General features: G+C 38.3%; 1 protein-coding gene across 1 annotated transcript; it reads right to left on the bottom strand.

Moving 5' to 3' along the window:
- Nucleotides 1-125,696: 125,696 nt before the first annotated feature.
- Nucleotides 125,697-126,263, bottom strand: LOC111882138 (uncharacterized mitochondrial protein AtMg00810-like). Its single transcript, XM_023878502.1, has one exon. The coding sequence runs from the start codon at nucleotides 126,261-126,263 to the stop codon at nucleotides 125,697-125,699; it is 567 nt and encodes a 188-aa protein (XP_023734270.1).
- Between the last annotated feature and the right edge of the window lie 17,916 nt (nucleotides 126,264-144,179).

Below are 144,179 nucleotides of genomic sequence, written 5' to 3'. Positions count from 1 at the left end.
TGCCGTTTAGGGTTCGTAAAAACTTGCAGAGTGGTAAAGGTTGAATTGTTGATTAATAGCTCTATATATAGTGAAAGAGAGAAGCCAAACGACGATTGTGTAACGATCCATGATTGGATGCCTAGAAAAACGGGATATGACAACTGTAGCGGCTGACAGGATGTCAGGTGACATCAGGTGGTGTGAGAATTGGAACCGTTTTAAATTCCAGGCGCCTTTTATTTCAAAATCTTATCTTCAATTGCTGCATCAGGAATGGTTATCCCCAATCGTTGCAACATAAAGACCTTTCGCTTATGAGAAACAAAATTCGCAAGTGCATAGAAAAGCGAATCTGCGAAACTAAAAAATGCCATAAGTGTCACGAACTAGACTTTTGCAAAATCATAAATATCTTCGTGAATGAGTGTGACAAAGATAAAGAAATAAAGAAAATTATAGCTATGGGATTTAAGTGATGTCAATAACGACATGAAACTATGGATCCCGGGCACGAATCGCTTCCTTCTACGACAAGAGAGACGAAGAAGTGTCTGTGTGGTTTCCCGTTGAAGTACGATCATATGTTTGTTAAGAAAAAAATGAAAGGCATCTTTTAAATTTAGGCTGAAAAGGTGGAAAGTATCCAATCAAACAACGGACTTTATATAAGTTCGAGTGTTGGATGAAGTACTCGTGTGACCAGTGTAGTCAATTGAACAAGTAGGCTTGCAATTATTTTAGTGACTAGGTGATTTTAGAAATCTCAAAAAAAGTAATAATAATAAAACCAGATCTTAAGGGTAGAAAAGTCTTGGTTTAAGAACAATTCATAAAGATCACGCAAAAAGAAAAGGAGAATTCGTGGCACAATCCACAAATGTGAAAATCTAGAACTTTCAATGGTTCATCGTCAATTCATTTAAGGGTGTTGGATGTTGGGTTTCACTTAGTTCGTGGTGAACGAACCTCAGATCATTAACTCAGATGTTTCGTAACCATAAACCTTAGTGGTATAGCTGAGAGTATCATGGGTTACATGTATAAGTATGAAGGCAAATGGAGAAAAGATAAGGTGGCTCTAGAGAAGTAGATGTACCTGTGTTATGCGAATGTGACCAAGCAGATAACTCTTAACTCAAGATGAGAAGAGTAAGGTAGCTCGTGACTAATGTGAATTTAATAGCCTGGTTTGGAAGAAACGAATGGTAGAATCGATTCATGAAGGCTTCACATTAAGTCTATTGAGGCTTAGGACAACATGCAACAGCATGCTTCTAGGGACACTTAGCTAGTACAAGGATATGGAAATTATACCTGCCCCATCATTTGTTTTTGCAATGTTACCTACAATGTTACTCAAAGAAAAATATTAAATAAGAAAAGAAAATATTTTTGTATTTTTATAATTTTTGAAAAAGAAAGAAACTAAACATTAAGAAAATATTTTCATATTTTAGATTTGAAAGAAGAAAACTTAAATAAAGTAAATATTTTTGTATTTTTGAAAGCTTTGATGAAAAATAAAACGAAACAAGCGTAATATAGAACATATACAAAAAGAATAGACCACGAGAGTTCTCTTTAAAAAAAATTGAGGCGAACGTTCGTCTCAATTTGTGTCCCGAAAAAAATTGGAAACAAAATAGAGCGAGCGTCCGTTCTATTTCGCTTGTCGAAAATATAAAAACGAAAGTGAGCAGGTAACCCAAAAGCGAATGGGATACTTCAAAAGTGGTTTTAGAATATTAAATGATGCTACTGGCAACGCTTTCATGAATATGTCAGCCAATTGGTCGGCGGATTGAACGAAATGAATCTCAATGTTGCTGTCTTCTACATGATCCTTGATGAAATGATAAATCAGTGATATGTGTTTTGTCTTTGAGTGTTGCACTGGTTTGTGACAGATGTGAATTGCGCTTTTGGAATCACAATAGAGTGGGATTCGTTTCATGTTCAGGCCATAGTCCCGCAATTGACTCTGAATCCATATGACCTGAGTAGTACAAGATGCAGCAACAATGCACTCAGCTTCTGCTGTCGACAACGAGACGTGTGTTTGCTTTTTGGACTGCCAGCTGACAAATTTTCCATCAAGGAATTGGCATCCTCCAGTTATGCTTTTTCTATCCAGCCTGCATCCTCTAGGATCAGCATTTGAAAATGCTTGTACAAAGAAACCAGATTTCGTAGGATACCATATACTGAGTAAAGAGGTTCCTTTCAGATATCTAAAGATATTCTTAATTGCCACCATATGAGGTTCGTGTGGATTAGCTTGAAACCTAGCACAATAACAAATGAAAAACATAATATCTGGTCTACTAGCTATTAGATACATTAAGGATCCTATTATTTGGCAATAGAGAGTCATATCAGCAGCTGGTTTTTCCAGAGATGGAGTTAGTTTCGTTCAGAATACCATTGGAACCTTCACTTTGGAGTCTCCCATCATACCGAACTTAGTTAGTAATGTCTTCATGTAAGCTTCCTGATATATTAAAATGCCTTCTAGTCCCTGTCTTATATTCAATCCAAGGAAAAAGTTAATTCAACCCATAATGCTCATCTCAAATGGAGTTTCCATCAACTTTCTGAATTCAGCTGTTAAGCTAGGATTCGTAGAGCCAAAGATGATGTCATCAACATAAATTTGGACGATCATTAAATGGCCACCCTCTTTCTTGCGAATGAAGGTTAGGTCAACCGAACCTTGTTTAAATTTGGACATTTTAAGGAAGCGAGTGAGAGTTTCATACCAGGCTCTTGGAGCTTGCTTCAGAGCATAGACTGCCTTGTCCAATATATAGTAGTGATCAGGATACTTCTCATTCACAAAACCCGCTGGTTGTTCAATGTATACGGTCTCTTCTAATTCTCCATTTAGGAAATCATACTTAACATCCATTTGAAATACTTCAAAGTTCTTGTGCGTTGCATATGCCAAGAAGATGCGAAAAATTTCCAACATTGCAATAGGTGCGAAGGTTTCTACGTAGTCGATGCCTTCTTCCTGACAATATCCTTTAACTACAAGTCTCACTTTGTTCCTTATAACATTGCCTTCTTTGTCCATTTTGTTGCGAAACACCCATTTTAAACCAATAACCGGTGCATCTGGTGGAGTAGAATTAACCTCCAAACCTTGTTTCTGTCAAACTCGTTAAGTTCATCTTGAATCACTTGCACCCAATCGGAGTGATCAAGAGTTGTATTGACGATTTTGGGTTCAACTTTAGAAACAAAAGAATTAAACATGCAAAATTCCACTTTAGAGAATAATGCAGTTTGTTTCACTTTTAACTGAGATCTCGTAAGAACACCTTCTGAAGATTCGCCAATGACTTGAGTTTTGGGTTGATCCCTTGTCCATTTGGCTATAGGAGGATAGTTCGGATGATAAGATGGATCCAACTTAGCATCCACGTCTTGGAATTCTGATTAAATATCCGTATCATCATTCACATATGTATTCTCCCCCTCGAATGATGAGTGCATCTCAAAGACTAGATTCGTGTCTTCCTTCTCGACTGGACTTTCGTGTGCTACTGTTGAAGGTGGATCCTCCCCCTGGAGAGGTGAGCTAGATGATGACGGACTCTCCTCCAGGAAAGTTGCACTCGTGTTTTGAGACTGATTCGCAGCTGTAGGCTGACATCACATGTGTTTTGCAGTGTCATCAATTATCTTCTCCAATTTGTCTACTTTATTGTCAGTTGCCTTTGCTTCAGATATAATGGCTTTCTCAGGTTCGTCAAAGAGAAGCATGAATTCTTCATAGAGATTGGCTTATGGAATGGTCACTTGGTTTGATTGAGGAAATATCTCTTGAGTTTTACTGTTATTCGCTTGTGTCTTCTTTAAGTAATTATCATCAAATGTGACATAATAGGTTTCTTCAATCTTTTTGGATTGTTTGTTTAGAGCCCTACATGCTTTCGACGTTAGCGAATATCCCAGAAAAATGCCTTCAACAGCCTTCGCGTCAAACTTGTTTCGTTGTTCATCTGAATTGAAAATTAAACACCTGGAACCAAAAACATGTAACAAGTTGACATTAGGTTTTCGTTTATTGATAATTTTGTAGGGAGTGATAGGAAATCTTTAATTAAGAAGCGATTTGTTTTGAGTGAAGCAGGCGGTGGCAACAGCATCAGCCTAGAAGTAAAGAGGCAGTGATGTGAACGAAAGCATGGTCCGAGCTGCTTCACACAACGAAGGGTTTCGTCTTTAAACGACCCCATTTTTCTGTGGAGTATAGGGAGCAGAAAATTTGTGAGATACTCCATTGTCAGTGAGGAATTCATCGAATGCTCGCTTCGAACATTGCGAACCACCTTTTACAACTATAACTCAATCCGCTTGATAAAATCTTTAAGCCTAGGAGTTGCTTCAGATTTTTGCTTAAGAAAGAACACCCAAGTGAAATGAGAAAAATCATCTACAATTACGAGAATATATTTGTTACCACCAATACTTTCGATTGCAGATGGGCCAAAAAGATCAATGTGGAGTAGTTTGAGTGCCTCAAGAACCATTGTGTTCACTATAGTTGGATGACTTTTCCGGCTTTGCTTTCCCATTTCTCAGGTGGCACAGAGATGATCCTTGTCAAATTTCAACAGAGGAAGACCTCGTAGATGATCATAAAGAACTAGCTTGTTGATGTATTTGAAGTTGAGGTGTGAAAGTATCCTATGCCATATCCAACTATCGTCTATTGCAGCCTTAGTGAGCAGACAAATAGAAGGTTTCCCTCGTATCGTTTTGATGTCCAATGGATACATCTCGCCTTTACGTTTTGATTTAAGCAATACTGATTTTGTCTTCTTTTCGATTATTTCAGATTCTTCATCATCAAACGAGACCTTTAGTCCTGTACCCACTACCAATTGTGAAGCACTTATTTAGTTATGTTGCAATCCCTCAACATATGCCACTTTGTGAATTGAGAATTCGCCATTCATTATCATGCCATATCCTTTGATTTCCCCAAGAGCATTGTTACCAAACTTCACGAGACCACCATTCTTCAGTTCTGTGTATTCTCTTAGCTCCTCATTTCTTCCCGTCATGTGATGCGAACAGCCACAGTCGATATACCATTCAGCGTCAAACTGTTCGTCACGAAAAACCTGCAAAAATTAAGCAGATTTAGGAACCCAAAGGTATTTGGGTCCTTGTGATCCTTTTACAGAAACTAGATAAGCAATAGAAAGATAAATCATATAGATTTTTTATTAAGGTTGTTTGATCGTTCTTCTTTATTGTGAAAACCTTGATACGATTATATTTATGATTTAATTCTTTCAAGTTGGTCTGTTTTTATTTTTGTTTGTTTCCTATTTGATTTTTATGAATCTTCTGCTATTTCTCCTCATATCTAGAAGGAGTGTGTGACTCTGAATCAGTCTTCTCCTTTCCTTTATCGTGTGGTGCGGAGGTGGATGAGTGTGAAACTCCTGGTTTAGAAATGAAGGTGTTCTTGGAATCTGAATTAAGATTTTAAGGATAGGTGGGTTTGTAGGTAGTGGATCTGAGATGACTTGTGTGTCTTTGATTTTGAGGGTTGTAAGACTTACGGGATATGAAACCTTTTCGATTTGCATTTGAAGAGACTTTTTGGCTTTTGGCATTTGATCCAACGTTCGTCTGAGGATTGAAACGCTTTTCATGGTGAACGAAGTTAGGGTTCCTTGACTTCCAAAACTATTTTTGTTCTTGTAGATTTTTGTTGTACATGGTGTTTCATTGACATTTTTGTGTTGCGAACTATTCAGTAGATTTGTGAATGTTCGCTTCTGCCCTTGTCTTTCGCATAGGAATGTTTTCTTGAACTGAAGAGTTATCAGGGAGATAGTCCTTTGTTCCACTGTAACTTCCCTTTTCGTAATTAGTATTAACCTTATTCAAAGGTTCAGCTACATACCTTCCTTTAACTCTCCAAGAGGTCTTCTTAGATAGACCTACTGTTTTATCTGCGTTGTCAATCGGGGCGGACAAAAGTACTCATCACACCCATCAGCAATATCAGCTTCGACTAGGGTGTTAGTTCAACAGTTTCACATTTAGAAACACAATTAACTGCGAAGACTTGGTTAGGTTGTGTTTGGACCTTTGGATAGACTTTCGCAACTTCCTTTAAAACTTTTGGATCATTTTGAGAAATATGTGCGAATTCAACTGAATTTTCTGAAATAAGGCTTTCGCTTTTCAGGTTCATTTTTAAGGAATTGTGAACAGTCAGCCTCATTTTCAATAAATATTTCACTCATCTCATTGTTCTTATCGAATTCAGAAATATTATCAACATTTAGTTTATTATCTGAACTCAAATTCGAAATCAATGAATCAAATTTATGTATAGTTTTTGTTTTGATATTTAATCTATCATTTTCATTGAGTAACTGTCTCAACATGTCCTTGTGGTCCTTGGACTGAATATATGATTCAATTTTATCAAGTCCAATTCTATAAGCTTCTGAGGCTTCGTCCGATGAGACGATAGATTCACATTAATAAAAATCAATATCAATTTCATCTTCTTTTAATTCCAAAAATGGGAAGATCATTTTATGAATTTTCTCACCAATTTCACAATTCAAGTGCAATTTAGTGATATTAAAATAAAGCCTCTTAGCAATCAAACAAAAAATGTCACATTGTTTTAAAAGCTTTAAATTGTCTCGTTGTAAATAAACATGCTCATCCCTAGATCTAGATAGCTCAGACTCTATCTTCTCTATCCATATCCTTCGCTTCTCACTCTTGGACGACACCCTGCTTATTTGATTAGTTAGGTTAGCGTCTGATAGGCAAGTTTGTTTCAAACTTTCACTTACATTCAAAAAGGTGAATTTTAAATTGTTTAATTCAGTTTCATAATTAGATACAGGAATATTAAGAGATTCAAGAATGGAATGTACCTTATTAATCAGCTGCTCACATTCGCTGATTTGTGCAAGAATTGGCTTCGCAGTGAAGCAGTTGTCATCCTTTCTTCCATTCGCCTCTCCTTGTCCTCCATGTGTTGCATACCCTCGCATTTGTGACACTTCTTTTTTCACCATAAAAAACCTTGCACCCATATGTGAATCCACTTTATTTTCTACAAAACTCTTTCCGTGAGTGGGCCTTCTAACCTCTTCATTCTTTGAATCAGTGGACCATACCTCCACACCACAATCAAAGCAGACACCGATTTATCAGTTTTCTTTTTCTGCTTGATTTCTTCAAGCTTACAAAGATAGTAGGCCTCATCTTCTTCACCCTATTTCTTCTCATTCAATCGCCTCAGCATGCACTCTTTAGCCAAATGATTCTTGCCATGACAATAGTTCCAATAATAGCCTGAATCACCTACAAGTTGTTTCTTTTTATTTTCTTCTTCCTTCTGGAAGATATTCACTTTCTCCTCCTTCACTTTTTCTGAACTGTAGCGTCCCTAGCAATTTCGGTTTTGTTCGAGGGAAACTTTTTATTTGCGAATCTCCTGGGATTTGACATCATCAAATTGAACTCTTAACTTATGAGCTCACATTCAGAAAGATTAGACTCATCTTCATCCTCAGCGACTTGCTTCCCCTTTGCAGCTAGTTTCAATGTTCCCATGTTAGACACAACTTTCGTTTCTTTAGTCACTTTGCTTTCATGTGACTTCAAAATACCAACCAGCTTTGCGAAGGTGTAATTTCGAAACCGCTCATGATCTTTCACCGTTGATACCACCGCCATCCATTCAGACCATAAACCATTTATGAAGGTTACCTTCTACTCGATGATTTCACATCAAATGCCATGTTTTGTCATTCTGCTCAAAAGATGATTATATCGATTAAACGTTTGACTAAGATTTTCATCAGTCTTTTGTGTGAAAGCACCAAAGTCGGACAACAGGAGCGTTTGAGTAGAATGTTCTAGATTTGCATCTGTTGAATAGAGTTCTTTAAGCCTGTCCTATATAGCTTTGGTTGTATCACAAGAACTGACAAGGCGAAATGTATCGGCCTGCAATGCAAATCTAATGATTCTCATTGCTTTGATGTTGCTTTGTAGCCTTTCTTTCTCATCTTGAGGAACTTCTTTGATATCAAGAACAAGTTGATTGAGTTAGGCTTGAGTTTTAATCGTCTTTCTTGTTCTAGAGTGAACGAAAGCTCCAACAGTGATAGCTTGCCAGATCAAATAACCATTATCTTCTAACCCTAGAACATAATCTTCAAAGTGAAGTGCCCAAACTTCATAATCATTGGGAAAGAGAATGGGAATCCTTGTCGTTGACCCAATACTGCTGATGGAATTGATTTGAGAATCGCCATGCGACTTTTTAACAAAATCTTTGTAACCTGTTTAAGAATCATACGTGTAAAAATACAGGGTAATATTTGGATCACAACATCAAGAACATAGAGATCACGACTGAATGAGATCCAATATTAACGGGAATCTAGTAGCTTCTTTTAACAGAAGAGATGCGTATAGATTACACAGTCTCCTGCTCTGATACCAATTGTTAGGATGATATCCTTTAAGATCGACAAGATTCAAACACAGGAAGTAAACGAAAACAAGACAATGATTCATATGTGCTGAATGATTAAGCTTCACAACCTCAGAAGAGCTCGATAAAGAACTTCTACTGTAGAGGCGTGATTAGGGTTACAAAAGTAATCCAAGAAAAATGTTAACAACCTATGGTGCATGCATGCACTATAAATACGTAAACCCTAACCAATGAGACGGCTGGACAAGCCCAATACTATGTACAAGATGGACTAAATACTATAAGCCCAATGACGCAATTTCTAATACCTAATAGAAAGTAAAGGTTTTTACACCATAATTAGTAAACTAAAGAAAAAAACATCAGAAAACGATTGTGATACATGTTCATCAAGCAAACCTGCAGAGAAATCTGAACAAAATAGCGCTTCAATCTTCAAATCCGTGCTCTAATTGAATCTCTAGCTTCAAAATCGACCCCAAAGGGTTTTAGGACATCAAAAAGGAAGTAAAAATCAAAGCTATATATTGTTAAAAAGCTGCACACCGATTAGGGTTGGAAATCCCATATTTTTATTGATTTTACACTGCCACGATATAGTAAAAGGTCTCACCACATTGTGGTGATGGGTTTCCTTGTCGCACACGAACATGTATACTGAGACGGGGAGTTTTTAGGATTTTTTTTATTTTCCATGTCGTTGTAATGCCCTTGCCATGATGTGAAAACTGTAAATCCGTATTTGACATAAATACTGGAGTCGTCCAAACTTTTGTCTAGTTTCCAAAACATCTTGAATCTCATCAATCGGACTGACGAGTCATGAGATATGGTCAAAACACTAAAGAGGGGTCAAGCTACCATCAACATCATTTTTATATATTTTTCAGCTCCGTTCCCCTACTTTTGCACCCCATGTCCCATTTAAACTATAACTGAACATTTTTAAGCATATTAAGTATCATATATATTATAATATAACATTTTAATCAAATATATTAAGATAATAGCCTAAAATATAGAGTTAAATAAGGTTATATCACCCACAAACACCAAAACCAAAAGAACCCATCCTTGATTAGGGGTTATTTAAATTCACTGTCACAACTAGCATTTTTTGCTAGGAAACTCTATATATGTATGATCAACTCTTGATGTACCTCTTAACTTTAAGATTGATGCTACATGTTATAAATTCAAATCAAAACTCACTTGTGAAGCCCAAAACCTAATTCGATACATTTCATACACTCTACTTTAGATTTTAATCCTAGTTTCCTAGTTCAAACATCTTTTTGGGCCAATAAATCCACAAGTTGATTATTTTGGTTTGAAAATCCTCATTTGGGCCCTAATTGGACCCATATCCATTAAACTATAGCATTTTAGGCCATAAGACTTTTCATGGGCCTTATTGGGCCTAAAATATCTCACTTTGTTTCATGCCATATTGGGTCGAAAATCACATAAATAGTTGTGATGGGCTAAAAACCCATTCCTTCTATCATATTGGGCCATAAAAACAAATGTGGGCCCAATGGGCCGAAAACTTCCTTATTGGACTTTATATTTTCGGTTATATTCAATACTAGCCCAACATCCAAATTTCTTTCATCGTGTCTCTAATTCTCTGCAACCATACAAAAAAAAAAAAAAAAAAAAAAAACACTCAAATATGGGGTTATTAGAGTGACACTTCATTATAAACCACCAAGTAACAATGTCATAATCTCATATGTCTCCATGCATCAACTAAAGACCACCATGCAAAAACCACACCACCTTCTCTCTTTTCTCTTCTTAATTCTCGACCTCCCCTCTCCATTTCACACTTGAATTCATTTCTAAACTTCTCTCTAAATCTTCAAGGATTCCTCCATTTTCCTTCAAGAAAAATCATGAGGTGGTGTAAATTTTCATCAAGTTTTCACCAAAGCCCACTCAGTCTTGGTAAGTTACTTCCTATTCAAGATGTTTAACTTCATTTTTATGATGAATCTTTCATTCATAAGCACTCCATTAAGTGACTCTTTCTCCTTAGAACTCATTAAGTTCAAAAACTCCTCTCAAGAAGCAAGCTAGGCCGAAATCTCCTTCAATCTTCTCACCAAAACTGATCCATCAACCAAAGTGAGTTCATACCGCCTTATTTCTGGTTTTTACTATGTTTTTGGGGAGGATACAAGTTGTTTTGTGTTAGATCTATGTATTTATGCATGTATGTGTGTGTTTCCATGTTATATGTTGTGATTGTGTCATGAAAATATGCTAGATCTCTCCTAAAATCAAAATAATCTACCATACTTGATGATGTTTGCAAACTAAAGCATCTTATGTGACTTACTATGCAATGGAAAGAATTAAACATGATAAAAATGTTTTTAAACTAAACAAAATCGTGTAAAGGGCCATATTTGACAAAATAAACAAAAAGTAAGGTTCTTATGTTAACTCACAGTTTTGAGAGGCCCAAAAGAGTCATTTTTAAAAAAAAATGGATCTTTATGATATTCATGATTTTAAAGGGGCCAAAAGTGTAAATTTTCATAAATGGGCTTCTATTTGGGCCTTTACGATTTTAATGGGATAAATATGTCAAGTTTCAATAAAATGGGTGCAACTCACAGTTTCATGTAGCTAAAAAGGTAATTATTGACTTTTTATTGACTAAATTGTGAGTGTAAACAAACATGGGCCAAAAACGTATATTTTTGGCTAAATGGGCTGAAAATGTCATTTCCATAAAATTTGAGCCAAAAATGACATTCTTATTAGAAAATGAGTTAAAAATGTCATTTTATACCAAATAAACCCTTAAAAATAAACCTTTGAACTTAATGGGTCTAAAGTGTCATTTTTACCTAAAATGTGCTTTAATTGTAAATTTCCAGCTTAATGGGCCAAGAATGTCATTTTAACAAAAAGTGGGCCTTTTATGTCATTTTGGTAAATAATTGGGCTAAAACAAACAAAATAACAACAAGCGGGCTAATTACGTCATTCTTACTTATATTGGGCCTTATGTACCCATTTTCATGTTATTGGGCCTTCGTGGTCCATTTACATGCTTATTGGGCCTGATACATTCCTTACATGTTTATTGGGCCTTAGTGGCCCATTTAGATGCTTATTGGGCCTGATACATTCCTTACATGTTTATTGGGCCTTAGTGACCCATTAACATGCTTATTAGGTCTGATACTTTCATTACATGTTATTGGGCCTTGTAACCTAAATACATGCACGGAACATTATTTAAAACACTAAATACTGTGTTACAATATTCGTGTACACATTGTTAAGGTTCTTGTCAGACGTTCTTTCATCCGTACCTACCTAGTGTACAACCTTCAGTCTTGTAGTTATAACCAGTGTCTCCTGGAGGGAGAGCGAGAGTTTGTGTATAGATCTATAAGGGGTTGACAACCCCGCACCTAAGTTGTTCCCTACAGATAGCCTAGGCCAGTCTAGGGTGACAAACGTCTTACCTTAAACAAGCGACGCCTGAAAAACGTCATGGCAGGCAAATCAGTCATATCAGGTATGGTTATAACGACTCACATATAAATTAACTCCACTATAAAATTTACGGAATACATATACGTTTCTGGTGATACAAAAATCATACATACATTGTTACTCGATCTTAGGATTTAAGACCACAACCCTTTTATAAGCAGGAAATATAGCATTTTCTGGAATATTCTCTTTATACATTTTCAAAACAGAAACACTCATGCTTTAATACAAGATTTGATGCAAAGCGTTCAAACCATTTTCAACAGAATATATCGGATTTTCTGGTGTTTACAAAGCGATACAAACTTTTCATACAAATATGCTTATGAACTCACTAACATTATATATGTTGACCATTTTCAAAATAACTTGTATTCTCAAGAAATCGTTAAGTTGGTCGACTTTCAAGAACTCATGGATTTTGTTGAATTTTTGTTATCATCGTACACTTATCTTTTGAGAATGTAATTTTGTAATCCAACACACTGATGTAAACAATGACGGTTGTATTATTGTATGTGTGATGATGATGTTGTCTTGATTCAATTATTTACATTGTGATGATCTTACAAGATGAAGTCACCCGAACCCCGGACATTTCCGCCGTTCCTATTTGGGGGTGTAACAGATTGGTATCAGAACAATGTTTATAGTAAACTGGCATATCTAATCATACAAGATGTGCAACTATAAATACATTGGGATTAAACTACTCTGAACAAAAATAAAATACATACATGTGTGTGCACCATTACAATAACAATAAAAGGTTATGGAGGAATTGAACATTGTGGTTAAACCCGGATAGTTATGTAGTTGTATTGGGGATAAATATAGCCTAATCAACTGTATTTATTCAAAATACGACCAACATGTGTTTGGGAGTGATCATGGTGGGCAATGAAGCTAGAAACCTATCTCGTATCCAAAAAGTTTTTAGGAACTCAAACATAAACAATTAAAATACTATAGGAGTATTCTTGCATACTATCCATTTATCCTACATCATATAGTTCTATGCAGACTCTATGGATGGATTTCATCATCTCGGAGGTCCTTATTTCCCCAACCAGGGGAATGGAGGATGGCTAGAGCTAAAACCGGAGAAAGAGTCGGAGGAAGAACCAGAAGAGGAACCTGAAGAAGAACCCAAAAAAGGACCAGCAGAATCGGTAGTGGACTCAGAGGAGGAGTATGATGGTGATGATGCAGATGACTCGAATGCAAAGTCTGAAGTCATTAATCTGCCATACATGGCCAGGTTGCCGCCGCACAAGATGGGTTCCAACGGCCTTACGTCCCTATGGGCACATGAGATCGGGAGATGGAGTCGCCAGCAGGGGTTGTATCCCCTATTCGGCATGAACCAGGACTATGATGACCTGAGTCACGGCGGACCTACGGATCGAGCCCTGCTAGTGATGGTTAGGAGGACACGGGATATAGGTGAGCAGGCACAGGCAACCGCTGGTCAGATGGTTGCAATGAGAGTTGCAGTTGAGCGCAGAGAGGATGACTTATGAGGTGGTTAGGGACTATCAGGCAAGACAGGCAGCGTTGGACGCCATGCTACGAGCCAACAAACATCATCTGGCCAGACTTCAGGGTGCATCCACCTCATCATCAGCACCACAGAACACTTGCCTCCGCGACTAGGATCAGCTCCACCTACTACCACTATTTTTATGGTTCTCTTTTATGCATTATTGCATGTAGGATCGACTTAATGATTAAGTGATTACATTACTCATAAAGTCGTTATGTTGTCGGATCACATATGTCTCTATGTACTATATGCCTTCCAAGGATCGACTTTATGATTAAGTGATTACACTACTCATAAAGCTGTACTGCATGTAGGATCGACTTAATGAAATAGTTCTATTTTTTATTTGTGATGTTGTTATCTGCTATGTGTTTTATATTCCTTGTTTCATGTTATTGTATGAATTCACTTATATACACAACCGAACCACCGAAACTGCAATATGCCAAAGGAATTAGAAACCACGAACTACTATGTACTCACCATCTTTCTGTTCCATGACAGAAGATGCCTAGGAGACCAATTCGCAAGAATAACAACACAACATCGCCACCACTGCCTCCGCTAGAGGTGATCTCTGCTGCTTTCCAAGCAGCAGTCTCGGCTGCAGTCATAGTAGCCTTGGCACACAGTCAAACTGGGAACAATGGTGGTAATACGGTCAAGGAACTAGAAGCTTGAACCAAGGTCCTACAAAAGTCTTTACCCACCTCCAGCACCCCCAGCCCTTCTTCGATCATCCATCACAATTAAAGCTTCCTTTACAAGAAACCCTCCAACTACATCCTCTACATTAAGAAAAAACCCTAATTGGCAGCCATATTTTGACGTCAGGTAACCTTGGGATGAAAGCCTAATTGGCGGCCACATTTCTACGTGGGGGTCCCCTAGGGCTTTTTCTGTTAGGGCTGATTGCTCATATTTAGTTCATACATCCGCTCTAACCAAACCCTTAGCAACTTAAAACAGCCCTAATCTTCTGTTCATTCGTCTTGGCGGCTAGAAAAGGAGTTGCTCAAGTCTTTGTATGAGGCTATCGGATTTTTGAGTCACCGTAGAGGAAGGAGGAGGAAGAGGACCTCCAGACAAACTTTTCTCCAGCCTAAGGTATCGATGCCTATTCTTTTCTTCTCCTTGTTTTATGTTTTCCCCGTGAAGCACCACCTAACACCATGGTCGGCAGCCTAGGCTTCTGGCATTTTTCTCTGCCACCACCCATCACCATTAAGTGGTTATGGTTGTATGTGTGGGTGTTCTAATGTATATGGTATTCAAATTCATATTCCAAGTCATTAGTTTGTGTGTACATGATTTTTTTTTTCTTTTTGTCGACCACTGTGAACCACCATAAGACCACCACCGGTGACCTCCTGCAGCCGGTGTGTGACACCTCCTGCCACCATGGGTAGGTGGATCTGGATTATGTGTTTACAATATGCTATGTGAAGTTTTCAATGTTAAATTTAGGAGAATCATGTGTGTCGTTAGTTTCTATTAATCGTATGTGTTGACTTCAGGATCTGTTTCTCCAGTGTTGTTTGTACGCATATATATATATATATATATATATATATATATATATATATATATATATATATATATATATATATATATATATATATATATATATATATATAACGTTTGTGTGTGTGTGTGCCTGCCTCTAGATTTACAGTTCATTGAAGAATACATGTATGTACTAAAATTGTGTGAAATGCATTGTGGTGCTGGTGGCATAGTTGTGGCCCTGTCATCCCAGCAACAAGTGGGTTGGGTTGTGTACATAGTTTGGTTATGGATGGGTATAAGCAAAAGTAAAGAATTGACATAGTTTGTCCTTGTAAGAAATATAGGCAGCTTTATAAAAAAATCTGTTGATGTTCATTTTCTGGTATAATGAATCTGTAGTATCTCTTTCAGGGAGGTCGAAAAGGGAAGAAGAGAGCATCTTTCACGAGATGGATTTCATGAGTACCATAATTACTCAAGATGATGGATATAGCATTTCTAAAGGAAAAGGAGCTGAAATAAAAAGTAGTAGTATTAGCAGAAATAAAATGAACCATAATATTAATACTAATAATAATCGTAATGAAGAAAAGATGAAAACATCATCATCATGTAATGTGCAAGGCAAATATTGGTTCCTCTGAGGCAAGTTGTAGCATCGGGGGGCTTAAATCATATGTGAAATCTTCAAGAAAGACAAATCAGTCTCTGAAATCTTCAAGCAGAAGCCAGTGCTGCAGAAGCTGTTGCTTCAGGGGAATCTAATGCTCCTGATGTTGGTAAGTAAGTTTCAGATTTCTTTTTTTTTTGGTCTAATAACAAAACAAACATCCTAAAATTTTGGTTTTTATAAATACCATTACTACTCTTTCTTTTGATACCAGTTTATGAAGCTGGAATTATAATCCTGCCACTTCCTACTGATGAGTATGGTGCAGAAATAGAAGCAGAACCATCCCGATTGAAATGGCCAAAAAAAAACCGGTATCACAGAGTCCGACTTCTTCGATTCCTTCGAGGATTCTTTATTTAATGCTCCTCCAGAGGAATTTATCCCAAATGTAACTACAATTTCAACATTCTTTTATACTTTACTTTAAGTGCAAGAAATATAGCAACCTTCTTCCTCTTCCATCTATTTCTTTCTTTATTACACAGTTGAAGTTGTTTGTCCCATTGTTGAGACTTCTGATAACAAGTTGGTTGCTGCTGATGCTAAGTTATATATATATATATATATATATATATATATATATATATATATATATATATATATATATATATATATATAACAAAAGTTGAAAATTAAAAAGAGTTAAGTATGTTGTGTTTAATTAAAGTGTTGTTGACTTGTTGTAGGATCTTTATCTCTTATTAGGGGCTCTGGTAGTTTCCTTGAAGGAGATGGTAACAACAACATCAAACTGAATGTTGAAGCAATTCGCTCAGCACAGAATGAGATGGACCCACTACTACCACTGTGGACCCCACATTACCTACTACCACTGTGGACCCCACTCTCCTTTAAGATGTTAAATATTTTTGTTGCATATATTTAGGAAAATTAGTTTATGTTTGTAATTTTTAATTTGTGTGTGTGTGTGCAGAATATAGACTGATTGGGCTAGTAAGCCACATAGGCAACAACATATAGTGTGGGCATTATGTAGCCCACATGTACAAAGAAGGAAGATGGGCTAATGTGTACAAGTCCAAAAAATATTCTTTGGATTGATGAAATTGAATAAGGAATGGAATCATTCATTCCCTTCTATACAAATTCCTAACTTCTTTTTTCTTCTTTGTGTTATTATTATTCAGCTAACTGTGGCAAGCATAAAGATGAATAGGCTTGAAATTGCTGAAAATGTAGTAAAAGTTGCTGAAATAAGAATAACAAGAGACAAATGGCCCAAATATTATGACACCAAAAGAGGAAGATTTATCTGGAAAAAAGCACGCCTTTTTCAAACAAGGTCAATTGCAGGATAGATTGTTGCAAAACAACTACTTGTGAAGAGGCCTTTAGATCAATTAATATATCAAACAATGACGATAAATAAGAACAAGAGCAATTCACGAAGAAAAACTTTCACTAAGAAAGATAATCTCACAAAGAGATTATCGTGTGCACAAAGCAGAGATTAGGGTTTGTGAAAAGCGTAACAATTCACAAACTTGTACAAGATAATATATACTGATATTCTAGACAATACCTACAATTCAGGGATACGCTAGCTAATTAATCAAGATAACTAAGGAAACACGATAACTACAAGATTTGTTACAAAACTAAACTAATACAAACAGAGCAGTTACACGCTGGTGCTGATACTGAGATAAGTGCTGACGTTGAGTCTATTTTAAACATTATCATATTTCAAGGTTTGACCTTACAATCTTCCCCAATATGATGATGTTCAAAACAAACTAAATTAAGACACCTCTGGAAAGAAATTCTTCATACTCAGCTTCAGCTTCAATTTTGACTGGCCAGTAAGGACTATCCAGCAACTCCTGTCTTCTGTTCAGCAGCTTCAATTGGAATCTCAGTAGTTCGCTGAAAACACATCCTCCTGTTTTTATCAAGATAGAACATCCCGTGTTCAGGAGCTGAGATGAATTGATGCTGAACCGGATCAACACTGAGAGGAAGAGAGTTGTTAATTTCACTAGCACTAAAGTCTAGAACCAATACATCTTCACCATCAACTTGAAACTTGGTTCTTCGAGATCTAGGAACAGACAACCTTTGGCCTTGAAGCTGAGGTCGTTATTTAGGAACAAGATCCAAACGCTGAACTTTCTTGATCAGCAGATGAAGAGCACAAGTCAGTTCCGAAGAGTGAGCTGAGGTTTGCTTGGATGCTAGATCGAGCAGTTCCATCCATTCCGAGTATCCATATCTGATCAGCTCATCCCTCTTGACAACTTCAGTATATGAATGATGAGGACCTTGACGAGTGATCAGCAACGTAAGGATTTTCTCGTTTCGAGGTTTGGAAGCTTTGACTTTGATGATCTTATCACCACACATTCGCCGATTAAGAACATCTTCAAATCTCTTTCGATCAATGCGGTCAAGAAAACTGTCAGTCTTAGGCTTACTAGAGCCAGGAGGAGGTTTAGAAGACTGAGCCTTGGACTGAAATTCCAGGAACTTCTGCATCTGAGCTTCAAAAGATCCCTTGGCCTGAAGTTTGTGCTGAATAAGAGACTCATCAGCTTGAGCAATGTTCTTTAGAAGCTGAGCTCGATTGGCTTCATCAAGAATTTGCTTGACTTGATCAGGGGACATGTTCCATTCAGCGGCAAGGTTTGAAATACTGACAATGGACTTGGGTTTCTTCACAGTCAGAGAAGTATCAGTTTGAGAATGATCCAAGTCAGTATCTGCTACCTTACGTTTTCAAGACAGCGGATGAGATTCTTCACTAGCAACATCTGAATCCTCTCCTTGGACCGGAAAGATGGGATCAGCAATAGGATTGGCAAATATCGGATGAGATTCTTCAAGGTCATCTGAACTTTCTTGCTAAACTGGAATAAGAGGATCAATGAAGTTCATATCAAGAATTTGACATTCATCATCAGGTTCATCATGCTCTTCATCATCTTCATCATGCTCACTATCTTCAAATACTTTTTCAGTAGCAGTTGGACTATTATGCCCCGCAGAATCAGACTTAGGAATGGGCTTGGGTGATTGATGCTGAATGATAGTGTTGTCAGCAGTTTCTGTGTCTTTCTCATGATTGTTTGGTTCACTATTAGCATGATCATCAGCATCAGCATCACCATCAGTATCTCTCCCTTTTTGAGCATCATCAGATTTGGGACTAGAGGGAGGAGTAAGTAAGAGAACCTCCTTGATTTGTTAAACATCAGCCTCAATACGAAGTAGACGCTGACTCATGTCCCTAGTCAGTGTCATCAGTTCAGAAAATGCTGAAGCGGGAATTTGAACAATTGAGGTAATTGGGGCAACCGGAGAGCTAGGTTGCATCCTTGCAGAAGAGTGGTGAGCTGTTGGTGACGGATGCTCCTCCTGTGAGGGATGCTCCCCCTGTGAGGGATGCTCCCCCTGAGATGGTTGCTCCCCCTGATTCATGGAATCCTTTGGTGCTGAGGAAGCTTTGTCAGTATCCGAGATGATGTGATGAGAAAGTTGAGGGGAGAAATGACCACCATCATGATGTTCAACCTCTTGATCAGCATGATCCATATGATTACCATCAGCACCTCCTTCATCAGTGTCAGCGGTGAGAGAAGGCACAGTGTATGGATTTGCAATCCATTCTCTCATCCTATCGGAGATTCCAATGTCAATATCCAAAGGGTCATCCTGATACATACGAACAGACATTCGAGGGCATTGGATTGGATTCCCAGAGTGAGAAAAGTAGTCTGCATCGAAGAATTTGTCGAACACCAGGGCAATCCAGCGTGGAAACGGAACATGATCAGCGCGCACATTTGCACGAAGAAGCTGAAAAAGCTGATCAAAGAATAGAGCCCCATAATCCAGTCTTTTGTTGAGAAGAAGGAAGCAGACGACTTGTTGTTCATAATTGCTCAACTGATCACCACTGCGAGACTTGTGACCCACACACTTGCATAGAGCACCAGTGAAAAATTTCCAACCTGGGGTCATGCATTGACGCAAAATAGGAGCTGATCGGGTACCAGCCTTTGAGTGATCATAACCAGTTGATCAAACATACGTTTACACCTTCCAATAGTCGGAGGTTCAGAGAAAGGTTCGAAAATTGGTAACCTTAAGGCAGCACTGAGAAGTTCTACGGTGATAAAGACAGAGTGTCTTCCATGGCCAATGGTCCCGGTGATGGCACTATTGTCTTCATTGACAGTTGCAGTGTAGTAGAACTCACATACTTGTTCGGGGAAGAACTCGGACGGAACATCACTGATTGCATATCGTAGGCGGCAAGAAGCTAAGAAATTGAAAAAATCATCGAGTCCAAGACCTCGATGAACCTCTGGAATATCAGGGTTGAAGACGACATTTGTTGCCTTGATGTGAATTGGAAGTGGAGGAGAGTTTGGGGCAGGAATGACCCTTCGAGAAGTTGAGGAGTATGTGAACAGAGATGCCGCCATTGGAGAGTATTTTAGAATTCTAGGGTTTTGAGAGAAGTTCAGAATTGTGGAAGAAAAAGTTAAACCAAGGGAGAGAGATGTTTAAATATGGAATAAAAAAAGGTTTTAAAAAGGTAATGATTATCTTCATTAAATAGGTGATGATTATCTTCATTAAGAATAGCGGCGCATAGTAACAACCTGTTAGAGCAGAAAATAGTCGTTGGATAAAAGAGCCGTTGACTGAAGGTGAAACGTCAATCAGTGTTTGCGGAAGCGCTGAGATCAGTGTTACAGAAGTTACATGCTGAAAAATATTTCTTCGTCAATTCAAGGTACAGCTTGCTTAATCGGGGCTAGCAAGTAGATTGGTGCGTGTGATAGATACTAGTTACATTATCTAACCATCGGCACAGAGTGTTGTGACTTTATCACTGAGTGGTTTATCTTACTGAATCATTAGACACTGAATAAGAGGAGGGTAAAGAAGGGTTTATTGTGTGTGATAAACCTTGGTGTTTTGATCTAACCATCGGCAAAGATGTTTAGACTCTCATCAGCGTGTGTTTTGGCACACCAAATCACAGAGTCAGTGTGAGATTGGTAAGAAGGGGTAGTTGCGTGTGATAGATCTTGGTGTTTTGATCTAACCATCGGCAAAGATTTTTAGACTCTCATCAGTGTGTGTTTTGGCTCACTGAATCACAGAGTCAGTGTAAGATTGGTAAGAAGGGGTAGTTGCGTGTGATGGATCTTGGTGTTTTGATCTAACCATCGGCACGGAGTTTCAAGTTGTTATCAGTGTATGGTTTAATACAGTGAATCATTCAACTTTTATTTAGAAGACTTGAAGAAGAGAAAAAGATAAGAAATCAAACCCATGTGCTTAGTAGCAAATATCATCAGTATGGCATCATCAGCACAATGTACATCAGCTTATAAAACAATATCAAACATCAGCACAATTAAATAGCAAAATTAATTACAAGGAAATCATTCCCAGTTCTCCGATAATGTAAGCAGTTGATTGAGAATCCAGTGCCTTTGTGAAGATATCAGCAAGTTGCTCCGCAGTCTTGACATGTTCAAGAACAAATTTTCCCTTTTCAACATTATCTTTGATGAAGTGATGTCTGATTTCGATATGCTTTGTCTTCGAGTGCTGAACAGGGTTTTGTGTGATCTGAATGGCACTGGTGTTGTCACAATATATGGGAGTCTTTGAGAACTTGATCCCATAGTCGAGAAGCTGATTTTGAATCCATCAGAGATGAGCACAACATCTCCCAGCGGCAACATACTCAGCTTCTGCAGTGGAGATGGCTACTGATGTTTGCTTTTTGCTAGACCAGCTGATGAGACGATAGCCAAAGAAGTGACATCCACCAGATGTACTCTTTTTGTCTAAATTGCATCCTGCATAATCTGAGTCAGTGTATCCATAAAGTTCAAATGCAGAGTCGCGAGGATACCACAGTGCAAGGTTTTGAGTTCCTTTCAAGTATCGAAAAATACGTTTGACAGCCATGAGGTGAGATTCTTTGGGATTAGCTTGGAATCGAGCACAGAGAATGGTTCCAAACATGATATCAGGACGACTTGCTGTGAGATATAAGAGAGATCCAATCATTCCTCGATACAGAGAGTGATTGACATCAGTTCCAGTTGGATCAGCGTGTATCTTATTAGTCTTAGACACTGGGGTAGAGGCTGGTTTGCAGTCACTGAGAGAATACTTAACAAGCAGGTCAGAAATATATTTACTTTGGCAAATTGAAATACCTGTCTTTTGTTGCTGAACTTCAAGACCTAAGAAAAAAGTCATCTTCCCCATCATGCTCATTTCGAACCTTTGAGACATGATCTCTGCGAATTCCTTGCTCAGTGTCTCATTTGGATAGCCAAAAATGATGTCATCGACATAAATTTGAACAAGAACCATATCTGAGCCTTTGTTTTTGATGAAGAGAGTATTGTCGATTGCTCCTCGTCTGTATCCATTTTCAAGTAGATACGATGTCAGCGTCTCATACCAAGCCCTGGGAGCTTGCTTCAGTCCATAAACAGCTTTGTCTAACCGGTACATGTAATCATGATGATCTTTGTCCACAAAACCTGGGGGCTGATTTAGGAATACTTCTTCTTCTAACACACCATGAAGGAACGTTGTTTTCACATCCATCTGATAAACAATGAAATTCATGTAGGATGCGTATGCGAGAAACAGTCTGATTGCTTCAATGCGAGCAACTGGAGCAAAAGTTTCCCTATAGTCGATGGATTCAATTTGAGTAAACCCTTGAGCTACAAGCCTTGCTTTGTTGCGAGTGATGATTCCATCTTTATCAACCTTGTTACGATAGACCCAGCGAGTTCAAGTGATAGTCTTCCCGGATGGTCTTGGGACAAGAGTCCAAACTTTGTGCCTTTCAAACTCATTACGTTCTTCTTGCATGGCTTTGATCCAATCAGCATCTTGAAGAGCTGTGTGTACTTTGTCAGGTAAGATCATTGAAACAAAGTTAACGTACATGCAAAAGTTATTAAGTACACTAGATCGGGTTCGGACACCATCATGAATATTCCCTATAATTCGATCAACGGGATGATCTCGATGTTCAATGACTGATGCTGATTCCGGAGAGATTGACAATGACACATTATCAGTTTCAGGAGAGTCTTCAGCTTCAAGGGTTTCATCAGCACCTAATGAATTATCTGCTGATGTGGCTGCAGTATCTTGATTCAAGGAACATGGAACTGGAATGATAGAATCAGAGGCATCAGTCTTATCTCCAGCAGAAGGTGATTCATTAAATGGACAAGAGAGAAGCTCTTGAAAAATAGAAGGAGAATGAGTGACTTTTTCATCAGTGTATGATTCCTCATCAAACTTCACATGAATGGATTCTTCGACACATTGCCTGTTCACATGAAAAACACGAAAAGCCTTTGAAATAGATGAGTACCCAACAAAAATACCTTTATCAGCCTTAGGTTCAAACTTGGATCTTGGGTCACGTAGATTTAAAATATAACAAATACATCCGAACACGTGAAAAAAGGATACGTCTGGCTTTCGATCTTTCAGCATTTCATATGGTGTCTTCCTGTGAATCCTGTGAATTAGAGATCGATTCTGAGTAAAACATGCTGTATTGACAGCTTCAGCCCAAAATGACATAGGAAGACCAGCATGGATCATCAAGGTCCTTCCTGCCTCAATCAGTGTTCTATTTCTTCGTTCAGCAACTCCATTTTGCTGAGGAGTACGAGGAGCTGAGAAGTTTTGTCCAATTCCTTTATGATCACAAAATTCTTCAAGAGTTGAGTTTCGGAACTCAGTACCATGATCACTTCTTAGTTGCTTAACTTTAAGACCTGTCAGTGTCTCATTTTTACGAATCAGTGAGATAATTTCCTGTGCAGCATGACTTTTCTTCTTCAAGAAAACTACGCATGTAAATCGAGTGAACTCATCAACGACCACTAGAGTATACTTATTTCCACCTAGTGAACGAACAGGAATAGGTCCAAACAAGTCCATGTGGAGTAGATGAAGAGGGACTGATATACTGGAACATGACTTGGGTTTGAAAGAGGACTTGGTTTGTTTTCCTTGTTCACAAGCTGAGCACATCTTGTCTTTCACAACGCTGAATTTTGGGAGCCCTCTAACTAGATCTTGATTGGATATCTTGGACAGATTCTTGAAGTTCAGATGAGAAAACCTTTTGTGCCAAGTCCAGCTAAGATTCATCTGAGACTTTGTAAAGAAGCATTGCATCAGTGCCTTGTCACTTGAGAACATGTCAAGAACATATATATATCATCTTTTCTACTTGCTGAAAGTACGATGTTCTTGTCAGTGTTTACAACTCTTCCTTCCTTCTTTGTAAAGTGAACTTCATAGTCAGCATCACACAATTGACTGATAGAAATAAGGTTGTGTTTGAGACCCTTTACATATGAAACGTTTTGAAAAATCACGTTGTTGCACTTGATATTTCCATATCCCTTAGTGAACCCCTTTCCATTGTCTCCATAAGTAACTGCAGGACCAGTTTTCTTGACATAATCTTCCAGAAGAGACTTTGATCCTGTCATATGTCTTGAGCAACCACTATCTAAGTACCAAAGATGCTCCTGACCCTGCAGTGTTGAGAAACTAGTTAGAACACACTGACCCATTCGAAGATGGGTCATTCACAAAGTTATTTGACAATAGATTATAACACTCCTTAGGAAGACAGTTTAAAGAAATTGACTTAAGAGTCCATTTTTCATTTCTAACTTTAATATTTTCAGCTCTTGAGGATGATTTATCAAAAGAACATTCACTGATCTTGTGAGAGGAATCACCACATCTGTAACAAACTCTAGTACCAAAGTTCTTCTTGGTGAGCAAATCTTTTGATTTAACACATTTTGACATGTAAGATTCACCAAGAGAGCTTTGAGTTCTTTTTTTTATCATTGAGTCATGACTGAATTCAGTGTCAGAAGGAGTTTGATCAGTGTTAGGTGATGAACTATCAGTATCTGATTTTGACTCATTCACAGATGGATTGCAATCAGGGAAATGCTTGAGTTGTTCATGAACAGCATGAAACACTCCATTTGAGATAGGAAAAGCAATAATATTCTCAGTTAGAGGGGTTGGTCTAACAAGATGTGCAGGATAAGAGGTAGGATCAATTCCGGTAATTTCAACATTACACTCAGTAATACCATCAGAATTAGTAATACAGTATTCATCAATTAAACTTTGATTAATAAAAGAGTTACTGACAAACTTATTTTTGAAATTTTTTTTCATCTCATTCATGGAAAAGACCTCAGAGTCCTTTTCTTGTGATTTAAAAACTTTTTCAGCTTCTGCAAAATTACCCCCAAGAATTTTCTCACAAGAATGTGGAATTTGAGCTGAAATAATATAATTAGCATTCTTATGAGATTTTGCCCAAGTGTGAAGCACAGTTTGTTCTTTGATCAAAAGATTTTTAACATTGTCAATTTCAGTAGACAAAGATGAATTTGACAAACTAGTAATTCTAATATTTTCCTGAGTGGACTCAATAATGCTATTTTTCATGGATATATCAGTTTCAAGAAGATCAATTTGATTTTGCAAATTTCTTATGGTTTGATTCTTCTTAGAATTAATGACACCCAAATACTCAAACATTTTGATTTTTTCATTCATTGAATAGGAAACAAAGTTTTTAACCTGGTACATTGAAGAAGAGTCAATGTCGTGCTTCCTGGAATTTTAACAGCATCAGACATATCAGTGTCAAAAGTACTTTTGTCTTTATCAGAAATAGCCGGGTCCTCTATTTTGACCATTAGACACTTGACTTCGTCATCTGATGACTCTTCATCAGTTTTCCATTTTTCTTCTTCAGCTACAAGCACTTTATGTTCCAAGTTTTCAGCTTTCAGCTTCTCAATCAGCTTGTTGTACTTCTGCTTCCAGTATTCATCTGAGCCTTGTTTCTTTTGTTTACATTCCTTTGCAAAATGATCAGTGCTCCCACAGTTAAAGCACTGAGCCTTCTCTTTCTTATCAGCACCATGCCTTTTATCAGCTCCTGACCCTTTTGAGAACTTTCCACCCATCTTCTTTTGAAACTTTGAGAAGTTTCGACCAGAGTTTTCAAGCCACAACTTTTTCAAGATCATCAGTGTCAGTTTTAGATGAATCAGTGTCTGAATTACTTTTAGTGTCTGAATCTGACACCAGCTTTTTGTTGGAGAACAAGGCTACAGAAGATTCATGTTGAGAATCTTTCATCAGTTCCTTTCTTTGAAGCTTGGATTCTTCATAGTATCGAAGATTTCCATAGAGACTTTGCAAGTCCATAGAGTTGATATTCTGACTGTTTTTCAGCACATCAACATGATTCTCCCAACCTGCACCAAGAGAATCCAAAAACTTTTGCACTAGAACAGTTCTATGCTTCAACTGATCTAGTCTCCGAAGATCATTAACAAGAGTATTGAATATGTTAAAGGTTTGAGTCAAGGTTTCACCTTTCTTAGCAAAAAAATGTTCATAACTTCGGTTAAGATCATTTATTTGAGTAGCCTTGACTTCTTCAGTTCCTTCAAAAGATACAGTCAGAGTATCCATCATCTCTTTTGCTGAGATGCAATTTTGAACCAGCCCAAAGATGTTGTATCGCAGAGAGTAGCTGATTGCGGCACGAGCACGAACATCTAGACCATGTTTTCTCTTGTCATCTGCCGTCCAGTTTTCTTTCGGAGTTTTCTTCATAGTACCATCAGGAACATTATTTTTAAGAGGCTGATACATCAGAACATAAGGACCATTCTCAACGATGTCCAGCATGTCTTCATCAACAGACTCTAAGGCATATAGAGCCTTTATTTTCCACATAGCAAAGTTCATTTCATCAAAAGGAGGAATTTTAGCAGAAGGATGATTTGATGAGTTTCATGAAGAAGAAGATGAAGCCATTTGTTTGATAAAAGAAACCTGCTCTGATACCAATTGAAGAGGCCTTTAGATCAATCAATATATCAAACAATGACGATAAATAAGAACAAGAGCAATTCACGAAGAAAAACTTTCACTAAGAAAGATAATCTCACGAAGAGATTATCGTGTGCACAAAGTAGAGATTAGGGTTTGTGAAAAGCGTAACAATTCACAAACCTGTACAAGATAATATATATATTGCTATTCTAAACAATCCCTACAATTCAGGGATACGCTAGCTAATTAATCAAGATAACTAAGGAAACACGATAACTACAAGATTTGTTACAAAACTAAACTAATACAAACTGAGCAGTTACATGCTGATGCTGATACTGAGATAAGTGCTGACGTTGAGTCTATTTTAAACATTATCATATTTCAAGGTTTGACCTTACAACTTGCAAATCCAGATGCTGCAAATTCCATGATTATGTTTGACTCCTACAGATTCATGAAAAAATAGATATAGCCAAACCAAACCTACTTGATGAGTTTAACTTTGCAGGGAAAGCAGGGCAGTAAACACTGAATCACTTTGTGTCATTTCAAGGAAATTGGTATGTTTGACTCATACAGATTCATGTTTTGTCCTTATTTTGAGGTTTCATTTTGGTTTTGTTCCTCCTTATTCGCACTATGAGTTGAAGTCCTTTAAACCTTGTAAAATGATTACTTTGTGCTTACTCTTATATGTTTTTTTTTATAAACTGTTATTTACAAATATAAATGTAAGGGTGAAATGGTCATTTTACATGGGTCTTGTAACAGCCCGGAATCTCAGGTATTGTTAAAATTATGTTTTTGGGGTGTTTTAAGAGGGGACTCGGCGAGTTGGAGCCTAGACTCGCCGAGTAGGATCGCAGACCTGGTCGCAGGTTCGCGACTGGACTCGACGAGTCCAGATATGGACTCGGCGAGTCTGCGCTGTTTAGCGAAAACCCTAACCGTTCAGGTTTGGGACGTATAAAAGGGACTTATTGGCTGTCATTGTTCATTTTAGCCTTCTGAGAGGAACCCTAAATCAATTGTGTGCATCTGGAGCAAGGTTAAAGGCCATTGGTGATTTTGAAGGAGTTGTTGTGCAAGGAAGAGAAGGGCTTGGCTAAAGGAACAGCAAGGGAGTCACGTTCTGAGGATTGGGGACGCAGAGAGTACATCATCCAGGTAAGAATTCGAGTATACTCTGCTATGTTGATGTGTTTATGGAATTAGGGTTTATGGAACCCTTTTGTGACTAGATTGAATGTTACCCTCGTCCCCCAAACGATTGTAACCCTGTATTGGGACCTTTGGAGGTCCAGAATGTCCCATGCCTGTGCATTTCGGGAATTGATGAAGGTTTTGGATTGAAATCCTTATGCCTTAGGTCAATATGTAAATTATAAGTCTTGGGGTGTATCATGAGCACCGAAATGAGGACCTTGCGTGATGGATCAGTCTAGGAAGGCCAGACCTATGAATGGCCGGAGCAGTTCTGACCTTAGAAAGCAGTTTGAGCGGTTGCATGGCATGGACTCGCCGAGTCCGATGAACAGACTCGGCGAGTAGCTTGAAGTTTAACTGGAACTCGTCGAGTTGTTCTTCAGACTCGGCGAGTTGAGTCGGGGTGGCCCCGCGATTCTTCCAGGAGTAACTCATCGGGTCAAGGAGGATACTCGACGAGTAGAAGAGGAATCTTAGAGAATTGGAGGACGTCTAGACTCGCCGAGTCGCCATGGCACTCGCCGAGTCAGGTCAAGTTGACCGTTGACCGTTGACCGTTGACCAGAGTTGACCTATGTGTGACTTCTTAGGGGCAGTTAAACTTAGAAGATAAAAGTGTTAATAAGAGATATATGATGTTATAGGGAGGTTGTAGCTCGGCGGATCGAGCACGAGTGATTTCAGGATTTGCTAGCTTTCAGTATTCACGAGGTGAGTCTTCTCACTATACTGTACCCGGAAGGGTTGACTGTGTGACCGGAAGGTCAGATATGATATGTGATATGTATGCTATATGTGGTAAGTTATTTGTTATATGTGCTATGTATGTCATGGGCCGGAAGGCGAATATGTTATGGGCCGGAAGGCAATATGTTGTGTGATGGACCGGAAGGTCGGCGTGGGTAGGGCCGGAAGGTTTACCCAGCAGGGACGGAAGTCCCCTGAGAAACATGGACCGGAAGGTCAGGGCCTGGAAAGGCGTATGTGCGTAAGTTGTATATTGGGGAACTCACTAAGCATTTATGCTTACAGTTGTTATGTATGTGTTTCAGGTACTAGCGACGACCGTGGGAAGGCGCCGGCGTGATCTGTACACACTGAGGGATGTTTTTATGATCTTGGGATTTAGACAATTTGTATTTGACATGACACTTAAATTATTTACGCCTTATTTTGAATGAAAGTACTTTATTTTTAAAATGAAAAATTGGTTTGAAAATTTGCGTTGTTACAGGTCTAATGGACTTCAACTCACGGGATGAGAGAGAGGCGCAAAACTGAAATAAGACGTTGAAATAAGGACCAAAAATGAAATAAAAAGATCACTTTTTGGAGCTAAACCAAAGAAAATCTATTTCTTTCTTTTTTGGATTCATTTTATTTCGAGATGTCTATTGTTGTCCAGTTCAGGTGGAAAACCATTGATGAAGTTAAACAGGATTCTAAGGCCTAGGGGTGTTTTTATCTAGTCTGCTACACCAGTCTATGGTGATGATGGAAGAGATAAAAAAGTTTGGGAATGTGTGTATACAAATTGCGCTAAACTTGTTTTTTTTTCATGTAGTTCCATTAAATTGTTATCCTAAATTTTTTCTTTTAAAATTCCTGCAGCCATGGTTGTTCTGACTGAATCTATCTGCTGGAAAGTAGTCGCAAAAAGCTTTGATTCCTCTGGAATAGGGCTGGTTATATTTGAGCAGCCTGTTTCTTCTTCCTGTTATGAATCACGTAAAGTAAACAATCTGCTTGTATGTGATGAGGATGCACATGAAAAAACTTCATGGTAGATGACATCATTTTTCTACCATCATCATCATAATCATGATAATCATCATTTTTATTTTTGTGTAGGTATACACCCCTTGATGGCTATATTTCAAGAATCCCAACAACAACCACATGAATCCAATTACACCACTGCATAACTAAATAACTCGCATTAAAAAAATATCTTTCTTTCTTTTTTATTTCTGCCATGTTACATAGAACACCACCAGGCCTTAAAGCTTTTGCTAACATCTAAAAGAAAGACGTTTCCACAAGCTCTTGAGCGGAACCCACAGGATCAGAAGAATCAACGATTATAGCATCGTACTTTCCTTCTGGTATGTTCCTTATAAACTCAACAACTATTGTAAATAATTATATAAAAATTAGATACCAAATGGGCCAAATTTGCAGTTTACTCTAGTTATAAAAGTAGGGGCAAAATGGTCATTTTACAAAGGTTTATAAAATGACCATTTTACAAAACCAAGTTACCAAAAAAATACCTCGAAATAGGGACCAAAAATGAAGAAAAAAAGATTCATTTTTTGGTTTAATCTTTCTTATATTTTCTTCAGAACTGACATCATCTAATATGTTGAATATGTGTCGTTTTCTGGTTCAACTCATCCTCCCAATTCATACTCACTAGATGATCTTCCCAACAATGTGGTTCGGTTACTTAACTAGGGTTCAAATGTCATGTCAATGGACTTCCATCCTCAACACCAAACTATTCCCTTAGGTTGGTCCTCAATCTATTTGCTTCAATTCCTATCAATTTCTCAAATTGATTTAATCTTCTGTATCCTCCTTCCTTTAAAAAAGAGGTAATGAGATTGTTCATGGCTTTTAGCTGGAACAAATGTTGGTGAAATAAGCATTTGGGAGATTGGAACTTGAGAAAGAATGGTGCATAAACCCTTCAAGGTTTGGGATTTATCTGCTTATTCAATGCCTTTTCAGGTAAGCTTCTATTACTTATTCTATCATTTTTAACTATTTTGTAAACTGGCTTAACTTTAACATGAATTATGATCAAATTCATGTCTATACAACTTTGGTAAAGGATGCAGCACTATCTGTTAACCGTTGCCTATGGGGACCAGATAGATCAATACTTGGTATAATTTATAAAATTTCTAAATTAACTTTTAATAATCTTGTGCGAGTGTATTAATTTTTTAATTCCTACCATAGGTGTGGCCTTTTCCAAGCACATTGTTCAGATATATACATCAATACTTGGTATAATCTATAAAATTTCTAAATTCCCAACTATTTTTTATGAAAACATCAATTTTTCAGAGCAAGCAGGACTGTAGATACAAAATCACTGTGTGTAATTGTAATAAAATTTGTTATCCTTGAGTTCCATAGATATCACATTTGACTAGTGTCAAATTGTTCTTGCATATGCTACAGCTTAAATGGGATCTTACTTAACTTACCAATGTTTTCACTTACCAATGTTTTTATATTTATGATAGATTGGTCCTTTAAAATGTTGGCGAGGTGGGTTATGCATTTCAAGATCTATTGGAGATAGAGATGTTGGGAGTTCATTATTCTAGTCCCTCATCTCAAACAAGTGAAGGTTAGTTTAGTAATTAAACTCAATTTATTCCTCATTTTATTAACACCTTTTATTTATTCATGATCTTCAGCTATCTTCTGCTGGTGGGCGGCTTGTAATTTCAAGTGTTGGAGTCTGGGATGCTCTTTCCACTGAATCAGCTTTGGAATGCAGTCGCGGATTGGCTCCGGAATCAACAGCAGCACAAATTGTCAAAGTACGGGAACAAAAAAATTGTCAAATTTGTAATAAAATATTATGCAATGGATTCTATTTTTTGTATATGATATTTTGTATGACATTAAATTTTATGAAATGTATTATATTGTTTGTATATGATATTTTATTTTCTATTATGAGGCATTAAATGAATATTTAATTTTAAAATTAGTAAATCTATTAAAAATATATTTTTTTAAACATTTAAAATTATGATACGCAAAAATGTGTGTCATCTTCATTTATGACATGGCCTTTCCTGACAGGGGCTTTCTTGATACGCATTGTGTGTCATTAACACGCGCGTCGTAAGGTTACGACACGCAAATGTGTGTCGTCTTCCTTTATGACAGACCCTTCCTTGATACGCATTGCGTGTCATAAACACGCGTCGTAACTGGGCGTCGTCTATAGACGACATGCAAAAGCGCGTCGTCTCTCTTTGTGACAGGGCCTTCCTTGACGCGCATTTGCGCGTCGTCTGAGCCTTTTACGACGCGCAATGAGCGTCGTAAAAGGCTGTTTTTCTAGTAGTGATTGCGGTATACCCAGCGTGTGTCAAGAGACTTTTTGCCCTTAGGTAATTCAACCAGTGTCTAAACTCCATGTTTTTCAAATTGATTCAGCTCTTCGTGCATAGCATCTACCCAGCTGGGCACATTTAAAGCAATTTAAACGTTCTTTGGCTCTATTTGAGAGATAAAGCAAGAATAAAGACATGTGTTTACATCTCCACTCTGACTTCTAGTTTTAACACCATCACCCAGCTGGCCAATGACATTTTCGATCGGATGATCGTGTTGAAGGCGTGAGCGTATCTCCTGGATGATGTCATTGAGGGAGACGGGAAGAGTGTGAATGTTGATAACTCCATCATTTGCTGAATGCTCCACATCAGATGAACCTATCTAATTAGATGGATCTTCTACAAACTCATTAGCAATTTGTTCAGGAAAGAGTAGTTTCATGAAAGTTGGAGTAACATCGGAAGCATCTCTATACATAAACTCTCTTTCAATAGGAGTAAGAGGAGTAACATCAACATCTGGAGTATCATGTTGAATGAGAGATTTTGGACTAGTAAGTGGAACAGATGACTCCCCCTGAGGTATTGAAGAGGATACCGGTGGAGGTCTGTAAACAACTTCTTCGTCTTCCTCTTCAGTAGCAATCTTCAAGCCAGTGGAAGAACTAAACAAACCATCTGAAGAAACATTGAAGGATTTGAATAACGATGTGTAATCAAAATGCCAATCAGGACCCACTCGAGCATCCGTTTCATTTTCCTCCAACTAGCGCACGTCGAAGGATTCAACAATCTGCTTCGTCTTCTTATTGTAAACTATATACGTCGTGCGTGCAGCATACCCCACGAAGTAACAATCATCGGATTTGGCATTAAATTTTGGGTTGGACTCTATGTGAAGAAGGGTGCAAGGATAGCCAAATACACGGAAGTGGCTGACAGAAGGCTTATGACCATATAGAATTTCGTATGGAGTCTTCAACTGGGCTTTGTTGATCAAAACACGATTCTGAATGTAGCAAGAAATGTTAATCACCTCAGCCCAAAAGAAAACATGCAACTTAGAGTCAAAAAGCATCGTCCTTACAACGTCTTTTAATGTTCGATTTCTCCGCTCAGCCACACCATTGTGTTGAGGTGTGCGAACAAAGCTATATGGATGCACATTTCCCTTTTCTGCGCAAAAATGATCAAGAACTGCTTTCTTGAATTCTGTTCCATTATCAGTGCAAAGCGCCTCCACCCGTTTGTTAGTTTGGTTCTCAATCAACACAATGAACTTCTTTATCAGATCAGCAACCCCAGCTTTTTCGGATAAGAAGAAAACCCACGTAAAACGAGAGAAATCATCGATCACAACCAGAAAATATGAGTTTCTTTTGATGCTTACGACATTGACCAGACCAAATAAGTCCATGTGCAATAACCGGAGCACCTGGCTGATTGAATTAACCTGTTTTGGCAGGTGTGGTTCTCTATGATGCTTTCCCTGGGCACATAACACACATTTCTCAAATGTTATAAAGGCTATGACGGGTAAGCCACATACCATCTCATTTATCGCAAGACGATTTAGATTCTTAGCGTTAGTATAACTGAGTCATCGATGCCACAACATTGCATTTTGTTATGAGATCTTCGAAAAAGAAGCAGGTAACTTGTTCTGGAATGTTACTGTTCATATCTATGATATATGCATTGCCATCCCGCTTTGATTTGACAAGGATTTACTCTTCCGGGATGACAATGTATGGCTTAAGGATTATACATTCTTTATCAGTAAAATGCATTGAGTATCCTTTGTCACAAATCTGAGAAACACACAACAAGCTATGCTTTAAATCAGGAGCAAAGTTGACGTTCTCGAAACTTAGCACTCCATTTGTTGCGGTTCGTCTCTAAGTGATCTTTCCTCCTTCTCCACCCGCAAATGAAACATATCCCCCAATAAAGGATTGAATGTTGCTCAATTGGGAGATGTCTCCAATCATATATCGGGAGCAGCCGCTGTCGACATACCAAGGTCTGATGACATTCCTCCGCAACTGTCCCTGCAAAATGAGCGGGATCATTTAGATTTGGGAACCCAGGTCATTACTTTCCTGGGTTGACCCTTTGCTGACTCAGATTTGTCTTTTGAAACTTTTATGTTTGAATTATCATTTACTACTTTTTCAGAGGATGACGACAATTGGTTGGGAGTTATTTGGGCATCCACGGATATTTAGGTTTCTTAACAGTCACAGGTGGTTTTGAAACATATTTCTTTTCAGTTTGCATTGAGTATCTGGATTTTCTACCAGAAGAGGTTGAAGACCCAGATCCACTCTTTGATGAAACCGATCTTGACGGAGCCTTGTTCGATTTTGGCAAACTGTTTGTGACTTTGTTATTAAAAACTAGTTTATCCTTTTGAAAAACTGCCATTTTCTTGCTTTTATCATCCTTCTTATCATCGTCTCGAGAGAGATTTCTTGAGGACTTTCTAGTTAAAGACCTTCCTCTAGACTCATTCTCTCCTGTTGGTAACATAAAATGTACAAAGGCCCAATTGGGACAATTTATAGCAATATGACCACCAATACCACAATTGAAACAGATCTGTTTGTTGTTATTGATACTGGTACTGCGTTTTTTAGATTTATTTTCCTTACTGACACCCTTACTTTTCCTACAAGAACAAGTGCAAGAACCAGATTGTACGATAAGTGAGGGTGCATCAGCTTGTGTAACTTATGGAGTGGTTGTGTTTGTAACAAACTTATCAGAAGTAACAGGATTATCAAACAAATCATCGAATATGTCAAAAAAAAAATTCAATTCAATAGGATCTGATGCAGTATCATCAATTTTAACATTAGAAACATTAAAGTTTTCATTCAAAATAGAAACAACAGGTTCATACATAGTTTTATTTTCAAGTCCAGACATAGTTTTATTATCATAAACAAATCCTTTAACTTCGTGCTTTGACTGATCTAAGGATTGATCTGTAGGAGAAGTGGAAACATTAGTACATCCAGTATTAATAAATCCTCCTGAAACAAAACCAGTTGGTTTTTTATAAACCATGAATAGTTTGGTGGTAATCTCCTCATCATTTATGGGGTAATACTAATAATCATGATTGAAAGGAGGAGGCACTTTGTCATATCCTAAACCCTTTTGCTGGTTATGTTTAAATTGCAAGCATTTATCTATCATGTTGGCAACTACTTCGCTTGTCACATCAAATTTTCTAAAATCAAAATTTGTAGTTTCAAATCTGCCTTTTAATGTGTCAAGCTCAGCAGTCAATTAAGCAAGTTGTCTCTTCACATAGTCATAATTTTCACATTTGTTGCTATAGTCTTCCTGAAGTTTACTAAAGTCTTTGGTTTTTGCTTCGAATTAGGCCTTTAGGGGTTTCTGTCCTTTTCTGAGTTGATAACCTTCATATTTTAGGTCCTAAACTTCTCTACATAATGATTCTATTTCCTCACGAAGAATTTTAACATAGTCAATGCATGCTTAAAAACAAGAAGATAAACTTACCTCATTCTTGTTGGATTCTGAGGTAGAAGATACCATTAGGGCAAACTGCAGCTCCATCATCTTTTCTTCTGGATCAGCCTCAACATTTTGCACAGGAGCATTATCATTTTTTTGGGCCAGGTGAGAACTTTCAGGTCCTGAAATATTCAGAGCCTGAATCTCGTCCTCCCATTCAAATGATTGAGCAACCATTGCAGTCTCACTATTGAACGCAGCACCTCCACGATTATTTCCCATATCTACCATCGTTTTGTCATTGTTCATCCTTCGATCTGGTTTCGGTCACTCACGAGCAAAATGACCTGGCTCGTGACAGTTGAAAAACGCAACTTTCCTTTGTTAAACCCTACCTTCTTGTCTGCATTCATTCCCCAATTGTTCTTTCCAATTTTCTTTACAAACTACTTCGCCCTGAACACTGCCATATCTATTTGCCATGTAATATCCATCTCTTCCACATCTTCTAGATGAATCTGATCCAGGTCAGCAAATGATAGTTGAGGTGGAGCTCTCCGGCTAAAAGGGCATTGTAACAGTTGACAAGTCTAGTAGCAAGAGCAAGATTCTCATCATTTTCTTTTGAATTTGAGAAAGAAGCCACCACTGGTATATTAGAGGAGGGAACAACTTAAGGAAGACAGATGGAGACACGGATGACGCTGCAGGAAGATATGTTGCTGATGGAGTAGCAAAAGTCTGAATCTGAGGTTATTGTACAGCAAACGCTTGGACTGGAGAGGAGATGAGTGATGAAAGAGCATTGTTTGAAGAAATCCCGAGATTTGTAGTCAAATAGGAATTCACATGAGTAATCTCTCACTGTTTATCATCAAGATCACAAGCTTTGATAATCATCATTGTTTCAGCAAGAGTGAGACGATTTAGATCTTTCGTCTTCTTGATAACAGCTACATTCATATCCCATGATTTTGGAAGTCCATTCAGCAGTTTTTTATTAATCTCGGACTTGGTCAAGAAGATCCCTGCTATATTCATCCAGGAATATAGTTAAACATGTTGAATTTTTGTCGTAGCATATCCTGAAGACTTTCTTTCATGTCTTCATTTCCCTCACAGGCCTCGATGACGGCTTCCCATAAAGCTTTTGCTGAAGTATATTCTCTAAAACCATGAGCCATATCAGGAGATAAATCCATAATCAAAGTGGCTAAAGCCCGTTCCTGTTCTTCAACTTTCTCAAAATCCTCATCAGTATAGTTTTCAACTGCTTTGTCAACTAGTTGTCCCGCAACAATGGTAGTAATTTTGACTGGACCTTTGACAATGCTTCGCCAAATCTTGAAGTCTTTCATTTTGATGTACTTTTCAATTCGGTATTTCCATTTAGGAAATCCATCTGCAGACAACAATCTTGGAATTTGCGTGGTTGTTCCCAAAACTGAGTCCAGTTCGTGATGATGTGCTTGACTTTGAGAGTCCATTTTAATTTTAATTAATTTTCGGTCAAGGGTCTTTACGGCCGTAAAGAGTGTTTACGGTCAAGGGGTTTACGGTCAAATGAGTTCACGGTCAAATGGAGTTTACGGTAAGACGGTGTTCACGGTCAACGGAGATTCATGAGTTCACGGTTACTGAAGATCTTGAGTTTACGGCCGTATATAAGAGTTTACGACTAATAACACGTGGCTGTAAACTCTCCAAATTCTGACGAAAAACAGTGATTTTGGCAGATTCGATTCCCTCTACTCACGAAATCACTAAAAGCAATCTCGAATAGTGATGAAGTCAATATCTTATTGCCGAAAACTTGATTGAAAAATGCTTTGACATCGGTTTTGCTCTGATACCAATTGTAAGGTCCTGATAACGGATCTTAGCCAATGATCAAGGAATCAATCAATCAATGTAACAAGAGTTGGAGTAGAAGAATAATTAAATCAATTTTGCACACGTTTATATATTAAAACATCTGGTACAACTCGAATACACCTAGCCGTAAACACTTAGATAAACAACCTGACAAATGACCTAGACAATCCCTATATATAGGGGACACTGGCCGCAAACTGGGTTTAAGGCCGTAAACCTGTTTATGGCCGTAAACACCAATCTTGGTCGTAAACTCTCAAACACTCCAAAAATACATCAAAATGACTCAATGGACCGTATACAATAGAAAGCGTAGACCAGACCCTTCACTGTTATGAATGAATTCTTTAAATATCGATAAGATTTAGAACAAGTAAAGTAAGAACACAACGACGATTCAAATGTGTTGAATGATTAACGGTCACGCCTTAGAGTAACTCTATGTTGAATTGTTGCTGTAGAGGCGTGATTAGGGTTACAAAATAAAAGATGAGAGCTAACTAAAATATGATGTATGCAAGCATCTTAAATACTCTAACCCTATTAAATACAGTGGACAGGCCCAACCGTTTACATAAAAGACTTTAATAAAAGCCTAATGACGCAACACTATAATCCCAACAAGAAGTAAATGGAAACAATAAATAGGAAGTACTTCCACTAGAATACGAATCCCCCAAGTTTCTATGTTTGATTCATTAGAAGTGCAATGGATTATTGAGTTAATTACTGAAATGTAATATGACTAGTTATCTTGGTCAAATTTCCTAGTACTAATAATTAGTGAACTACTAATGCAATAGTCATGCAATTAGTGAACTCATAATTAATTAAACATATTCAAACTATGAATGATATGATCTAATGATTTCTTGTCAATGTTCATGACAATCAATCTAAGCATCTCATGGATATCTAATATTTTCTAACACAGTCAAAGTCACTGATTAATATTACCTAACCCTAGGATTTAATCGATCTCTAGTCCTAACTGTTAATGGTCATAAACTAATTAAGATTCAAGTTAATGTAGTTAGATTGGTCCTCTCAACTACACATAACTTAATAATAGGCAGTAAATAATAGAAATTTAACTTCAAAGGTAAGTGATCAATCGAACACAAGTATTAACCAAACTCACAGAATCCAACTAACGAAATCAAAGAATATTAACTAGAGTTCATCAAGATCTAGTGAAATTGTTAGGATGATACCCTTTAAGATCAACAAGATTCAAAAACAAGAAGTAAATAAAAACAGGACAATTATTCAAATGTGCTGAATAATAAAGCTTCACAACCTCAGAATAGCTCGATAAAGAACTTCTACTGTAGAGACGTGATTAGGGTTTACAAAAGTTATCCAAGAAAAATGTTAACAACCTATGGTGCATGCATGCACTATAAATACATAAACCCTAATTAATGAGATGGTTGGATAGGCCCAATACCGTGTATAATATGGACTAAATACTATAAGCCCAATGAGTCTTCTTAATTATCTTGAAGAATATGGGAATCGCAGCTAGTATAATACTCCAAAATAAGATATACCACCGAATCATATAATTGAATTTTTTCTTCGTAGCAGCATCATTCAGGCTACACTTGTTGATAATCTCCAAAATATGTTCCAAGTAGGTCGTGGAGAACAAGTGTTTATCGGGAAAAGCGAAGAGGCACTTTTGGAAAGCTCCAGGAGCATCAGTCCACATTGAAACATCATTGTCAAGTGATCGATATCAATCTTACCCATGCGTATTTTTCTCATGTCCCTCACTTTTCCAATAGGATTGACAGTAGGCTTTCGTTTAAGAACTTTAGCTATTTCAATGTCAAGCATTGCCACTTCATATATATATATATATATATATATATATATATATATATATATATATATATATATATATATATATATATATATATATATATATATATATATATATATATATATATATACGAAACCAACATTCTAGAATGGGTTCGTATTTTTCTCTTCAGTCAGCAGGAGGTTGAGTAACAAAATCCAATCATGAGGATTAACATTCGATAGATCAGGAAGCATAAGTTCATGCATAACATTTTCTGAACCCCTTGTCGCCTTGAATTTCACATTTACAAAGCCCCCTGTAGCAATTACCCTATCACCTTGACTGATGTTAACTTCTGAGCACTCTAGGTCAACTGCTGAGGTTGGCCATGAGTAAGATAAAAGTCAAAAAAGGCTTTATCCACTTTTGCGTCAGGAGATGGAACTGTTGCAATTGAGTCAAAAAAGTGAATAACGAAGGCTCTTCGTGTTATCGACATATCGAACTGAGAATGCTTTGTGTTTGCCAGGTCGAAAGAGACAACTGGCTCTAACCAGTAAACACTTGGAAATTCAACTGCCTCATGCATCAATCACTCCAACGTCCACAGTGGAAAGAGTGTTTTTCTTCTCAGTGTCATGGGCTTCTTTTTCTTTTCTTTCCTTCTCCTCAACTTCTCTCGCAATGCGAGCACTTTTGTTTAGCTCATGGTCACGAGCCTTTCGCTTTAGCTGATTATCTTCATTTTCTTCTTCATCATCAACATTAACCATTGGATCTTTCCCTTTCGAACCCGAAGCTACATTTCCCTTCAGTTCGTTTTTGTTTTAAGGTGCTTCCCCTGTCTTTGTAGCTTTATCTTCTCCCCTTGTTTCGGAGCGACAGGGGCCTCAGAAACATCTTCAAGAGTGTTAGGAAGAGCGAGAATAGGATGGAGCTTATCAAGCAAGTGTTTGCGAATAGTGATGGTCAGAATCGGATCATGGGCTTCAAGAAGATTGGAAAGTAATGCATTCATGTCTCCCACGCCTTGTTTCAGAAATGCTCTTTAAGATTGAATCTCCTCGATTTCTGTCTTCCCATGCTTGAGCTTGACGGTTTGAGAGTGGAGTTGAGTGGTACGGAGAGCGAGTTAGTCCATGATTTTACATTCAAGATCCAGATCATCTTGAAACTTGGTGAGCATCGAAGAAATGGAAGATTGAAATGTGGTGTTATCAGTGGAGATAGATGTACGAAGCTGTTACAGTTTGTCTCTTTCAGTGCGAAACGAAGTGCTAAGCTTCGTGATCATAGCATTCGCATTGGAAGCGTCCGCTTCTGCTGCAATATGAATCTCTGACATAAAAGTCATCGTTTTCGAGATTAGTTTATCGACTTTTTCAGTCGCCTGTTGACGAGAAAGAGTGGAGTATTAAACTGCTTGGTTTGACATTGCTAGATTGGATGCATGTTCTTTTACAAGAGTATCAAGCATACCCTTAATCGCTGCTTCAGAAAAGGCTTGGCTTGAGGAGGCAGTAGAAGATGCAAGAAGAGTATCTAGCTTCACGTTTAGATCTTTGAGATTCTTTTAAGTGAGAGGGGAATCATCATCACTCTCTTCTTGGATTGAGAATGGACTATAGTCAAAAGTATCAAAATCAAGTCCCTCAGCACCGAGAAAGTCATCCGAACCATGTTGAGGTTGAGGGGAAATGGGAGATGTAGTAGTAGTATTAGCAAAACCTGAAGTCTTTGCCCCTGCATCAGATGTGTTGACATTGACAGGAGGTTCGCCTGTGGTGGTAGTTGTAATGGTTTTAGTGAAAATAGGTGGTTGTTGAGGAATACAAGTGGGTGGTTCAATTGTAACAGAAGGTGGTTGAGTGGTAACAGGTTTTGGGCAAGGTGCAATTGTGATAAGAACAGATGTCGAAGTAGGTGATGGAATGAAATTTACCTCTTGTTCATTTTGGTTGACTTCCTCCTCTGATTCGCCTTGATTTGCATCATCAGATTCACTTTCAGATGAAGTTGAGGAAGTGATGCAAATTTTACGAACTTTTTTCTTTACTCGCTTTCGCTTCAGAGATGAGGGAGCAGGTTTAGACAAATCACCTTTTGTCTTTCGATTTTTGGAAGGTAGATTTAGGGTAGAAGGACCCTCTTTCATTTGCTTTGGTTTGCCTCCTTTCTTGACTTTATCAGCTTCATCAAGATTATGTTGCATCTCAGGAGTGATGACTCTGGGACCTGAGGATGTACGCTTCTTGTATTCCCCAATGAGTTTGCTTGCCCCAGACACACACCTGTACATGGATTCAGGAATTGAAGCCACAAAAGAAAACATAGAGTTGTCAGCGACAATGATCTTGGTAGTGTGAAAGGTAGCAATTGAAGACATCAACGGATCTGCCATGACTGGAATGTTGAGCTTCGAGATTGCATGTTCTACCACCATGGTCCAAAATTAACCCATGGAAATTTCGTTGTGGCAAGTGATGGAGTTTGTGCTTTGCACTAGTTGAGCCCACAAAACTGAACCGTAGTCTAGGTTGATCCCATGGTAGAGGCCATAGAGGATCATCATGAAAGAGTTGCTTGTGCAATCTGAACGAGTTACCCATTCAGAAAAAGCCTTGAAGAGAAGGGTAAAGAGGCCATTCCATAGGGGAGGAAGGTTAGATTTGTTGAACTTGGTGATGGAGGGGATGAAGTCTGTGTACCCCATCTGATAGAACATGTTAATGATTTGAGCAGTAGAGATCAAATATGGGTTGACCATTGAATCGTCATGAGCAAGCCTTAGAAGAGAGCAAAACCTAGCCTTCATGAGTGAAATTTTTTACTCAAATACATCAAAAGTGATCCTTTTATCCTCCTTGATGTAGGCTGATATAGAATAAGCTTTTGACATTAGCTTCATCGGAACACATTCAACCTTGGTGAGAGTGATGACCAGAGGTGAGTACTTCAGGCATTCTACGATTGGCAGCATGTATGCATTATATTTGAACGGAGCCAAGTCGAGAATTAGGTTTTGATTATGTTTTATAGTGAGGAGAGATTACTGAGTAGTATGTTCTTGAACTGAGGAAGAGTCAGCCATTGTTGCAGGTTAGAGAAGGAGATGAACAGTTGAGAGAGAAAGCGCCGTTTAGGGTTCGTAAAAACTTGCAGAGTGGTAAAGGTTGAATTGTTGATTAATAGCTCTATATATAGTGAAAGAGAGAAGCCAAACGACGATTGTGTAACGATCCATGATTGGATGCCTAGAAAAACGGGATATGACAACTGTGGCGGCTGACAGGATGTCAGGTGACATCAGGTGGTGTGAGAATTGGAACCGTTTTAAATTCCAGGCGCCTTTTATTTCAAAATCTTATCTTCAATTGCTGCATCAGGAATGGTTATCCCCAATCGTTGCAACATAAAGACCTTTCGCTTATGAGAAACAAAATTCGCAAGTGCATAGAAAAGCGAATCTGCGAAACTAAAAAATGCCATAAGTGTCACGAACTAGACTTTTGCAAAATCATAAATATCTTCGTGAATGAGTGTGACAAAGATAAAGAAATAAAGAAAATTATAGCTATGGGATTTAAGTGATGTCAATAGCGACATGAAACTATGGATCCCGGGCACGAATCGCTTCCTTCTACGACAAGAGAGACGAAGAAGTGTCTGTGTGGTTTCCCGTTGAAGTACGATCATATGTTTGTTAAGAAAAAAATGAAAGGCATCTTTTAAATTTAGGCTGAAAAGGTGGAAAGTATCCAATCAAACAACGGACTTTATATAAGTTCGAGTGTTGGATGAAGTACTCGTGTGACCAGTGTAGTCAATTGAACGAGTAGGCTTGCAATTATTTTAGTGACTAGGTGATTTTAGAAATCTCAAAAAAAGTAATAATAATAAAACCAGATCTTAAGGGTAGAAAAGTCTTGGTTTAAGAACAATTCATAAAGATCACGCAAAAAGAAAAGGAGAATTCGTGGCACAATCCACAAATGTGAAAATCTAGAACTTTCAATGGTTCATCGTCAATTCATTTAAGGGTGTTGGATGTTGGGTTTCACTTAGTTCGTGGTGAACGAACCTCAGATCATTAACTCAGATGTTTCGTAACCATAAACCTTAGTGGTATAGCTGAGAGTATCATGGGTTACATGTATAAGTATGAAGGCGAATGGAGAAAAGATAAGGTGGCTCTAGAGAAGTAGATGTACCTCTGTTATGCGAATGTGACCAAGCAGATAACTCTTAACTCAAGATGAGAAGAGTAAGGTAGCTCGTGACTAATGTGAATTTAACAGCCTGGTTTGGAAGAAACGAATGGTAGAATCGATTCATGAAGGCTTCACATTAAGTCTATTGAGGCTTAGGACAACATGCAACAGCATGCTTCTAGGGACACTTAGCTAGTACAAGGATATGGAAATTATACCTGCCCCATCATTTGTTTTTGCAATGTTACCTACAATGTTACTCAAAGAAAAATATTAAATAAGAAAAGAAAATATTTTTGTATTTTTATAATTTTTGAAAAAGAAAGAAACTAAACATTAAGAAAATATTTTCATATTTTAGATTTGAAAGAAGAAAACTTAAATAAAGTAAATATTTTTGTATTTTTGAAAGCTTTGATGAAAAATAAAACGAAACAAGCGTAATATAGAACATATACAAAAAGAATAGACCATGAGAGTTCTCTTTAAAAAAAATTGAGGCGAACGTTCGTCTCAATTTGTGTCCCGAAAAAAATTGGAAACGAAATAGAGCGAGCGTCCGTTCTATTTCGCTTGTCGAAAATATAAAAACGAAAGTGAGCAGGTAACCCAAAAGCGAATGGGATACTTCAAAAGTGGTTTTAGAATATTAAATGATGCTACTGGCAACGCTTTCATGAATATGTCAGCCAATTGGTCGGCGGATTGAACGAAATGAATCTCAATGTTGCTGTCTTCTACATGATCCTTGATGAAATGATAAATCAGTGATATGTGTTTTGTCTTTGAGTGTTGCACTGGTTTGTGACAGATGTGAATTGCGCTTTTGGAATCACAATAGAGTGGGATTCGTTTCATGTTCAGGCCATAGTCCCGCAATTGACTCTGAATCCATATGACCTGAGTAGTACAAGATGCAGCAACAATGCACTCAGCTTCTGCTGTCGACAACGAGACGCGTGTTTGCTTTTTGGACTGCCAGCTGACAAATTTTCCATCAAGGAATTGGCATCCTCCAGTTATGCTTTTTCTATCCAGCCTGCATCCTCTAGGATCAGCATTTGAAAATGCTTGTACAAAGAAACCAGATTTCGTAGGATACCATATACTGAGTAAAGAGGTTCCTTTCAGATATCTAAAGATATTCTTAATTGCCACCATATGAGGTTCGTGTGGATTAGCTTGAAACCTAGCACAATAACAAATGAAAAACATAATATATGGTCTACTAGCTATTAGATACATTAAGGATCCTATCATTTGGCAATAGAGAGTCATATCAGCAGCTGGTTTTTCCAGAGATGGAGTTAGTTTCGTTCAGAATACCATTGGAACCTTCACATTGGAGTCTCCCATCATACCGAACTTAGTCAGTAATGTCTTCATGTAAGCTTCCTGATATATAAAAATGCCTTCTAGTCCCTGTCTTATATTCAATCCAAGGAAAAAGTTAATTCAACCCATAATGCTCATCTTAAATGGAGTTTCCATCAACTTTCTGAATTCAGCTGTTAAGCTAGGATTCGTAGAGCCAAAGATGATGTCATCAACATAAATTTGGACGATCATTAAATGGCCACCCTCTTTCTTGCGAATGAAGGTTAGGTCAACCGAACCTTGTTTAAATTTGGACATTTTAAGGAAGCGAGTGAGAGTTTCATACCAGGCTCTTGGAGCTTGCTTCAGAGCATAGACTGCCTTGTCCAATATATAGTAGTGATCAGGATACTTCTCATTCACAAAACCCGCTGGTTGTTCAATGTATACGGTCTCTTCTAATTCTCCATTTAGGAAATCATACTTAACATCCATTTGAAATACTTCAAAGTTCTTGTGCGTTGCATATGCCAAGAAGATGCGAAAAATTTCCAACATTGCAATAGGTGCGAAGGTTTCTACGTAGTCGATGCCTTCTTCCTGACAATATCCTTTAACTACAAGTCTCACTTTGTTCCTTATAACATTGCCTTCTTTGTCCATTTTGTTGCGAAACACCCATTTTAAACCAATAACCGGTGCATCTGGTGGAGTAGAATTAACCTCCAAACCTTGTTTCTGTCAAACTCGTTAAGTTCATCTTGAATCACTTGCACCCAATCGGAGTGATCAAGAGTTGTATTGACGATTTTGGGTTCAACTTTAGAAACAAAAGAATTAAACATGCAAAATTCCACTTTAGAGAATAATGCAGTTTGTTTCACTTTTAACTGAGATCTCGTAAGAACACCTTCTGAAGATTCGCCAATGACTTGAGTTTTGGGTTGATCCCTTGTCCATTTGGCTATAGGAGGATAGTTCGGATGATAAGATGGATCCAACTTAGCATCCACGTCTTGGAATTCTGATTAAATATCCGTATCATCATTCGCATATGTATTCTCCCCCTCGAATGATGAGTGCATCTCAAAGACTAGATTTGTGTCTTCCTTCTCGACTGGACTTTCGTGTGCTACTGTTGAAGGTGGATCCTCCCCCTGGAGAGGTGAGCTAGATGATGACGGACTCTCCTCCAGGAAAGTTGCACTCGTGTTTTGAGACTGATTCGCAGCTGTAGGCTGACATCACATGTGTTTTGCAGTGTCATCAATTATCTTCTCCAATTCGTCTACTTTATTGTCAGTTGCCTTTGCTTCAGATATAATGGCTTTCTCAGGTTCGTCAAAGAGAAGCATGCATTCTTCATAGAGATTGGCTGATGGAATGGTCACTTGGTTTGATTGAGGAAAGATCTCTTGAGTTTTACTGTTATTCGCTTGTGTCTTCTTTAAGTAATTATCATCAAATGTGACATAATAGGTTTCTTCAATCTTTTTGGATTGTTTGTTTAGAGCCCTACATGCTTTCGACGTTAGCGAATATCCCAGAAAAATGCCTTCAACAGCCTTCGCGTCAAACTTGTTTCGTTGTTCATCTGAATTGAAAATTAAACACCTGGAACCAAAAACATGTAACAAGTTGACATTAGGTTTTCGTTTATTGATAATATTGTAGGGAGTGATAGGAAATCTTTAATTAAGAAGCGATTTGTTTTGAGTGAAGCAGGCGGTGGCAACAGCATCAGCCTAGAAGTAAAGAGGCAGTGAGGTGAACGAAAGCATGGTCCGAGCTGCTTCACACAACGAAGGGTTTCGTCTTTAAACGACCCCATTTTTCTGTGGAGTATAGGGAGCAGAAAATTTGTGAGATACTCCATTGTCAGTGAGGAATTCATCGAATGCTCGCTTCGAACATTGCGAACCACCTTTTACAACTATAACTCAATCCGCTTGATAAAATCTTTAAGCCTAGGAGTTGCTTCAGATTTTTGCTTAAGAAAGAACACCCAAGTGAAATGAGAAAAATCATCTACAATTACGAGAATATATTTGTTACCACCAATACTTTCGATTGCAGATGGGCCAAAAAGATCAATGTGGAGTAGTTTGAGTGCCTCAAGAACCTTTGTGTTCACTATAGTTGGATGACTTTTCCGGCTTTGCTTTCCCATTTCTCAGGTGGCACAGAGATGATCCTTGTCAAATTTCAACAGAGGAAGACCTCGTAGATGATGATAAAGAACTAGCTTGTTGATGTATTTGAAGTTGAGGTGTGAAAGTATCCTATGCCATATCCAACTATCGTCTATTGCAGCCTTAGTGAGCAGACAAATAGAAGGTTTCCCTCGTATCGTTTTGATGTCCAATGGATACATCTCGCCTTTACGTTTTGATTTAAGCAATACTGATTTTGTCTTCTTTTCGATTATTTCAGATTCTTCATCATCAAACGAGACCTTTAGTCCTGTACCCACTACCAATTGTGAAGCACTTATTTAGTTATGTTGCAATCCCTCAACATATGCCACTTTGTGAATTGAGAATTCGCCATTCATTATCATGCCATATCCTTTGATTTCCCCAAGAGCATTGTTACCAAACTTCACGAGACCACCATTCTTCAGTTCTATGTATTCTCTTAGCTCCTCATTTCTTCCCGTCATGTGATGCGAACAGCCACAGTCGATATACCATTCAGCGTCAAACTGTTCGTCACGAAAAACCTGCAAAAATTAAGCAGATTTAGGAACCCAAAGGTATTTGGGTCCTTGTGATCCTTTTACAGAAACTAGATAAGCAATAGAAAGATCAATCATATAGATTTTTTATTAAGGTTGTTTGATCGTTCTTCTTTATTGTGAAAACCTTGATACGATTATATTTATGATTTAATTCTTTCAAGTTGGTCTGTTTTTATTTTTGTTTGTTTCCTATTTGATTTTTATGAATCTTCTGCTATTTCTCCTCATATCTAGAAGGAGTGTGTGACTCTGAATCAGTCTTCTCCTTTCCTTTATCGTGTGGTGCGGAGGTGGATGAGTGTGAAACTCCTGGTTTAGAAATGAAGGTGTTCTTGGAATCTGAATTAAGATTTTAAGGATAGGTGGGTTTGTAGGTAGTGGATCTGAGATGACTTGTGTGTCTTTGATTTTGAGGGTTGTAAGACTTACGGGATATGAAACCTTTTCGATTTGCATTTGAAGAGACTTTTTGGCTTTTGGCATTTGATCCAACGTTCGTCTGAGGATTGAAACGCTTTTCATGGTGAACGAAGTTAGGGTTCCTTGACTTCCAAAACTATTTTTGTTCTTGTAGATTTTTGTTGTACATGGCGTTTCATTGACATTTTTGTGTTGCGAACTGTTCAGTAGATTTGTGAATGTTCGCTTCTGCCCTTGTCTTTCGCATAGGAATGTTTTCTTGAACTGAAGAGTTATCAGGGAGATAGTCCTTTGTTCCACTATAACTTCCCTTTTCGTAATTAGTATTAACCTTATTCAAAGGTTCAGCTACATACCTTCCTTTAACTCTCCAAGAGGTCTTCTTAGATAGACCTACTGTTTTATCTGCGTTGTCAATCGGGGCGGACAAAAGTACTCATCACACCCATCAGCAATATCAGCTTCGACTAGGGTGTTAGTTCAACAGTTTCACATTTAGAAACACAATTAACCGCGAAGACTTGGTTAGGTTGTGTTTGGACCTTTGGATAGACTTTCGCAACTTCCTTTAAAACTTTTGGATCATTTTGAGAAATACGTGCGAATTCAACTGAATTTTCTGAAATAAGGCTTTCGCTTTTCAGGTTCATTTTTAAGGAATTGTGAACAGTCAGCCTCATTTTCAATAAATATTTCACTCATCTCATTGTTCTTATCGAATTCAGAAATATTATCAACATTTAGTTTATTATTTGAACTCAAATTCGAAATCAATGAATCAAATTTATGTATAGTTTTGGTTTTGATATTTAATCTATCATTTTCATTGAGTAACTGTCTCAACATGTCCTTGTGGTCCTTGGACTGAATATATGATTCACTTTTATCAAGTCCAATTCTATAAGCTTCTAAGGCTTCGTCCGATGAGACGATAGATTCACATTAATAAAAATCAATATCAATTTCATCTTCTTTTAATTCCAAAAATGGGAAGATCATTTTATGAATTTTCTCACCAATTTCACAATTCAAGTGCAATTTAGTGATATTAAAATAAATCCTCTTAGCAATCAAACAAAAAATGTCACATTGTTTTAAAAGCTTTAAATTGTCTCGTTGTAAATAAACATGCTCATCCCTAGATCTAGATAGCTCAGACTCTATCTTCTCTATCCATATCCTTCGCTTCTCACTCTTGGACGACACCCTGCTTATTTGATTAGTTAGGTTAGCGTCTGATAGGCAAGTTTGTTTCAAACTTTCACTTACATTCAAAAAGGTGAATTTTAAATTGTTTAATTCAGTTTCATAATTAGATACAGGAATATTAAGAGATTCAAGAATGGAATGTACCTTATTAATCAGCTGCTCACATTCGCTGATTTGTGCAAGAATTGGCTTCGCAGTGAAGCAGTTGTCATCCTTTCTTCCATTCGCCTCTCCTTGTCCTCCATGTGTTGCATACCCTCGCATTTGTGACACTTCTTTTTTCACCATAAAAAACCTTGCACCCATATGTGAATCCACTTTATATTCTACAAAACTCTTTCCGTGAGTGGGCCTTCTAACCTCTTCATCCTTTGAATCAGTGGACCATACCTCCACACCACCGAATTCATTTCATCATTATTACCCTGCACAATCAAAGCAGACACCGATTTATCAGTTTTCTTTTTCTGCTTGATTTCTTCATGCTTACAAAGATAGTAGGCCTCATCTTCTTCACCCTATTTCTTCTCATTCAATCGCCTCAGCATGCACTCTTTAGCCAAATGATTCTTGCCATGACAATAGTTCCAATAATAGCCTGAATCACCTAGAAGTTGTTTCTTTTTATTTTCTTCTTCCTTCTGGAAGATATTCACTTTCTCCTCCTTCACTTTTTCTGAACTGTAGCGTCCCTAGCAATTTCGGTTTTGTTCGAGGGAAACTTTTTATTTGCGAATCTCCTGGGATTTGACATCATCAAATTGAACTCTTAACTTATGAGCTCACATTCAGAAAGATTAGACTCATCTTCATCCTCAGCGACTTGCTTCCCCTTTGCAGCTAGTTTCAATGTTCCCATGTTAGACACAACTTTCGTTTCTTTAGTCACTTTGCTTTCATGTGACTTCAAAATACCAACCAGCTTTGCGAAGGTGTAATTTCGAAACCGCTCATGATCTTTCACCGTTGATACCACCGCCATCCATTCAGACCATAAACCATTTATGAAGGTTACCTTCTACTCGATGATTTCACATCAAATGCCATGTTTTGTCATTCTGCTCAAAAGATGATTATATCAATTAAACGTTTGACTAAGATTTTCATCAGTCTTTTGTGTGAAAGCACCAAAGTCGGACAACAGGAGCGTTTGAGTAGAATGTTCTAGATTTGCATCTGTTGAATAGAGTTCTTTAAGCCTGTCCTATATAGCTTTGGTTGTATCACAAGAACTGACAAGGCGAAATGTATCGGCCTGCAATGCAAATCTAATGATTCTCATTGCTTTGATGTTGCTTTATAGCCTTTCTTTCTCATCTTGAGGAACTTCTTTGATATCAAGAACAAGTTGATTGAGTTAGGCTTGAGTTTTAATCGTCTTTCTTGTTCTAGAGTGAATGAAAGCTCCAACAGTGATAGCTTGCCAGATCAAATAACCATTATCTTCTAACCCTAGAACATAATCTTCAAAGTGAAGTGCCCAAACTTCATAATCATTGGGAAAGAGAATGGGAATCCTTGTCGTTGACCCGATACTGCTGATGGAATTGATTTGAGAATCGCCATGCGACTTTTTAACAAAATCTTTGTAACCTGTTTAAGAATCATACGTGTAAAAATACAGGGTAATATTTGGATCACAACATCAAGAACATAGAGATCACGACTGAATGAGATCCAATATTAACGGGAATCTAGTAGCTTCTTTTAACAGAAGAGATGCGTATAGATTACACAGTCTCCTGCTCTGATACCAATTGTTAGGATGATATCCTTTAAGATCGACAAGATTCAAACACAGGAAGTAAACGAAAACAAGACAATGATTCATATGTGCTGAATGATTAAGCTTCACAACCTCAGAAGAGCTCGATAAAGAACTTCTACTGTAGAGGCGTGATTAGGGTTACAAAAGTAATCCAAGAAAAATGTTAACAACCTATGGTGCATGCATGCACTATAAATACGTAAACCCTAACCAATGAGACGGCTGGACAAGCCCAATACTATGTACAAGATGGACTAAATACTATAAGCCCAATGACGCAATTTCTAATACCTAATAGAAAGTAAAGGTTTTTACACCATAATTAGTAAACTAAAGAAAAAAACATCAGAAAACGATTGTGATACATGTTCATCAAGCAAACCTGCAGAGAAATCTGAACAAAATAGCGCTTGAATCTTCAAATCCTTGCTCTAATTGAATCTCTAGCTTCAAAATCGACCCCAAAGGGTTTTAGGACATCAAAAAGGAAGTAAAAATCAAAGCTATATATTGTTAAAAAGCTGCACACCGATTAGGGTTGGAAATCCCATATTTTTATTGATTTTACACTGCCACGATATAGTAAAAGGTCTCACCACATTGTGGTGATGGGTTTCCTTGTCGCACACGAACATGTATACCGAGACGGGGAGTTTTTAGGATTTTTTTTTATTTTCCATGTCGTTGTAATGCCCTTGCCATGATGTGAAAACTGTAAATCCGTATTTGACATAAACACTGGAGCCGTCCAAACTTTTGTCTAGTTTCCAAAACATCTTGAATCTCATCAATCGGACTGACGAGTCATGAGATATGGTCAAAACACTAAAGAGGGGTCAAGCTACCATCAACATCATTTTTATATATTTTTCAGCTCCGTTCCCCTACTTTTGCACCCCATGTCCCATTTAAACTATAACTGAACATTTTTAAGCATATTAAGTATCATATATATTATAATATAACATTTTAATCAAATATATTAAGATAATAGCCTAAAATATAGAGTTAAATAAGGTTATATCACCCACAAACACCAAAACCAAAAGAACCCATCCTTGATTAGGGGTTATTTAAATTCACTGTCACAACTAGCATTTTTTGCTAGGAAACTCTATATATGTATGATCAACTCTTGATGTACCTCTTAACTTTAAGATTGATGCTACACGTTATAAATTCAAATCAAAACTCACTTGTGAAGCCGAAAACCTAATTCGATACATTTCATACACTCTACTTTAGATTTTAATCCTAGTTTCCTAGTTCAAACATCTTTTGGGCCAATAAATCCACAAGTTGATTATTTTGGTTTGAAAATCCTCATTTGGGCCCTAATTGGACCCATATCCATTAAACTATAGCATTTTAGGCCATAAGACTTTTCATGGGCCTTATTGGGCCTAAAATATCTCACTTTGTTTCATGCCATATTGGGTCGAAAATCACATAAATAGTTGTGATGGGCTAAAAACCCATTCCTTCTATCATATTGGGCCATAAACACAAATGTGGGCCCAATGGGCCGAAAACTTCCTTATTGGACTTTATATTTTCGGTTATATTCAATACTAGCCCAACATCCAAATTTCTTTCACCGTGTCTCTAATTCTCTGCAACCATACAAAAAAAAAACACTCAAATATGGGGTAATTAGAGTGACACTTCATTATAAACCACCAAGTAACAATGTCATAATCTCATATGTCTCCATGCATCAACTAAAGACCACCATGCAAAAACCACACCACCTTCTCTCTTTTCTCTTCTTAATTCTCGACCTCCCCTCTCCATTTCACACTTGAATTCATTTCTAAACTTCTCTCTAAATCTTCAAGGATTCCTCCATTTTCCTTCAAGAAAAATCATGAGGTGGTGTAAATTTTCATCAAGTTTTCACCAAAGCCCACTCAGTCTTGGTAAGTTACTTCCTATTCTAGATGTTTAACTTCATTTTTATGATGAATCTTTCATTCATAAGCACTCCATTAAGTGACTCTTTCTCCTTAGAACTCATTAAGTTCAAAAACTCCTCTCAAGAAGCAAGCTAGGCCGAAATCTCCTTCAATCTTCTCACCAAAACTGATCCATCAACCAAAGTGAGTTCATACCGCCTTATTTCTGGTTTTTACTATGTTTTGGGGGAGGATACAAGTTGTTTTGTGTTAGATCTATGTATTTATGCATGTATGTGTGTGTTTCCATGTTATATGTTGTGATTGTGTCATGAAAACATGCTAGATCTCTCCTAAAATCAAAATAATCTACCATACTTGATGATGTTTGCAAACTAAAGCATCTTATGTGACTTACTATGCAATGGAAAGAATTAAACATGATAAAAATGTTTTTAAACTAAACAAAATCGTGTAAAGGGCCATATTTGACAAAATAAACAAAAAGTGAGGTTCTTATGTTAACTCACAGTTTTGAGAGGCCCAAAAGAGTCATTTTTAAATAAAAATGGATCTTTATGATATTCATGATTTTAAAGGGGCCAAAAGTGTAAATTTTCATAAATGGGCTTCTATTTGGGCCTTTACGATTTTAATGGGATAAATATGTCAAGTTTCAATAAAATGGGTGCAACTCACAGTTTCATGTAGCTAAAAAGGTAATTATTGACTTTTTATTGACTAAATTGTGAGTGTAAACAAACATGGGCCAAAAACGTATATTTTTGGCTAAATGGGCTGAAAATGTCATTTCCATAACATTTGAGCCAAAAATGACATTCTTATTAGAAAATGAGTCAAAAATGTCATTTTATACCAAATAAACCTTTGAACTTAATGGGTCTAAAGTGTCATTTTTACCTAAAATGTGCCTTAATTGTAAATTTCCAGCTTAATGGGCCAAGAATGTCATTTTAACAAAAAGTGGGCCTTTTATGTCATTTTGGTAAATAATTGGGCTAAAACAAACAAAATAACAACAAGCGGGCTAATTACGTCATTCTTACTTATATTGGGCCTTATGTACCCATTTTCATGTTATTGGGCCTTCGTGGTCCATTTACATGCTTATTGGGCCTGATACATTCCTTACATGTTTATTGGGCCTTAGTGGCCCATTTAGATGCTTATTGGGCCTGATACATTCCTTACATGTTTATTGGGCCTTAGTGACCCATTAACATGCTTATTAGGTCTGATACTTTCATTACATGTTATTGGGCCTTGTAACCTAAATACATGCACGGAACATTATTTAAAACACTAAATACTGTGTTACAATATTCGTGTACACATTGTTAAGGTTCTTGTCAGACGTTCTTTCATCCGTACCTACCTAGTGTACAACCTTCAATCTTGTAGTTATAACCAGTGTCTCCTGGAGGGAGAGCGAGAGTTTGTGTATAGATCTATAAGGGGTTGACAACCCCGCACCTAAGTTGTTCCCTACAGATAGCCTAGGCCAGTCTAGGGTGACAAACGTCTTACCTTAAACAAGCGACGCCTGAAAAACGTCATGGCAGGCAAATCAGTCATATCAGGTATGGTTATAACGACTCACATATAAATTAACTCCACTATAAAATTTACGGAATACATATACGTTTCTGGTGATACAAAAATCATACATACATTGTTACTCGATCTTAGGAATACATATACGTTTCTGGTGATACAAAAATCATACATAGCAGGAAATATAGGATTTTCTGGAATATTCTCTTTATACATTTTCAAAACAGAAACACTCATGCTTTAATACAAGATTTGATGCAAAGCGTTCAAACCATTTTCAACAGAATATATCGGATTTTCTGGTGTTTACAAAGCGATACAAACTTTTCATACAAATATGCTTATGAACTCACTAACATTATATATATTGACCATTTTCAAAATAACTTGTATTCTCAAGAAATCGTTAAGTTGGTCGACTTTCAAGAACTCATGGATTTTGTTGAATTTTTGTTATCATCGTACACTTATCTTTTGAGAATGTAATTTTGTAATCCAACACACTGATGTAAACAATGACGGTTGTATTATTGTATGTGTGATGATGATGTTGTCTTGATTCAATTATTTACATTGTGATGATCTTACAAGATGAAGTCACCCGAACCCCCGGACATTTCCGTCGTTCCTATTTGGGGGTGTAACAGATTGGTATCAGAACAATGTTTATAGTAAACTGGCATATCTAATCATACAAGATGTGCAACTATAAATACATTGGGATTAAACTACTCTGAACAAAAATAAAATACATACATGTGTGTGCACCATTACAATAACAATAAAAGGTTATGGAGGAATTGAACATTGTGGTTAAACCCGGATAGTTATGTAGTTGTAATGGGGATAAATATAGCCTAATCAACTGTATTTATTCAAAATACGACCAACATGTGTTTGGGAGTGATCATGGTGGGGAATGAATCTAGAAACCTATCTCGTATCCAAAAAGTTTTTAGGAACTCAAACATAAACAATTAAAATACTATAGGAGTATTCTTGCATACTATCCATTTATCCTACATCATATAGTTCTATGCAGACTCTATGGATGGATTTCATCATCTCGGAGGTCCTTATTTCCCCAACCAGGGGAATGGAGGATGGCTAGAGCTAAAACCGGAGAAAGAGTCGGAGGAAGAACCAGAAGAGGAACCTGAAGAAGAACCCAAAAAAGGACCAGCAGAATCGGTAGTGGACTCAGAGGAGGAGTATGATGGTGATGATGCAGATGACTCGAATGCAAAGTCTGAAGTCATTAATCTGCCATACATGGCCAGGTTGTCGCCGCACAAGATGGGTTCCAACGGCCTTACGTCCCCATGGGCACATGAGATCGGGAGATGGAGTCGCCAGCAGGGGTTGTATCCCCTATTCGGCATGAACCAGGACTATGATGACCTGAGTCACGGCGGACCTACGGATCGAGCCCTGCTAGTGATGGTTAGGAGGACACGGGATATAGGTGAGCAGGCACAGGCAACCGCTGGTCAGATGGTTGCAATGAGAGTTGCAGTTGAGCGCAGAGAGGATGACTTATGAGGTGGTTAGGGACTATCAGGCAAGACAGGCAGCGTTGGAGGCCCGGCTACGAGCCAACAAACATCATCTGGCCAGACTTCAGGGTGCATCCACCTCATCATCAGCACCACAGGACACTTCCCTCCGCGACTAGGATCAGCTCCACCTACTACCACTATTTTTATGGTTCTCTTTTATGCATTATTGCATGTAGGATCGACTTAATGATTAAGTGATTACATTACTCATAAAGTCGTTATGTTGTCGGATCACATATGTCTCTATGTACTATATGCCTTCCAAGGATCGACTTTATGATTAAGTGATTACACTACTCATAAAGCTGTACTGCATGTAGGATCGACTTAATGAAATAGTTCTATTTTTTATTTGTGATGTTGTTATCTGCTATGTGTTTTATATTCCTTGTTTCATGTTATTGTATGAATTCACTTATATACACAACCGAACCACCGAAACTGCAATATGCCAAAGGAATTAGAAACCACGAACTACTATGTACTCACCATCTTTCTGTTCCATGACAGAAGATGCCTAGGAGACCAATTCGTAAGAATAACAACACAGCATCGCCACCACTGCCTCCGCTAGAGGTGATCTCTGCTGCTTTCCAAGCAGCAGTCTCGGCTGCAGTCATAGTAGCCTTGGCACACAGTTAAACTAGGAACAATGGTGGTAATACGGTCAAGGAACTAGAAGCTTGAACCAAGGTCCTACAAAAGTCTTTACCTACAAAGACTTCTCAAATGCCAAACTTCGAACATTTAATGGAACGGGAGGCGTGATAACTTTGAAGCGATGGATGGAAAAGATCGAATCAGTCCTTGAGATCTGCGGATGTCCTAACGAATGCATGGTGAAATTTGCAGCTTGCACGTTTGCCTACCAGGAACTTTCGTGGTGGAATGGTAATGTGGAGGGTATAGCACTCCCACTGGTGAATGCCATTCCATAGGAGGAGCTCAAAGAAATTTTGATGGCAGAGTATTGTCCCCCCGGGGAAGTACAAAAATTGGAGCAGGAGTTATGGAACCTCACAGTACCAAACTCAGACATCGAGGCTTACATTTCAAGATTTAGCGAACTATCCTTTTTTTGTCCGGGTATGATCACATCAGAAGGGAAGAAGATTGAGCGATTCATTTGAGGATTAACTTCCCCAATCCAAGGAAACGTGATTGCGGCAAACCTAGAGACTTTTGACAGTGCGAAAAGACTAGCTCAGAATCTCTATGACCATGGCAATAAGAAAGGAGCCAAAACCACTGAAACTTAGACCAAGAAGGAAGGGGACAACAAGAAAAATAGGGACAACAAACGAGAGGGGCAATAGAATCAAGGATCCTCCAAAATGCAGCCAACTGTAGCAGTCTACATTGCTACCGCTCAAGTTACACCAGCTACTCCAGCCTCTACTGAGCATCCCACTACCAGGCCATACTCAGGGACTTTACTGAAATGTAACAATCCAACTACCACCACCATGGCGAATGCAAAGAAATGTAGTGTACCAACTGCAACCGCAAGGGGCATACCGCCCGGTACTACAAATCTCAACCCCAACAGAACCAACAACCAAACAACAACAACAACAACAAGTACAACAACAACAAAAACAACAACAACAACAACAACAACAACAATGCCATGGCCAGTCATACTTGTTATGGGTGCGGAAGAACTGGCCATTTAAGGCGAAACTACCCCAAGGAGCAGGAGGATCATGCAAGGTCTTGACATTGAGTCAAGGAGAGGCAGTTCAAGACTCGACGGTTGTTAATGGTACATTTCCCCTCAACAACACTTATGCATGCATTCTTGTAACGACCCAAAAATTTCTTTTAATAAAGCCTTACTTTAAAACAAAGCCATCATTCCAAAACATAAATTGAGTATAAGTTTTCAAAACACATGTTCATTATCAGAGTAAACATTCCCGGGCTGACTAATCTATGGTGTGTGCCATGCGATCACCCCGAGCTCCTCCCTCCGCTACCGGAAGTACCTGAAAACAAAACTGACGTAAGCACGAAGCTTAGTGAGTTCCCCACCTTACCACGTATTGCACATACTGGGCCACGCCCGCTATCTGGGACCTCGTCCCCTACTTCGGGCCTCGCTCGCTACAACGGCCCCGCCGCTCCAGGCCCCGCCTAGCTTTGAGCCCCGCTCGGATACATATCTGTTTACCTAGGCCTCGCCTGTCACAGGGCCCCGCCCAGTAACATATAACAACACATACATATATCACATAACATCACACAAGCTAAACATACACTAACAGCTCTTGCTCTAAGGACTCGCCTATCTCCGGCCCTGCCCGTGTCCTGCTACTGATGAGTCATGGAACCTCGTCCATACTCCTGCTGATAGTGAGATACGGGCCCCGCCCGTCCTCACTCCTTTCCTAACTTGGGCCTTGCCCCTGGGCTGCTGATACTGAGATGTGGAACACCATCCACACTCTGCTATTGGTGAGATACAGGACCTCGCCCCCACTCACCTCCCTACCAGGCACGTACAAGTATCACACAGACAACAAGTATAAACTATCACATAAACCACTCCTTGGGCACCCGCCCTCTATCATCGGACCTCGTCCGAATATCATGCTAGCATACTGTGCCTAGGGCTAACCCCCGAGTCTTCTACTCATAACTACATGGGCCGACATTGTGGCCGTAGACCCATTCATACAAATGGAAACTCACCTGATACTGTTGAACTGCTGCTGCTAATTCCTTTGACCGCTACCCAACCGCTGACTCCGAACTGCTGCTCCACTAGCTCCCCGAGCTATCAATGCCAACACATTACTTAGTCTAACTGACCTTCAAAGGTCAACCAAGTCAACCCTTGCCAAAGTCAAAGTCCTGGTCAAATTCAACCTTCCAGGTCAACCCTACTCGCCGAGTCCACTCACTGACTCGCCGAGTTCTTATGCTCAATTCCTTCCAATCGCGACTTGACTCGCCGAGTCTACAGATTCCTGAATCCTGTCCTGACCAACTCACTGAGTCCTTGCTCGACTCGCTGACTCGAGTCTTAACTCGAAGGGTTTGGGACTACGCGACCTAACTCGCCGAGTCTAGGAACAGACTCGCTGAGCACAAAGCAATCTTCATCCAACTCGCCGAGTTCATGCCTATCTTCATCCGACTCGACGAGCTGTTCATCCCACTCGTCGAGTTCCTCCTTATCTTCAAGCTACTCATCGAGTCCACTCGAAGGTCTCGCCGAGTCCATTCGGTTCCACAACATGCAGAGGACTTTCGAGTCATGCAGGGACTCCAAATAGTAGATCTACTCTTCCCAAGCCTATCCCCCACGTAAAGTTGCAAACTTTACGTGTGAAGATGGAGATCTAAGCAAAATACCCCATGAACTAGGGTTTGAGACCAAAGGCTCCAAAGATCCACTCTATTGCTGATACTTTACGGGATTCTAAACCAAAACAAGCATGGATCTAAAGTAGCAACCTCAGATATGGACCTCAACCTCGAGATTAAACTTAGACATGGCTTAAAAGCCCCAACACTTATAACCAAAGTAGATCTGGATGAAGGGAGCGGCTTATTACCTTCAAGTGCTCTGAAAGGTCCTTTAACTTCGGATTTACTGCAGTTCCTTGAAGCCTCAATGATTCCTTCCCTCTTTCTTCCTTCAAATCACCCACAAAATGGCAAAGAGCTTGAATAAGCAACAATGGCGATTTATGGTTCGAATTCTGGGTTGGAGAGGCAGTAAAGAAGCCCTAGGAAGGAGAATGAGACGTGAAAAAAGGCTCCAAGCCCCGGATTTAGGGTTTTCCTCGTACAGACCCTACTCGCCGAGTCGCCTTGGCCGACTCGCCGAGTTGGTCACTTAATCCACAACTCGGATCCCGCTCGGACACACCGAGTTCCTCCTTGGACTCGCCGAGTCCCTCCTAAATTTAGGGTTTATTTTACTTTCTTGGCTTTCAAAATCTTGGGTGTTACAACTCTCCCCCACTTAAACTAAACTTCGTCCTCAAATTTTACTATGGCCCACCGCCTGCGGTCTGCCTGTAACACCCAGCCAATTATCCCAACACTTGGTGCCCTCCTTTGCTGGTCTTCCTCCTGATCATTCTGACTAGCATTAACCCTTGCGGATAACCATCTCGGGTCAACCCTGACCATGGACATTCTGGAAACACAACTTACTTAGCCGATAATCCGACGGGTACTCACCGAGTACTGCACTGAACCTATAGGGGTTCACCCCTTCTTTCCTCACGCAATTCCCTTGCCTTCCCAAGGCGATGCTCCAAAAACCACTATCTCCTCAGCTGCTATGAAGATCCTATCTTCACCGATCCCTTATTCCCGCTAAATCCAGTACGGGTCTTTACCGCCAGTAACCACTGACACTCCTCTCTTGTCCTAACTTGGTGTCGAGTACCCCTCGACTCATCTAACTGAATTCCAACATAACCCGCCTTCCCGCACTACTACTGACTGGATACTTCTGCCATTCCTCATCTGCCTTCCGGTTGAACTGAGACCACTCTGGTCCCTACCAACCTATCAATATCTAGATTATCGGCTCCCACCGGTAGCTAGTCCCAACATCAACACTAGTCGCTCTCAGCGACTTCCAAAGAAACCTCGACTACCTATAACTACTCAAACAATTCTGCCACTCAGGCACTACAAACCTGGGATCCCCGATCCCCTAACTTGACACTAAGGTCCCTACCAGGTCCCACCTGCGCTGCTAAAACCCACGGGCCTCACCCACGGGTCCCACCCGCCTCTATCCTTCTAGTCCCACTAGTCTATTCACCCTCGCTCAGGCCTCGCCCACAGGTCCCACCCAATCGTACTACTGAGCAACCCTGCTCCCAGGTATTATCTACACTGCTAACCTCATACGGGCCTCGCCCACGGGTCTCACCCAACTATATCCTGGAGCGGCCTCTCCCAAGGTCTCACCTTGCTAGGGCTATACAAGCAACTCCCTATCATCCTCATCCATTATCCATCCTGATCCCCATCTAATCACTAGGAGATAAGGGCCTCGCCCCAACTCCGCTAATGAAGTGACTAAGGAACACTACGGCTTACCCATAGTCTTACATCACCATCCATTGCTGACTGCTAGTGAATGCTATGGCTGCCCCGTAGTCTTACAACACTTCCTACCACTGACTGTCGACACGAAGGCACCCATGTGCCATCAGCTCTCAAAATCCTCATTCTGACTCCCTCGAGTCCTACGGGTGATCCACCACCCGAATTCCCAACCATGAACTAACCATTACCATCACACGCACTAGCTGATGGGGAGTTTCTCAAACTCCCAACCCTGAAATCCTCAAACCAACAAAAGTTGAACTACTCCTTTCCTTCTCGGAGGTCGCGCACTCCTTCTGGGTCTGTGTGCTTCTACTCTGGCTTACTCGGAGGATTCTCCCCCACTTCGATCCTACTTACCCCTTGTTTCTCAATGCTCATAGAAAAACCCAATCCTTGCTACCATTCCATAATCAATCTGCTGAGGAACCCAAGCTTACCATAGCTAGGGATCTAACCAATCCATCTCTGACACTACACGATCCTGATCTAACGAGACATACTAAGTCCCTCCCAAGCGTACTACAACTACTGCATCCTACGTAACCTTCTCCAATAGAGCACATCCCCTATCTACCATACAAATATCCAGGGTATGCAGATGGCATATAACTCGACCATAATCAACCGCACATAATAAAATACTCATACTGATGATGATGCAGAATCATAACAACATAATCATGCATGAATAAAAGAACTAGAAATGGAAATGGCATACCTGCAACGTCCGGCGTCGCTCGCGTCTCCAAGGTCGTCATCTGAAAAGCCCTGCTCCCTACTGCAGGTGCCTCTACCCGGCCCTGACGGCCATCCATGATCCTCAAATTTGCATGGGCGGGTGCCATCACCCGTCCTGCTGAAGACAAACTGGGCCACTGGGCCTTCTTGTGGCTCCGCTGGTTTCAATGAAAACATATCAAGTCTGATCCCTGCGCGGCGGTAACAGTGTAATCCCTGCTAAAATGACCAGTCCGACCGCACTTGAAGCAGCCAGACTCACCACCGCTACCACTCCTGCACGCGCCCCCGTGCGCCCTGCCACACTTTCCATACCGACTGCGGTCCTGATGATCCCTCGATCTCGAGTCTGATCCCTTGGGCCTTTTGCCCGAACCCACAGCTACCTGAACCTCATCCGGCTTCCTCTTCTTCTCCATCTCGAGATCAATCTCCTTCTCTCGAGCCCTAGCAATCATGTCATCCAGCGTTTTACAGCTGGACCGGCTCACAAACTGGCGGATATCGCTCCGCAACATCTCATGATAGCCGGCCTTCTTTATCTCCTCATCGGCTGCATACTGAGGAACGAGAAGAGCCCTCTTCCTGAACTTGGCGGTGATCTCCGCCACTGTCTCTATAGTCTATGTCAAATCCTGAAACTCTCGTGCCAGCTGCTGCACCTCAATCAGCAGTGAAAACTCCGCCCTGAACCTGGTCGAGAAATCGCTCCAAGTCATCGCATCCAACGCGGCATCATCCCCCAAAGTATGACGAATCTCCTCCCACCAATCCCTCGCTCTGTCCTTCAGAAGACAGGAATCGAGTCTGACCTTGTCCCCCTCGGGACACTTGCTCGTACGAAAAGCGTTGGCTACATCAGCCAACCATCTGCTGCTAGCAATGGGGTCCTAGCCCCATGATAATCTGGTGCCCCGCAGGCTCTGAACTCTCGAAATGTCAGAGTACGCGCTCCCATCAATGCCATCATCTCAGTACAGAAGGCTCCCAGCCTCTCATCCATGATCTCCAGTATACCCTCCTTAACCGTGCCAAAGATCACAGGAGTCTGAGCTAGAATACTGCGCGTAACCTCAGCTGATATCAACTCTCTCATCCGCTCCTCGAGCTGCTCGGTCCCTGAACCCGAGCCCGATCCTTCTCCAGCGCCTGAACCGCCTACTGGTCTCTCTCGCAATGTCACCATACTGAAAATATACCACAACCACTATCAGAATACTCATCACCGATGTGAGACCAAACATACCCTACCAGGTTCCTGGTCTTGTCTCGGCCCTTCCCGAATCGAGTACGGATCCTCTGCTTTCAGTAGTACGGGCCCATACTACCTTCCACATCTATCCGTACTTTCCTCAGGAATTGCTTTGACTCCACGACCCCTTAACCACTACTACTGCTCCTAGCACTATCTCATCCTAGGCTTACCCTAGGGAAACCTCTGACTCAACACAAACTAGTCCTCAGCTACTGAAGGTCTCCTTGTGATGCCAATTAGCCATCACCTGGATACCATCACATGCAACGAGGCTCAGATAATCCTTCAAGTAAAAGACTCGTCCCTACAACGGTTGGACTCAGACGAGAGCTGCACAATAGGACCAAATCCAGCACTCTGAGATTATTCAACCCTGATTGCATGTGACGTGTTGTATCCACCTAATGGCTAATTCCCATCACTCAGAATCTCACAATGCACAGAGCAAGCAGCATTCGGACAAGGGAAAATCTAACCATAACATACTCAAGCAATCATATCCACACAGCAAGAATCTGAACTAGCATGCAACACAAGTCATAAACTCAGGCATAACCTAAACAGACTATCCTACTACTGTCTAATCAGCACTATCATGCAGCTCAAAAGCACAAATACAGGCACATAAGGCGTCATCCCTAGATCCTTAGTCCTACTCTAGCATACTGTTCTACTAACTGATAATCATAACGTAGACTTGTATGGGTATTTTGGGGTACTTACTTGAGCTCGATTGATTGCATGCACCACACCTCTTTTCTCTTTTTAAAGTTGTTTTCTTTTTCTGGATTCTTTTTGTTTTCCTAAAACCGCTTTTCGTTCTCAAAATTCTTTTTAGAAAACTGTCTTTTCGGTTTTGAAAACTTTTATCCAACCCCTCATTTTGAGTTCAGGCACACCCGAGAGTATGCCCGAATCCCTCAAACCAGGGCTCTGATACCAACTTGTAACGACCCAAAAATTTCTTTTAATAAAGCCTTACTTTAAAACAAAGCCATCATTCCAAAACATAAATTGAGTATAAGTTTTCAAAACACATGTTCATTATCAGAGTAAACATTCCCAGGCTGACTAATCTATGGTGTGTGCCATGCGATCACCCCGAGCTCCTCCCTCCGCTACCAGAAGTACCTGAAAACAAAACTGAAAACCGTAAGCACGAAGCTTAGTGAGTTCCCCACCTTACCACATACCATGCATAACCACGTACTGCACATACTGGGCCACGCCCGCTATTCGGGACCTCGTCCCCTACTTCAGGCCTCGCCCGCTACAACGGCCCCGCCGCTCCAGGCCCCGCCTGGCTTTGAGCCCCGCTCGGATACAGATCTGTTAACCTAGGCCTCACCTGTCACAGGGCCCCGCCCACTAACATATAACAACACATACATATATCACATAACATCACACAAGCTAAACATACACTAACAGCTCTTGCTCTAAGGCCTCGCCTATCTCCGGGCCTCGCCCGTGTCCTGCTACTGATGAGTCATGGAATCTCGTCCATACTCCTGCTGATAGTGAGATACGGTCCGCGCCCGTCCTCACTCCTTTCTTAACTTGGGCCTTGCCCCTGGGCTGCTGCTACTGAGATGTGGAACACCATCCACACTCTGCTATTGGTGAGATACGGGACCTCGCCCCCACTCACCTCCCTACCAGGCACATACAAGTATCACACAGACAACAAGTATAAACTATCACATAAACCACTCCTTGGGCACCCGCCCTCTATCATCGGACCTCGTCCGAATATCATGCTAGCATACTATGCCTAGGGCTAACCCCCGGGTCTTCTACTCATAACTACATGGGCCGGCATTGTGGCCATAGACCCATTCATACAAAGGGAAATTCACCTGATACTGCTGAACTACTGCTGCTAATCCCTTTGACCGCTACCCAACCACTGACTCCGAACTGCTGCTCCACTAGCTCCCCGAGCTATCAATGCCAACACATTACTTAGTCTAACTGACCTTCAAAGGTCAACCAAGTCAACCCTTGCCAAAGTCAAAGTCCTGGTCAAAGTCAACCTTCCAGGTCAACCCTACTCGCCGAGTCCACTCACTGACTCGCCGATTTCTTATGCTCAATTCCTTCCAATCGCGACTTGACTCGCCGAGTCAGCCCCTGACTCGCCGAGTCTACAGATTCTTGAATCCTGTCCTAACCAACTCACTGAGTCCTTGCTCGACTCGCTGACTCGAGTCTTAACTCGAAGGGTTTGGGACTACGCGACCTGACTCGCCGAGTCTAGGAACAGACTCGCCGAGCACAAAGCAATCTTCATCCAACTCGCCGAGTTGTTCATCCAACTCGCCGAGTTGTTCATCCAACTCGCTGAGTTCATGCCCATCTTCATCGGACTCGACGAGCTATTCATCCCACTCGTCGAGTTCCTCCTTATCTTCAAGCTACTCGTCGAGTCCACTCGAAGGACTCGCCGAGTCCATTCGGTTCCATAACATGCAGAGGACTTTCGAGTCATGCAGGGACTCCAAACAGTAGATCTACTCTTCCCAAGCCTATCCCCCACGTAAAGTTGCAAACTTTACGTGTGAAGATGGAGATCTAAGCAAAATACCCCATGAACTAGGGTTTGAGACCAAAGGCTCCAAAGACCCACTCTATTGCTGATACTTTACGGGATTCTAAACCAAAACAAGCATGGATCTGAGGTAGCAACCTCAGAACTGGACCTCAAGCTCGAGATTAAACTGAGACATGGCTTAAAAGCCCCAAAACTTATAACCAAAGTAGATATGGATGAAGGGAGCGGCTTATTACCTTCAAGTGCTCTGAAAGGTCCTTCAACTTCGGATTTGCTGCAGTTCCTTGAACCCTCAATGATTCCTTCCCTCCTTCTTCCTTCAAATCACCCACAAAATGGCAAAGAGCTTGAATAAGCAACAATGGCGGTTTAAGGTTCGAATTCTGGGTTGGAGAGGCAGTAAAGAAGCCCTAGGAAGGAGAATGATACGTTTAAATAGGCTCCAAGCCCCGGATTTAGGGTTTTCCTCGCACAGACCCTACTCGTTGAGTCGCCTTGGCCGACTCGCCGATTTGGTCACTTAATCCTCGACTCGGATCCCGCTCGGACTCGCCGAGTCCCTCCTAAATTTAGGGTTTCTTTTACTTTCTTGGCTTTCAAAATCTTGGGTGTTACAATTCTATTTGATAGTAGGGCTGAGCGGAGTTTCGTAAGTAATAAATTCAAACACTTACTAAATCAACAACCCAGAAGCTAAGCGAAGCCTTCACAATGAAGATTGCTAATGAGAAAACCGAAACAACCAAAGACGATTACGTAGGGTGCATAATAGCATTAAAATACTATTCATTTCAAATAGATTTGATCCCAGTAAATATTAGGAGTTTTGATGTGATAATCGGCATGGATTGTTTAAGCCCCCACTATGCTGATATTATATACCACGAGAAGGCCGTTTGCCTTCACCTCTCCAACCATGGAAGCCTAATAATCTACGGTGATAAACCTGGCGCCAATCTCCGTCTTATCTCGTGCATCGAGGCACAAAAATGCCTGCACAATAAAAAATATTCCTTCCTCGCTCACGTTGTGGATAAAGCAAATGAGGAAATAAACATCAAAGATATCCCAGTGGCATGCGACTTTCCGGATGTGTTTCCCGAAGACCTTCCGAGAATACCCCCATAAAGACATGTCGAATTTCGAATTGACCATATATCGAGATCCACACCAATTGCCAAATCACCTTACAGGTTAGCTCCTGCAGAAATGCAGGAGTTATCCAGCTAATTAAGCAATTTCTGAACAAAGGATTCATCAAACCAAGCTTCTCACCCTGGGGAGCTCCGGTCTTGTTTGTCAAGAAGAATGACAGATCCTTCAGAGTGTGCATCGACTATTGGGAGTTGAACAAACTCACTATCAAAAATCGATATCCAATCCCACGGATTGATGATCTATTTTACCAGCTTCAAGGATCCAATTATTTTTCTAAGATAGATCTAAGGTCCGATCATCACCAGCTGTGAGTTCGGGAAGAAGATATCCCCAAAACTGCTTTCCGAACCCGATATGGCCATTTTGAATTCGTGGTTTTGCCTTTCCGTCAAACAAATTCCCTCGCAAAATTTATGGACCTCATGAAACGAGTTTGCCACCCATTTCTCAATAATTTTGTAATCGTCTTCATTGATGATATACTCATATACTCTCGAAATAAGGAGCAGAACAGTCAGCACGTACGCTAGATCTTAGAAACTCTAAGAGCTTAAAAGCTTTATGAAAAACTCTCCATGCAAGTTCTAGATTCGTAGTGTGAACTTTTTGGGTCATGTAGTCAGTAAGGAGGGAATTCATGTGGATCCTTCCAATATCAAGGCTATTGAAGGTTGGATGATTCCGAAAACACCAATAGAAATCCAACAATTCTTGGGCCTTGCAGGCAACTACTGAAGGTTTATTCAAAATTTCACGAACCGAGTAGGCAAGGTGGCATATCGCTTGGAGCTTCCATAGGAGCTTAGTCAGATTCATAACACCTTCCATATGTCTTAGCTTCAAAAGTGTGTTGCTGATGAGTCCGAAGTTGTTTTCTTGGATGACATTCAGGTGGATGGGATCCTGAATTATGTTGAGAAGCCGGTCACCATCTTAGATAGGAAGATGAAGGGTCCTCGGAACAAAGAAGTGAAGTCGGTAAAGGTGCAATGGCAACACCAGAAGGGATCCAAATGGAGTTGGGAGTCGTAGGAGGAGATGCGGGAGCATTAACCTGAACTTTTTACAGCTACGGACGTCGAGGATGAAGTCTACTTCAAGTGGGGGAGAGTTGTAACACCCTAAAGCTGCTATGACTTGAAACCCTCAAGAAATTACATTTTAGCATAATTGTTCCTTTGAGTACGATATGCGTACTTAAGTGTACGCTTAGCGTACTATGCATGGTTGATCACGGAGGAGCTGGACGTATGTTGGGCGTACATGCCAGGGGTCTTAAACCCTAATTTTCAGACATGAGGCCTATTTAAGCGACCTTAAGTCCGTTGGACTTAACCCTAGATAGCCTCCACAGCCTTAGAATGTTATTACACTCCAGAGAAACTTGTGAGACCATTTTGAGCTTTAAAAGTGCATTTATGGCCCTTTTAATGTTCATTCCAAGAAGAAGAGACGGTTAAACAAGCTTGGAACGAGTTGGTGCTTCAAGATCCTGCATCATAGTCATCTAGCAAAGCTTCTGGAGGTAAAAATCTTGGATCTTTCATCTTAAATCTCTAGATTTAGTTAGGGTTTTCTACGTTGTCTCTTTTGGTTGATTTTAGACCTCTATTTGTGTGTTAAGCAACTCCAGAAGGTGGGAATGACAGATCTGAAGTCCCTTGGTCCTTTAGTATTATAAAAATGGAGTCTTGATGGGAGTTTTGACCTCATGCATGGGTTAAAGACCTTGGAAAGGTCTTAATGGAGGTGTTGGGTGTATATGAGGCATGCAAAGGCATAAAGTTGCCAACTTTATACCTTAGGACATCTTAACAGACTTAGATCTGGCTTTTGGACGTAAAGGAAACAAGAATTAAGCACTTAATGGAGAAAATTCTTAAATTGGTTGTACGTTGGGCGTAACCCAGTGTACACCGCGTGTAGTCCCAATCCCAGTACGATGCGCGTACTAGGAAGGTACGCCGATCGTACGCATCGCAGATGGGCCGAATCAGTTTTGGGCGTTTGAGCTATTTGGGCCTCATTTAATAATTGGCCCTTATGGAAGGGTTGGGAGTTTGGCTTTCCCTTGGTTATTTAAAGTCCTAACATTATCTAATATTATTATTCAGTACGAGAGATTGTGGACGAGCCCACGACATCCTTATCTTTTGTATGTATTTCGCTTACAGGTTGTTGATTTGTTTCAGGTACATCTGAGCCCAAGGAGAAGGACAAGGCGTGATGGCGCGGCGTGCACTCTATCTCTCTCTTTCACTGATATGATTTAGGGACACTCTGATGATTTAAATAAAGTTGTAATGAAGTGTGGATTCGAAAACAATTATGTTAGGATTTCATGGTTTATCCAAATGTGTTCTATTAATTAAAAAGAAAAAAAATTTCTTTGAAAATTTGCGTCGTTATACACGTCTCACGTTATTTAGAACCTTGGTCACAATACACTACGAGATCAAGATTGTTTGCCTAGTAAGGACCATGAACATCCAGATCTAATTATGGCCTATTAGAAATCTAATTAGCATTTTCTCTTTGTTTCATGACATATGTACCCTCCAGAGCATCCATTTCCATATAGGCATATAGGCATGACCCATATTTTGTAGACCTCTGCGGGTTTCATAATTGTTGATAAAGGTAAATTTCTTCAGTGAAAATTATGTTAGAGTGTGCATATTTTCTCATTTTTACGGTAAAGAACTTGTATCCTTTCGCCCGTTGGATACCGTAAGAACACACCATCTCCCTCTTTCACCAAATTCATCTAGTTTGCCAAAACTATCATGTACGTAAGCAAGATATCCAAGAAATTTAAAATCCTAATATAAGGATATCTTTCCATGTGGTATCTTATTTTTTGAGTAGTTTCATAGGAAACTTATTAATAATGTGTTGTAGTGAGCACACACTCATTATGGTGTGGCGTCTAAGGACGTACATGATGATTCCATCAGAATCCCTTGTTATTTGTAATATTCAAGCATGTATATTGTAACTTCAAATTTGCACTATTATTAATTTGTATCTGTTTTACTCTTTTATCGAACAAAGTTATCACCGTATTACAATAGGTTATCAAAAAATAATATGCTTCAGATTTATTTTTCATCAAGTATATTCAGACTCCTCTATGATCATACACAATAGACAAATAAATAATTTTCACCATCGAAACATCTTGATAGGGACCCAAATGTCAACGTGTATTAACTTGAAACATTAAATCGTTTTGGAGAAACCAATATGAAAAAGGAGTCTAGTCTATTTTGCTCGAATATAAGAATCAAAAAACTGATTGCAACCACTAACATCAAGTTGTATTTTTTTTTTGTAGTACTGCTTCTAAAGCATGTCCGGGTCTTCTATGCCAAAACAATTAATCTGCTCAAAACCGCAATTGCCAACATATTTCTCTTAAATGACTCTAAGTACTACACATTGTCTCACTCTTTACACGTCACAATCAGGTTCCTCAAATGTAAGTCTGTATGAGGCATGTATCTAGGAAAATGTCAATAAACAATCTGGATCATGAATTAACTGGCCAATGAATAATAAACTTCATTTAAAATTTGGTACATTTAACATGTCCTTTAACTCGAATCCGTATGAAAGATGAGTTTTTTCAAACACTCTTCACTCATACAGATTCCCATTTGGGTAAGGTTATAGAAGAACTTTCTTTGTTCTTTTTAGTCGTTTATAGCCATTCCTTATGAAGTATGATGTTTTCACCATCTCCTGAATTGAATGGATTACCCAAGAGTTCATGTATTAATCTTACTAGTCATATTTGCTTTCAAAGTTCTCTTGCCAATCATGTTGGCTTTCATATGGTTATGTCGGCCATATCATTTGCATCATATTGTCATTTTCTTCTTTTATAACTTTTGTCAAACTAAAATATTTAGCGACCGCAATTGGTGTGATAATCTGAGATAGTCATGTGTTCTTGATGTATAGTGGTAATCATTCGCCTTAACTCGTATGGTTATGGAGCTATTTCATTTCCAAAACATTCTTTGAGATCAAGCCACATATTTGACGTTGTTCTTGATCTCCTTTCCACTGAATATACAAGCGAACCTCACACCATCACATTGTATCCTTTCCAATTTATTAATTCATTCGAGTTTTCTCCGGGTATGCTAATTATATCATCGACAAAAGCACCTTATTTTTGCAAACAAAGTGTTCGCCATCTCTCTTTACTTGTCACTATACCTGCCAACGTGGAGCTTGTTCTCTCCTATGAAAATTCTCCGTATGTTTGATCGGAAGGATCTCCTTCGGTCATCGTGCAAACAAAAACTAAGGTTGAGTGTTCAGATTTTAGATTTTACTGTGATATACCATAATAAATTCAAAGATGCTACATTGTATTATTTCCTTGAACTTCAAAAAACAAATATTATCATGCATTTATATTAATATTTCCTAAACTGGTAAGTACAAAAATAAAAGAAGATAGGCATTAGGCCCGAACTATGGCGGGACCAAAAACAACACGTTCAGCTACTGCACAGGGCCGAATGAAGGGTGGGCCCAGTTTTTCTTGACTAGCTCAAATCAAATTTCTTGAAAACGTACGGCGAAATTGAAATCTAAATGAAAGAAATTGTCAAAATGAGTTTTCATTTTTGCATCCTGGTGGACATGAAAGACGTAGCAAAGAACTTTGAACTGTAAGATTGAAAATTTTATTAATTGATTATTATCTGTTAATTTTAATTATTAATTTCAACTAAAACGGCTTCTTTGCTATTTTTCTAATCTTTGCTCTTGGTTCTTGTTTGCTCTTCTAAATGTGTGCTATTTGCTTACTTTTCAATTTTTCATTTGCTTTGGAGTTTGAAATCTCGACTACAGATTTGACCATTCTAAGGTTATGATTGAAGAAGATTAGAAGAATTTTTTTTAATGGATAATTCGGTGTCTATTGTTATTTTTTAAATTTACTTTCATAAATACGTGTTGATTTTATTTGGTATCACATTTTAACTGTTGTCTTTACTTTATTTGTAAAATTTATATCTGATGTCCTTTCATAAATATGCTTATTGATATTTTTAAATTTATTATTAAACATTGAAGAAGGGACGTGTAGTGTTCATTGTGTTTTGTTGGTGCGATGTATTGAGTTTTTATTTATGTTTAGTAAATTCTACGTTTTCAGCATGATTTGATGATATCATTCCACTAAAGCATAATGTTCGATGATAGAAAATGAAGCTAAATAATTACCTAGAAAAACCCGTTTTGAGAATTTAATATTTGATTTTGTATAAAAAGTTGAAAACATTAGTTAGTACTATATTACGAATTAAATTTAATTTATTGAATGATTTTTTATATTCTATTGAATTTATAAATTTTAAGACCTAATTTAAACAATGGTAATTACTTTTACAAATTAAATTTCAAATGGCAATACTTTAGTAAATATTTTTTTAAAACACCACCATTAAATATAGTAAACTGATTTTTAAAGAATTTTGTTATGTCTGGGAAATAGTTAATTACTTTTATAACTTTCTCACCACTATAACTATAAGAACCCAAAATTTAGAAAGATTTTATTTTTAGTCAATTATTGATAAAAATGTCAAAATGCTCATTTATAAGAATTTTATAATTTTATAAAGGGAAAATGACATAAATGCCCTATAATGTTTCTAGGATTGACCAATTCAGTCACTAAAGTTATTTTGTTTCTTTACAGGGGCATAAGGTTGGAAGCGACCTGTTTTTTTAGTCCCTCTAACCTGTTTTAGCCGGTTTCAGTGGACACATAAGCTATTTTCCATGAAAAAGTCAAAATCATATTTTGACTTTCTGAAAATTGATTTCCATTTACTTTGAGCACACTTTAAATTAACCTAAATAATCACAGAGGGACTTCTAATTAATCTACAAATTTAATCAAACATGAAAATGGATCGTGAGCGTAAGAAGCAAAGCCATCGTCGCCATCTTCAATGGCGGTTGGAATTAGAAAGGCTAAACATTTGCATCAGTCGTTGCCGGATTCCAGTGGAATAGATGAGCTTCTAGAGGTGTTGGGTTACAAGGTGAGGTCAATGGATATGACAGATGTAGCCAAGAAGCTTGAGCAGCTTGAAATGGTGATGGGTGAAGATGAGATTTTGCAACTGTTTAATACTATTCATTACAACCCTTCTAATCTATTTGGTTAGGGTCAGAGCATGCTTTCCGAGTTCAACACCAACAATTCGAATAGTTTGTCTTCGACCAAAATTGGGTTTTTAAAATGTGAATCTTGAAAGGAGGATTGTCAATTTAGAACATTTTTTTACTGCCTTTTCCTTTTGTAGGGTGTAAAAGTCTATGCCTTTTTAAAGTTTGTCTCGTTAGTGGCAGTTTAAGAGGTTTCAGATAGGGATTTGCTTTCTTTCTTGTTTCATCGCATGAGTTTGTTTCACATGTGGTTGTGATTCAATATTATCATAAAGATTCTTTTGCTCTTGCAATTCATTTATCATATGGCTAAATTACTTTTTTCGATTTGATTGTAAGATTTTTAAGACTTTTTATTGATTCCAACAAAAAGTAGATGTGCATCAGATTCGGAAAGGAGAAAAAAGGAGATGTGCAGGATAAAGAGACCCGGATGGATGTGAATGGAGAGCAGACAGGAGAAAAAGTTGGGGAAGAAGATGAATAATACTGGGTTTATGTGGTTTAAGAGAAAACTGGTCAAACAAATGTGTACGTGGCAAAGGGGTAACCGGATTACCTCTTCATTTTCTACAAAAGGATGTAATCGACCCGACAAATAGGACTTTGTTCCTTCATAAATCCACAAAAATAGTTTAGGGACTAAATGGACCAACCCTAGAAAGTTTGTAGGACATTTGTGTCATTTTTCCCTTTTATAAAGTTATGACTTTATGAAAAGGGTTTAGGTCATTTTTAGTCACTTCATTTTTGGTTTTGTGCTCATTTGGTCACTTAACTTTTTTAAGTTTTAAACGGTTATCAAACTTTTGGCTTTGTGCTCATTTAGTCATTTAACTTTTGGTTTGGTCACTTAACTTTTGGATTTATGTTCATTTAGTCCCTTAACTTTTAAAATTGTGCTCATTTAGTCACTAAACTTTTAAAAAAATTTAAATGTTTAGTGACTAAATGAGCACAATGTTAAAAGTTAGGTGACTAAATGACCCCAAATCAAAAAGTTAAATGACCAAACCAAAAGTTAAGTGACTAAATTAGCGCAAAGCTAAAAGTTTGATGACCTTTTAAAAATTAAAAAGAGTTAAGTGACCAAATGAGCACAAAACCAAAAGTTAACTGACCAAAAATGACCTAAACCCATTATGAAAATGGACAAGATAAGGTTAAGTCACTTAGTTGAGATTATATATGGGAGTTCAAGAATGAAGAAATGCATGAAAAGATGCATTTTGATCAAAAAGGAAAAATGGGAAATTTTATGCTTTTTTGGTCAAGTTTGTGACTTAGTAGATTAACATTCGTATTAAGTCAGTGAGAAATGACTTAATGGAGTTGTAGAACTCATCCCCACCTTCATGTTGATATAAATATAATAGAAAACGGGTTTAAGATGAATAACTTATGAGGGTTAGAATGTAACACTCCCGTTTACACATTTCGAGATAAAAAATATAAACATTTGAAAATGAAAATAAGTTTCATTTTAGCCAAAATGGTCAAAGTAGTAGTATTCTTCAATGTATGGATATAAAGAACATCGAAAACGGAGTTCATATGAAAAAGTTATGATTGTTTGAGAATTTTATAAAAATCAGCATGGCACGGTAGAAAGCCACCACGACACGCTTTTACAAACTATAAAAGGAGGCTTGGGGCCTCCACATTTTCATGCCCCACTCTTTTTCTCCAAAGAGTTTCTCTCTCGCCCTCGAGCATTTCGGTTCCTTGTGATTCGACTCCTCGTGCTGTATTTTCAATAGTACCAGTAACGAAGCACTGGAGGTTCCAGACGGAGATAAGAAGTAAGCGTCGAAGTTTTGCTCATGGAGGTTCCAGTCGGGAAAGTTATACTTTCGCTTAAGTATAACTCATCTGAAGGATATTCATTGTCATTATTTTGAACTTGTATAGTAGATTAATCATTAATCTTAGTTATTATACTGATTGATCTACTTATGTGTGTGGTGTCTAGAATAGATACGGTTGTTTGGTTGTTTGATTTTAGAAAAGCAATATGTTGAAATGATCCTGCCTCCCAACTGTCTTGATTGACTAATCCTTATTTGATAGTCGTTCAATGTTATTGGGCTAAGTGAAGGATCAAGCTTTTGTTATCAAATTTCCTTAGTTACTGATTAGTTAGGTAATTTCATGTTCAAATCACCTACTCGCTAGTTGAACCCCGATTGTCGTTTAAGCAATTGTTTAGGTGAGTTTTCTCACTATACTATATGCTACAGTATGTGTCCTTGTATGCTATGATGTGGTTAGACTGTAGTAGGTTGTTAAGCAAGTAGAATTGCAAACTAATACTTGTGATTTCTCGTTTGGTTCTTTATATGTATTATGTATATGTCGACATATTTGTATGTGACAGAGGCATTCTATCTTTGTGAGGAGGCCAAGATGTGAGTGGTGCAGCTCTATGTTGTGGGCCAAAAGGGTTACTTGATGACAAGATTGACATTAAATGTTGTCAGTCTAGACACTCACAAGGAGGCTAGTTGATGGTAAGACCAACAAAAGTGTTGTGATCCTAGATACTCGATATTGCTCAAGTGTACTGGTTTTAGTATCGAGAGCCTTGCTTGTATTCTTTTATGTGTATCGTGGTATGTGGTATCTTGTGGAACTCACTAAGTTTTGGCTTACAATTGTTGATTAACTTTTATGCGAAATTTTCGTTAGATCAGGAGGAAGGGAAAGCCTTGAGTGTAGACGCGCATCGACATCATGTTTGATATTTCTACTTTTTTTATTTTTCACTCATGTTTGAATAGTGGATTGTCAAAAAATGGTTCTCTTTATGAATGAATGATTTTTTTTAATGAAATAGTGCCTTTTAAAAAATGAAATTTTTGGTATGAAAATCGAAATGTTACAAGTTGGTATCAGAGCCCTAGTTTGAGGGATTTGGATGAACACTCGTCCGATTCCAAACTCAAACAAGGATCCCAAAAATTTAATCAAACCTTTTAGCAAAACATTTTATATAACATTTTATGGAAAATAAAGATCTTGCAAATCCTTTTAGAAAATAATTTCATACAAACGCTTTTGGAAAAGAATTGATACAAAGTAGGAAAGATGCGGTGCATACAGTCATGGAAAGCTCAGAAAGAAAAGTGACTCCCAAAATACCCATACTTGTTATATATATTGACATACGAACTGTTAGAAATGCATGCAAGTAGGTAGGCTAAGGATCTTTTAGGAATTGTAGGTTAGAACTTCCTGATATTTAAGATGCCTTATAGCCTAGAGATTGCTTGTTGTGTGCTAGTTAAACCCTATATTGATATCAATGAGTTATTTGAAAGACATGTTTGGTTGCATGATCCTAGAATTAACTAGTTTTAGAATGATTTATTTGGCTCTATTATGGAGCTCTTCTTTGAGCCTAACCATTTCGGTGTAGAATCTTTCAGTCGAAAGATTGTTTAATTTTAGTGGCATGTAATTATATTCGTTAGATAGTTAGTTGACATTAGTAGAAGTTTCTTCCTTGGCTGATAACAGTGTAAGATGGCATTCCTAGTGACGTAGGAAAGTGTTGAGATATGCTAGTTTTAGCATATACATTGGAGGAATACTAGAAGCAGAGTCTAGGGGATTTAGTATGTGCTTATTAAAGCACATAATTATAGTTTAGGGCGCATAGTAGAGAGGCGAAAATTTGAGTGGAGTCTAGGAAGAATTATTGTATGTTCTTGTTTGGATACACACATGTATGTTAAATTGCTTTGTGGTACTTGGGAAATTTAAGACAATACATGGAATGAGTATGGATAGGTATGGGAGGTAGTATAGGCCTGTACTACCAAAAGCATAAGACACGTACTTAGATCAGGACAATTCACAAGGTTACTAAGACACTAGAGAGGGGTAGATAGTGTAAGTAACACTATGATTTTGTTTTCCTTGCTTTCATTATTACTTGCGTTATGGTAATGACTATGGAGTGGTTAGAGTATGGGTCACATGGCCATGATGGATCGAGTCCGGGTAGTGCAAAACTATGTGAAAGAATTGGTTGGTTATGAGATCTTGAATACCTTGTTCGATATAGTGTCGGATTTAGTCGCGAGACTTAAGAAGGAGGTGATCAAGATGATCGATAGGAGGATTGCAGGCTTCGTTGGGGTTAGACATCTAGTGTCTAAATTTGACACCTGATGTGATGTGGTCGTGTTTCGTCCTCCCATGTTCTATGTAGGAAGGATTAGGTTGTTAGCACAAGATGGATAAGGGATACAGAAGGTGTCTTACATGTTAGTGATTGTGTTATGGGTGCAAGGGTCTAGTCGTTATGTAACTTTTATATCGTGCAATAGAGGGTCGTTGGGATGTGAATGCTTAGTATATCACTTTAGCCAAGGTACAAACCTTCTCTTGGATTGAATTTACGAACCAATTGGGAAGGAGAGGGTATCTTCAATAAAAGTTGAGTTTATGACTCCAGATTTGGAACTGTAGTTCCAGATGTAGACGAAGAGCATGTCTAAGTTCGGACACCGCCTACAGCTAAGAAGTGTAAGAGTTTGATATTCGCTTAATAGGTTATAGGATTCGCAGTTGTAGTGGAGAGTGTGGGAAGATGCATGAGAGTGCTTGTTGTGCACTTGTATCCAAATACTCTGGATGTGGTAAGGAGGGTTATTAAAAAAGGTTCATATGGAACAACACAAGGTTGATGGTCCTAGAGAAGAAGGAGGGATAATATTAAGTTTAACGACTGTCATTGTTGCTAGTAATTTCCATTACATTGGTAGTGGCCTCTTGTACCATTTTGTTATATATATGTGTGTGTTAGTGGATGACTTTCTCCTTGTCATGATCTCATTCGGTTTTTGGTTGTGTTATGTGTTGTAACCCATTTGAACGACCAGCTTGTATAGAATAATAAGAACATCTTGAGATTTAATGACAAAATATGAAGAACACGAAAGAGATAAGTAATCCGATATTTTTAGTAGAAAATAGAGATAAAAATATGACAATACAAGAACACTTAGTGGGAGAAATCCCGCCACACTCTGTCTCACTAGAGAACAACATTTTGTGCCCTCATACAATAAAATGACCACTCCTCTCTATTTATAGGGAGAGGAGCCTTATAATACAATAAATGGATAAAGTAACCTAACTATCAATCATAATTTGTAGAGCGTTTTCATGCTCCAACAATCTCTCCCTAAATGCTTGCAAATGATGAGAGATACAAATACAATGATAAAAGGCTAAAAAACATAGTAACCAACTAGCAAGTGTAGTGATAAAAATGAAACCTAATGAGAACCAAATGCTGGAATGTCTTAGAAACTCTGAAGTGTCTTTGATCTCTGATGCTGGCCATGAATCTCTAATATGTAAAGGTCTTTGGTTTCAAGGTCATCACTCTCGAGGCAGAAAATAGGATCCAATTCTTCAAACTCATCACAAGCCCAATGATCAAGAAGAAGATCGAATCAGAAAATACTTTGGCTTCAAAAATTCTAAAACATCTCTAGTTCTCGAATCATAATACACCCAAAATTCTTCAAAAGAATAACCTGCTAAAAATGTGAAGCATCCAAAAGTAAAGTTTGAATAATAAATAATGTTAGTCCCAAGACATGGTCTAGTAATGTAGAAAATTTGGTCAGAAGATCAAAACTAAGTGCCACATCACATCACAAAATAGACTTCGTATTCAAAATATCGCAAATCCAAACTCGAGAAATCATATGATCTAATTCGGATGAAAAAACAAATGAGACATCCTATGGTAGACTCTAAATAAGAAATAATCCGGATCCAGGAAACATCTAGTCAAGCCAAAATTTTGATCAAAAGATGACCAAAAATCAGTGGCACATTGCATCATGTTCAAAAGTCTCGTAATCTAATTTATCTAACTTTTATTGTTGAAGCTGGATCTGATACCAATTGTTGTAACCCATTTTGACGATCGGCTTGTGCGGAATAATAAGAACATCTTGAGATTTAATGATAAAATATGAAAAACACGAAAGAGATTAGTACTCCGATAATTTTACTAGAAAAGAGAGATAAAAATATGACAACCCAAGAAAACTTGGTGGGAGAAATCCCACCAAACTCTCTCTCACTAGAGAGCTACATTTTTGTGCACTCTTACAATAAAATGAATACTCCTCTCTATTTATAGATAGAGGAGCCTTATAATATAATAAAGTCAAATAAAATAACCTAACTATCACTCATAATTTGTAGAGTATTTCCATGCTCCATCATTATGCGAGAAGATCACTTATTGTGGGCACAAGCAATAATGCTACTTTGGTAAAGTCAAAAGTCATTGATATGACAATCAGGACATTCACCCATGTTGAAGGGAGCTACAAATCACATAGACATAGCCAGATTGGGCTTTGATTGGTTGTGAGTAGCAGTAGTTGACTATTCGAACCCAAGTGGGGGAAAACCGACCATTAAGGCAGGAGTGTGAGCGGCAGATCAACTTCAGTTTTGACATAAAGGTCCAAGAAGTTGCGGCACAAGTAGGTGAGGGTTATTAGTTTTGTTTTTTATTACGCAGATGAAAGAAAAAGGAAGTCATCATCTGCTAGAGTACCCTAGGCTGTAAGTTTTCTCGATGTACTTTTTGAGGAATGTTTAGACTTTCCTTTCGAGCATCAGGTAGGATCCAGGAATTGCCCAAGTTCTCAGGTATGACTCACATAGGAAAAAGAACCATATAGGTTCATACCTTTAAAGATGCAGGGATTCACTAGGTCTAGTAGTCTGCCATAGAGAGCGTGTAGTGCTTTCGTATAGAAGGAGTATTAACCATTCAGGTTCTGCATCAAAATTAGAGAGCTTGATTATCTTATAGTAAGGATTTAGTTATCATATGACAAGGATTGACGATGGTACGAAAGATGTCATAGTAGAGCACGTTTTCGTCGCATGGTATTTTCAATCCATTATTTGATGTGGTATAGATAGAATAAAGGGCGCCTAAAAGAGGATCTTTCAGGATGGACTATGTCCATTAAAAGTATTGGTAATACCCTCTTGGGTTTCCTAATGTATCAATAGTATACATAGGAGTGGGGGATCGAATCGTTGACACATGTTCGATTAGTCAGTCTTGACCTTATTGTATGCAACTGAGGTTATTCTAGGGTCACTACCATGCAGTAATGAAGTTCCCACAAAGGGGGAGACTCTTCATCATATGCTTCTAGTGTTGCCTAGGTTGTGGGAGGCCTAGTTTCGAGATGCCTCACCAAATGGTTTGTTGTCATAGTTGTTCTAGCTAATGTTTTGAAGTTTCCCTTTGGAATCAAGGGTTGTTGTAGATTGGTATGGTATCATTAGAGATTCGTCCATATTTTCTTCAAGTTCGTAGGTTCATGCTTTTGGTTGGTTGATCGTAGGCAACTAGTGTATGTTTTCCTAGGTATGTTCGTTCAGTTAAGGGTTATGTTAGGTTGGTAGATCATTGAGTGAGTATCTTAAGAGTTGTACGTTATTTTAATGAGATGGAAAAAGAAATCTTGGTCCGAAATTATTGCATGGTTGTTGTTTGATATATTGTTTTCAAGTAGGAACAAGCATTCAAATGTTTATCTTATTCGTTGACTATGTGTTACAATGTGTTCGTCTAGTGATGCGTCAAGGTTATCTTTGGATTTGAGGTAGACTATGTGTTCGGTAGGTTATGGTCAGGTGTTTGAGACATTATTTATTTGAAGTATTCATGATTATGCTTAGAAGTTCGATGTTAGGCATCAAAACTTTTGTTAGGAATATGGTCGATTTTTAGGTTGTTATGCACCTAAATCATGTGGATATAGCATTTTCAATGTAAGGATGTGAGTTGTTAGGGAGGGTATATCTTGTAAAGGTGTTGTTTTGACATGAAAATATGACAACGTACCAGAAGCCCTTTTACGAATAATCCATAATGAAGATTGTGTTTAGTTCTTAAGGACTAATTGTTCTAGGTGTTCACTTCATAAAGGGTTGGCAGTGTACCTTGTCAAGGGAATTGATCGACGTTTTCTAATATAGGTGATCATATATTTTAGAATACAAATTCCATACTTTAGGAGGAAGTTATTAGTAGGTATGGGATGGAAAATGAAGTATTATAGGACTTCGGTTTTGGGACTTCCGGAGGAAATTATTAGTACGTATGGGATGGAAAATGAAGTATTGTGAGACCTCGGTTTTGGGACTTCGGGTGGAAGTTATTAGTAGGTATGAGATGGAAAATGAAGTATTATGGTCGGTTAAGTTCAAATAGTGAAGTTAATGTGGTCGCATTGGCTAGGTTCTAAGTTTGTCTCGATAACCCCGACGAGAAGGTGCATAGACATTATCTTGAATCTAAGTAAGAGTTAGATTTTAGGGATGAAATCCTTATAAGTGGGATAGAATTGTAACACCATGTTTTCTCTTTTCGAGATAAAAAGAAATAAAAAGTTATTTATAAAAACGAAATTGAAAATAAGTTTCATTTTAGCCAAAATGATCAACATGAAAGTTACAGTATTCATCAAGACAAATGTATGGATATATAGAAAGTCAAAAACGGAGTTTTGATGAAGAAGTTATGACTTTAATAAGGTTTGGTGAATTTTATAAAAATCATGATGGCATGGTAGAAAGCCACCACAGCAAGGTAGCATGGTGTGATACACTTTTTCAAACTATAAAAGGAGGCGTGGGGCGTCCAAATTTTCATGCCCCACTCTTTCTCTCCAAAGAGTTTATTACTCATGCTCGAGCATTTTGGTCCCTCATGATTTGACTTCTCTTTCTGTAGTTTCAATAGTATCAGTAATGAAGTGTTGGATGTTCTATAAGGATATAAGAAGTAAACATCGAAGTTCTGCATGGGGATACCCAAAGTGTATCGGTTGGGTAGGTTACACTTTCACTTAAGTATAACTGATATAAAGAATACCCATTGTCGTTATTATGAACATGCGTATTAGATTCATCACTAATCACAATTATTATACTGATTGATTTACTTACGGGTGCGGTGTCTAGAATAGACACATTGGCCTAGCTCGTAAACTTCAGAAAAGCTATATGTCGAAATGATCCTGCCTCCTGAGTGTCTTGATTGGCTAATCCTTATTTGATACTCATACATTGTTATTGGTATTAGTTAAGGATCTAGCTTCTGTATCATATTTCCTTAGTTGTTGATCGGTTATAGCATTATAGGTCTTTTAGTGTTCGGATCGCCTAATCACTAGTTCGACTATTGAAAGTTCTCTGAGAAATTGTTCATGTGAGTTGTTTCACTGTAGAATATACTAAAATATGTGTCCTTATATGTTAGCATGTGATTAGACTCTAGTAGTGTAACATCTCGTTATTTTTAATATTGTAAAAGTCAATCAAAGTCAAATTTGGTGAATTATTATTTTAATAAAGTTAAAATAATTATGCTTGATACATTTAAACATTTGATAAAGTATTCTATAAAATAGAAGCTAAAATCACCCAAAAACCGAGAAGCCTCGTTTTTCCTTCTTCCCCTTGGAACGCAAACACTCTTTGGGCAACAAACCATTCGCAGCCGCACACTCTGGACCGCAAACCTGCAAGGCGGCTTCTGTCTCCATAAATGTTCCCGGTTCGCTTCTGATCGCAAACGATTCGCATCTGTGAACCCTTCACAGCTGCAAACCCGAAGATCTTATCACCTTGGAAGGTGTTCTCGGCCGCAATCTATTATATGTGTGTGTGTGTGTGTATATATATATATATATATACGTTTGACTGAATTTTCCTTCATTCTACACATTCCAGCCGAAAACTCAAGAGTTCTCTCTTAAGTATCAATAGCCGAAAACCTCCTCTCTCCTAAAGAACATGCTAAATTCTCTTGAATTCAACTTAGAATCTTGTAAGAATCACACCTTGATCTTGTAATCAATTCATAAACACTTCCAATCTTCATAATTTGGGCCGAAAACCCTTGAATCTTCTTGGTTTCACCAAGAACATATACTTGAAGGTGGCCAAAAACCCAAGAACTTCAACTTCTTCTGGCTGTAAACTCCAATCAGCCTTCTATTTTGCTTCTAACACTCTTATTTGTAAGTTAAGCTTAAAAATTGGTCCATTTCCTTATCATATTTTTGATTATATTCACTAAAAGTATACATATATTACATGAAATGCTTATAGGATTCATTTTGCATCGGGATCTAACTTGTGGAAAAACATCCTAAATCGAACCTCTAATCGAATGACTCACAAAGATGAGTTCATACCCCTACCTTTTTATGATTTTTAACTGTTTTAGGGGGGATACAAGTGAAACACAATAAAATTTGTGTTAATATCTAAAATCTTTTTAAATGTTTTTAGTGTTTTTAAATTGTTATAATTATGAAAAAATTACATATTTATATCTATGTAAATTATATAATTTTGATTCAAAAGATTTAGAATATGTAATTTTTACCCCATTTCTTGTTCCTCGTTCGGTTGTGAGCTTGGGGTAAAGTTATTTACTGGAAGGTCTAATTAATCACAATTATATAAATATTATTTATATAAATATAAAATGATTTGAAATTGTTTTATACTACTTGAGTACAAACAATGGATTACACATAACAACAGTATTACGGATTTTCACAAAAATCGACAAAGGTTTTCATTAGAGTAGAACAAACAGTTAAACTATAATAGGTATAGTTTAGAGAACTTATTCATTAGTTTCGAAGTTCAAAGTACATAACAGAAAACAAGCAAATAACATTTGTCAGAAAACAAATAGAATACTTTACTGAAAACAAACATATAAACTATATTTTATATAGTTTATGAAACTTACTTACAGGGTATTTATTACAAAGTAACTTTTAATTATTCTACGTGTAATCATCAATATAGCATTTATGAGACAACCTTCATGTACTTTTCTAAGTACCCAACAAGTCCTGAAATTACAACCAGAGTCTCCTGGGGGGGGGGGGGGAGCGCGACACTTGTATATAGATATATATGGGACTGACAATCCCACACCTAAACTACTAGCTGTAGTTAGGTAGGCATGCCTGGGGTGACAAATGTCCTACCAATTGCGACGCCTGAAGAACGTCGTGTTCAAGCGATCATAGGTCATCTAGTATGGTTATAATAACTCACAATTTGGTATTGAAAAAAATGATTAGTGTAAGAATAAGTAAAACACATATAGTTTTATTTAATTATAAGACTATAAACACAATATTTTACAAGTATAGTTGGTCATACTAGCTAACTACAAATACATGAGTTGCATACTAGTACAAGAACATGATACTATTTCAGTACAGAGAAAACATACTTTTCATGGTTTTATGAGAACTAAAGTACATTTTACTACTTTAGAGTACAATAACTTTCACACATTTTGCTTACAATATACTACAACAAAAAATATAGGATTTTCTGGGTAAAACATGTTTACAATATCAAGGAACAAGAAAACATATTTCAGTCACAAACATACTTATGAACTCACCAACTTAATTGTTGACACCTTTTCAAAACTACTTGTATTCTCAGGGAAACAGTAATACAGGTACAACCACAACTTTTGAGAAGACGAATATATATAAATTCATGTCTTTAAAACTTGTACTTTTGGTGCCGTATACATTATGTTTTGAACATAGATGTAAAACTTATAACTTTGTAAATACAATGGTTCTTGTTGTACTTTGATTATTATTATGCATTGTTGTGATACTATACATGACGTCCTCCGCCCCCGAACGTTTCCGTCGTTCCGGTTTGGGGGTGTGACAAGTAGAGTGATAGGTAGGTAGACTTGTAGATTGTTGCTTGTAATGTTGATTGGTTGTTTATCTGTATTATGTATATATCAACATATTTGCATGGGGCTAAGGAGTTCTAGCTTTGTACGGAGGGCCACGATATGGGTGATGGAACTTTATGATAAGGGCCAAATGGGTGTGTAACATCTTAAAAATAAGACCCAAAAATTTCATTTTTAATTTAATAAAACAATGTTTAAGACATCATCAAAAGATCCCAAATGTAACAATTTTATCAAAACATTACAATATTCGAGAAATCATCAAATGCGGATCAAAACATGTGTGAACTGCAATCACCCCGAGCTCTTCCCTTTTACACAAGAAGTACCTAAAACATAAACCAAAAACCGTAAGCATGAAGCTTAGTGAGTTTTCCCTAAATACCACATACCAAACATATCGTACATATAACGAGCCCCGCCCGCTGAGTATAACGGGCCTAACGCAAACTCATATAAGGGGCCCCAATCATTAAATATAACGGGCCCCACCCACTAAGTATAACGGGCCCTGCCTATACTCATATAACGGGCCACGCCCACTAAGTATAACAGACCTCGCCCAAACTCACATAACGGGACCCGCCCAACACACTAATCATACAAGCACAACATGATAATAATATGCAAAATAATCATCAGGCCCCGCCCAGTAAGCATACTGTAACAACCCGGGATTTCAAGTAGTGTATATTTATGATTTTGGAGTGTTTTAAGAGGGGACTCGGCGAGTTGGAGCTCAGACTCGCCGAGTAGGATCGCGGATCTGGCCGCGGGTTCGCGACTGGACTCGACGAGTCCGGATATGGACTCGGCGAGTCTACGCTGTTTAGCAAAAACCCTAACCGTTCAAGTTTGGGACGTATATGAGGGACCTTATGGCCGTCATTGTTCACCCTAGTCCTCTGAGAGAAACCCTAATTCATTTGGGAGCATCTGGAGCAAGGTAGAAGACCATTATTGATTTTGGAAGTGTTATTTTGCAAGAAGAAGGAGGCTTGGTTAAGGGAACAACAGGAGAAGCCACATTCTGAGGGTTGAGGACACAGAGCAACATTATTCAGGTAATGATTTCGAGTTAATCCCTTCTATGTTGATGTGTATATGGATTTAGGGTTTATTGAACCCTTTTGTGGCTAGATTGAGTGTTACCTTAGTCCCCCAAACGATTGGAACCCTGTATTGGGATCTTTGGAAGTCCAGAATGTCCCATGCCTGAGCATTTCGTGAATCAATGGAGGTTTTGGATTGGAATCCTTATGCCTTAGGTCAAAATGTAAATTATGAGTCATGGGGTGTAGTATGAGCACCGAAATGAGGACCTTACGTGATGAATCAGTCTAGGAAGGCCAGACCTATGAATGGTCGGAGCAGTTCTGACCTTAGAAAGCAGTTTGAGCGGTTGCATGGCATGGACTCGCCGAGTCCGATGAACAGACTCGGCGAGTAGCTTGAAGATTAACTGGGACTCGCCGAGTTGTTCTTCAGACTCGGCGAGTTGAGTCGGGGTGGCCCCGCGATTCTTCCAGGAGGAACTCGTCGAGTCAAGGGGGATACTCGACATGTAGAAAGGGAATCTTAGAGAATTGGTGAGAACGTGTAGACTCGCCGAGTCGCCCTAGCGCTCGCCGAGTCCGGTCAAAGTTGACCGTTGACCGTTGACCAGAGTGGACCTGTGTTGACTTCTTAGGGATAGTCAACATTAGAGATATAAAGTGTTAACTAGGGACATTATAATGTTATAGGAGGATTAGAGCTCAGAGAATCGGGCACGAGGGATTCCCAGGTTGTGAGATATCGAGACACGCGAGGTGAGTCTTCTCACTATACTTTACCTTGAGTATGTAACCAGAGTTATGTGACAGAGTATTTGAATGCTATGTATGATATGAGTATGTAACCAGAGTTATGTGACAGAGTATTTGTATGCTATGTATGATATGAGTATGTGACCAGAGTCATGTGACAGAGTATTTGTATGCTATGTATGATATGTGTTGTACTGCATTATTTCTATGTGATTTATGTTGTGCCTGGTTGCAGAGCTGGAACCGAAGGGTTCCTAGAGTTAGAACCTGAGGGTTCAGAGAGTTGGGTGCACGGACCCATAGAGTTATAGCCTCGAGTGGCTTATATGTGTTACATGGGTGGTATTTTGGGGAACTCACTAAGCCTCGTGCTTACAGTGTTTTGTGTTATGATGTTTTCAGGTTTCTTTCAGTATTACGGGACGGCACCGACTTGATTTTACACACCAGGGAAAGAGTCATATTTTGGAGGATCGTGGTTTTCTATGCAAGTGAAAATAAGGCTATGTTTTGTAATTTAATTATGAATGAGATTTTAAACAAGTGTTCTAAGATTAAAATGATTATTTAAATGAAAAATTTTGTCTTGAAATTTACGGTGTTACAAGTTGGTATCAGAGCCTTGGTTTGAGGGATTCAGATGCGTCTTCGGGTAAATCTGGACTCAAACTGAGGAAGTAAGAAAAGTTTTCAAATAAATAGTTTTCTAAAAGTGAATAAGAGTTCAAAGAGAAAGCAAGAAAGAGCAGTGTGTACAATCAGCCAGAGCCCGAACGGTGATTTCCCAGAATACCCTTACTTTTGTGTTATGAGATATTTATGATGCACTTTATGAGATATTATTGCATGCTAGAGACAGGCTAGGTATTTCATATCTTAGGACTAGAGTGGCCTGAATTGTGATGCCTTAGCCTAGGACTTGTTGTTATATGTGTTATGCTTTTGAGTATGTGATGGGTGAGAGTATCTAGTTAGAACCCATGAGGGGTAGAGTTACAGAGTTCAGTGGTACTCTGAGGATGAGCCGAGAAGGTGGAATTATCACAGGGAGGGAGTCCTATGTATTCTTCGATGCTCGAATGCTGCTTGCTTTGTGCTTTGTGGAACTCTCGATGATGGGAGTCAGCTACCAAGTGAATATGACGATATTCAGGAGGTAGATGGCTGGCATCATTAGGAGCTCTTCAGCAGCTGATAGAAAAGAAGTGGGAGGACAACGGAAGAGCCTAGGGAGTAAACCTAGCCAGATGAGTACGCGGGTAGAGTAGAGAATTTCGCTGGGGAGCGAGCACGCGCGATGGGATTGGTGAAAGAGCAGGTCGAGCAGCTACTTAGGAGCTCTGGGATGGTCCGTGTGGAAGTATGGGTAGATGTGGCAGGTAGTATGGGCCCGTACTACTGAAAGCAGAGGACCCATACTTGATACAGGGAGTATTCTGAAGGTCCTAAGGAGCGTATTGAGGAGTGATGTTATGGTTAGGGCACCATACATCGGAGCAGATTGAGGAGTGATGTTATGGTTGAGTACCATACATCGGAGAAGATTGAGGAGTGATGCTATGGTTCGGGTGCCATACACCGGAGCATATTGAGAAGGGATGTCATGGGATGAGTACCATGGTTCGTAGTGAATGATGCTTGTGATTATCTTGTTATCCGGTCATGATTGATGAGGTAGAGATTGGACGCTATGGGTTTTAGGCCTGTAGACCATGATTGAGTTTGGAGAGGCGTCCCTCGAGAGGGAAGTCGAGTGCCTATCAGAGTATTTTGGTAAGAAGTTAGAGGGAGAGGAGAATTTCGGTCTGAGTTGAGCAATCAGTCGATAGAGGAGAGGTCACCTTCTATGTGGGTGGTGCTATTTATGTTCGTGTGCAAGACACGAGAGGCCTGATGTTTTAGTTCTGGGTTTGGGGGTAAACCCTGCAGGTCGTTATCGGTGATGATTTCTCCCAGAGTATCAGGAAGCATGTGTGCCGCGAGGTAGTGACTTATCATGAGCAGACAGTCAGTTGGGACTGAGGTAGTCGAGGACCACAACACACCTATCTGAGAATAGTAGGATGTGTTGTAGTGGTATCAGTGGGGAGTTCAGTCGAGTCTTGCAGTGTAGAGAGTTTTCATCAATGTTGGGAGTGGGTCCTTGCCCTTGGGACAATTCCGGTGTTGGAGCATTGGTTGATGAGGTGAGGTGAGAGGTACGATGATCTTGCGGTTCAGTCTATGAGCCAGGGATGTTATTGAGCAGTTGAGATGCTTAGTGCCAGATTGGTATGAGATTTGGAACGACTAGAGGCAGTCGTGATGAGAAGTTCTTGAGGAGTTCATCAGAGGTTCAGTGTACAGGGGGTTGATTGATTTCCTTAAGGGGGAATTATCGGGTATTGTGTAGCACTTTCCTGGAGCAGGTGCGATTTCGCTGGTGAAAAATAGTTGTGGATTGGTTGTATGCTAATTGGTGATGGTTCGAACCCTAAGTGGGGGAGAACCGGGTGCAGTATGTAAGAAAGCAGAGATTTGTCAAGAGTAGTTATAAGTGGAGTACAGAGATATGCTGTAAGAAATCATGAGACCAGAGATGTCGGTGATCGAGGAAAGGGGTCAGAGTGAGTTAATGCGGGAAGTACTTGATGAGAAGGATGAATGTCTCCACGACAGGTGTTTGGTGTTGTTGCAAGTAGATAGAGAATAATTAGGCAGCCAACTCCCGGGTCGGTATGTGTATCCTTGTGTGGATTTTAGCGGTGGAAAATGGGCTCGGAGAATTATCAGCGTATGTAGTAGCGTTAGCATTCTCTTGTATTCCAATTGAGAAATTGGATACACCGAGATTGCAATTTGGAAAATGCAGATCTAATTTTGGGGTTCAGAGGAAATATATTATTGTGTCTATATGATGCTTGGGGCAAGAGATCAGTAGTTGTGGCAGGATCTTGTGGTGTTCTGTTGGGGTATTCTGAGATATACGGGTATGATATCTTTATGTCGGAGTTACTCGTGAATCTTGAATTGAATCGACTTGTGGTATATCAAGTATCTATGGACCTAGTGGGAGCCTTCGAGCATGGGCATCCAGGGAGATTATTTGAGAGAGTGGATCTTCGCAAGGGTGGGTATTTGTTATGTTGATTGCCTCCGGAGTCTGTGATGGATATTCGAGTCGAGTATGGGTAGCCACTGATGATAGACTGCAGAGCACGAGCTAGTGGAGTCAGAGGGTGTTGTGATACTGCGGGGAGCCGTAGTACTCACTAGTCAGAGGGTGTTGTGATATTGTGGGGAGTCGTAGTACTCACTAGCCAGAGGGTGTTGTGATACTGCGGGGAGCCGTAGTACTCACTATTCAGAGGGTGTTGTGATACTGCGTGGAGTCGCAGCACTCACTAGATGGCAAGAGAATGTGATGTTGGAATGTTTTCCGAGCAGTGTATGATGTGGAAGAGTTTTGGGTTTGAGTAGCCCTAGTATTGAGTCTTTGGAGCCTGGATGTGGAATCGGGGACGAGACGGGGGTCTCCGTCTCTGTCGAGAGATGCGGTGAGATGCGCAGCAGAAACCGGAGATCAGAGCTGAGACGATCCTCAATTGGATCGTATTCTTCTCGCATGAGGAAAAGAGGATTTCGTGACTTGCGTGTCACTGGGCAAGGAGAGTGGTCACGGGGAAAAGGTTAGTGAGATGTTTGGATCATGTTATGGGTGACCTTTGGAGGCTCAGCTGTGGAGTCAAAAGCTAACCTGGTACTTAGTCTTGAAGAGGGATATGAGAAATGAGCTAGAGCTTATCATGAGGTTGTCTGAGGACACTCCAGAGCGAGTGAGCGATTCAGACGCTCGAAGTCATGCTTCGGGCATGTGTATTAGATTTCGGAGGAAGCTGCGGCATGTAGCTATCCTTTGTTTAGTTGTCCTGTATCAACAGCCATCATTAGTGCATCGGTATGCCGCCCTTTGAGCTGTTGTATAGGAGGCGGTGTGGGACCCTCATTTGTTGAGGAGAGGTAACGCATGGACCCGAGAGTCCTTGCGAGCAGATCCAGAGCATGTGCGATACATGGAGTAGTGGCAAGGTTGTCAAGTGGATTTCCTTAGGTAAGGGAAGAGAAAGGTATGTAACCCCAAGGGGGGGGGGAAGTGTTGGTTCACGGAAGTGAAGGTAGTAGTGCGAATGGATGATTTAGAGTATGAGGGTTGAACGCTGTGTCTGTTACAGTGGTATGGAATGACATCATGATGAGATGTCTGCTGAGGACGCGGAAGGGATTCCGCGGGTGTATGGCCAGGGGGGCTCGGAAGGGATCCAGGAAGAGAATCCTGGACTCTCAGTGCGAATCTGATCAGGGTATTGGGTATGTATCAATGATTCATCCTGGGGGGGGGGGGATGTTGAGGATATCATCAGTGTATCGGGTCTTCCAACCTGTGAGTGTTGGGGCTAGTTCAGCATGTGTATGTGATTGCAAGAGGAGAACTCGTGAGAGTTGCTCTGAGAGTGAGAATGGGTCTCTCAGTCGTTCCGGAATGGATAAAGTGGGCTTTGGATCGGGGATCCGGTGGTTCATGGTTTCCTAACCCTTATGGGTCGAGTGATCGTTGAGATTTAGAGCAGAGTTGCGTCTTGGGTAATTCTCGGTTACAGAGAGTGATAGGCAGTACAGAGAGCGTGCTTCAGACGACATAGCAGATTCAGCAGGTTAGACAGAGATTATTGACCGCCCAGGGCCGACAGAAAAGTTATGCAGACAGACGTCGGTCCGAGCTTGAGTTTCAGGTCGGCGACTTCGTACTCCTGAAGGTCTCTCCTTGGAAAGGAGTGATTCGATTCAGGAAGAGGGGCAAGTTGGGGCCCCGGTATATTGGGCCTTTTCGTGTGATTGCAAGGGTAGGACGGGTGGCCTACCGTTTGGAGTTGCCAACGGAATTGAGACAGATCCACAACACTTTTCATGTGTCGCAATTGAGGAAGTGTATAGCCGACGAGTCGGCAGTGGTTCCATTAGAGGATATTCAGGTGGATGCGAGCCCGAATTATGCCGAGAGACCAGTGGCCATCAGGGATCGGAAGATCAAGGTTCTGAGGAACAAGGAGGTACCTCTGGTGTTGGTTCAGTGGCAACACCGGAAGGGATCAGAAATGACTTGGGAGCCGGAGCCTGAGATGCGGGAGCAGCATCCGGAGCTATTTTCAGAGTGAGACTTCGAGGGCGAAGTCTAGTCCTAGTGGGGGAGAATTGTAACAGCCCGGGATTTCAAGTAGTGTATATTTATGATTTTGGAGTGTTTTAAGAGGGGACTCGGCGAGTTGGAGCTCAGACTCGCCGAGTAGGATCACGGATCTGGCAGCGGGTTCGCGACTGGACTCGACGAGTCTGGATATGGACTCGGCGAGTTTGCGCTGTTTAGAGAAAACCCTAACCGTTCAGGTTTGGGACGTATATGAGGGACCTTATGGCCGTCATTGTTCACCCTAGTCCTCTGAGAGAAACCCTAATTCGTTTGGGAGCATCTGGAGCAAGGTAGAAGACCATTGTTGATTTTGGAAGTGTTATTTTGCAAGAAGAAGGAGGCTTGGTTAAGGGAACAACAGGAGAAGCCACATTTTGAGGGTTGAGGACACAGAGCAACATTATTCAGGTAGTGATTTCGAGTTAATCCCTTCTATGTTGATGTGTATATGGATTTAGGGTTTACTGAACCCTTTTGTGGCTAGATTGAGTGTTACCTTAGTCCCCCAAACGATTGGAACCCTGTATTGGGATCTTTGGAAGTCCAGAATGTCCCATGCCTGAGCATTTCGTGAATCAATGGAGGTTTTGGATTGGAATCCTTATGCCTTAGGTCAAAATGTAAATTATGAGTCATGGGGTGTAGTATGAGCACCGAAATGAGGACCTTACGTGATGAATCAGTCTAGGAAGGCCAGACCTGTGAATGGTCGGAGCAGTTCTGACCTTAGAAAGCAGTTTGAGCGGTTGCATGGCATGGACTCGCCGAGTCCGATAAACAGACTCGGCGAATAGCTTGAAGATTAACTGGGACTCGCCGAGTTGTTCTTCAGACTCGGCGAGTTGAGTCGAGGTGGCCCCGCGATTCTTCCATGAGGAACTCGTCGAGTCAAGGGGGATACTCGACGTGTAGAAAGGGAATCTTAGAGAATTGGTGAGAACGTGTAGACTCGCCGAGTCGCCCTAGCGCTCGCCGAGTCTGGTCAAAGTTGACCGTTGACCGTTGACCAGAGTGGACCTGTGTTGACTTCTTAGGGATAGTCAACATTAGAGATATAAAGTGTTAACTAGGGACATTATGATGTTATAGGAGGATTAGAGCTCGGAGAATCGGGCACGAGGGATTCCCAGGTTGTGAGATATCGAGACACGCGAGGTGAGTCTTCTCACTATACTTTACCTTGAGTATGTAACCAGAGTTATGTGACAGAGTATTTGTATGCTATGTATGATATGAGTATGTAACCAGAGTTATGTGACAGAATATTTGTATGTTATGTATTATATGAGTATGTGACCAGAGTCATGTGACAGAGTATTTGTATGCTATGTATGATATGTGTTGTACTGCATTATTTCTATGTGATTTATGCTGTGCCTGGTTGCAGAGCTGGAACCGAAGGGTTCCTAGAGTTAGAACCTGAGGGTTCAGAGAGTTGGGTGCACGGACCCATAGAGTTATAGCCTTGAGTGGCTTATATGTGTTACATGGGTGGTATTTTGGGGAACTCACTAAGCCTCGTGCTTACAGTGTTTTGTGTTATGATGTTTTCAGGTTTCTTTCAGTATTACAGGACAGCACCGACTTGATTTTACACACCAGGGAAAGAGTCATATTTTGGAGGATCCTAGTTTTCTATGCAAGTGAAAATAAGGCTATGTTTTGTAATTTAATTATGAATGAGATTTTAAACAAGTGTTCTAAGATTAAAATGATTATTTAAATGAAAAATTTTGTCTTGAAATTTACGGTGTTACACATACAAGCACATACACATGCAAGAGTCACACAAACATCTAGCCTCCTAACATAACAAACCATAGGCCGGCATTGGTGCCTTCGACCCGCTAAACATGGTAAGAAAACTTACCGCAGGCTGCTAAATCTCACAAATTAATCTTTGGGTGTTGGCCTGCTAAAATCCTCGCACTATCAACCACAAAATAACATCCAATTAATAATTGATTCCCATCTCACACAAGGAGTCTAATCTAGGGTTGAAGACCTTTTTACGCTTTCCCTAAATTGGTGCAAGGCCAGAGCCCAATCCAAATGTCTAAAAACCTCATATTCCAAATAATCATCCAAGTCCCAAGTATGGCCCAGTTTTCCAAATTCGGCCCAAACCCCTTCATGGGCCTTCAACCAAAGGTCCAATAAAATATCTTTAGCCAAAAATAATATTATGATGGCCCAACAAGGCGTTGATCATCTCGAGTCAAAACATGGACCAACACCATGAGCCGAACATTTCAAAGCCCAACTGATGAGTACATGGGGCGTACTGAGCTTTTACGCTAAGCATACTCGCTTTGGGGCTTAAACGTGTAGGGTACTAGCTTGTACGCCCAACGTACTCCCCAGCATGGTTAACTTTCTCATTCAGCTCCTAAATGGTTAAGACTTCACTCCAACACTCAGATCTTACTTCCTGAAGGTGGTTTATCACATAAAGTTGGCAACTTTACATGCATACATGGCTTAATGGGCTTTAAAGCTAAAAAAACATAATAAACAGACTTAACACATGCGAGAGTCCATAAACACCTCCAACCTTCCATTTTTATGGACAAAGGGACGAAAAGGTTCCTAAATCTACCGTAAATCACTTCTGAAGTGAAACAAGAGGCTCAAAAATCAAACCATGCACTCAAAAAGCACAAAATGGCACCAAACTAGATCTAACGTCTTGGATTAGCAAGGTGGAAGCTTTTTACCTCACAAGGGAAGCAAATGAAGAAAAAATATCAGATCTTCAAGCTCCAAGCACAACTCCAAATAGTTCACTTCTTCTTCTCCTTCACAGAGCACCAAAAATCACACTTTAAGGCTCAAACTCAAGATGTCACTTAGGGTTTGATTTTCTACACAAGATGGAATGGAGGTTATCTAAACATGACCTAGTTAGGCTATCACAAGGCTTAAATAGGGTGCAGCACCCTAAATTTAGGGTTTCACTTAATCACACATACGTTATGTTTACCCTTTGCACGCGCAACATACGTGAACCCATGGTGTGATCAACTCGGGCTAGTACGCCAAGTGTACCTCCTAGTACACTCTGTGTACTAGCTTAGAGACCAATTTGCTAAATTTTTAATTAAAAAGGTTGGAATAAGAAACATATAAAATCCAAGTGTTAAGTTTATGACAAGATCGACACTAAGTATTGTGAGTATAGACTCTCACAAGGAGGCGAGTTGATGGTGACACTAACTAAATTTGTGTGACCCAAGATACTCAATACTCTTTAGGCAAACCGATTTTAGTACTAAGTGCCTTGCTAGTGCAGTTGCATGTGTATTGTGGTATGTGTTATCTTGGGGAACTCACTATGCTTTTCTTACAACTTATTATCAACTGTTTTGTAGATATTTTGTTGGATCATGAGGAAGGGCAAGGCTTAACTATACACATGCATCGACATCATGTTTGAGATTTTTGCATGTTTTATTTATACTCTGATTTGAATAGTTAATTGTCAAACAATGGTTTTCTTTATGAATAAAATAATGTTTCAATAAAATAATATTTTGAAAAAATGAAAATTTTGTTAGGAAAATAGGAACATTACATAGAATTTAGAAGAAAAATGTCCCAAAGATGGAATGGAATCGACCAAGGGGGTTGCTGTCATACATCCACCAGGACGTGGAGAAGAGATTGTCACGACATGGTGAGGGTGATAGTGAGTTTGATGGGAAGTCTCATTATAAGTGGAAGGTAATCTACTTTCCCATGGTGTGCTATTATGGGGTACCACGATATAGTGGCCAAAGTAGGTTTCTATGTTAGAAAAACATTGGAGTTGGGTCAGAGGCTGAATGCAGCTAACTTAAGTGCACCACAACGTGGTAGGGAGCCTACCATGTTGCAGTTTTGCATTTAGAAAATAGATTAAAAGAGTTTACGAGAAAATTTTGATCATTTCTTATGGTGAATGTTTTAGTTTGGTTAGAATGCTTGGTATTAACAACCTATAGCCTTAGTATGATGCTATTAAGAGTTTCTAAAACCTTTTAATTGCTTTGAAAGTGATTTCCATGGTAAAAGCATTCCATTAAGAGTAAGGGTTTGAAACCCTAACTAGTGAGGATTATATGTATTAGAGATTAGATTATAATGAACTAGTTATTATGGGATGTTTGACTCATTGGTTGAAATAGATTTAGAAATAGAAAGTGAGAGGAAAGAATTATGATCCATAGAGAGGTCATTTTTACATAGAGAGGGATTAAGCTCTTAATGGGTTAAGATAAGTTGTAACAAACTTGATATCTTGTATGAATAGGCCTTGAGCAAAGAATATGGATCAAGATGCATCAATTGAAAATTGGAAGCCGCAGGTGGTTAGTGTTCACTAACTAACAAGGTGAGTTATACCTTAATCTCTCATTAGCTAATGTTATATGCTTTATTTTCTTTATATGAATATATTTATATTTATATGGGTATAGATATATTGGTATTAGATTTAATGCTCACACGTCATGAAAAAAGATAAGTATGATTATACATTTAAAATTATGCATCTGAGCATGTAGGTATAATTAGCATATGTGTGAGATTATACGGTTAAAATCATGTATATGAGAATGTATGTATATCTAGAGTATGTGTTACGCCTGCAAATTCGGGCTAGACGTTCTAATAATTTTAAATTATAAATATTCTTTTATCAAATAATTAAATATTGAAATAGGATAATTGTAAATAATTAAGAATCCTTTGTAGGTGATACAAGTTATATAAATGATATTCATATATTGCGTACATGTTTTATGGACAAACAATATGGGCTCATAATATTTGTATAAAACAATATTATAAAATTTGGCGAATTATGTTAAATAAATGCTTAAAAATTAAAATTTATTTAGGATAAATAATGTTAATGAAAGTTGTAGTGGCCATGATGATTTTGTGGTCATAAAGAACGACCAAATCTGACTTTGTATGAAGTTATGATTCTTCGAAGTTTCGAGTTCAACCCTATACGCCAAAGTGTGTCATAAAAGATGAATCAGGGATAGATTACTTATTATCCTAGGTAATCTAAATGAAAGTCGTAGTAATCGAAGTTAAAAAAAATTATGCACATAAAGAACTTCTAAATCTGACTTCATATGAGGAATTTATGATATTTAGAAGTTTTCGTGCAACGCAGTACAAAAGTGTGCACCACATAAATCGAAATTTAAATCGGTTGATTTTTAGCCAAAACAATATAAATGAGAGTTGAAGATTTCATAAATATAAATATGTCAATATAGAAAGAGTCGAGAATGGAGTTCGTATGAAGAAGTTAAGAATTTTGCATGGTCTTTTGCAGTGTAATCTTGATAGGCGATAAAATTTAAAATAGAGTGTAAATTAACCAACATAGTCTACAATTTTACGCGCATTCAAGGCCACGTGTCGGCACCACATTCATTGATTTCCACCTATGCTACTATGCTAAGTGTAGCATTATCCATATGCTTAGCATAGCCAACCCTGGTAGCCTATAATTAAGTTGCAAGATTTGATCATCTCCATACAGCTTTTACTATCTCTAGTTTCCTCCCCCTCTTCAAGCCTAATTCTCCCGAGTTTCTAACTACTTTAGTGAGACTCTGATGCATCAGAGAGCCCGAAGAAAAGAAGTTTACAGAGTAGAAGTTCTGTGAGTGAACTTTTCTGTTTTCGGTTAGAAACATGTAAGTTGAGTACGCTTATCATGCTTTATGTATAAATTATATTTATGTTTGTAGTCGTAATTATGAACTTATAAATAAGAATTACCAGTAATTCCAATCGTTACATGGATTGATCTACATGCGAGAGTGATGTCTAGGGTAGATCTATGAGGTGTTTAAGGTGGATTTTCGAAATAGTGTATCTCTATATACCAAATGGATCCTACCTCCAATACGATCTTACCTGGTTGTTCCTTATCAGCTATAAGTCAATATACTTTTGGGATCATTGATAAGTTCGAGAAAAACATTATATCGATTAAAAATTATAAATACGAATGAATAATAAGGCTTAGTAATGTTCATGTTTAGGTTGTTTTAAAGGGTAATCTAAAGTGTGAGTAAAACAACATACTTTATCATGAGTCTTTCACCTATATCATATATTAGGTGAGTGCATAGTTATTTTCATGAAAATGATTTTAATACAAGTATTTAGTAAAGTATTAAATATCTATTGAAAGTTTATATATGAATTAAATACTTATTATCTGAAATATGTGTTAGATGTATATTTGATGACATGCATTCTGCGAACCATATATGGTTATATATGTGTTAGGGTATATATGATATTATTACATGATAATCTTAATATAAGTATTTTTACTGAAAATATTAATGTGTATTAAAAACCTAATACTTTGTATTAAATATATGTAGTAAATTAAGAGAGTGTTGGTTAACAGAGTTGGTAATGGATGTTGATTATAGGGATTATAGTTTTGTCTAGTTTTAAACTAAGACATATAAAGTATTTTTAGATCCCGTTAACTTGGATAAAAGTGTAGTCTTGTACCGTATTGAGATAGTATGGTATAAATAGGAAAACTGTCTTGAAATACGATTATATGGATTATAGTCTTGCCTAGTGATGAAATAAGAATCATAAAGAATGTTTAGCTCGAGTTAAGTTGGAAGAGTATTACTTATTGTGACAACCCAAAACTTTTATTATGTAAGGATTGGTCAATTTTATCAATATTAAACTCGATTCTGTAACCTTTTAACTCTTTTTAAGGGTTCGTTTAAGTGTTCTAAGCTTGAGTACAGTCGGGAATGAGATTAGGAATGAGTCACCAAGTCGTATAGGGACGAAATCAGGCCATACACCCTCTTGGAAGGTGTGTATGGCCGCACACGCAGGTGTGCGGCCGCACACCTACCCCGAAGGTGCACCCTCACCTCTAGAAATAGGGGGTCCCCTTCATTCATTCTTTTCCCTCTTTGGCTGCACTCTACTTTCTCTCCCTAGAATCTTCATCCAAGAACACTCCAAAGGCCTCAAAAACGTGAAGTATTCCAACATCTAACTTGATATACTTGTATGACATCTTGATCTAAGCCTAAATTCATCATGTTCTTCATTCTTTGAAGGTGTACGGCTGCACACCTTCATAAGGTGGCTGCACACACCTAAAAGACTCTCCAAAGTGAGAGTTTGGCCCTCATATAGTAGCATGGACTTGGTATTAACCTTGAATCACCTCAAAATCGGCATTTTGGGCTTAGATGGAGAGTGTATGGCCGCACACCCCTATGTACGGCTACACACACGCTCCGTACGGTCGCACACGCTGTGTAGGGCCGCACACACGCTCTGTATGGCCGCGCACTCCTATGTACGACCGTACACACACTCTTATGGCCTTACAGCCATTTTAATGCTCATATTTGGCCTTAAACTTGCAAAAACCACTAAGTATCGTACCTAGAACACTCCTTGGATGCTTGTAGAACGTTGGAAATGCCTCAAAAACACTTCCCATCATGAGTGTATGGGTCGTACACCCATGGCCGTACACACCCTTAGGGTGGCCATACACCTCCCTCGTTTGATTATTTATGGTTCCGACACTTAGTTCAAGCACTTCCATGTCTATAGAGTGGTTTCCCATCATGTTAGTCATGGAGTACCATAATATAATACATATATGTGTTACTATATGTTGATAGGATTCACTTGCATACAAAACTTCAGTTAACACTCAACACTCATACCAATCGTATATTCGGATCCTACTTTAAACTGTGAGTTCATACCCCTACACTTTTATAAGTTTTATAATGTTTTTAGGGGGGGGGGGGGAATACAAGCCAAACATAAATGTTATCACAAGTTAAAAACTGATGCAAGTACAACAAGGTTCACATTAAACACTTAGATATTTTATCCCTTTTGTAATATGCGGAGCATAAGGGACGTTTTCTAAACATAATTGCATAGTTTTCAGAACAGTACATGAACACAACTTACCAGTCAAACTATAATAGGTATTGTTTGGGAAATTCATTACCGGTTTTATGAATTCAAACTACGTACAAAGTTTACTTACTGGCGGTAGCCAAGGTTTTCTAACGAAATGTACCTCACTTACTGGTGGTAGCCAGGGTTTCAAAACAAGAATATACACTGCATACTGGTGGTTGCCATGGTTTTCAAACGTAATATCTTTTTCATACAGTGACAAACAAACTTGTTAGAAAATATTGGATTTTCTTGGAAAACGTGCATTCATATTTCAAAACTTGATAATAAAGGTTTCACTAAAAACGACATTTTACTTATAATGAAAAGAAACCATTTGTACAAATTTAGTGACTTGTTTTCAATACAAAAACATGCTTATGAACTCACCAGCTTTATGCTGATACGTTTTCAAAACCGCTTGTATTCTCAGGACAACAATAGACAGGTACTATTGCCAACTTTTTGAGAAGACGGAGCATTTTGGAGTCACGTCTTTTACTTTTGTTATATACTGTTATGTACCAACTATGTTTTCAAACAGATGTAAACATTCATATAATAATGTAATGGTTGTGTTTACTTTGATTGCTATGATACGATTATTGTGATACTACGCATAACGTCACCCGCCCCCGTACATTTCCGCCGTTATTTCTGACAGTTCGGGGGTGTGACAGATTGGTATTAGAGCTATTGTTTATAATGAACTAAGTATACCGAACCTTACATGGTATACAACTATAAATGTTAAAGAGGCTGAAGCGCTTTGAACTGAATGTATACTTTTAAAATATAACTATTTTTACAAAAAATATACAAGTATACCTACGCACCAGAAACAGTAATCACGAGTAGAACAAAACAAAAGTATTTGGATGTTGGACATTGTGGTTAAACCTGGGCAGTTATGTAATCATGTCTAGGGTCAATATAGCCTGATCAACTATATTCATTCGAGACATGACCAACATGTGCTTGGGAGTAACTGTGGTGTTGCAGCAGGCCTAAAACTTACCAAGTATCCATACAACAAGATATCGATACAACAAAACACAAAATACTATAGGAGTATTTTACTAGAGTCTAATTCCTTGCAGAGATTCACTTCTAAGTGTTGCTACTCGTTCCTTTTAGCGATAGTTTTACTTGCATTAGTAATCCTTCCTTGTTCACCACTTAGTAGAATACTTTATCTATCATATAGACTTGATGGAATGTAGAAGTTATAATTATTACCTAGGATGAAGAGATGACGTATGGAGTCATTATACGACCCTGTTTCGTTGATGATTCCGGGACGTAATCATCCTAAGGGGGAGATAATTGTAACGCCCGCAAATCCGGGCTAGTCAAATTAGAGGCAATAGGGGTCGAAAACTACTTTTCGAGAAATGATCATTTAGAAAAAATAATCTTAACCAAGTTGTAGAATATGTCTCAAGGTTTCCGTGCATATAAAGAACGCCGAAATCCGAGTTATAACGAATAAGTTATGACCCGTTGAAGTTTCGCGATGGAACCGGCACGATACCGGGAAACGTAAATAGTGAATTTACGATAACATGAGACTTATCCTTAGCGATCTAAACAAAAGTTGTAGAATACGTTAAACTAAGAACATCGATCAAAAGAATGCCGAAATCTGACTTCGTATGAAGAAGTTATGATTTTTCGATGTTTCGGACTAGCAGTGTACAACCCGAAATTTGAATATTAGATCGAGCGGTTTTTAGCCGACACGACCTAAACGAGAATCGAAGATCTCGTTAAGATTACCGTAACGAGAAAAAGATGGGTGAAAACGGACGTCGGATGAAGAAGTTATGAGGATTTAACGAACTAATCCTGTCCCGGTCTGTTAATAATATAAAATTTAAAATCTAGTCAAAACTAGCCGACAAAGTCTAAACAAAAGTTGTAGACTACGTTCCCACCTTCGCGTGGATATAAAGAACATCGAAAACGGAGTTGGTATGCAAAAGTTACGAATTTTCAAAGTTGAAGCATGAAATTGCGAAATCTGATGCGAGATGGATCACGTGGCTGCATTTGGGCCGTCGCTTGTTGACCAAGGCTTCGCTTCGGATTGTGACATGCCACCCTCGCAGTACGCCCCGCGTCTGAAGAGGTTACGCCCCGCGTAGGTCCGATCTGATCCATCCGATGGAGTGCAAGACAGTTGGGTCCGAGCTGGTGGTCTTATTCGAGGAGTACGCCCAACGTAAATCCGAACTTCGGTCCCTATAAATACCATGCGAATTCTTCCGGATTTTCACACATTTTCACTTCTCTCTCTAAACTAGTTTCTCTCTCTAACCCCTTTTGATTCCCCTAAGCCCTAGTTAAACGCCTAGCTCCCGAGGGAAGCCCCGAGGCTCCCAATGTCCCGAGAAAAAGGAGTCTTTCGGTTTCGAAACGTTGCTCCAATTAAGTTCCGGTTTTCGATAAAATTCGCTGTAAGTGTGCTACGCTTACGCAATTTTTTATATAGCTTTCAAATAATTATAGGAATGTTATTAGGTCCTTAAAATAATTATTGGGGCTATTATTATGATTTATATTGAGTGTTATTAACGCTTAATAATAGTTAGACTAGTTAATTTGTCGCGGTTATCATTAGACTAAACCCTAGTGGTATTGGTACTAGGTTTTATCGAAGGAAAATCGTTTTGAGAGTATCGAAGCGCTGTCTGAGTGCTGAGTCATCACCTTTCAGGTGAGTGCATGGTCCCCTTCAACTTACACATAGATATGAAGTATTTTCTACGTGCTATGTGTGCATATTGTCTGTTTACTTGCTGTTTATGTTCGGTGAACGATTTTATACATGTTTTAAATGATTTAAACTGTATATGTATTTTATATCTACAAAATGTGTTGGGTAAAACATGGGTAGATGTAATAGTTGTTGTGTGACAAAATAAAATAATGAGAGGCCTCGTTATAGCTGTTCTTGATGATTTAGTCATCTAGCGGAGTATAAATGATGACCACGGACTATTCTAGACAGTCCAATGGAACACTAGCAGGCTCACAACCTATAGTCGTTTATTCGAACTGTATGAACTATGTGAACTGTGTGTTCACCAGATGTACTCCATCCTCCACATGGTTGCCTTTAGGACTTTCATTTCCAAGGAATCCCCTTAGCAGTAGTGTCCATCCCAATGATAGTCCTTAGACTAGGTCCCTTGTGTTAGATGTTTTAGGGATGTAATGTGAGGATAACGGGAATGGGTAATTGGGTTGATTGTTTGATGTTTAAAAATAATAATTATATTATTGTGGGTTGAAAACCCTATGTGCTCACCAGGTTTCCCAACCTGACCCACTCAGTTTATTTATATCACAGGTGTCGATATGAAGTGACATTACACTGAGATATTTAAAGAGATGTAGATCACTAGTGTAAATAATTGTAAGTTCTGTTTATGCTTATGTTTCTGTATTAATGATGACGTACCAAACGTTTTAAGATGAATAAAATATGTTTCTTTGAAAATGTTTTAAAAACGTATTTATCGTGTTTTTCTGGAAACAAATTCCGCAACATTGTTATTAAAAGAAGAACTCTAATTTTTATAAAGCAAAAACAAAATCGGTCTTTTCTGGCCGTGAAAATGGGGATGTCACAGGACGGCCGCACACCCACCCCCCAGTCGTACACTCACGTCTATAAATAGTGGGAGTCCCCTTCATTCATTCTTTTCCCTCTTCGGCTGCACTCTACATTCTCTCCCTAGAATCTTCATCCAAGAACAATCCAAAGGCCTCAAAAACGTGAAGTATTCCAACATCTAACTTGATATACTTGTAAAACATCTTGATCTAAGCCTAAATTCATCATGTTCTTCATTCTTTGAAGGTGTATGGCCGCACACCTTCATAAGGTGGCCGCATACACCTAAAAGACTCTCCAAAGTGAGAGTTTGGCCCTCATCTAGTAGCATGGACGTAGTATTAACCTTGAATCACCTAAAAATGAGCATTTTGGGCTTAGATGCAGAGTGTACGGCCGCACACACACTCTTTACGGCCGCCCACATTATGTAGGGCCACACACACGCTCTGTACGGCCGCACACTCCTATGTACGGCTACACACACACACTCTTATGGCCTTACACCCACATTAATGCTAATATTTGGCCTTAAACTTGCAAAAACCACTAAGTATGGGACCTAGAATACTCATTGGATGCTTGTAGAACATTAGAAACGCCTCAAAAGCACTTCCCATCATGATTGTACAACTGTACACTCATGGGCCGTACACCCATGGCCGTACACACCCTTAGGGTGGCCATACACCTCCCTCGTTCAATCATTTATGGTTCCGACACTTACTTTAAGCACTTCCAGGTCCTTCGAGTGGTTTCCCATCATTTTAGTCATGGAATACCATAATCTAATACATATTTGTGTTACTATATGTTGATAGGATCCACTTGCATACGAAATGTCAGTTGACACTCTGCACTTATACCAATCGTATGTTCGGATCCTACGTTAAACTGTGAGTTCATACCCCGTCGCTTTTATAAGTTTGATAACATTTTCAGGGGGCAATACAAGCCAAACATAAATGTTATCACAAGTTAAAAACCGATGCAATTACAACAAGTTTCACATTAAACATTTAGATATTTTATCCGTTTTTTATTATGCGGAGCATAAGGAACGTTTTCTAAACATAATTGCATAGTTTTCAGAACAGTACATGAACACAACTTACCAGTCAATCTATAATTTGTATAGTTTGGGAAATTCATTACCGGTTTTACGAATTGACAACAAGAGTATCTTACTAAATAATTATTTTATGTATAATTATTTATACTCTACAACGTATACAATGATTTCGAACTCGAGAACAACCGAACTACACGTAAAGTAGTTAATACAGGATTATGAGACCTATCTCTGTTATGCCCTTCGTGGTACCAATAAATCCTCACCGTTAGTATAAACAGAGTCTACTGGAGGGAGAGCGTGGAATTTTTGAATAGATCTATTTGGGTCTGACAATCCCACACCTGAACTATTAGCTACAGTTAGGCGGGCACGCCTGGGGTGACAAATTTTGTAAGTGTACGACGCCTGAGGAAATGTCAAGGAGGTTCATCGGTCATATTAGTATGGTTATACGAACTCACAATAGTATAAACTAACCTTTGTTTACGAGATTTCTTTCTTCTATAGTTTTATTTTAATTAATAAAACTACCTATGTACTTACTGGAGGGTATTCCAGGGACACAACCTTTGGTTTTATTTGAAGTAATAAAACTACTTTACTTACTGGCGGTAGCCAGGGTTTTCTAACGAAACGTACCTCACTTACTGGTGGTAGCCAGGGTTTCAAAACAAGAACATACACTACATACTGGTGGTAGCCATGGTTTTCAAACAGAATATCTTTTTTCATAAAGTGACATACAAACATGTTAGAAAATATTGGATTTTCTTGGAAAACGTGCATTCATATTTGAAAACTTGATAATAATGGTTTCACTACAAACGACATTTTACTTATAATGAAAAGAAATCATTTTTCGAAATTCAGTGACTAGTTTTCAATGCAAAAACATGCTTATGAACTCACCAACTTTATTCCGATATGTTTTCAAAACTACTTGTATTCTCATGGCAACAATAGACATGTACTCTTGCCAACTTTTGGAGAAGACGGAGCATTTTAGAGTCACGTCTTTTACTTTTGTTATATACTCTTATGTACCAACTATGTTTTCAAACAGATGTAAATATTCATATTGTAATGTAATGTTTGTGTTTACTTTGATTGCTATGATACGATTGTTGTGATACTACGCATGACGTCACCCATCCCCGGACGTTTCCGCCATTATTTCTGATGGTTCAGGGGTGTGACACTTATACCTTGTATTGTAAAGACATTACATTTTCAGAAGATTTATGTTGATTATGAGCATTGTAATATGGTCTAGTTATACACTAAAAACTTATAAAGGAAGTTTAGTTCGAGTTAGCTAAGTTATACCATGTATTGTAAACATATTACATGAGCAGGAAAAATATTGTGTTGATTACAAATATTTAATCTTGTTTAGTTATACCCTAAAACCTAAAAAGGATGCTTAGTTCAATTAACTTTGGGTAATTTGTAGCATCACTGTTATACGGTTAATATGTAAGGATCGACGAGATGGGTAACTAAGGGCAAATGTATTACAGATACTTATACTATTTTGTTACATAACATTTGGTTTTGTAGGTTTATTGATTATAAGTTCTTATCATAATAACATTATGGAATTGAAACCCTATGTATCTCACCAGGTTTCCCAACATGACCCACTCAATTTAAATGCATCAAATGTAGCAGTGTTAAGACCGATGAAGACTTGAATAGGATGATGAGTAATTAAAGAAAATACTTGCAATAGTGTTCAACACCATAGGTCTTCATTCTGTAACTATGGTGTTTATTGATTATGAGATCCTTAGAGTTTTTTATCTTGATACAACATCTTTATTCAAAGATATTTTTAATAAAATGATATAGTTTCCGTAAAATGTTTTTTATACTTGTATTTTCCACAAACAAAGTTGTTATGATGTTTCAATGCGTAAATAAAAAGTTTTTTGGTTCTGGAAAATAGGGGATGTCTCAGTTGTTATCAGAGCATTAGTTAAAGCAAACTAGGAATAATGATTATTTCTATACTTAAACTTAGAAATTAAGAGATAATGTTGTGGAATGTGTCTAGTATATTTTAGGTTGTATACCTAAATTAATATTATATAGACATGAGCACTAGAAAATTTTATGTTATATACCTTATTTAATATTATGTGCTAATAAAGTTATTTTATAGCATACCTTAGGTTGTATACCTTACTTTCTATTAGGTGCACTAGCATACTTTTCTAGCATGACTTAGGTTGTATACCTTACTTTCTATTAGGTTGTCTACCTATAATACTAATAATTGAAAGGATTGGAGGTCTATTTTCAAACTTGATTTGGAAAATGAAATTTTCTGTGCGCAGGGTTCTAAACATTTAATATTGTATTAGAACTAGAATGAAACCTTTCAAATATATAAGGAGACTTACGACAGTTAACATCAGCAATTTCGTAAATAGTGTATTAATACCTATAAAATGAAATCGTACTTTATAGTGCATTGGGAAAACTAATAGTATCTTCGAAGGAGTATTGTACGAGTAAAAGTATATTTTCAATTGGCGGGATGATAAAACTTTGGCATGGTCCATGAAGTCATCCAACCGCGTGGAAATTTCACCGCCAACCATCTTGAAGCAGTAATTTCTTACAAAGTTAGAAGTGTTGAAGATGGAGATAAATACTTCAAAGGTATCGAAGTTGAAGTTATATGAGATACTATGAAAATTTCAAAGAATTTGAGAAAGACAAAAAGATTGAGGCTGGCAAAGTTCCCTAAACTCAATAGGTCAAGACTTTGTCTATCTTTAGAATGCAATATGCGGTTTTAGAGATATGTTAAGAGTAGATATGTACCATATACATGATGCTCTAGCCTAGGATTTAATAATATTGAGTAACTGCTGACTTCAATCACACCCTTGCGATAATTCCATAGTGTGTTAATCTGCTTTTAACATACAAGACTAGTATGGTGAAATTAGTTGTTGGTTTGTGAAATGCTAAATAACTTACTTGTTTAATAGAGTTATAATATTTAGCTGAAGTGGCGATACACCTATAGTATTTCACAAGGATAAATACTAATTTCAGGAGATGACAAGGAACCAAGTTGAAGGTAATGGAACTATTGAGGTGCAGTTGCAATGTAGACTTCCTAGGATTGACTTCTATGAAAAAGATGTGACAAATATGCAGCTGAGAGGCAGATTGTTAAGATCGAGTCCTATGAAGTAAAGGATAGTGTAATGAAGAGATATAATGATATGCATGTTGATTTGCATGTGTGAAAGGTGGTACAAATAACTGAACAACATTTGTCTCCATACCACCCGGGTAAATTCAGATGTATATACCCTGTAGACTACTAGAATGAATTTATATGAGGAGTTCGGAAGTGGAAATTCCTAGCAACCTAGGAAAAATGTTAGAATATGCTTGATCAAGCATATGCACAAGAAGAAACATGGAAGAAAAGTCTAGGAAACTTTAATATTTTCTCAATAAAGCATGATGTTATTATTAAGGCGCCTAGTGAGACACAAAAATCATAGTGGAGTCCATGGAAGTTTGTTGTAAGTGCCCATTTGGACACGAACATATATGTTAAATTACTTTGTGGTTATCATGTGTAGTGACTTGGGAACTGTGAGGAAATTCTTGGGACAAGTATGCATAGATATGAAAGGTAGTATAGACTTGTACTACCCGAAGTACAGGATTTGTACTTGGACTAGGAAGACTCACAAGGTTACTATCACACTGGTAATTGAGGTTGTTTTGTCTGTTTCCGTTACTGCATGTGTTCCGGTGATGAATAGGAAAGTAGTTTCGGTTCAAGACCCAGGTGGTCATAAAGAATCGAGTCCAAATAATATAAATATGCATAAGTCAGTTGATTGGTTCAGAGAAAAATGTCTTGTGTAGTGACAAACTTTAGTCAGGAGATTTAAGAAAGAGGTGATCAAGGTGATTGACAGAAGTATTCCAGACTTTGTTAGCGATTGTGAGAATAATAATTAAGATCGATAGATTTTGTAATAAAGAACATGAACTAAGTGACGAGAAACAAAGATCAAAAGTGTGTCTAATGCTTTGATTAATCAACTCTAGAAGAGTTCTCAAGAACTTCTCTATAAGAGTGTAAAAATGGCAATTAGGTTTGGAAAGTGTTAACCCTAATGATACTTGCACACAATATATATAGTGCTTGACTAGATAACTAAGCCATAAATGGACAGGCCCAAACCGGAATAAAAAATATAATATGCATATATTTGACACAATACTATTAAACCCAACAATCTCCCCCTTTGTGTCAAATCAGTAGAGTGTCTTTATTGTTGTCTTCTCTGCACACTGAATAATTTCGGCCATCAAGTTCAGAAGCATGTTTCAGACTGCCAGGTACCATCTTCTCATATCCGAAAAGCAGTTCAAATCAGAAGCAGAGTTGCCTTTGTTAGTTTAGGTCAAGGTAAGAATAGTCTTCACACCAGCATAAGAGTACAGATGTTTGTCTCACAAAAAGAACATGCTCTTCGGAACTGTATCTCCTTCCTTTTGGTTGTACACAACGCTCCAGTGCTCTTTTCGGATTTTTCCAACTTTAAACTTTTGAAGGTCCTTCGGTTCGTCTTTTGGCTTCATTATCGGCCTTTTCTTCAAAACTACAACAATCTCTACATCCATCTTTGCAATTTCTTAAATGTAGCAGATGAACATCCTTCTAAAATGAGCAATAATTGCCTCGTATTTCTTTTCATCCTTCAGAATGATATTGAACAAAAAAATCCAGTCATAGGGTTTCATACAAGGCAGGTCTGCCAAGGTGAATTCATCCACAATGTCGTTTTCCCTTTGAAATCCCTTAAACTGATTGTTCACAAAATCATCAGCCGGAACTGGTGCCTTAAGACTTACTACACTGTTCTTTAAACTCCAAGTTTTGAACTTAGGCTTTGCATACTTCAGATAGAAAGAAAAGAGCTTTTGATTAACAGCACTATCTGAGATCTGAGACTTTTCAATCACCTAAAAGAACGAAATAGAAAGGCCCTGGGTATGATCGGAAAATCAAGTTGAAAATCCCCATGATTAATCAGATCAAATAAGAACAAAGACTCAATCCAATAGATTTTGAATTCGTTCCATCGACCATGGAGGAAAGAGCAACTTCTGAGTTTCAAGAGTAATCTTGGCATTCTTAGCTTTCACTTCTTGTGCTTCTAACTCCTTTCGAATTTTCAGAAGATCATCAAGTTCTTTGTCGTTCTTCTTCCTTACTAGCATCTCAGACTCAAAAAGCTCTTCTTCCTCTTCTTCATCATCAACCATTTTATCTTTTCCTTTCGTTGATCTAGAAGCTTCATTACCCTTCTGATTACCTTAAGTCTTTAGCTTTTGTTCTTCATTTGTTTGTTATGGAGTCTCTTGATTTGGCTCTGGCTCTCTGTCCCCCCTTGTTTCGGAAGACCTCTACTTCCAGAAAAACCTTCAAGTTGATTAAGCATCGTAAAGAATGGTTGAAGTTTTTCAAAGAGGTGTTGTCGAACTAAGACCATGAATAAAGAATCATGAGTCTCGACAAGCCTTAGCAAATATTGATTTATTTATCAAACACAGCTTTTGACCACAGTCTTCTCGCTCTCAAGATCATCAATATGCTTTGTAGCGTCTTCAGTTTGACAGAAAGGACTTTGGCCTTCTGAGTTTTCTCATCCAACTCGTCCATAATCTTGTTTTCTATTACCAAGTCCGCCTGAAGCTTTTCAATATTGGTGAAAATAGAGGCATTAAGTTTGGCATTATCGATTGCGATTGCAGAATGAACAGTTGAGAGAGCCTCCATCTCTTGGTGCAAAGAAGTACGAAAACTTGCAATGACTTTGTTCACTGTTTCGGTATTTTTGTCAGCATTTGTTCTGAACTCAGCCATAAAGGTAGTGACATCTTGGTGTAGTTTTTATGCGGTCGCCTCTAAAATGGTTTTCTCATATGTTTGAATTGCATTGGAAAATTCTTCAAGGACTTTTGCATTTTCTTTTATCAGCATCTCCGAAGTGGCCTTATGGGTTGTCATCATATACTCCAAGTTGGATGAAGATAAGGATTTGGAAGACTCTAAAAGAGAATCCAATTTTTCATTAAGTTGCTCAAACTGCCCTTTCATCATTGGGGCATCATCGTCGTCACTATTTACATTAATGGTCAACGGGTTGAAAACAAAATCTTGAAAATTCTCCTAATCATCTCCAAAAAGAATATCTTCAGACTCACGAAAAGGTGAAGTTGGAGATGTGCCCTGCTTTGTAGTTACACCAATATTGACATCGGCCCCCGTATCAGATACGTTGACATGATTGTCTGAAGTGTGTACCTCCTCCAAAACTGACTTGGTAACAGGGACTTCTAATGTATTTATGACTGAAGAAGTAGGAGGAGCAGTAGAATCTGTATAAATGGGAGTGGATAGAGGAACTGTGATTTAAGGAAATGAAATTCTAATAGAAATCATGGGTGATAATAGTGGGATTGTTGATATCAGAATTATGGTAGTGATAGATGAGGGTGGTGGAGTGTTTATCTTAAAGTCATCTGTGGGAGGAACAAAAGAAGGAATTGGAGATGATTCCTTCATAATTAATTGAGTAGGAGTTGGTTCCAACGTGGCAGCAATGTCTTCTTCTACATGCTGAATTGTAGCATCCTCTCTTCTTTCCAAGATGGTTCGGGACTCTAGGTCCTCCTGAGCAATCGGAGATGGAGATCTCGGTTTCTTGGATGGCTTCTTGATTTTTTGTGGGTCTTTCACTGTTTTAGAAGGATCTGCTTTCACTTTTCGTTTGCCTCCCCTATTCGGTTTGTTTCCCTAATCAATTAATGTTTGTAAATCATCCGATATTAGACAAACCCCAGATAAAGGTAACTTCTGATATTTAGTCACAATAACATTATCTTTAGGAACCTTCACCAAAATCTCCTCCGGAATGGACTCGATAAATTGGAAATTCCTGGGGTCATACGTACAAACGTACTCGGTTGGAGTATCGGAATAGTAGCCATAACAGGATCCTGCATCAATTTGACTTTGAAGTGGTCAAAGGCACGTTTGAACATTATAGACCAAAAGCGAGCACAAGAAATCTTTGTTTGGCGAGTGGTGGAGACTGTTCTTTGGATAAGTTAAGTCCACAGAATAGCACCGTAATCTAGATTTACACCATGAAAGACACCATAAAGAAGAATATATAACAACCTACTTGCATTGTCTGAACCTACAACTCTTTCAGAAAAGCTATTGAATAGGAGAGTGAACGTTCCATTCCACATAGGAGGAAGAAAGAGCTTCTTGAACTTGGACAAGAGGGATATATATCTGATGTATCCCATATGATAAAACATATCGATTAGAGAAGTAGAGGAAATTGATTATGGATCCACGAGAGCTTTAGAAGAGGCAAGCCCTAAAAGTCTCCTGAAGTGGGGCTTGGTGATTGAGGTCTTGTGAGATGCAACCTCGAAGCAGATGACTTCTTCTGCCTCATTGTAAATTGCAGAGGAGTAAGCGTTTGAGAGATAGACTAGTGGAACAGAGTCATCCATGGTTAAAGCTTGAGCCAGTGGCGAGAAATTTAGGCATTCAATCATCGGCCTAAGAGCTTCATTGTAATGTGATGAATCGAGATTAATTATCAGATTCTGGTTGGGCTTTACATTTAGCATGATGATGGAGGCTGATTGATCAGCGAACAAAGCTATTTCTGATGATCCTGTCATTGAAGCGATGGAGAAGACGATGAACAGTAGAGATCATTTATGGTTTTTGCTTTAAGGTTTTTGGATACTCTGTGAATGGTGAGAGAAAGTAAACTGCCTCAAACCCCTTTTATATGGTTTTCTATAAGTGGTGAAAGAAAAATGTCGTTTGATTTTCTTGTACCCCATAAAAGTAGCCTAGAAAATTATGATAGCTCACCAATGGTGTCGGACATCATTGTAACTGACACACGAGATGTCAGCAAATTCAAAAATCACACCTGATTTTAAATCTTATCTCCAAGAAACCGTCGTTTCGGTATTAACACTTTCGAAATCACCATACAAGACATCATCTTTGTGACCATAACCTGATCTCGGAATAAAAGTAACCAATCAGAATTAGAACCTGACTTTGAAAAATCACTAGGATTGTTGTGCAAAAGTGTGCCAAAGATAAAGAAGTAAATCAAATTAAATTTGTGAGATTTTCTGATGACAAACAAGATTGACATGAAAATCAGATGGATCTCGGGCAAAAATATCTTTCTTCGGAGTCAAGAGAGGCTCTGAAGTGGTTATGTGGTATCTCGTTGATATACGATCGCTAGTTTATTAAGAAACTGTGAAAGGCTCCTTTTAATAGGGTATAAGGGTGGCTTAAGCTTCAACTAGATTCTAAAACTTAACATAAGTCTGAAGATCTAAAAGAAGTACTTGTTTGATCAGTGTAGCCCTAAGCACATATATACTTTGGGTATTCCTTAAGTGACGGGATATTATGAAATCTCAAAAAAAAATTGTATTTGTTGGGAAGAAATGTCTTAGGTCGAGAACATTCCATTAAGATCACTCAAAAATAAAAATGATTTTTAAAATTGTAAAGGTACAAACCATAAAGGTTTATGTGTCAATTCCTTGGTGAAAATATCTAGAACATTTAATAGTCCACCGTCAATTCAGAAATAGGTTTCGGATTTTGGGTCTCAATCAAAATATTGATGATACGATTTGAAGATCATAAACATAGATTTTGTGTAACCATAAACCTCAGTTGCAATTGCTGAGAGTCTCAAGGGTTATGTTTAATGAACACGAAATTGATGTAGAAAGTGTAGATTGGTTCTGAAGAAGAAAGTGTACCTCTGCTATAAATGAATGACAAAGCAGTCAACTCTTAACTCAGTGTGAGAAGAGTAAGGTAGCTTAATGACTTTTGTGAATGAATAGATTGATTAGGAAGAAACAATTGAAATGAAAGTTTCGTTAAGGCTTCAAACATAAAGTCAGAGAGGCTTAGGACAACATGCAACAACATGCTTCTAGGGATGCTTAGCTAGTATATAGTTTCAGAATCATACCTGCCCCATCGTTATGAAGTTAGGTAACAAAGTATATGTTCCTGATAAAAGAACGTTAGATTCTCAAAAGTAAAATGTTTTTTTGGTATTTTTGATATTCTTAAAAAGATAAAACAAAAATAAAGAAAATATTTTTGTAATTTTTGATTTTCTGAAAAATATAAAACAGTAATAATGAAAAATATTTTTTTGGTTTTTGATTTTCTGAAAAAGATAAACATAGAAAAGTATTAAAGATAATTGAATTCAGAAACATAATTGAACAGCAACTTCCGAACAATTCTGAAGCTCGGAATCGATCGAAAGAGACTTAATGTACAAAAGTTACAAAATCATTCTGAAATGAGGATGAAGAGTAGAATCTGAATCATTCCAAAGTTCACAATCAATTGGAATGGACTTAAAGCATGAAGGATAGAATGCATTCTGAAACTCCAGTGAGAAGTAGATTCCAAACCATTCTAAAGCTCGGAACCCTTCGGAATATGAACAGTATATTCCGATTATAAGGAGGATTTTCGAACTGAGTCAACTTCCATCATTCCTAGACGTTGTAAAATTCGATTAAATGTAGCTTCAGGTAAGGCCTTTGTGAAGATGTCAGCCAACTGATTTGAGGATCTAATGAAATGAACTTCAACATTACCATCCTCAGCGTGCTCCTTTATGAAATGATATCTCAGTGCAATGTGCATTGTCTTTGAGTGTTGCACTGGATTATAGCATATTCTAATTGTGCTTTCGGAATGACAATATAGAGGTATTATCTTCATCTTAATTCCATAACCCTTAAGCTGGCTTTGAATGCACACTACTTGTGATGTACATGATGCAACAACAATATATTCAGCTGTTGGGTCATTTATGAAAAGAAAAGAAAGCAATAAAACAAGGGGGAGATTGTTAGGTCAAAATATGGTTTATACTTTGCTTTTCTTGGGCTCGGAAGAAGTAGACACCATTAGGGCAAATTACAGCTCCATATTTCTGCTTCGGGATCAACGTCATCATTCTTCAAGATAGCATCATCAATCTAAGCTAGGTGAGCATTTTCTAGCCCTGAGATATTCAAAGCCTGAATCTGGTCCTCCCAGTCAAAGGATTGAGCGACCATAGCAGTCTCACCATTAGCTGCAGCACCTGCATGGTTGTTTCCCACTGCTACCATGTGCCTGTTGCTGTTGATCCTATGATCTGGCTTAGGGAATTCACGAGCCGAATGACCCGGCTCGTGGCAGTTGAAACATCTCAACATGCCCTTGTTAAATCCCACCTTCTTATCATCATTTGTGCCCCAGTTGCTCTTCCTTGTCTTCTTAGCAAACTGTTTGGCCCTGAAAACAGCCATAGCAATCTGCCATGTAATGTCCATCTCTTCCACATCCTCAGGATGAATCCGATCCAAATCAGCAAATGACACCTGAGGTGGAAGATCTCCATTTACAAAAGCATTGTAGCAATTAACTAGCCTAGTAGCTAGAGCCATATTTTCATCAAAGTCTTTAGAGTTTGAGGAAGAGGCTACAACTGACACATTTGGAGTAGGGATATCTTGTGGAGTGACATATGGATGAGTTTGATGGTGAGGGATGGATGATGCAGCAACGAAGGTCTGAATCTGAGGTTGTTGAGCTGCAAAGGCTTGACCTGTGGAGGACATGATTGATGAGAAGGCATTGTTGGATGAGATTCCAAGAATTGTAGTAGAGTATGAGTTCACATGATTAATCTCTCTCTGTTTGTCATCAATGTCACAAGCTTTGATGATCGCCATAATTTCAGCAAGAGTGAGGCGATTTAAATCCTTGGTTTTCTTAATCACAACAATATTCATATCCCATGATCTAGGAAGAGCATTTAGAGCTTCTTGTTGATTTTTGACTTGGTCAAGAAAATCCCAGATATGTTCATGTCAGTTGTGAGAGTTGTGAACCGCTGCAGCTGAGCCTCAAGAGTCTCTCCTAGAATGTAGTTGAACATATTAAACTTTTGTCTCAACATGTCCTGCCGACTCTCCTTCATATCTACATTGCCCTTATAAAATTCAATTAGGGCTTCCCATAGATCTTTATCTGAGGTATACTCACGAAAACCTTGAGCAATATCGAGAGATAATGCCATGGTTAAAGTGGCTAGAGCCCTTTCCTGCTCCTCAATTTTTTCAAACTCCTCATCAGTGTAGTTTTCAACATCCTTGTCAATCACTTGGCCACCAACTGTCATAGTGATTCTAACAGGGCCTCTAAGAATGCTTCTCCAGACTTTGACAACTTTCATCTTAATGTATTTTTCAATTTGTACTTCCACTCGAGAAAACCATCGGCAGACATCAATCTTGAAATACACGTTGTAGTGCCCATGACAGTATCAAGTTCGTGAAGATGATTTTGACTTTGAGAATCCATTTGCAATTAAAGCAATTTAAAATCACAAAGGTGTTTACAGTTGATGAGTTTATGACCGTAAACTGGGTTTACGGTTTCTGAGTTTACGGTTTCTGAGTTTAAGGTTTATGTGTTTATAGATCTTAAAGTTCTTGAAGCCTTGTTTGTAGTTTTTTAAGATTCACAGTTACGGTTGATGAAGATCTTGAGTTTAGAACCGTAAATAGTGTTTACGGTTCGCAGTAAACTCCCAGAAAGCTCTCAAACACACGTTTTTGCAATAGATTCAGATCCTTTAACCACTTAGAATACCAAAACCAATGTTCGAGCGATAATAATATCAGATTAAGCACCCCAAATCTCAATGGAATGAAGCTTGACATCGGTTACGTCTCTGATACCAATTGATATCAATTTAGGTGGACAACAATATCATTGGTCATCGTCAGATAAATGGTCCTTAGGAAATTTTATCTAGTAACTTAGGATCAATCTATCCTGTCACTGATAGCGTTCCTAAATCTGTCATAATTTTTCGTGTTTAAGTGGACCACAATAACGACGATCGAATAGACAAAGACGTGAAGATGAACGGTACTGACAAGTGGATTAAGACTGTCTAACAACTTTGATCCCAGTGTCACAAGAGTTTGTCAGTAATTAGTTTATTTTTTGTTTTATATTAATTTTATTTTTATTTTTATTTTTAATATCCTCAAAAGCTTTTCTTTTTAAAATTTTAATCGGGATTAGGACTAAGATTTTAACTGTGTGGGAGACAGGTAAAATTTAAGGGAGTATAAAAGGAAGAGTTTACTGCTGTAAACCCTTTCCTTTCTCACTTCTCCCTTTTACAGCCGTAAGCCTCCTCCCTCTACTCTCTCTCCTCGGAAATTTTTTAGAGTTTTTATTTGCGAAATCAACTAGTTCACTACGAAGGTACGCCAAAACTGACTGGGAATATGCTTTCTGTTCATCAATCTGACCAAAACTGGAGGAGTAATCTGAGTTTAAAAGTTCGTCGGCGTTTATTGTTCTTGAGGGGTTTACGGTTTGGGGATATTCAAGAACCGTAAACACGGTTTGGCTTTACGACCGTAAACTCGGTTTGGCCTTTCGACCGTAAACTCTGTTTACGGTCAGATGACCAACTTTGACCGTAAACCCTGTTTGACTAATTTTGATCGTAAACTCTAATCTTTTGTAGTCAAACTATTCTTTAAAGGCCAAACTAAAATTCTTTAATTAAGAAAACTTAAAGCTTCAAATTGTTAAATACCTTGTTTTCTTACTTCGCCTATTTAGTGCAGATCAATGGCGAATCTTAAGTTTGCAGACATGCACAACCTGGCGATTGTCTTGGATGATCCTCCGGTCGCTCATGCAGAATTCAAATCAATGATCTATAGACTGAGAGCGTGTTGCTTGTCTTGTTCCATCACAGTGAATCCCATCATTTATCAGAACATTGTTCGGGAGTTCTGGCAGACGACTAAGATGTCAAAAGTCAATGGAGAAATGTCGATTGAAGATGTGGTTAAAGGTTGCAAGATCAAAATCACGGAGCAGTACATCAGAGATACTTTGCTGGTCAATGATGAATCCAATTTTCCTACTGAAATTGGGATTGATGATGTACAATGGATTCTTGAGAAGATGGGATACGAGGGTACCTACCCTCCCACAGTGAAAAAGCTCTTGCCTCCTTACTGGCGATTCCTGGCACATGTGTTCGTGAGCTGCATCTCAGGCAAGAGATTAGGAGCTGATGAAATCTCTCTCAGAAACACAGAGGCGATTGTCTCTTTGGCTGCTGGCATTAAATTCAACTTCTCAAAGTTTATTCTTGATGAGTTCTTGGTGAACATAAATGCCATGACCTGAGGAACCAGAGATGCATTCTTGTTATATCTGAGGTTTATTCAAGCGTTCATCGACGATCAATTTCTAGAGATGGTTAAGGATGGTGACAAGTTGGATATAAAATCCTTGGGGCCTCACACTGTTGGTCTTATTAAACAAAATCGGAAGGGCAAGGTTGTTTTTCGAGGATTACATCCCTTGGTGAAGTTCGGGAAACTTGCTGAGCTTGATGAATCTTCCGAGTCTCATGGAACATCTGATAAAGCATCATTTGAGCCCACTTCCTCTGAAAGGGTTGTTTCTGATGATGTCATCACCATTTCAGATCATGATGCCAATGAAACTGCAGCTGCAAATGCCCAAGTCGCCGAGGAACACGAATTGCAGTCGGTACAGGTTCAAGGGGATTACAATGAGGGGTCGGGGGCTGAGACTGAATTGTATGAGGAACTCGACCTGACAGGATTTGATAATGATGAAATTCCCTTAAACTTCGGTAGCAATGAAGATTTTATGACCGGAGAAAGCCTCGACAAGTTGCTTGATAATGTCGATGAAGTTGCTCATCCGACAACAGAGACAAGGGAAGAAGACAATGTTCTTGAAGCCACGCCTACTCCTACCAATCCATCGGCATAAATAGCAACTCCTATGGTGACAGTATCAGGGATTCCTCTCATTGATGTTGTCTTACCTACATCTGAACCAGTGGAAAGTGATCACACCACTACTCAAGCCTCTCCTCCTCCAAGTAAAAGACGTAGACTCGTCCTTAGACTAGCAACTCAAAGTGTTACAGCTCCACCAACAACCACACCTGTCATAGTCTCTGTTGAACCCGTCAGTGAAGGTCCTAGTACTTTCTATGAAGCTGATGGCTCTTCATTCCCAACAGGTTTCTTTCCTCCCAGGACAGAGGATGATGTTGCCTCAGTTAGGCTAGCTAGGCTCCTGGCAGAAGAACAATTTTCTACAACACCCCCACGCGGCAAAGGAATTTTTATTGGGGGTGACAGCTCAGCAGAAGAGATTCCCTCACTTCCTGGACTCCAAAAATAGATCGACGTACTGAATCAGAAGAATATTGATCTTAATCAAAGAAATATTGAGCTGGTTATCAAGGTCGCAGACCTTCAAACTGAAAACACAGAGCTCAATATTCAAGTGGCCGAACTTAATGAGGATAAAGTTCTGAAGACAAAGCAGATTACAGATCTTCAGACACATTTTGGCCTGTTGACCGCCAGCTACTACGATTTGAAGAAAAAGTTGGAAGATAAACTTGGCGATGAATTCAAGTCATCCGTTGACGGGCCATAGATTTTCATTCCCAACCAAGTTGCTCCCATTGTTCCTCAACCTACCAGAACCACCATCATCGAGGACCGTTTTGAAAAGGAACCGGATCAAGCTCCAAGTGCAGCAGCATTAAAACGCACCAAATTGGACAAGTCTTCTGAGAAAGGTCAATTTCTATTCAAAAGGAGCATAGATCATAGGCACGCTGGGATAATCTACAGATCACCGTTACGGATCTGGGCGTACATCGTTTCAGAGATATGTATGGCGATAGGTCAGGAATCATCTCGTGGGGATTCCATGACACCATGAATATGTTTATGGTGAGGAGAAAGAGTGGCAATAAAGAACTATACAAATATGCTCACGACTTTCGTTCTTTTACTAAGATTGATCTTATTGAGCTGTACAATGCTCCTTTCTCAAATCCATCAGGCAATCCCAGGGTGAGTCAGTTAAAATCCTTTTTGGAAGATCAAGTGGCCAAGGTCTTTCCGTCAATGAAGACTGCAGAGTCTTTTGTCAAGGTCCACAAAAAGGTTATTGATCCAAAAACAACTCAGCCACTTCGGTCAGTGATGTGGTCTGCTACTGCTCAAGTTAAGCACATTCCTGTTTTTCAAAATTATTCAGATGGTTCTCTCGCTTCCATGTAATATTGGGTGTATGATGAATCCACAGATGCTGTTGTCATCAAGCTTAAGGAAGATTGCATCCGTCTGTATGACAAAATGGATTTGCTTCAATTTGGCAACCGAGACATACATTATCTTGCTGCTCATCCGATTGTGGTGACTGAAGATATCTTTAAACCCGCTGCAAAAGAATACACTTTGATGGTGGCTACAATTATAGAGTAGAAAATATCAAACGGAGCGATGGGAAAGTCCGATGTATTGGTGGTCGAGAACTGAGTCCAAGCTAGCACCAAACCAAGGGGGAGATTGAAGAGTCCAATTAATGGTTTGGTCTAGGCTTTCAGTGTATTTTGTTTGGCGTGAGTCTGTAATACACTTTATGAGTTGTTTATTTCATTTTGGTCATTTTGTGTGTTCACGACCGTAAACAAAGTTTACGGCCATAAACCCTGTTTACGGTTGCAAACACAGTTTGCGGTCTAGTCGAGTATAAATAGTGGAGGAGTTGGTCTTTTGTTGTGGTTGATGCCATAGAGTTTCCAGAGTAGTTCATCGAGTTGTACCTGGCGATTTATTGAATATAATCGTGTGCAAGTTTGGTTTCTTTTCATCTTGTTCTTATTCTGTGATTGTTTATTGCTTGATTGCTGGTAAAGATCCTTATTTGGACCTTACAATTGGTATCAGAGCTTGGATTGTATCACTCATCTTTTTCATATCTGGAGCCGATTTGATCTTATTTTAGAAATATTCTTGCGTTTTTTGATAGATGTCTAAAAATTAGGAGGGTTTGTTCTTCGCGTTTTTCGTAAAAACGAGTTTTTGATCGAGTTTTGGAGCAAAAATTGTGAAAAACGTCGTTTTTTTGCGATCTGAAGCTGCGTTTACGGTCTTGGAAGGGTTTACGGTCGTAAACGTGTTTACGGTCGCCGGAGTTTACTGTCGGCGGCTTGCGGCTCGGAGTATACGGCTGGGTGGAGTTTACTGTCGGCGGCTTGCGGCTCGGAGTATACGGTTGGGCGGTTTGCGGCGGCGTTTTACGGCTAGGATCGTCTGCGCCTCGGCTCAGAATTCCACTCGGTGATCGGCTTAAAGGACGGCTCGGTCTCGCATCTCGTTCAGCAAGCTTCGCAGCAGTCAGCAGATTCGCATTAAAAATAGAAACGGAAATTGGGGCTGTCGGGATTCGAACTCGGGTCCCTTGGATCAACAACACAGCGTCCTTACCAGCTGATCTAGCCTGCTAGATGGAATAACACTTCGAAATTTTATTCAAAACCACTCCCTGCCACTTCCAAGTTTCGCGAATTTCACACTTTTAGCCCAAAAATCAATTTTCTTTAATTTTAAATTCCTTTTTCATCTAAAAATTTTAGTTTTTAAATTTTGAATTTTATTTTTGATTTTTTACATAAAATTTTGACTACGACTATTAAAAATTTGACCTTTGACTTTAAGCTTTGACTTTCTCATTTAACTTTTAAATTTTCAAATTTAGCTTTTAAGTTTGACTTTTCATGTTTGACTTTTGAGTTTGACTTTTTAAATTTGACTTTTAAGGTTGAATTTTGAGGCTTATAGTCAAAGGGCATTTTTAAATTTAACTTTGACTTCTAGTTGTGCTTTTAATAGTTTTTGAAGTTTACAAGGGAATTGAAGACATGAAAGAGAGTCGTCAGGAGATGTTAAGACAAAATTTCAACATGTTCGATTATATCGCTGGAGAAATCCTGGAAGCTCAGCTGCTGCGATTTACCACACTCACTACTGAGATGAATATAGCTGGGATATTCTTGACCAAATATTAGATAAACCAAAAGCTGCTGAATACACTTCCAAAATCGTGGGACATGAACGTGGCTGACATCAAGAAGACAAAAGGTCTCAATCGTCTTAGTCTTGCTGATGTAATTGAAGAACTTAACGCTTTGAATTGTCGAAAAATAGTGAGTTCCGCAAACATTCCGGTCAATGAAGTTTCATGTTATCAATCATGTGAAGCTATGATTAAACTTCTTCGTGAACATAATGATTTATTAAAAAGGGAAGTCGAGGACCTGAGATATGAAGGATATCAACTCAGGAAAGGACAGAAACCCCTGAAGGCCCAGTTAGAAACAAAAATAAAGGATTTTAAGAGAATTCAGACAGAATACATTGAAAAATGTGAACTTTATGACTATATTAAGAGACAACTTGATGTTGTAACCGAAGAACTTGACGCTTTGAAAATTAAGTGTGGAAAAACATATATTAGTTTCAAAAATTATTCTCGGTCAAGTAAGACAGTCGAGTCCTTATTTGAAACCTAATTAAAATTCAAAGATAATCAAAACAAGGGTCTAGGGTATGATAGTGTTCCTCCACCTTTCAATCATAACTACACATCCATCCCTACGACACAGGGAGAAATTGACAGGGAGGCACATCTTAAATATGGAAAACCAGCTGGATTTGTGTCAGGAGGTATTCAGGTTGAAAATACTAATGTTTCTGCTTCATGTGCAGGTAAAGTAGCAGAAGATGAGAACAAGGAGAAAACCATTGAACAAACCAACATCTCCTTGAAATCTGAATATGTTGCTTCGAACTCAGCTCTTTCTGATCAACCTGCTGTTGAGAAATACAGACCACCAATTCCAGCGAAACAAAGTGCCTCCTGCAATTGTGCATGTGGGAAAAATCAGAGACAAGGCAAGGATACGCTACCAGGGGCAGGAAGAAACAATTTCCCAGTGAAGAAAAAGACTTGTTTTCACTGTGGAACACCTGGACACATTTCTAGAAACTGTCCAAATCACGCATACGTTCCTTACTATGCACTAGGATGGCAGAGCACGCCAAGAGGGAGATACTTCAAAAGAAACCCCTCAAGGTCACGTTCAGACAATGATGACTGGAACGCGCAGAAGGGCAACAATCAAAATCCAAAGGACAAGAATTAAAATCCCAAAGTTAAGAAAGATATGCCGGCCAAGAAGCCAAATCCAAGAGATGCTCCCATGAAGTCAAAATCAAAGTCATCTCAACGGCTGACATCAAGATCAAAAACAAGTACTGAGCCACCCATCAGATTGAAAAAGAAATGGGTTAAACCTAACTACAAATGGGTTCCGAAGGCTCAATCTCCCAAATCTTCTAACGATTCTAATATTTCTATATCTTCTGTTTGTGATAAACAGGACATGTCATGGGAGAAAGTATCTTGCGTTGATGACAAAGGTCGACCCAGTTTCAAAATGGACTGGGTTCCAAAGACCAACTGATCCTGCTCTGTGTCGGAGCAGCTATGGAGGCATATCATCAGACTTCGGTTTGTTGGTAGTGGCTGCTCTTGGCATATGATTGGGGACATCTCTCAACTGTACAACATTCAGACCTTTGTTTGAGAGTATGTGTCCTCTTGCGGGAAAGGAAGAAAGGAAGATATCACAAATGGGGTTAGTGCTTAATGACATGAAGAATTTTCGGATCTATTCTAAGATTACGCGTGCTATTCTCAGACCTTCTGGATGCAAATTCAATCGGTGACTTACGGTTTGAGTTTTCTTCTCTATACTCCTGAGTTTTTCTTAAGTTGATTCGCTTTAATGACTAATTTTTGTTTTAGGATAGTTTAAATTTGCACATTTACTTTCGTTTCTCTCATATGCACAAATTTAGGGGGAGAAATAAAAACAAAACAAAAATTTTTAAATTTTAAAAAATCCAAAGACATTAGAAAATCAGAAAATCAAAAAAATATGTTGGTTATGAAATGTGCTTGAGGGAGATGTTTTGGGAAGTGATATTATCAAGTGATAACAGGCAATCTAAGTTTGCATAACGTACCCAAAGTTGAAGGGTCTATGCTCTGGTTTGATGCGTCGGTAGGCACGAAAGATTCTAAATGGACATGACTAGGTAGAGTTGAACATAGGAAATTTTTAGACTTGACAAATCTTGACCTAGTTAGATCCGTTTAGCCTGAAAATACGACGCTTGGATAGATTGAGCAGGGAGATATATATATGGGAATCTACTAGTCACATTTAAGAACCTTTACTTGGAACCGTGGATTAACTTTTCCTCGATGTGCAGATTCTGTCCTTAATTCTGGTATTGATGGGGCAACTGGTAAATTCCGATGAATTAGGTCTGTAGAAAATTGTTTTCTTTCTCTATTTGTCTGTTACTCATATGTTACCTCCTCTGCATGACTCAAAATCCGACCTAGACTGTAACATATGCAACTCTATTTCTCTGCATCTTCTATCTATGCAATTCTTTCTATCTGTTAGCCATATATTGTCTCCTTTGCGTGACTCACAATCCGACCTGGTACACAATATATGCACCATTCTTTTTCTTAATCCCTCTAAAACTTCAGTTAGTCATATGTTCAACCCTCTGCGTGATTGGAAGAGATCCGACCTGCGTGCATAGCATATGCATTCTAAATCTATCTTCTATCTTAATGATTGGCTGCTCACCCAATGTAAGGAGTACTTTGGAAGTCCTTGATTACTGGAGCATATCAGGAAGCGGGAACCATGTTCTAGTACAATTAAAAAAATTGAACACTTACAAATTGTCTATAGATCTCGCTGCCCAATTTAGGTGGACAACAATATGCCTGGTCGTCGTCAGCTGAATGGTTCTTAAGAAATAGTTTCTAGGAAGTTAGGATCACTTTTTTATAACTAATAGTATGTCCTAATTTTGTCACAAATTTTTCGTGTTTAAGTGGACAACAATACTGACGATCGACCGGACAAAGACGTGAAGATAGAAGGTACCGACAAGCTGATAAAGGTTGTCAAAAAACTTTGATCCCAAATCATTCTTAAGGTTAGATATCATTTTATTTTTGTTAAATTTGTTCATAGTTTTCTTCTAATTTAAATATTAGGGGAGAATTAAAATTTTTAAAAAACCAAACAACAATCAAAAAATCAAAAAAAAAATTGTGTTATTTCTGTTTTAGTTCTTTCTCAGAAAATATGAAAAATCCAAAAAAAATAATAATATTGTGTGCTAAATTTTTCTTTTAGTTTTGTTTTGTCTTGAAAAATGAATTCAGATGTAGATGAGACTCACGGAGTTTGTGTCGAAAATTTATGAGCCAAGGCTTCATCCGTGATCATCAAAGAATTCGCATTCGAAGGAGCAAGAAATGAAGATTATTCTTTCGACATTCAATCCTTCAACCCTAGAAGAAAGGTCAAGCTGACTTCAAGATTATGTGACAGATTGCATTGAAGCCTCCTTAATCAGTCTACTGCTATCTTGAACCTGCTGAAGTAATCCAGAAGATTTGTTCTCTCTGATGTTCTCTCTGAAGATTCTCAAGCTGAAAGCGCTATCTTTCAAGAATCAGTACATCATGCCTCCTCACCCGATGTGCGTTCAAAGCCAAATTCTGAAGAAAAGCCTAGCCGCTCAATATGAAGTAATTCATTGAAGATTCATCAAGTTCATCGTGAAGCTGTAAAGAATTTGAAGATTAATGCTGAAGCCAAGTTCCCAATGAAGATTAACAAGAAAAGTCAGCTACCTTTTAGGGGGAGCTTGTTGGGTCATTTAAGAAAAGGAAAGAAAGCTATAAACCAAGGGGCAAATTGTTGGGTCAAAAATATGGTTTATACTTTGCTTTTCTAGGAAATTGTATTTTTATGTAATATCTTATGTGTTTACGGTCAGCTTTACGGTCAAGGGGGTGTTTACGGCCGAAAACCCATTTAATGGCCCATGTTTCCCGTGTGTGTGTGTATATATATATATATATATATATATATATATATATATATATATATATATATATATATGTTAGGGTAAGGGGTGTGAGGAGTAGAGGGATGAACACTAGTGGAGAGCTTAACTGTGTGCATTTGAAGGTGTTCTAGAGAGAGGAAAAAGAGAGTGTGTGTTAGTGTATGAATCTTGTATCCAGATCTTCATTCATATCAATACATACAAGATTCATCGTCTTCTTCTTCTCCTTCTCTTCTATTTGATCTGACATCATCCGTTTGATTGGGATTCCGCACCATCAAACGGATCTGATTGATACACAAGTAGATTAGGGACTTACATCAACTTCAGCGGTGGATAAGGAGACATAAGTTTGCTTCTTAGATTGCCAACTTACAAGTTTGCCATCCAGAATTTGACATACACCTGATGTACTTTTCTGATCAAGTCCACATCCACCTATGTCGACATCGGAGTAAGCTTGCACGAAGAATACATAATTCGATGGATACGAGAGACCAAGAGAAGTAGTCCGCTTCAAATACTGAAAGATGTTCTTAACAGCCATCATATCAGGTTCTCGAGGATTGGCTTGAAATCGAGCACAATTACACATATCAAACATAATGTCAGGTCTACTTGAAGTTAAATACAACAATGACCCAATCATTTGACGATATAAAGTGATATCAGTTGTTGGTTTATCAAGAGAAGGTGTGAGCTTTGTTCTGAATGCCATAGGAACTTTGACTTTGGAATCACCAACCATTACGAATTTTGCCAGTAACGTCTTTGTGAAGGCTTCTTTATTGATGAAAATACCCTCTAAACATTGTCTTATATTCAAGCCAAGGAAAAAGTTAATTTTACCCATCGAACTTATTTCAAATTTCATTTCAGTTAGCTTTCAGAATTCAGCTGTTAAGCTGTGATTAGTAGATCCGAAAATAATGTCATCAACATAAATCTGAACAATCATCAGATGGTTACCCTCCTTCTTATGAAAGAAAGTAGGATCATTAGCACCTTGTTTAAATTGAGATTGCTTTAGAAATCGAGTCAGAGTTTCATATCATGCCCTCGGTGCTTGTTTGAGACCATATACCACTTTATCCAAAACATAGCAATGATTAGTAAATTTTTCATTCACAAATCCAGGTGGTTGTTCAACATAGACGGTTTCTTCCAGTTCACCATTAAGAAATTTACACTTCACATCCATCTGATATACATCAAAGTTTTTTTGAGGTGCATAGGCGAGAAAAATCGAAACAGATTCCAGTCTGGCCACCAGAGCGAACGTCTCTTCATAGTCAATTCCTTCTTCTTGACAATAGCCTTTAATAACCAAGCGTGACTTGTTGAAAATTACATTGCCCTCCTTATCCATCGTATTGCGAAATACCCATTTCATTTCGACAATAGAAGCATCCTTCAGAGTGGGAACCAATCTCCACACTTTATTTTGTTCAAATCCGTTGAGTTCTTCTTGTATTTCTTGAACCCAATCTGCATGATCAAGAGCAATTTTCATAATTAGGCTCAATTTTAGAAATGAAAGAATTAAACATGCAAAATTCCAATTTTGAAAATAATGCAGTTTGTTTCACCTTTTGTTGAACCCTTGTAAGAACTCCTGTGGATGAGTCTCCGATCAATTGAGATATTGGATGATCTTTGGTCCACTTTGTCATAGGAGGATAGTTCGTATCATAAGTTGGATTAATTTTGGCATAAACTTCTTCAACTTTTGATTCTACATCTTAGACATTATTTTCATTCTCCCCCTAGAAGTTTGCATGTGACCCTAGATTTAGAATTGAATCCTCCCCCTGGAAATGATAATCGCTATTGGAAGTTGAAGTGAAACCCTCCCCTTAGAATGGAGCATCAGAAGGTTGTGGCTAAGGTTCTTTCGGAATTGTTGGCTCATGAGAAGTCTCGATGTTCTGAGCTGCTTCATCAACAATCTTCTTCAATTCATCTTCTTTATTGTCTTTTGCCTTCGAAAGTAAGGAAATGGCTTTTTCAGGCTCATCAAAAAGATTTAGAAATTCCTCATATAAATTTATAAGAGGAATTGTTATGGAACTTGTCGATGGAAAGATTTCCCCAGACTGACAATCTTCTTTCTGATATCTCTTCATGTAGTTGTCATCGAAGGTGACATAGTAGGTTTCTTCAATCTTTCTTGATTTCTTGTTCAGAACACTATATGCCTCTGAAGTTAAAGAATAACCCAAAAAATTCCTTCATCTGCTTTCACATCGAATTTGTTCCGATTATCTTTAGAGTTAAAGAGAAAGCATGCGGAACCAAACACATGAAATAATTTAATATTAGGTTTCCAATTATTCAAAATCCCATAAGGAGTAATCATAAATCTTTTGTTGATGTAGGAAAGGTTCTATGTGAAGCAAGTAGTTTCAATAACGTCAACACCGAAGTAGAGAGGAAGATTCGCAAAAGTTAACATCGTCCTTGCGAGTTCACAAAGAAAGCGATTCCGCCTTTCAACCGCATCGTTTTGTTATGGAGTGTATGGAAAATATTACTTGTGAGCAATCCCTTTTCTAGTTACGAATTCTTCAAATGCTTGGTTTTTGAATTCTGAACCGTTGTCACTATGATTTTTCCGAACAGGCTTTCATAATTGAAGCTCAAACTGCCTGATGAAATCTATCAACTTCGGAGTAGCATCTGATTTCTGTCTAAGAAAGAACCCCCATGTAAATCTAGAAAAATCATCAACAAAAACTAGAATATATTTATTACCACCAATACTTTCGTTAGCTGATGGACCACAAAGATCAATGAGCAATAATTCCAGTGGTTTAATGATTTTGGTATTGATGATGGTTGAGTGACTCTTCCTGCTTTGTTTACCAAGCTCACAGGCAGCACATAAATGTTCCTTATCGAATTTCAGAAAAGGTAGACCATAAACAAGATCACCAATGATGAGCTTTTCATATCCTTGAAGTTCAGACGGGAAAGCCTTTTGTGCAATAGCAAACTATCATTGTAAGTTGCTTTCGTAAGCAAGCAAATTGATGGCTTCCCTTTTACTGGAAGCACTGCCTTAGATTTCCTTTAGATTAGCTTCAAATCTTCTTCATCAAACGATACCTTTAGTCATGTACCTACTACCAATTGTGAAACACTTATCAAATTATGTTGCAGGCCCTCGACTTATGCTACCTTCCGAATTGAGAATTCGCCATTCGTAATCATTTCATAGCCTTTAATCTTTCCCTTGATGTTGTTTCCAAACTTCATTCTACCGCCATCCTTTAAGGATCTAAACTCTTGTAATTCTACTCTTCTCCTACTCATGTGACGAGAACAACCGCTGTCGATATACCACTCTGAATCGTATTATTCATCACACATAACATGCAAAATTAGAGAGTTTTAGGAACCCAAACCATCTTGGGTCCTTTTGATGATTTTTTTTGTACAGGAAAGATTTTAGCATTATCATCTCAAAACAAATTTCTTTTCGAAACATGGATCTTCCCCTTTTCGATTCTGAAAACTTCCATCTTATTATCCCAAAGATTAATCTCAACCCAATTATCCTATTGTGGAATGTACTCTCTGAATTTCGAAGCCATTCTTTTTGAAAATTTCTTTTCCTCCTTTTTCAAATTTGCTTCATATTCCTCGAGAGTTATCTCTGGTTCCGAAGCAACTTTACTTTTAACCTTAATATATTTTGATTTGTTAAGAGCTTTTGAAAACTATGTTTGTGGAAAACACTTTGATTTAGGCTTTTCACTTGGTTTCGAAACTTGTGATTTTGGAGAAAAATGTGACTTTGGTTTCGGAATTTGAGAGGAATCAACTCATTTATTAGAAGATCGTTCTGAGTTGACAGAACTTTGATTTGAATTCATATTTTTCCATTAAGGCTTTCTTTCTTTCAGATTCTTCATATATCTAGCATCCACCTACCTTTTCTTTGTAGTTCTTTCTTTAGTAGATTTATGAATATTTGATTTCTGTTTTTCTTTTTGGATTGGCTTTTCGCTTTGTTCCAAAGAGGTTTCACTGAAAACATCTTTTTTTCCGCTAGTTCTGGCCTTTCCAAAACAAAGGTACACACGATTAAGTGGTCTCGAAACGTATTTTCCTTTAGTTTTTCCAAGAGGTCATTTCTGAAAGACCTTTTGTTTCGTCTGCATTGTCGATTGGCTTGGAACAAAAGAATTCATTGCATTCGTTTGAATTATCATCATCAACTAAGGACATTAGGTTTGAAGTATCATTTTCGTTCAGTCCTGTTTTAACAAAAACCTGATTTGGTACAGTTTGGACTTTCGAAAAAATAGTTGATTTTTCTTTCAAAGCATTAGAACCTTTGTTTACAACAATTCAAACGAATTCGATAGTGTTTTATGAAATTAAACTTTTCTTAGGTTCCTCAACATTTTTCACAAAAACAAAACAATCAAATTCATCCTTTAATAAAATTTCACTAATATCACTTTCATCAAATTCAGAAAGGTTTTCAGAATTAAAAGTATCTTCAAAATTTAATTTCTTGCACAATGTGTCAAATTTTTGTATAGTATTGAATTTGATTTGTTCTTTATCTTTTGTGTTCAACATTTCCTTCAACATATTTTTATAGTCTTTGGATTGTATGTATTCCTCAATTTTCTCAAGTCCAATCCTATATGAATCAGAAATGTCATCGGAAGAAACAATCGATTCGCATTTATAACAATCAACATCAATTTCATCCTCTTTCAATTCAAGAAAGGGTAAAATCATTTTATGCATACCTTTTCCTATTTCACAATCCAAATTCAACTGTAATACTGAAATATAAACGCTTAGCAATTGAACAAAAAATATTCCTCTGTTTCAAAAGTGTAAGATTGTCTCGTTTAAGATAAACAACATCATCACGTGATTTGGTAACCTCTAATTCCAAAGCCACTATTCTTAATATTATCTCTTCACTTTTACATGTTACCCTATTAAGTTAATCAATCCAATTAGAATTACTAAGACGAGTTCATTTTAAACTATCACTAAAATTCGAAGTAGTGTATTTTAAATCATCTAGTTCATAATCATAGTGAGAGACAGGAATATTAAGAGATTAGATTATAGAATCTAACTTATTGATCACCTTCTCACATTTTTTTTCACTTACTCTGAAACTGTCTTCGCAGAAAAACAACTTTTAGAAGCTTCGCCACCGTCAGTAGCGTACCCTCTTTGATCTGAAACTCCGTTCTGGACCATTAAGCACTTGCCATGTGTAGGTTTCCTGATCTCATCATCCTCCAAGTCTGTGGACCACACATCGACTTGTCCATCATCATCACTGCCATCTTGTACGATCAACACCGGCTTCGCATTTGATGCATCTTTCTCCTGAGTTATTTATCTTCTAAAGATAGTAGGCCTCGTCCTTTTCTCTCTCTTTCTACTCGTTCTACCTCCTCAACATGCATTCTTTTGCAAAAAAAATTCCATGATATTAATTACATCCGTAGCCTTAATCACCCAAAAGCATCTTTTCCTTCTTTTCTTCATCATTTTGAGAGTTCTTGAAACTCTCATCTCTAGACTTTTCAGAACTTTAATTTCCCTGTCAGTATTTGTTCCTGTAACGAGAGAAATTCTTCCTGATGAACTTCTTAGGGTAAGATACCATCAGAGCCTTGTCTTATTTTGAGATTATTCTATCTGAAAGGTCAGATTCAGAATCATCTTGTGCTCTTTTCTTTCCGTTCGCAACCAATGCCAAGGATCTCATGCCGGAAAAAAGCTTTACTTCCTTACTCACTTCTTCTTTGTGAGATCTCAAAATGCCCATGATTTTGGCCAAAGAATAGATTTTAAAATTTTCATGTGTCTTCACAGTGGACACAATGGCTTTCCTTTCTAACCTAAGACCATTCATGAACATGACTTTCTGTTCAATAACACGTTGCTCAAGATTATATATGAGCATTCTACTCAGCAAGTGCTTAAAGGGATTAAACAACTAATATAACTTTTCATCGGGTTTTTAAACAAAAGAACAAAACTCAGATAAAAGAGTCATATGTAAACGGTGTTCTAGATCAGCGTCTCTGGAATACAGATCCTTTAGCCTATCCCATATACCCTTAGCAGATGTTGGATTAGTGTCTAAGTCTGTAACCATATTTGGCAAGTACTTGACATGGTTGTGCATGGTCCTTTTGGGTTGCCTTCACCAAAGCAACTTGACTGGAGAAATAAATAAAGAGAGAGGTTATTATGACTTATTAATATGTTATAAGAATAATATATTAATAGGAGAAAGCATATTTGTTTAATTAATATTTGTCAATAATTAATTAGAAATTAATTTTGTGATCAAGTGTAATTAATTAAACTGGAGGGGCTAAATTGTAATTATGTGATAGTTGCAAAGTAGGGCAATGGTTATCCTTGTTAAGGGTTGGACGAATTCAAGGAATAGGATATCCTTGAAATCGTCCAAAGGTCCAAGAGATAAGGGCTTTCCAAGGCTTATCTTATGATTGCTTGGTGGGCAAGCAACTAGATAAGGATAAGGACTGAAACCCTAATCTCAACCCTATATAAAAACCCCTTGCTGAGAAGTTAGTGGAGCGCGTGCGGTTAACTTTAGAAAAAGTAAATTGATGCAATCCCATGAAATTACACTTTGTACCCTTGCTGAGAAGTTAGTGGAGCGTGTGTGGTTAACTGGCACACTAATTGGTTCTAAGCAATTGTAGCAAAGGGTGACTCATTGTTTGTCATAATTCAATGGAGCGTGTGTGGTTTACTGGCACACCGAATAGATGTCTGTAACAATGAGGGCATCACGTATATTTGCATGGTTACCCGCTTTGTGATTCTCGGCATCCCAGTCACAAACGAGAGGGGCATATCGAGATTTAAACATGCCATTGAAAAGTTCAATGTATCTCCAAGAAAATCTAGGAATTCTCAATACATTTAAAACTTAAGCTTATGTTTTTCATGGTGAAGAATTAGTGAATCGTCATTCACTTACCTCCAAATTATTTGCGTGTTGGATTACGACATCCCTTTTCTAATATGTAAATAATGTTGTTGGGTCCTAGCCCTAATTTTCCATTTTGGGTGTTTAATTAGGGATTCAATTCTAATCAAACTTTGTCTTTTCTATTTGTAGATGTCTAACGCAAACAACGCTGCTACTAGCTCATTCACGCTAATGAGCCTTTTTCAAAAAGTGACTTTCGATGGATCGAACTTTAGCAAATGGATAAGATACATTCGCACCATCGCGCGTTACGAGGACAAGGAGTATGTTCTCGATGAGAAGGTCGAGAAGATTAATCCAGAAACTGCTACTCCCGAAGAAATGGATGTCTTTGAGACCCATAAGCGTGATGCAACGAAAGTTCATTGCATTATGATAGCCACAATGAACTCCAAATTCCAAAAGTCCTATGAGGACATGTATCCTCATGATATGCATATAGACTTGATGGAGAGATATCACCAAATCGCGAGGCAAGAGCACTATGAGATCATAACGAATATGATCACTGCTAAAATGAGAAGTGGAGAGTCTCTAACCGTGCACTTGCAAAAGATGCAAAGGTATGTTGATCGTCTTCGCAAGTTGAATGTCAACTTTGGGGAAGACTTGGCAATCGACATTGTTCTTCACTCCTTGCCCTCATGCTACAACCAATTTAGGATGACCTACCACATGAACAAGGAAGAGGTCACCCTAAGCAAACTCCAAGGGATCCTAAGGACTGTTGAGAGCCACCGTAAGGGAAATTCCCAAGATGGTTCCTCTTCTATTGGGACCAAGGTGGATCCTGCTAAACCCAACCCTAACCCAAAGGAGGCACAGTGCCATCATTGCCACAAAATAGGGCATTGGAAGACAAGCTGCCCGGAATATTTGCAAGCCATCAAGGATGGAAATATAAAGCCATCTTATGCAGTTATATACACAATTAAATCTAATGATTCATCTCATGCTATTTCATGGGTTCTTGATACAGGATGTGGTTACCACATCTATTCTGATTTGCAGGGACTAGGAAGAAATAGGGATGTGGAGCTTGGAAGAATAAATCTAATCATGGGGAATAGAAGAACGTCGGTTGTGACCAAGATTGGAGTGTATTCTTTAGTGCTTAGTAATGGATTGAATTTAGATTTAAATAATTGTTGCTACTTGCCAGATATGGCAAGAAACATCATTTCTTTTCATGGTTTGTTTAGACAAGGATTTAGATATTCATTTAATAATGAGAATGGTTCAATTTATGCTTATCTAAATGGTGTTTTATATTTTGAAGCAATGCCTTGTAATGGAATTTATGAAACTGTTATGGTTGTAGATAACCTAGGAAATGATGTGTTGTGTATGGATTCTTCCAACACGAAGCGCATAGCCCAACTCCAAAAGGATGGAGTGTTGGAGTCATTCGACCTTAGGGAAGATGACACGTGCGAGTCTTGTTTACTTGGAAAGATGAACAAGTCACCCTTCACTGGAACTTGTGAGAGGGGTGAGGGTTTATTGGATCTCATACACACCGATGTGTGTGGGCCCTTTAGATCCACCACAAAGGATGGGAACCGCTTCTATGTGACTTTCACCGATGATTATAGTAGATATGGGTATATTTACTTAATCAAGCACAAGTCAGAAAAGTTCAAAGAGTTCAAGCATGAAGTGGAGAATCAATTGGGCAGGAAAATCAAAATGCTTCGATCCGATCGAGGAGGAGAGTACCTAAGTCTTGAATTCCACGACTATCTCAAGGAATGCGGAATAGTTTCGCAATTCCCACCCCCTAGGACACCGCAGTTGAATGGTGTGGCAGAAAGGCATAATCGAACCTTGTTAGACATGGTATGTTCTATGATGAGTCGTGCTTCACTACCTATCTCATTCTTGGGGTATGCCTTAATGACTGCCGCCCATATCCTTAATCGAGTCCCTACGAAGAAGGTTGCCAAAACAGCTCACGAGATGTGGACAGGGAAGGCTCCCTCGTTGGCACATATCAAGGTTTGGGGGTGTGAGGTTTTCGTAAGACGAGAGACTCACGACAAGCTTGAACCTCGTAGTGAGCGATGTATTTTCATCGGCTACCCGCAAAGATCCTTTGGATATCTCTTCTATAGACTAAGTAACAATGTTGTCTTCGTTGCGAGAAGAGGGGTTTTCCGAGAGCGAGAAATCATAAGCCAAGGAGAGCGTGGGAGGCAAATAGATCTCAAAGAAATTCGAGAATCGAGCGATGAAGGAACCTCTACCGCTGGCGCTCAACCCAAGGAGGAAACTCCGGTTGAACCAATAGACGAGTCCTTACCTCTTAGACGTTCTGAAAGAGTAAGAGTTCAACCCCAGTTTTATGGTTTTCATATTACTACCAAAGGGGACACGTATATTAGTGATGGGACACTAATAAATCTAGATGAACCTAATAGCTATAAGGAAGCCATGGCAGGCCCAAAGTCTGCAAAACGGATAGAGGCGATGGACAGCGAGATTCAGTCCATGTATGACAACCAAGTTTGGAATTTGGTTGACAATATGCCCGGACGTAAGACGGTTGGGTGCAAATGGATATTCAAGAAGAAGACCGACGTGGATGGGAATGTGCACAAGTATAAGGCGCAATTGGTGGCGAAGGGATTTACTCAAACTCCCGGAGTTGACTATGATGAGACCCTCTCACCAGTTGCGAAAATAAAGTCTATTAGGGAATCTTTGCTTTGATGTCAAGACCGCTTTCATTAATGGGAAGTTGGCTGAGGATGTTTACATGGCTCAGCCAGAGGGTTTTGTCGATCCGAAGCATCCCAATAGAGTGTGCAAGCTTGAGAAGTCCATTTATGGACTTAAACAAGCATCTCGCAGATGGAATCTTTGCTTTGATGAGAAAGTCAAAGAGTTTGGATTTCTACGAAGCGAAGGTGAATCATGTGTATATGTCAAGGCCAGTGGGAGTATAGTTAGCTTCCTCGTTTTGTATGTCGATGACATACTGCTCATAGGAAACAACATCCCGAATCTGCAGGAGGTTAAGTCCTAGCTCGGGAAGTGCTTCGCTATGAAGGACCTCGGAGAGGCTTCCTATATTTTGGGAATAAGGATAGTGAGAGAACGAAGTAAGAGACTAATAGGACTTAGTCAGAATACTTACTTGGATAAGGTACTAAAACGTTTTAGTATGGAAAATTTGAAGAAGGGAGAACTACCAATACAGAGTAATGGCAAGTTGAGTAGGACTCAAAGTCCGAGTACCGAAGCCGAGATAGCAGAGATGAGCCGAGTACCTTACGCTTCCGCAGTTGGCTCGATCATGTATGCTATGACTTGTACCGCCCTGATGTGGCCTTTTCCTTGAGCATGGCCAGTAGATATCAAGGGAACCCAGGCAAAGCTCATTGGATTGCGGTCAAGAATATACTTAGGTACCTTTGGAGGACCAAGGAATGGTTCTTAGTCCTCGGAGGGAGTGATGACTTAAAGGTGCGAGGGTATAGTGACGCCAGCTTCCAGACCGATAGAGACAACTACCGTTTGCAGTCGGGCTGGGTCTTTACCCTAAATGGAGGAGCGGTGACTTGGAAGAGTTCCAAGCAGGAAACTGTAGCTGATTCAACGTGCGAATCAGAGTACATTGCAGCGAGCGAAGCGTCAAAGGAGGCGATATGGTTGAAGAACTTCATTGGTGACCTTGGAGTTGTGCCTGCCATAAAGGAGCCTATGGAAATTTTCTGTGATAATGAAGGGGCGGTTGCCTTGCCCAAGGAACCGAGGGATCATGGTAGATCTCGACATATCGTCAGAAAGTATCACTTTATTAGACATCGAGTAGAAGAAGGACACCTTGTGGTTAAGAGGATATCATCAGAAGATAACCCAGCAGATCCGCTTACGAAGGGACTGAGTAGGGTTAAGCACTTGCAACACGCTAGGAGCATTGGGCTGAAGGATGATATTTGTTTAGCTTAGATAGTTTTAGAAACATGTAATAGATAAATGTAATTGACGTTTGATGATTAAATAAAGGAGTATTATTTATGAGTAAAGTTACTATGTTATGTTAATTGTTTAATTATTGTTTCACTTTTCATGTCTTGACTTCTAGAATAATTAAGTTTATTAAGAATAATCGAATTACTAAAACAGTCCACAATCGTTCATATGTTGGAAGTAGGTATGAATGAAGATTGTCATGAATTGGTGTGTAGATTGTCTAAATGGTATTAGACATAGCAAAAGTTTGCTACAACGTTCATGAGTGCTTATGAACAAGTTTTGAGCATTGGAATAAACCCGCGCTTGCTGGAATTACTTTACGAAATGTGACAAAAGTGATCGCAAGACGATAATATCATATGGTCTTAAAACCAAGATATATGGTTTATTGTTTACTAATTGGTTGTACAATGATAATGCAAAACCGCATCTAGTAAATTGATGTCATAAAACGCATTGTTGTGTGTAATTGATTAGTAAATAGTAAAAGCATATAAGTCGAAGTTTATATGTTACTTCTATCCTAAGAAGGTAACAGTGATATCACGGCCGCTCGATGATTTGATTTGACTTATGTGGCGGGCCCGGTCAGGACTGAATTGATGTGTTCAATTAAGTTCTATGTCAAATGAATCTGAGATCGAGAAACCAACTGCTAGACAATGAGTTCCATAAAATTGTCCGCACAATATCTAAAGAGAGGACTGTACGATCCCTTATCTAAAGGACAGGTTACTGATGAGATCAGAGTTCGACAACGTCTTTGAGAGCTACGATTGCTAATAGAGTTGTACATTGCATTTGTGGTTACTAGACTTATCCTAGTTGGAGACTATTGGATTAGTGTCTAAGTCTGTAACCATATTTGGCAAGTACTTGACCCGGTTGTGCATGGTCCTTTTGGGTTGCCTTCACCAAAGCAACTTGACTGGAGAAATAAATAGAGAGAGAGGTTATTATGATTTATTAATATGTTATAAGAATAATATATTAATAGGAGAAATCATATTTGTTTAATTAATATTGGTCAATAATTAATTAGAAATTAATTTTTTGATCAAGTGTAGTTAATTAAACTAGAGGGGCTGAATTGTAATTATGTGATAGTTGCAAACTAGGGCAATGGTTTATGCTTGTTAAAGGTTGGACGAATTCAAGGGATAGGATATCCTTGAAATCATCCAAATGTCCAAGAGATAAGGGCTTTTCAAGGCTTATGTTATGATTGCTTGGTGGGAGCAACTAGATAAGGATAAGGACTGAAACCCTAATCTCAACCCTATATAAAGACCCTAGACCTTAAGAAATCGTCCACTTGATTCTAAGAGATCCCAAGGCCGGTTTCTACCTCTCCCCTTCTCTCTCTATAGCCTCTCCAATTGCTTGTGGTGTTTGTGAGCCATTAGAGGCACTACACTTGTGGTGCTTGCTTTCAAGACTTAGGGTTTGAAGATTTAAGTTGTTATTGCAATATAACAACAAGAGGTATGTGATCTAACCTTATATATGAATTTCGAAAATAGCAAGCAACATTAGGGTTTTATTCATCTGTTCATAATGTCGTGTATCTAATAGTGAAAACATAGATCCAAATTAGGGTTGCATCCACACATAGGATTGTTTGTATAAAACCCATCAGCAGTATCATATTTGCTTACAAGACGAAAAGTTTCCAGAGAAAGAACAAACCGTATAATTCTCATTTCCTTTATATTGCTTATTAGCTTGTCCTTTTCATACTGAGGAACTGCAATGTGTTCAAGAATAAGTGCATTGTATTCAGCCTGAGTCTTGATTACCTTCCTAGTCGCCATACGTCTCCTGCGTCATTGCATCCCATATAGTGGAAACATGTTTTTCAATTCCAAGAACGTAATCTTCAAAGTGCAACGCCCGTACTTCATAATATTGTAGAAAGAGAATCTGAATTCTTGTCGTAGATACAATACTACTCGAGAGATTGAACGAAAGATAATGAGGATCTTCGTTCTGCATATTCTCAAAAGTTCACAAAAACTAATATAGAACCAGATATGTAAAACTTAAATCGAGTTCAAGGGATATTAAGAGATCCACATCTAGAGTCTACAATCGATTGAGACGACTGAGGCAATAAGAACAGATCCAAGAAAAACGTAAAACCCTAATAAAACTCTACAGAAGAATAGCGAATTACATTACCTCCTGCTCTGATACCAATTGTGAGAATAATAATTAAGATCGATAGATTCTATAATAAAGAACGAGAATTAAATGACGAGAAACAAAGATCAAAAGGGTGCCTAATGCTTTAATTAATCAACTCTAGAGGAGTTCTCAAGAACTTCTCTATAAGAGCGTACAAATGGCAATTAGGGTTGGAAAGTGTTAACCCTAACGATACATGCATACAATATATATAGTGTTGGACTAGATAACTAAGTCGTGAATGGACAGTCCCAAACTTGAATAAAACAAACTGTAATATGCATACATTTGACACAATATTATAAAACCTAATAGGGTTGAATAGCCAATAGCTAGAGATGATACCCAATATAATGTGGTTGTACGTCATTCCCACTTGACCAAAGGAGGACAGATAGGGTTTTTGGCACACGATGGTGTTGGATTAAGGTGACTAAGATCCTAACTTATTTGTATAATGTTGAAGAATAAAAGTAAATTCCTATCTAGGTTGCTCTCGTAACCAGGAAATAGATTGGATTTATTATAAGAGAGAGAGAGAGAGAGAGATAAATGATTTATTAATATATTATATGATTAATATACTAATTATAAATAGTAGTAATTAAGTAAGAATAAATCAGAATTAATTTGGAATTAATTTTGGGTTAATTAGAATTAATTAAAGGTATAAGGGTTAAGGTGTAATTATTCAACAGTTCAACAAAAGAGATGATCTAGAACCTCCCTTAGGTGTGGATGGTTTTAAGGCTATTGGATAGGGCTTCTTGAACCCTCGAATTGATAAAAGGAATCTAGATAATTACTTATTTGAAATAATATTATTTTAAGTTCAAATCGAGGATTTACAGGATTATCGTCTAGCTATATAAAGGGGCATACCCCTTGTATTCTCGGCCAAACCTTCACCACAAAAGAAATCTAAAATTCCTCCTTCGCCACCCCTTTCTATCCTTCATTCTTATGGTTTCTTGAGTTTTGGGTGTTTGCATTAGAGGTTATCATACTTTTGGAGATAGTTTTTCAAGGAGACTACAAGGGTTTTGATTAGCTTATTTTGAATCAAGCAAAAGGTATGTGGTTCTACTCATGAATTCGATTTCTTAGGGTTTATAATTTTTGATTTCATAAGTATGTTGCTATTAATAATGAAAAAGACATAGATCCATTTTAGGTTGCATATACCCTTAAGAGTTAATGTAACCTAAAAATCACAATAGTGGTATTATAGCCATGCCCTTTCAATTGATAGTGCATAAAAGATAAAATATGAAAAGAAAAAAAAAACATAGGACGCGGCACGTCTTTCGAAAAAACATTTTTTTCTGGATCAGCTCGCCTAGTTTAATTAACAGGTAAATTAATGCTAGATAATTTTGAAACCATAATTCGAATTTTGAGGAAGTAGATAATGAAACAAAATATTTAATTATAAGATAGTTAAATGGAATTATCTTTAACGAATTTTAGTATAATATATAATTAATGATCTAACTAAAAGATAAATATTAAATCCATAAATGGTTTAAAAGATTAATTAATTAATTGATTGATTCAAAAAATTATATTTAAACCTTGTATTTTAAAAAAGTTTTAATGTAGAATCCAAATTTTCAAACCAAAATTTTCATTTTTAATTAAGTAAAAACATTGTTCATAAAAACCCATCTCAAAAAATCACAAATATCAAATACAAAGCATCATAATTATATTAGAGTGTCCGTAAAATATCTGGAATCAGAAACTGCAGGTGAAAGTATACAATTAAGCCTTTGCCTTCCCACGATGATTAGAAGTGCTTAAAACACAATTAATCAATAATTGTAAGATCGAAACTTAGTTAGGTCCCCAAACACATACAACACAACACAAATAAATAATTATGGGTTATCAGCAACCCTGGAGACTACCCAAAGTCTGAATGGGCAAACAACTCGCTCTGTGGATTATCAGCAATCCTAGAGACTACCCGAAATCTCTGTACACATAGTAACACATATCACAGTAACAAAAAATAGACCCAGCTGGTGAAGACATATATTCTACCGTATATGTAAGAATAGTGAGGAGACTCATCTTGCATAGACGACTGATTCAACTCAAACCCAAAGTGCTGAACTAGACTCTGCCTATTAATTACACCAAATAACATAAATTTACAATTAAGGTAATTTTCATACCCAACTAGTCCCAAGCCAAGTATAATCCATATTTTGGGCAAAAGACTATTTTCCCCTACCAAGACCCACAACCCTCATAAGTTTACCCAATGTCACACTTGATAAAAAGTAAATCAACATAATGACATTACGCGTAACGTACCAAGGCTCTACGCAAGGCGTAGAGCACAAAGGTAGAAAACGGATTCTCAACTAACTACATTGCGCGTAGTTAGATTAATGCTCAACGTATAATGCCTGAACCCAAACGTATCTTTTAAGCTCTTATTCATTAAGATACTTTAACCCAACTTCAAATCTGGCCCTAAAAGGCATTCTAACCCATAAAGTCTCTAACTTTATACCTTTGCATAGACAAAGAGAACCCAATTCCAAAACCTTAACTTCTAACATCACCAAAAACTACATAACTCATGCATCGATGAAAAGAAAGGACCAAGCTTTCATTTTTTATGAGACCATGTACTCTAAAACATCTGATAGGACATCTCAAATGGTCTTGAGTAGTCCATACGCACAAGGACAAAATGAACATAAACATAAGCTTAAACAATATCTAGCAAAGAAAGCCTCCATGTATGAACTTTATACCTTCTGTAGATGAACAATGAGGTGTTGATTCTGGATCCAAGAGCTAGAATGCACCACCACCTCTAGAACACCAAGAACACTCAAAAATACTCTAAGGCTTCAAAACTCACAGTCGAGAGCTAGGGTTTCGATATTAGGGCTAAGAAGGATGTAGGCTTATCTTAAGAAGGTCCAAGGGGGAATAATATGCTTAAATATGGGACACAACCCTAAAAATTTATGATTTGGGAGCAGAACGAGTATGTCCGGCATACTCAACCAAAGTTGCAATTCACTTATGACTTAGACCCCACATAAAGACTTGTTTTGCAAAACAAACTCATTTTTAGTCTTAAATTGGAAATACCTGGAAATGGGTGTTACATTTATAATACACCCTATACATATGTACAAAAGTATACTACTATATGTATCACTAAAAGTCAGTCGAACCAATATTAGGCCTCATTCACAAAGCCATACTATAAGAAAGGTATTAGGAAATAGCCTATAAAATGACCGTTGAATACATGTCCTTTTCACCCACTGATTCTTTGTGTGGTGTAGGGTCATTAGTTTAGTGGATTTGATAGGAAATTAATCACATTAAAGTATAACATATAAAGTACAATAAAATTATACAAAATCCTATTTTAGTTACTTAGAAAAAAATGTGAAATTGTATGCTAATCAATGAAAACGCATATCATTTCTTTCCAATTCGTAGGAGCATGTGTGGTTAACCAGCACACAAATATGGGACTATAAAGATGAAATGATGGCACATAATCAAATTTTTGGCTGTTAATGGGGCGTGTCTGGTTAACTAACATGACAATGTAAGACCATAAACGACCTTGAGCACGTCCCACGGGTTTGCATGGTTATTCACATCTTATTTATGATTATTGGCATCCCAGTCACAAATTAAAGAGCATAATCTGTGATTAAACATGACATTGAATAGTTCAATGAATATCAAAAGATCTAGGAATTTCATATTAAATTGAAATTGGTAAAATGTTTTACCTACCTAAAATAAATGCGCAATTGGATTACAGCATTCCTCTTCATAATTTTGAATTGTATTTCTGGATCCAATCCTTTAATATTAGTTTAGGTTAAAATATTAAGGAATTAAATCAGCTAACTAAAATCTTATCACTTGTTTTAGATGTTTATAAATGGTGATCTTCCTCATCTTCCTCCAACTACTCAAAACTTTACTCTCTTATCAACCCTATCTAAGGATAAGCTTACTGGTCCAAACTACATGGACTGGTTGCACAATTTGAAGATGACATTGAGATATGAGAGCAAAGATTATGTTCTCAACACCCTATTCCTAAAAATTGACAAAGAAAATTCTAATCTTCAAGAAGTGGCTTAATATAACCATTATGTTGATGATGCTATAAAGGTCGCTTGCATTATGATTGCAAGCATGAAACCTGAGATCCAAATTACCTATGAGGACTATTGGCCTTATGAAATAAACCAGGATCTTTTTAAAATGTTTCTCAAGAAAGCTAGACAAGATTCTTATAAAATACTCGAGGCCCTTACTACGTGAAAATTGAAACATGGGGAATATGTGTGTGCTCATGTGCAGAAAATGCAGAGACACATGCAAAGATTGGAAAAGCTTAATGTAAAACTTGACAAGGAGCTTGCCATTGAAATGGTGCTCAACTCTTTGTCTAATAGTTATGATCAGTTCATCCTGGCTTATCATTTGAACAATACTTAGACCACATTTATTGAGCTTCACAATCTATTAAAAATAGGTGAACCAGGAATACAAAAGTCTCATTCTAATAATGTTGCATCTACCCCAGTCATGACTAGTCAACAAGGCAAGGGCAAGAAGAGAAAGGCCCACTCCTAACCTAAGTGGAAAAGGAAAGACCATATTAGAGACTCCAATGGGTCAAAGGGAAACGCCAACTTCAATGCTCTTCATGTTGCCGATCTGCAAGAAGTTGTATGCTTTCATTGTAGCCAGAAAGCTCATTGACAAAGAAGTTGCATCAAGTACCTCCAAGCAGTTAGAGAAGCTAAGGGCAAGGTGTTTGGCTCTTCATCTAGTGTGTACTCTATAAAAATCAATAACATTTTTATTTTAAATTTTGGGGTCCTTGATACAGGATGTGGTTTCCACATATTTCTGGCATGCGAGGACTAATGGAAGGTAAAGAGGTCGAGCATGGGAAGCTAAACCTAATCATTTGGAATAAGCGAAAGTTGGATGTTAGCAGGATTGGGACTTATAAGCTTATGTTTGATAGTGTTAGGATTGATTTAAAAAATTGTTGTTATTCGTCAAAAATTAAAAGGAACATAATTTTAATCCATGTTTTATTTAGATAAGGATATCATTATGGTTTTGATAATAATGATGGTTGAATTTTAGTTAATAAGAATGGTGCATTTATTTTCAAAGCTTGTCCTTGTGATGGTGTGTATGAAACTATTATGTGTGTGAATGAACTTGGAAATAATGTTTATAATACTAATTCAATTAATGGTTTAGACAATGCATTCTTATGGTATTGTCATCTTGGGCATATCAACAAGAAACACATCGCTGAACTACAAAAGGATGGAGTGTTGGAATCATTTGACCTAATGTCAGACGATGAGTGTGAGTTTTGTTTGTTGGGCAAGATAACTAAGTCACCTTTCACATGTACTTGTAGAAGAGGTGAAGATTTGTTAGACCTCATCCATATTGATTTGTGTGGCCCTTTCAGGTCTACCATAAGGGATGTCAATCACTACTACGTGATGGTTACTAATGATTATAGTAGATATGGGTATATCTATTTAATCAAAGCAAAAATCGGAAACT

Source organism: Lactuca sativa, chromosome 4 (genome assembly GCF_002870075.4).
Source record: "Lactuca sativa cultivar Salinas chromosome 4, Lsat_Salinas_v11, whole genome shotgun sequence".
NCBI lineage: Eukaryota > Viridiplantae > Streptophyta > Magnoliopsida > Asterales > Asteraceae > Lactuca > Lactuca sativa.
The sequence above is the reverse complement of the archived record's forward strand: the minus strand, read 5'-3'. Positions and strand labels throughout refer to the sequence as shown.

Coding starts and splice junctions, on each gene's coding strand:
- LOC111882138 (XM_023878502.1), bottom strand. CDS start 126,263: ATGAAATTTGAAATAAGTTCGATGGGTAAAATTAACTTTTTCCTTGGC.